The sequence below is a fragment of the Danio aesculapii genome, chromosome 22, assembly GCF_903798145.1.
Source record: "Danio aesculapii chromosome 22, fDanAes4.1, whole genome shotgun sequence".
Classification (NCBI taxonomy): Eukaryota; Metazoa; Chordata; class Actinopteri; order Cypriniformes; family Danionidae; genus Danio; species Danio aesculapii.
The window spans coordinates 27,132,479-27,242,294 of NC_079456.1; the positions used below are offsets into that span (position 1 = coordinate 27,132,479).

General features: G+C 36.6%; 6 protein-coding genes across 6 annotated transcripts in view; 4 read left to right on the forward strand and 2 right to left on the reverse strand.

Moving 5' to 3' along the window:
• rrbp1b (ribosome binding protein 1b) overlaps positions 1-20,000 on the reverse strand; it is a 25,435-nt gene extending 5,435 nt beyond the window's left edge. The window contains exons 1-22 of the mRNA XM_056448054.1: positions 19,935-20,000; positions 17,196-17,907; positions 16,951-17,099; positions 16,737-16,859; positions 16,480-16,632; positions 14,641-14,759; positions 13,527-13,680; positions 11,751-11,889; positions 11,517-11,629; positions 11,372-11,409; positions 11,170-11,277; positions 10,523-10,585; positions 10,383-10,443; positions 9,901-9,935; positions 9,674-9,761; positions 8,414-8,506; positions 5,062-5,154; positions 2,868-2,963; positions 2,693-2,782; positions 1,506-1,598; positions 1,331-1,402; positions 757-849 (exon numbers count right to left, since the gene is read on the reverse strand). Coding sequence (XP_056304029.1) covers positions 757-849; positions 1,331-1,402; positions 1,506-1,598; positions 2,693-2,782; positions 2,868-2,963; positions 5,062-5,154; positions 8,414-8,506; positions 9,674-9,761; positions 9,901-9,935; positions 10,383-10,443; positions 10,523-10,585; positions 11,170-11,277; positions 11,372-11,409; positions 11,517-11,629; positions 11,751-11,889; positions 13,527-13,680; positions 14,641-14,759; positions 16,480-16,632; positions 16,737-16,859; positions 16,951-17,099; positions 17,196-17,874 — 2,652 coding nt within the window. The 5' untranslated portion in view covers positions 17,875-17,907; positions 19,935-20,000. The remainder of the gene's footprint in view (positions 1-756; positions 850-1,330; positions 1,403-1,505; positions 1,599-2,692; positions 2,783-2,867; positions 2,964-5,061; positions 5,155-8,413; positions 8,507-9,673; positions 9,762-9,900; positions 9,936-10,382; positions 10,444-10,522; positions 10,586-11,169; positions 11,278-11,371; positions 11,410-11,516; positions 11,630-11,750; positions 11,890-13,526; positions 13,681-14,640; positions 14,760-16,479; positions 16,633-16,736; positions 16,860-16,950; positions 17,100-17,195; positions 17,908-19,934) is intronic.
• Positions 20,001-30,769: 10,769 nt separating this feature from the next.
• On the forward strand, positions 30,770-33,377 carry LOC130215909 (protein PET117 homolog, mitochondrial). Its single transcript, XM_056447769.1, has 2 exons — positions 30,770-30,973; positions 33,225-33,377. The coding sequence occupies exons 1-2, from the start codon at positions 30,878-30,880 to the stop codon at positions 33,375-33,377; spliced, it is 249 nt and encodes an 82-aa protein (XP_056303744.1). The 5' UTR covers positions 30,770-30,877.
• A 2,849-nt stretch (positions 33,378-36,226) lies between these two features.
• Positions 36,227-45,630, forward strand: kat14 (lysine acetyltransferase 14). The gene is made up of 10 exons (XM_056447768.1): positions 36,227-36,485; positions 36,632-36,753; positions 36,927-37,048; positions 38,860-39,041; positions 39,112-39,531; positions 41,101-41,669; positions 41,746-41,879; positions 44,104-44,279; positions 44,363-44,553; positions 44,630-45,630. Exons 1-10 carry the CDS (start codon positions 36,227-36,229, stop codon positions 44,801-44,803), a joined length of 2,349 nt encoding a protein of 782 aa, XP_056303743.1. The 3' UTR covers positions 44,804-45,630.
• A 570-nt stretch (positions 45,631-46,200) lies between these two features.
• On the reverse strand, positions 46,201-63,915 carry dzank1 (double zinc ribbon and ankyrin repeat domains 1). The gene is made up of 21 exons (XM_056447996.1): positions 63,835-63,915; positions 63,593-63,717; positions 63,062-63,212; positions 61,339-61,468; positions 60,621-60,663; positions 59,660-59,763; positions 59,449-59,537; positions 58,913-59,030; positions 58,715-58,828; positions 54,014-54,106; positions 53,795-53,917; positions 52,060-52,215; positions 51,387-51,609; positions 51,198-51,301; positions 49,688-49,771; positions 49,503-49,593; positions 49,100-49,185; positions 48,915-48,998; positions 46,786-46,913; positions 46,634-46,708; positions 46,201-46,521 (listed from the first exon to the last, which is right to left on the reverse strand). Exons 2-21 carry the CDS (start codon positions 63,699-63,701, stop codon positions 46,350-46,352), a joined length of 2,277 nt encoding a protein of 758 aa, XP_056303971.1. The 5' UTR covers positions 63,702-63,717; positions 63,835-63,915; the 3' UTR covers positions 46,201-46,349.
• A 2,483-nt stretch (positions 63,916-66,398) lies between these two features.
• On the forward strand, positions 66,399-77,150 carry polr3f (polymerase (RNA) III (DNA directed) polypeptide F). Its single transcript, XM_056447788.1, has 9 exons — positions 66,399-66,574; positions 67,127-67,244; positions 67,337-67,404; positions 68,431-68,498; positions 68,611-68,723; positions 68,806-68,949; positions 74,440-74,547; positions 74,627-74,818; positions 76,819-77,150. The coding sequence occupies exons 1-9, from the start codon at positions 66,519-66,521 to the stop codon at positions 76,894-76,896; spliced, it is 945 nt and encodes a 314-aa protein (XP_056303763.1). The 5' UTR covers positions 66,399-66,518; the 3' UTR covers positions 76,897-77,150.
• A 2,726-nt stretch (positions 77,151-79,876) lies between these two features.
• On the forward strand, positions 79,877-91,141 carry nptxrb (neuronal pentraxin receptor b). Its single transcript, XM_056448424.1, has 5 exons — positions 79,877-80,819; positions 85,183-85,417; positions 85,513-85,754; positions 85,834-86,013; positions 89,836-91,141. Exons 1-5 carry the CDS (start codon positions 80,127-80,129, stop codon positions 90,067-90,069), a joined length of 1,584 nt encoding a protein of 527 aa, XP_056304399.1. The 5' UTR covers positions 79,877-80,126; the 3' UTR covers positions 90,070-91,141.
• The last annotated feature ends 18,675 nt before the right edge of the window (positions 91,142-109,816 follow it).

Here is a 109,816-nt window from a genome sequence, read left to right on the forward strand (position 1 = left end):
TATACAACTAAACACATGTGGTCAGAACATAAACGAGTCGCAGGTAATGAAGTATTAAGCGTTTCCTCCAAAGAAAAGCCTGTCTAAGCAAAATGCTAGCTGGCGTTTGTAGCTCCACTGACTGCCTCTTTGTCCTTATTTGATCATCCCCCTGTGGATGCGATGACGTGCAAACAATATGTATCCTACAATCAGAATCCTATGGGTGACGTCACTGATACTACGTCCATATCTTTTAGTCTATGGGTGAAGCCAAAGATAAATTTCCACTTGTGGACAATGAAGTAAAAAAAATAAATAAATAAAACCCCCAAAATATTATGCCCAACTAAATTAAATTATTTAATTTAAATGTTGAAAAATAAATACCTAATTAAATTGTATTAAAAAATATATATCATCACAATTTTATATGATAATAATAATGATAATTATTATTAATAATAATAGATAATACTAATAAAATTAAGGGTATGAGTGGTGCAATTGATTAACAAGTATTTTTTTTTTTTAACGACAATATAAATTTAAAAAACATTTCAATTAACATTATCTATAATAAAATCCCAACTGGTAACCATGTTATAATATAATACAACAAATACATGCAATTCGAAAAAACGAAACAAAAAAAAAAAAACATAATTAACATCTCAAATAAAATATAATAAAAAAACTAAAAGTACACTTTTGCTTAAATGGAGAAGAAAGAAAGAAAGAAAGAAAGAAAGAAAGATCCACAGTGTGGTGTTTTACCTGAGCCATCTCCTCTGCATATGTCTGACTGATGGTTGCTGACTCCAGCTGTTTCTCCAGCTGTGCTTCTAACAACATCACCTGGCCCTTCAGCTGCAGGAAACAGAAGTTGACACAGAATGGCAAAAACATGAGATGCAGAATGTTAACATCACATAAAACAGCTGTCATGCCGACTTGCTATTGTAAACAGAAGCTCACCACTTAAGCTCTTCTGAAACTGACAAGAGTTGCGTGTAAAATGTCGAGTTGCTTGTTGGAGATTTGATAATAATAATAATAATAATAATGAACAATTTATCAAGAGCATGTTTCTATTCATGTTACTCTTCACGTACGAGTGGCGCAGATATTTGAATCTTTTCAGCTCGAGACTTCCAGTCTCATTCCATTTTACACCTTAAAAACCGCTTGTTATGGCAAACTTATATTGTTATACTTTTTCTGTATAGTCATGCAAACGCTTGTTTATAGAGCAAGTAGTTTGGCCGTTTTCTGCCATTTGTTTATCCTAGTCATTTCTACATAGTCAAACTACCTAGTCAAAAGTCCAAAGTCAAATTTAGGTACGAACCTGATTTGTGTCATGCATTTCAGCGTTTATCTTCTCTATCATCTTCTCCAGATTCTTGACCTGATCCAGGGCCTGTGTGAGAGATGTACAGCTTCAGGATAACCGTTTGATTAAGTAGACACAGACACACACACACACACACAAATCCAACAATCTTAGCGAAGGATGCTCTTACTGCCTGTTTTTGCTGTTCAGCTTCTGAAATCTTCGATGTCCACGAGAGCTCGCTGTCCTCCACACTCTTCTGAAGAGCCTTCAACATGCCCTCCTGTTAGAAAGATGGTTATATAAATGTATTTTATTATTTTAAATAAATACATAGAACAAATACACAAATTAATTAAAAGCAAAGTTCAGTCACAATTGTTTCCTTATTGTAAGGTTCAGTCTGCAGTTTTTTTTTAAACAAGAAAAAAAAAAAAAAAAAAAAAAACTTTATAATTCTATAGAATTGCAATTTTTTCTAAATTATCACTTCTTTCTGTAAAGTCCTTGAACAAAATGTATTGGTCAATCATAAGCACGTGACACAATTTTGCAATTCTGACTTAATGATAATAATAATAATAATATCTTACAAATTTTTATTTTATTAGTTACAATTTTGAACCAATTTCTTGCTAATTTCTTTCAGTTGCAAGTTTATAAGCCATCTTGCTATTTAGACTTAATTTTTTTCCAAGCAATTCTTTACTTTACCTGAAGACTTTTGTCAGAACTGTAGCTCTGACTTTGTTCATAGATCTCACAAAGTGAAGTTTCATAAACTGATTTCGAGAGGAGCATGTGATATGATTCAGCATGACTGGCTGCTCATCTGCAATCAGTAATCCAATCAGAGTGATCTAAGCCTACAATAAATTGATCGAAAAATCCCCCCCTCCTTTTCCTCCCTTTTCTAAGGGGAGCTCTCAAGACCTACCCGATCTCGGATCCCCTTATATGCTTACTGACCAGGCGGGAACTTTGGGCTTAAGTATCTCCGAGCTCAGGGTTCTCTCCCGGGACAGTATGCCAAACCTGCTATTAATGCTTAGCATATCTAAGTTGGAACTCTTGAATTGTCAGTTTATAGGCGATCTTAAAATTTTGAATTCTTATCTTGCAATTTTGTCCTTTTTTCTCTCAGAATGGAAACTTTATTTTCTAAGAACTGCATTGCTTCCACAATTTTCTCACATTTTATTCCTCAGAACTGTGAAAAACTCAAAATGGCAAGACATAAGCTTGTTGTTCTGAGGAAACGTTTGTCTTGAACTTTTCTGAATCTGTCAAAAGTGCTATTCATTTCACATCAAAACTGCTTTTAAAAACTAAAAAGCACAGCCTGTGTATGTCTCCATGATAAGTGTGTGACCGTACCGTCTCACTGAGTGTTGTCCTGTACTGTTCACATTCAGCCTGAAGCGTCCTCTGATTGTCCTCTGACAGGGTGAGTTTCTGCTGCAGATCCTGGCAGACATTCAGACGAGCAGGAGACATGAACAGAGAACAAACACTGCATTTCAGCTTTGCATTCATGCAGATGATCTCTCACCATCACATCTGAGTTCGCCGCCTTGTGCTCCTGCTCTGCTGGACAGTGTGTCAGGCTCTTCTGTGCTTCATTTGTGAATGCCTCCAGCCAGTTTGTCTACAATACATACAGTTAAAGTCTTAGTTATTAGGCCTCCTGCACAGCCCCCTGTATAATTTTCCCCCAATTTCTGTTCAACGGAAAGAAGATTTTTTCAACACATTTCTTAACAGGATTTAATAACTCATTTCTAATAACTGATTTGTTTCAGGACAAAGGGTCCTTGCTCTGTTAAAGGCGCAGTAGGCGAAACATTTTTTGTTGTGCTGGTTGAAAGTCTCTTCACATTCCATTAGTAAGGATTAAAGTAAATTATCTAAATGTATTTATATGTATTTTTATACTCTGGGTAAGACAAAAGACTAAAAAAAATGTTCATTCAATTAAAAGTTGTAGGGCGGATAATTCCCATAATTCAGATAAGTAGCCCAAACTGTCAACAAATGGAGATTTGTACATCTGCGCAGATCCGCCGTTTGCACGTGCACATGCGCCGTGTTCACATGGACACGAGTGACAGCGGTAAAAACAGATGCTGATTCAAAACTTTTTAAAATCCTGAATCAATATTGGAGTTATTTTTGCGCACTGGAGGAAGGACAACACCATGACTAAAGTATTTCTTTTAGACCGGTAATGTTATGTTTTAAACCTAATTTAGTCACGCAAAGCTGATGCAGATTCTGTTGTGCTATGAATGGGTTATGCACAGAAGTGTTGTTCAGCCACTGAAATCTTCCGCCGAAAGATTGATGTGACTATTTTCAACTTCAAAGGGACCTTTTACAGCAACAATAAATGTAGATTTTTTTTATTTAGTTTAAAAACAAAGCATAAGTAAACGGCGCTATTTCACCTAACCAGCTTTACAGAGGTGAAGTAGGTTTTATATTCACATTGGTTCATTTTTATACAATGACAACCTGTGACACGCTCCCTATATGGTTTACCATGCTACTCCGATAATACGCTCTGAAGAAGCATGCAATTATGGCTTAGTAATAAGTGTAATTCCTGCAGCCTGCCAGCCAAGCACTTAGCATACAGTAGTTGCTTTAGGACAAAGCACATGAGAGAGTGAGACCAGCGATCCTCGCATGCATGAAATATTGTACATTATGACAAATTTTGCTTGCTACTCAACTGAAAACGTGCTAGATATGTGTTCGGAATTGCAGTATTATAATGTACTATAGGCAGGGGAGGGAGATATTTTTCAAAGATATTATACTAACAGATAGCATGTAGGCAGATCACCTACTGCACCTTTAAACATCATTTGTGAAATGTTTATTAAAAAAAACAAAATTCACAGGAGGGCTAATAAGTTTAACTGTACAAACATTAATATAGTCAATAGAAACTGAATAATTACAATTTGCAAAATGTATTCAAAAGAGTCGTGAACTGAGAAATTTCCGTTGCGAATTGAGATTATAGCATGGTAAAACTCTGCGTCTGCTGAAGGTCAACGGCCATTTTTAGTTAGGCCCGCTCACCAATGTACACTATAACAGGTAAATAATGAGAGAGCCAAATGAAATTCTACATTGAAAACAAAAATAAATTCTGGATGAACTTTATTTTTTACTGAACTTCCAGACTGCGTCAGAAAGAATTTGCTCCTCTGTTCACCTTATTTTAGCGTAGAATTATTTTACAAACAAGCTTTCCATTCCCATTCAACACTGTATTTTCTAAAAGATTGAAACTAAAAGACAATGCTGTGCCTGACTATATTAGTCCCAACAGTAGCATCAAACCACACAAGAGTGAGCAGGGTCTTTTTATTTATGTTCACTACTGATTGGTCTGTTATTATTTGATTTATCATCATTTCATATGTACTCCTTATTTAAGCATTTCTAAGTTAAATCACAGATACATCATCTATGAAGGAAGAGGTTTACATCATTTGGGCATACAGCTGTTCTTTCCAAACATTGGGAATTATATTCTGAGCCAATGATTGAAATGAAGGGGGTCGCAGAACGACTGTTACAACCATGAAATATTTATCTTATTAAAATATCTTATTTTGATATTTTCAAGCAAATATTTTGATGTGAATTTAGGTGGATTATAGAGGACGGCACAAAATAAACACAAGAGCAAGATTGTTATCTATTTTTTTCTGAGATAAGAGCAATCCCACCTGATGCGTTTCTATGCTGATGTGAGGGAAGAGCGTCTGGAAGGCATTTCTGGCATTTGTCTGGAAAGAGCTCAGCTGCTGCTCAACTGCACTCTACAAACACACAAACCTTTGATCAGTCATTGAAAATAAACCAGATCACAGAAAATGCTCCAGTGTTTTAGCCTACTGCTGCGCTTTGATGATCTTGAGCACCTCATTCTTTAGGGTTAGTCTTTACACTACAGATTTACAATAGAGTGCTTCATACTTGTACAGTGCGTGTGTGTGTGTGTGTGTGTGTGTGTGTGTGTGTGTTATTTTTAATGAAACGGTCTTTGATATCTCTAAAAAAAATTATGTTTGTATTTGGCCATGTTCTTTAAATTATGCATTAAATAATAAATAAAATGAATATTCTGTATTTTTGACTTTCTCCGTCCCCTGAATCAAACATTCAGCTTCAACTATCTTGAAATAATTAAGTCTATTTTTTGTGTTTACACTAAGTGAAATAAACATTCATATGAAATATTATTCATATTTTCTTTATTATTTCTAATTTCAGTAATAATAATAACAATAATAATAATAATAATAAAACAATTGCGTCTGTCCGCACATTCTGGTGAACTCTGTTACATTCGTTATAGAAAGCGCTTAATCGTTAAAGCACTAATGGAAAAAGCATGTGACTTGTTCTAAGTCATGTCAGAAAACAAGGCATGCTCATAATGCACATCCTGGAATAACTTCTGTATTGATCCTGGAACATAATTTTTGTTTGAAAATGTAATTCATACCCATTTCCTACTCCTAAACTAAACCATAACTGAAAATTAATCCCAAAATCAAAGGAGAATAATAGTTGAATCACAATCATGGAGAAGTGTAAGCCTAAACTTAACATAAACAATAAACACATCCTTTAATTCTGATTGGAATGTTGTTCCAGGATTAACATAGATGTTAATCTAGAAACATGTCCTGCTTGGTGAAATCAGGTTAGCGACCCATAATTCCTCTCCCATTCATTTGTTAAAAAAAAATCTCTAGGATGCATTACATTGGGATGTAGATTAATGATCTCAACTACATTTTAGTGAATTCCTCATTCACTCTATAAAAACAATAATAGAATGAAAATACATAAATACATAAATGGGCCGGTATAAGATTCTGACGGTATGATAACCTTGGATAAAAATATCACGGTTTCACGGTATTGTGATTTTTGTTCTAAAACATTCTTTTTAAATGTCTAGGTAAAAAAATAAATAAATAAATAAAAAAATAAATAAATAAATAAATAAATAAAAAAATAAATAAATTTCCCTCTTTGAACAAGATATTTTATTTTGAGAAGCCTTAATAATATTTTGGAGCAGTAAACATGTCAGGCTAAATAATTCAAATTAAATCATTAACTTTTGCTGTCTTCATTAGTTTCCAAGGCATTAGTTTTCTTTACCATTTAAAACAGCATTTTTGGATCTCTTTTCTGCTTAAAATACTGTTGTAAGTAAATAAATTAAAATAAAAATTTTTTGGTGGTTTTTAAAACCTTGACTTTCAATTTTTTTTTTTTTTTTTTGGCACCAAGCATGGGACGATAATCATTTTCAAGGTATACGGTACCTTGAAAATGGTTATCGTCCCATGATTAGTGCCATGTGATATCTGGTTTGAGGTTAGCATCTTGAGCTGAAGCACAACACGGTGGAAAGCGTCAACTCTAGTAATAGTCAAATTTGTTATCGTCACTTTAGCCAACTCCGTAATAGAAAACTCTGTTATAGTCATGTCTTTTATTAGTGTAACGTGCAGACACTGATAACAGAGTTTAGGATCCACGCGCAGTTTATTAATAAGAGTAGTCAGTCAGGCAACAATAAAAACAGGTAGCAAACGGTAGCCCAGAAACAAAGTCAAAAACAGGTGAATGGTCGGTACAGGCAGCGAAAACAACAGAAACAAAACAAGGCAAAGAGTCAAAATACAGCTAAACAAGAAAAGACAATAGAGGTGTAACGGATCATGGTTGATCCGTGAACTATAATGTTCACAACACACAGTTTGCAATGCATGTGACCCGCAAATTAACAAGCTTAAAAATCTTATTTTTTTGAATTTGTAGGTTAATTTAACATTTATAACAATTGCAGAGAGATTGTCTCCCGCATCATTCAAATCACGTGTATGAAAGCATTTTGGCTTCCCTGTAAAACGTAATGATGACGGAATAAATGCTTTATTAGGTTTAAATTAAAGGTGTTTTCTGTCACAGCACGTTTAGCCTGCATTAATGCATTCAGTGTACAGCTGCACAATTAAATATTGAAAGATCGTGATCACAATTCAAATCCGTGCACCATGAATGATAAAGATTTACATATGTTCATTAATCCTAAACACTGCATTCAAATCTGCATCATTTAAACATTTTCAGTTAGTTAATAGCAATTAAATAACACAGATGTACTGGGAGAACAGTTTATAGCTCAGATATAAACACTATTGTTTATGGTAAATATTAAAACCGCCGTTTAATGGAACTTGACGCTGGTGTTATAGCAATTACATTGTGTAACCAATGGGTGGTGACAAACAACCAACAAAATTATGTCACTGAATAGGTTTTTAAAAATGATCCACCTATAATGAAACATGAAGTTCTATGTGTGAATTGTTGAATCATTAATTGAAAATAAATATGTTGTAAAAGACGTTATTTAGCATTATCAGCAACTGTAGCAAGGATCATTTTTCGTATTGAGTATTTTCCTTTTATTCAGCTGGTTCTTTCTTGATTTAGATTTTTATTACAGGTTCTAAGTTCTGTTTGTTAAAACCAAATGTTTTTGCAGTAATATTTTTGTTTAAATGAAAAGCAAATGACATTTGTCTCCCCCCGTTTTTCCAATCCGAAAAATGGTCCGATCCGTGACTCAAAAACCGTGAGATTTGTGATCCGTTACACCACTACAAGACAAGAAGCCGCTTTGTAGAGTCACGGGATAACAAGCAAAGTGTGTGTGCAAGAGTGGTGTATAAATATTCAGTGTAATGAGTCCTTTATCAGCTTCCAGCTGTGTGTGTAATGATCTGAGAACCGGAACAGATGTGTGTGTGAGTTACATGACAGGATTTGTAGTCCTTAAGGTGACAAAACTGTAGTCCGGGTAATAGTGCATGTTAACCAGCAATCTGTAAGCCTGAATTGCTGGTGATAGTGACAATTGGTTTAAAAAAAACTTAAAGTTAAACAATTATTCTGCATTATTTCACATAAATGATTGACTCAGTTTACTTTAAGTTATATATTTGTTTTAAATCATTCCCATTAAAGGAAAAGGAGCAGGAAATGCTTTACCTGTGCAATCTTGGCTTGGCTCAGTCTTTCTTCACTGAGCCTCTCAGCTGCTGCCAGAGCCTCCACCGCAGCGTAGTTCTTCTCCCGTAGTTCCTGTACACACACAAACCATATACCACAATTACTTATGCACATATGGATGACCAGGTAGTTAATAGATGCCTCCCAAATAGTACACTTACAGTATGCACTACGCTCTTTTGTAGTATAGTGCAAGTAGTATGTTCACATGGAAAAAAATCTAATAAGAAAAGCTGCACTCTAAAAACCTGGATAGGTGTACTTCTGTAACTGATAAAAACACTCAGCTTTGCTCACATTGCAGAAGGGAAAGAACTATCAGGTACCAAGATTGGATAACTTTGTTGGATAGTGCAAGCAAAATTCTGGTGAAGGCAGTGTACTCATGACAGGTACTATTTGGTATTTTGGTTATTTATTTTACTAGTTTGACTTTGTATGACAACATCATTTGCCATTTCTCCAACTGGAAAGTGCAATTTTCTGGTCGGTAAAGAAATAATATTAATAATAATAATAATAATAATTGGAACAACACTAACTTTATACACTACACACAGTTGTGCATAGCGTGGCATTTGGGATCTGACAATAGAAACGGATCGATTGAGGGACAGATAAATAAGATAAAATGAACAGTTCACCCAAAAATAAAAATTTGCACTATTTACTCTTTCTAAACCTTTCCTTCTTCTGCTGAACACAATAGAATATATTTTATTATAAAACTGTTAGAAACAGCTAATCATTGACTTAGTATTTGCTTTCCCTACTGTGGAAGTCAACTGATATCAGTTTCCGACATATTTTTTAAAACATCTATGTGTTCAACAGAAGAAACACAGGCAGAAAAGTTTGTGACAGGTGAAGGGTGGGTAGATGATCAATTTTAGGTGAACAATCCCTCTAAATGTGGACAGAGGACTGCAGATATGCAACAATAAATAGGAATCGATTGGGTTGATTTAAACAGACCTGGAAGAATGCATGTACATGCATAAACAGATCAACGAGTTGAGCATGAGTAAACATGAGTAAAGGTTGAACAGATAGGGTAGATATAGATGAGTTGGTATATTTATAGAAACCCATGAATGGACACGCTGGCATAGGTAGATGGATAAATAAGTAAACATCAACTGGTAGGGATGCTATATGGCTCAAAAAGGATGGGTAGATATGGACAAGCACACAGGAAGTCATGGAATTGTGGGTTGGGATATGCAAGGAAAGACTTACGTTGCTCTTGGCCTTCATTCGTTCCATCTCTTCTTTAATCTGCTGAAGTTCCTCCTCCAGCAAGATCATGCGAGCATCCTTCTCCAGACTGATAGACACACAAAAAGTCATTATTATATGCATCCAGGAAGAGAAAAAAAAAAATAATAATAATAAAAAAAAAAAAAAAAAATAAAATAAAAAAAGACAGCTATATTTAGGATATGAGCGATAAAGAAATATCTTACTTCTCAAATGGTGGCTCTGCTTCGACAGTATTAGTCTAGAAAAAAATGATAGATTAATTAAAACTATCCTGTGCACTATCGAGTTACTTTTAAAATGCTTCTCTTGGTTTTTAAATCTCTAAATGGCATGGCACCTTCTTATCTGTCAGAAATGTTAATTGAGCATCAGCCTGGTCGGTCTCATCGGTCATCTAACCAGAGACCGTTATGCATCCCTAAGTCGAGCCTGAAATGCAGAGGTGACCGTGCCTTCACAGTAGCTGGTCCTAGTTTGTGGAATGCTCTGCTCCTCTGTATCAGATCTGTTTCATCCCTGTCTGTTTTCAAATCTAGGTTGAAAACTTACCTCTTTGATTTGGCATTTTATCCGTGAAAATTGTATGTCAACCTCTGGTTGTGTTAAATAGTGCTATATAAATAAAATTGACATTGACATGTATGACACATGCCAATATCGTTCATTTACAATATGCTGCACTCACGCTTTCCATGTTCTCCAGCTGAGCTTGCAGGGACGCCACCAAATCTTCCTTTTCTTTCACACTGATGGAGAGACGAAATGTATTTAATCCAAATCGGCTACAAAATATACTTAAGGAAAAGAATCAGATGTACTGTATACCTAGTCTTAAGTTGTTGGATCTCTGTGGTGTACTCTCTGCATCGTGTGTCCGCCTCATTTACCCTAAAACAGGTCAATGTTTGGAACAGGCACAAGAGAGAACATAGATAACAGATTAAATCTAATATCTAATTATAAAGATAAATCTAATTGATTAAAAAATAAGAAGAAATATACAGTCCTGAAATTAATCATACCCCTAGCAAATTGAGCTTTTGTTCAAAAGTAAAAAAAAAAAGCAAAAAACTAAAAAAAACAAGCAAATCATTTTTCCATTATGATGTCTCTTGAACATCGTATTAACTTTTGAGAAAAGTCTACATCATTCCCAGTCAAAAACTTGCTTATGGTTGAATAAAAGTAACCAAGTTCGAATTTGCCTGCAATATATACAGAATTATAATATATACTGTAATACATGCTGAATATGATAATAAATACAGTCAAGCCCCCGGGGGTATTTTTTGGGCTTGACTGTATAAATAAACGTATATAAAAAGTTTTTTAAAAGTAAAAGTATATAAATAAACTATAAGATAAAATTATTGAAAATAATAAATTACGAATTATTAAATAAAATAAAAATAAACTTTTTTGTAATTTACTGATACACCCACACACATCATATAAATCTATATTGACGATACCTATTCTGAGTTTCCTCAGCCTGAGCTCTCTTTACACTCTCAAGCTCCTCCCTCAGCTGATTAAGCTCCGCCTCCAATGATGTCAGCTGCTCTTCCCTTTCTTTCAGACTGCGTAACATCAAATAACACTATTAAAATTTGAATACAAAACTGTAAATGTAGTGACTCAATCATATGAATCAAACCGTTCTCAAAACTGTACCTGCCCCTCAAATGTTCAACCTCCTCTGAGTTGACATTCTGTACACAATAATAATAAAAAAAATTTATTAAATCGTTTTGAGAACAGTTACATGCACTATAGTATCTGACATTAAATTAGCTTTTTTGGGGTCAAATATGTGTACCTGAACTGTTGCTTCAGTCTCCACAGCAGGTTTTTCCTTTGCTCTCAGTATCTCCAGCTCTTCACACCTGTTTTTCAGCTCTGTCTCTGTAACACGCATACGCTCCTGGAGATCTGTTTAACAAAAGTATCCATTTTAAAAGATACAAAAAGATGAAATGTTGCAAATAAATGAGATCTCAGAAAAGGCAATAGTCATATTTGTATCAAATGATGTATGCTTATGTGAACTGACCGGCGAGGGTCTTGGCTTGCTCTTTGGCTGCGTCTACTTGAGTTTGTAAGTTGGTGCTGCCCTGCTGTGCCTCACGGAGTTCCTCCTTGAGTTGATCCAATTTCTCCTGCAGAGCCTGCTCTGTCCCAACACGGGATGCCTAAACACAGGCAGAGGTTGTTACAGAAATGGATCTCCCCCGCCCCCCCCCAAAAAAGCACCCTAAAAGTAGTCAATACAATAGTTTGTGCAAGAGACCATCTACTTTCAAGTCATGTGGGTTTGGAATTTTCAACCCCATTTTTCTACTGTTGAACACAAAAGACACAATGGAGAATGTTGGAAGTCCTTGACTTCCATAGTATTTGCTTTCTAGTTACTATAATGAAATTAATTTATCCTCAGAAACTTGAGGACAACTTGAGGACGAGTACCTTTTCATTTTGGGTGAACTATAGCTGCGTCCTAAATAGCACACTAAACACTATGTACTTATGCACTTACACACTCAATAGGATAGTATATGCATGTTGTGTCCTCCCAAATAGAACACTAATGGGGTTTTTTACTAAGCGGAAATTCAAACCATTCTCCCAGATGACGTTTGACAGTCGCCATATTAGGGAAATAAAATGACCAAACAACAAAATAATACCTGCCATGAGTATAACCACATTCACCATGGGAAGGCGCTATAATCACTCTTGTTGGAGAATTTGATTTCTCATTCCAAAAGAAATCAAAATCATCCAACATCAGCAGCCAAAGGCTCCGCCCCTTCCGCTACACAAGCTAAGCAACGATCATTCAGTGCGTGAAGAGTCCATCATTCCACATTTCATTTTAGCTGTTGAATAAGTGCATTATCCAGGTATTTATCGCACTTATTATTTTAAGAGTTTTATACCATTTTATACTACAAAATGGCATATAATAGTTTCCAATTTGGGATACACCTTATGCCATTAAAGGTGCAGTATGTAAATTTGACACCCAGTGGTTGAACTAGGTATTGCACACCTAGTTCAAAACATACACAAACGCTGGTTGCAAGATTGATGACACCAACAGCAGTGTGCCTGACCATCAAGCCTAAAACCGCTGATTTAAATTTAAAATTCTGTCATGTTTCATCTGGTGCAAACAGCCAAATTGCTTATCACTTCAAATCTCATCATGGAGTGTGTTGTTAGGACACGGGGTTACAATGTAACCTGCTCACCTAATGTTTACATTCATAATATTTATATTATTTGCTAATTAATAACCTCATGTGGAACTCTGAATCTGTGTCTCATTTCTGGCACTGGGTGGGTTAAATGACCAAAACAAGGACAGATGTTCCGGTACATAATGCACATTTTCAAAGAATAACTGACTTTAGCATTGTTTTTCAGATAAACAATTATGTTCACTTAACATGTTTCTCAAGTATCTGCAAACATATTATGGTATTGTTATGCTTTTGAAGAGTCACAAACTTACATACAGCACCTTTAATATTGAAAAACTTATCGTTACTAAACAACCAAAGTGGAAGTTTTTAACCTCAAGGGTTTCCATTTCTTGGAGCTGAACTAGAAATAAAAAAAAAGCACAAATACCAACCAACAAAAAAAAACATGCACAAACAGACAGAAATGTGCTAAGAGTGAAATAAAAGCTATCTTAAAAGACAGATAAAGTCATTGATTTTAAAGACTGTATAATGGTGAAATTGGTATCTAGAACTGTCATGGTACAAAGACCACAACCACATCAGAAAGATGAGATAACAGTAAAGAGGTCGGGTTTTACCTGTGTTTGTGTTAACTGTTCTTCAGCAGCCGCCAACTTGGTTTCAAGACTCTTCCTTCGCTCTTCCTCAGCCTGATGAGTGGCTGTGTGCTCCTTTAGCTCTCGGTTGAGACGCACACAGTCCTGGCGCAACTTTGCCAACTCTGCATTTTGCCTGTGCACAGATTCAAATAAAATAAACAGATACGACGTTTCAATATTAGATTTGGTGTGTCACTTTTATTTAAGTACTTTTGCTACTTTCATTTACATGACGCAAAGAGGAAACGGAATTGCTAGAGAAGAAAGATGAGAATGGGATCAGTCAAATTTTAATTAGTGTCTCACATTGATTCAGTGTTAAATTGTTCCCTGATATCTACTTGGTAAGTTGAAAAAATATCTAAAAATGGTTTTATATGCTCATTAATAATCAGCGAAACTACCCCTAGAAATTAAAAGCTGTTTGACCATATTTGGAATGGTCATGAATATTCATGAGCTCTGTTCTGATGCTCCAGCAGCTAATGTCCATGATGTACTCTTAAATACACACAAAAAATAATCATACTCATGTCAAAATATATTTGAACACACTGAGTAGATTATAAATAAAGTATACTCAGCAGTTCACTTGCATTTTTTGGCTCATTATAAACATACTTGGCAAATTCTGACAAGCTGTATAAAGAGGAGACGCATTGCTGCCGGTTTCACATAAATAGACTCTTTACTCTTGCCTCTCCTGTTTTCAAATGAGTCCCACATACTGTACATAGTATGTTTAACACAAGCATACATGCAATTTTGTAATTTCACTTGGAAATGTTGGTGGCAATCAAACAAAGCTTAGACATGCACCAAAATAATCCAGTGTGCAATGTAACAGTTGGCATTTTGTTTGAATTGGTCAGTTTTCACTGGGATTTCACACTAACTGGATTTAAATGAGAACAAGAAAGTATTGGTGTTTGAGGCTCATGGTATTGCCATTTCCATGTACTGAACTCTTAATATTCAGTCTAATATCTATGCAAGAGTATATATGCCTTGGTATATCCCAATCTTCATTCTACAGCACTTTTAAAAAGTTATATTTCCTTAAAGAAGACAAGAAAACTTGGTGAGATGATACCTGCTTTCGGCCTGGCTAGTGGCTTGATTGAGGGCATCTCTGAGAATAGAGTTTTCCTGCTCTAGGCGGGCCAGTTGAGCAATCGGTCCATTCTCTAACTGCTCTTGAAGGCTTTGGATCTGTGGCCACACACACAAATGACACATTCAATACTGCACATATTTGAATCCTACATATGACACGTTCAATACTGCACATATTAGAAACCTGTAGGATGCACATATTTGGGTCAATGACGTGATGTTCATTTATTTGTCCATGTAGTTTAAATCAATTCCAGGAGGTTACAGTTTCAAAATAAGCAAATTATTTGCATACATTCTCTATTTTGAGGACCAAGTCAAATTGTTTTGGTTTTAATCCATTTTAAGATCATTTTTAGGGGATTATTGCAAGAATGTCAATGTGGTGTAACCAAAAAAAAAATGGTACCAAATAGTTTATCTTGTTTAAAAAAAAAATTAAAGGTCTCAATGAAACATTGAATCAGCTAGTTTGGCATAATTTTACATTAGACATATTTAATAGTAAATACAGGTATATTATAATTAATTTGGGGAATTATGTCCGTCACCTCAAATTCCTGAAATGTCAAGATGGTGTAACCATCATTTATTGAGCCATTTTGTTAATATTGTGCACAAGACATTGAGACAGGACATTGGATCACAGAGAAGAACTCTTGATAAGAATAACTGCTGCATGCAAAGGTTAGTAACTCTCTTTAAAATGGGAGATACTTTGACTTTTTAGGGTATAGTCAGCTATTCTTAGATATGCATGTCAAATGGTAAGACCCCAGGAATGCACAGATAATTGATCATTTTTATAAAAGTATTATCTTTAAAAATTGCATTTGAAATAATCTCACCAAGCCCATGAGCTTACATAGATCTGAATGATAATGCCTGTCAAAATTGAATTTAAGTTGAAATGTCAAGAGGTGTAAGTGGTTACACCATTTGACTTCTATTATCTACTTATTTTTATTTTACTTTAATCAACTGAAAAGAAACTGTGTGATGGGAAAGGTGTTAAATGCTTGACACGTTTCTTTAGTTTGTTATCATATTGATCAGTGCCACACATTTAATGTAAAGGATGTTATTACATTCTGTAGTAAAGTTCAGCAACTTGGATTCATAGTTCTGAACACATTTGTCAATGACAATCCTACCCCCCTCAGATGTTGTTCCTTAACTGTCATTATAATATGAGACATGAGTACACTGTTCATCACCACAATAATTTTTTGTTGCCAGACATTTTGGTCAGCATTTAAAAGAAATTAAACTCACTTCAGCTGAAATTGTTGACGATCATTCTTAATTATAATTGATTTTAATAGTCAATTTCTTCAACAAACAGTCATCTTTGGCTGTTGAAGCAACACTGTCAGGTGGTGTAACTGGTTTGTGTCAATTGGTGTAACTAGTATTTTTCATAAAAATATAACTATTTACATGGAAATAACGTGAAATAAAAAGACACCCAGTTTAGTGTAATAATATAGTTTAACAATTTTTATATAATTTGTCAAAGATTATTTAGAGTCATCTAGGAGTAGTAAATTCTTTAATATTTCACAATATTTGGCAGTTACACCATTTGACATTTTCAGGTACCTTCAGTCTTAACGTTTGTAAAATTGTGTCAATGTTATTTAATTACATAAAATCAACATGAATACCATCTGTACATTTTAAAATACATGATGGATGCTTTTAAATCAACTTTAAACCTTATTTGTCTTAAACCTTATTCCACACCTTATTTGTCACTGACCCATTTGCATCCCACACAGAATGGAAAAAAAATCAGAGGCTGGTGATTTCTGACCTTACTGTTGAACTGTTGTGTCTCGTTGACATGCTCCTGGTAGGAAGTCTGCATACGAGCCTGTAGAGCTGTAATCTCCTGACCACGGGCGCTCAGCTCAGAGCTCATACGAGCCTCTGTAGATGCCATCTTGTTCTTTGCAGTATTCAGCTCCTATTGGCCAAAGCAATGAGAGTGAGATAAAGGATGGCACCCTGGTCAAAGCACCCCATATGGCGCTCTGCTGGCATTGGTTCACTCATGTAGGCAGGTGTCACCTTGGTAAGTTCTCGAACACGGGTTTTAGCTGCAGCTACATTCCCCTGCTCAGCAGTTAACTGCTTCTCCTTCTCCTCCATTTGCTTCTTTAGAGTTGCCAATGGGTCACCCTTCTGAGATGCCTGCCAATGAAAGTAATAATAAAAAAGTGATGATGATGATGATGATAGAAAGAGACAAGAATCAGCGGTTGATTAGTTGTAGGCTTTGTACCAGTTGCCAGGAATCCTTTCCAGCTTTCTTGCTGATGATCTCAAAGAGTTTCTGAGTCTCGGACTCACTGAACGATGCACCATTTAGACTGGAGACCAGAGTCTTATATGGTGACGGCTGAGGGATATCAACCTCCTCCACAGAAACCGCTTCAAAGAATCCCACAGTTAGTAAGAGTGTATGTTTTAACAGCTACTATTACAACTGTCCTATATACTACATGCATTTGCCTAAGGATGACTCACCTGGCTCAGCCTTCTTTTTAGACTTTTTCTTGGTTGGAGCTTCAACTTTGGGTTCTTCAGGTTTAGGGGGAGCGGCAACCTCAGGGGCAACTACTGCTTTCACCACCGGCTCAGCAACCACTGGTTCCAGCTTAGCTACAACTATGGGGACCTCCACAGGCTTGACAGGGGCCGGTTCTACCTTGGCCACCTTCTTCTTTTTCTTCTCCTTTGGCGAAGGAGCTAGTGGGGCAACCACAGCACTGACAGTGAGAGGGGCAGCACACTCAACAATTTTAGGGACTGGTTCAGGTACAACTGGTTTGGGCTTAACTTCAGGTTCAGGCTCAAGAACAGGGACAGGTTGGGGTTCTGGTTTAGCTTGGGGTACTGCTTTGGGCTCACTGTTCTCAACCACAGGTTCAGGAATAGGTTCTGGTTCAGGCTCAGATTCTGGAAGGTTCCCATTCTGCTTCTCCTCCTTCTTCTTGCACTTGGTTTTCTTTTCAGATGCCTTTTTCTTCTTGTCAGAGCGTTGGGATTGGGACTTGCTCGAGTCTTGTCGCTGTTTGGCCAGGGCTTCCTCATAAGATGTCTCCTTCATGGAGAAAGTTGAGACAAGTGTAATGCCAATGGCGGAGAACACCATGAAGCCACCAAACACTACAATTCCCAGGGTTTGAGGGTCATACACATCCATCTTTGCTCAGTCCTGTCCCTCCTAATCCTGATCCTAAAAAAAAGAAAAAAAAAAAAAAAAAAAAAAAAAGAACAAAAATATAAAAAATTAAATTTTCTTTTGCCAATCTCCAACATGCAAAAGGGATTGTTCAATGCATGTGGCTTGATTTTCATCATTAATCATCAAGAGTAAGCACATTTAATTAACTAAAGCAACGATAGATGCATATGTAGACAAGAAACTGAGAACAGTTTAGACAGTACTCTCAGAAAACGAAGTAGAATTTGTCCTAAAAGACCCTACAAGACATGTAGCTCCCAGTGTCATTTTGCTAATGTCTAACACATCAGAGGGTATAGATGGTATGCAACCTATACACAAATGCAGCATCAAGAAAAGGAAGGAGAGAAAGAAAAAAAAAAAAAACTTTTGGCTACTAATAGAAATATCCAATTTACAAGCAAACTTCTCACCAGTAAGATTGATTCTGTCTGGTCTTGCATTCAGCTTTCGTGCATGGTCAAGGAAGATAAATACCCATTTTTTAAATAAGAAAAGCAATAATAATTTTTTTAGATTATTGAACAGTGCTGAGTCGATGTCAGGAAAAATTATGCCTCTTGGAATAGTTCAAAATATCTTTTCCTCTTGCAAAACAAAAAAAACAAAACAAAACAAAACAAAAAAGCTCTCAGTGAGAACAGCACCTCCACAACTTTTGCCCACTAGAGTCCATGTTATGCAACACCTCACCAAGACCATGCTCCTCAACATTCCCTCACACACAAACAGAGGCATACATTCAGTTTCCAGGGGACAGGTCTGTGTGCAGCCGACCACAATAACCTTCCCCCAACTTCGCGTCTGCACTCTGCACTAGTCAGTAGACTGGAATTTGGCAAGAGGGGGGGGGGTCTGCCTCAGGCACTCAGGTGGTGGGAGGGGGACGCTGATTGGGCTTAAATTAAATAGCATTAAACTATTACTAAACATTTGCATTATAATTATTTAAGAAATTTAGTTTTTATAGAACAGCGTAAAAGGAACCACAGTTGATATAAAATAATGATATCAGATGGTGATGCCACAGTATTATTGCAGTACTTCAAAGAAGACCAAAAACTTTACTTGTTTTTTAGAATACAACTTGCTTAATACAAAATAAATGCATTTAAACTGTGCTAGGTTGTAAAGCAATAGAGTTATCGCAATCATAATTTTTCCACATATATTTTTTTTATTATATATTTTTTGATAAAAAATGCTCATCATTTTGGATCCACAGAGTAAGCGGCTAAGCAGACACAGGAAATGCAGAGTTCCTATATGAAAGAGACACTGCAGATCTCATTGAAACGGGCTGCTTTCCTATGTGGGATGTTAACCCTTTCAGAAACACTGCTGACGTTACATAATAACTGCTGAAAAAATTCCAGCTTATGCGTTCAGACTTTAAAACTTTTTTGCCAAGGTGTTATTTGTCCCATTTTTTAATCGACTTAAATTGTATTCCTTTGGCTTGATACAGTTTTGTTTGTTAAAAAGTGTTTTCTACCTGAATGAAATGCCACTTAAGTAACAAAGATGATAAACAAGCTAAATATGAAAAAAAGGTAAACAAATGTATAGTTTGTAACAAGTAAATAAACATTTTGAACGATTATTAACGTGATTCATACATTTAATTGTTTAGGAAGATGCAATTTACAATCTTTAAAACCTAATGAACTTACTTTTGTAGATGATTAAACATCTCCAACCTTGAAAGGCAATTTAAATCAAATGCAAAACACAAAACAAACATGAAGCAAGCATTCACTTGCAATATCAGACTAAAAGTCATTGAAAGAATCAGTAAGGACACGTACTCCGAAGAAAAAATGCTTTGAATTAGATGACCACAATAACGTTACACAAGTTCAAACCATCTGAACACGCAAATTACGTCTAAATGCAATCTACAGAAGCAACGCTGCAGTAAAACAACCAGCCAAGCTGGCGAACTTTTGCCAAATACTATAACAAATGCATTGGTGCTGTAAAAAACACACACATGGGTGATAAAGAGTTTTGCTTACCTGCGGTCAAACTCACTGTGATAATGAATCGCCGCTGACTTTTGGAGTCGTGGCACTTCTTGCGATCTGGCGCAGCGCCCGCCTGCGGAGCTGATACGCGGCCTGAGGCTGACATGTGATTGGACGAACACCTGTCAATCGACGCCCTTTAAACCAACCACGTCACGCGTAGTATCGAAAAGCGTGCTATGCGAAGCGCTGAGGGCTTTGAGGGTTGAGTGGACCGTCGAATGATGAAAGTATCTGAAATACAAATGGAAATTGAAGATGTATTATTTTATCGTTTGAACACGAAGTCCTACTTTTTTGTAGCATTACTGTATATTAGTGATATCACAGAACAATTTAGGCAAACGATTTGGTATGTGAGGAAGAGCAAGCTTTTATATTGATTAAACAGGGAGTACAGAATTATACATAAAACAGTATACAAGGGAATTAACAACCAAAATTAAGCATGTACATGAAGTATTTTTTCAGCAGATGGGATGTCTTAATAGCTTTGGTATTACTGTAGAAGTTAGGGAATCATCAAAAAAATGTGTTACTTTCCAAATAAAATAAGAATTTTTTTTTTTTTTTTGTCCATTTCCAATAATCCATTAATAAAATTATTTATCAGTTATACTGATACATTTATAATACACTTCAAAAGTAATAAGGAAACTTGGGACCAAAACCGTTTTGTGTAACTGCAACTGAAAAATAAATGAAGAATTTTTCCGGCTCCATTTTACAAAACAACACAGGGGTGAAAAACTTTCCTTAAACGTACTCATAAAATTAATGCATGAATAATACCTATGTAATATTTTTAAAATGATGTTGTTGTTTTTTTACTTTATTAGGAATTACGTATTTTTAAATATCTGACCAGATTTTTGGGGAACAAAAGAATGAAGGGAATGCTTGTTTCCATTTAACCATTAAAGTACACTTTTATCTGCAGTTAGGATTTTCCTGATATAATTGCTATATATTTTTTATCCATGATATAAAGGCCCTTAATAGTAAGCTGTGGAAGAGAGCCAGATACATGGTTACATATTTTTGCGGTTTTAATAAGGTGAAGTAATTTTGGGGAGATACAATGAATATTTTTTTTGTATTCATTCAAAGTAAGTTTTAAACCAAAAGTGCTAATAAATTCACTGTCATGGCATAAATCCATTACATGATTTAATAAATCTGTAACAAAAATTAATCCTTCTTAACATAATCATGCCAAAATATGGACTTTTTTTTAATTAAAATATACTGATTGTTCCAAATAATACTTTAGTGGGGAAAAAATTGCTTATAAATCAGTTTCCATGTGTTCAAGCCTTGTGTATAAAATTGGACATCTAAATAGGAATTTTAAAACACTTAAGATCACAAGTTAGTAAAAAGTGGAGGCCTCCACATTTTTTAAAGATAAAATTAGGGATAAAGAACCATAAGGAGATCAATAAAGATATTGTTAATAATTTCAAAATCTAATACATTTAATCCTCCTTCAGGAAGACTGAGGTAGCTGTCACTTTTTGCATAATAAGTAAGTATTTTTTGTTAAATGAATGTTTCAAACTTAAAGAGTTAGTTAAAAAATCCCTCGTTGTTAGTCAACCTTCTCTTGTTTCAAACATGTTTTTTTGTTTGTTTGTTTGTTTGTTTGTTTTAGATATGTTGAAGGATGTTGGAGACCAGTTGCAGTCACCTACAGTATTTGTTTTTCCTACTATAAAAAGTATATGGCTAAAGATATTTTCTTAAAAAGATATTTTCTTAAGTGTTCAACAACAACAGAAATGAAACTCAGAAAGGCTTAGAATCACTTGAGGAAGAGTAAATAATGAGTAAATGTTTTTTTGGGTGAACAGTAAAATGTGTTTATCATTTTTTTCCCTACCATGATGAATGATAGGAAGAGTTCTCATGAGTGTTTACACTGTTCTTTTTTCTATCTATCTGAAACCCTTTAGTGAATATGCCCTTGAAATGTTTGACTAAAAGTCAGTCAAATATGGGACTAACCATGGTCAGTGTTTATCAGTGAGAGCAATATGCAGGGCTTTCAATGTTGAGATATTTCTCTGTGAGTAACAGGGCATAAGTAACAGGGCAATTAACATTATCATTCATGTATGATCATACTTTATGCATAACATTAAATAAAAATATACGTATAAAAAACATTATACTTTGCTATTTAAGCTCAAAGAACGCTTATACGGGTAAATGAAAGTGCATGAACTGTGCAAAGCCCTGAAGTATACTTAATGTTTTTACATCTCTGCAAAGTCTCTCCTGGCCATTGTAAAAATGTTATATTTTGTGATAGATTGCATGTTAAGTGAGAGCACTAACCTCACAGTCTCTCATCTATAGATATCTATCGTCACTGTAGCTTGTACATACTGTGGTCTGTTCTGTTTATACAGTTATTCTGTGATTACTTTGTCAATCAATGCCCTCAAGCTACCACAATGTGGATAAACGAATTACTGCAAAGAATACCCATGTGTGACTTGCATGTACTAAATATGCCATGGTTAATAAAATGCACCCAGCAGGCACAGGACATCAACATGACATCAGATTGACGTTGTACCCCAACATCGTGGGGCATTGCATTTTGTTTGGAAATGAAAATCAGGTTGACGTTAGGCCCCAACGTCAGGCCTCATTTTGGTTGCATTTTTGTTACTTTCTAATGCAACCTAAAAACAACCAAATATCAACGTCTAATGATGATACAGCTTGACGTTGTGTGGATGTTACCACTATGACGTCTATCAGACGTTGGATTTTGGTTGCCATACAGTACCTGACAAATAAATGTCAGTATTTGACATCAATATGACGTTGGTTTAAGATGCTAGCTCGATGTTGGATTTTGGTCACTTTCCAACACAACCTAAAGTCAACCTACAATCAACATCATTTCATGTTGTTATTGGACATCAAAATAACTTTGTCCTTAGGTGCTGGTGTCCTAAATTTAACATAATATTAACATCTTATGACATTGTGTGCCTGCTGGACAGAGTACAGTATGATTCTGATGACAAAATTCACGCTACATGCAACATAAAACAAAACTATGCACTTTATTTGATCTTTTGTCAACCTTCACTGCACAAAATAACTGAAAACTGAGAAAAGCACTATATAGCGGTTACAAAACCCATTATCTTTTGCCGATCAGCTTGAGTAAAGTTTAAATGGCAATATGTTCCTCTCAGATGTGTGTTGTGTGATGTAATTATTAGCTCTGAAAAGGCTTCCCGTAATCTGAGATAACCACAGTTTACACCGAGTGCAAAGCAATGTCACACAGTGGTTTGCAAAATCAATACACATACACAGAATCTGACTGTTGTTTGGTAGAGTGTAGTTTGTGCTGTATGTGTGTTGATGAAATTAGAAATAGTCGACTATAAGTCCTCACCAAAAAAAAAACGTGTACTTTAGTTTCACCTGTTATTCTTTTAGTAAACAGTAGGGTTATTCTCTGCTATTTGGTTTGCTTTGTTTCATGTGTTTTCAATGTTTGTATGTAAATAACATATACAGGGAAAAAGAAGTTGCTTGGGGACGAACGGTGCAATTATTTTTCAAAATACAAAATGGCTTGTTACAGTGCATGCGGAAATGATTTATAGTGCTTCACTTTTTCTAAATTATTTTATGTTACAGCCTTCTTCCAAAAATCATTTCCTCAAAATTCAACACACAATACCCCATAAGGACAATGTGAAAAAAGATTTTTTGAAATTGTTGCAAATTTATTAAAATAAACAACCTGAAAAATCACATGTACAACAGTATTCACAGCCTTTGCCGTGAAGCTCTAAATTGAATTCAAGTACATTCAGTTTCCACTGATCATTCTTGAAATGTTTCAGCAGCTTCATCGGAATTCACCTCTGGTAAATTCAGTTAATCGGACATGATTTGAAAAAGCATACACCTGTCTATATAAGGTCCCAGGGTTGACAGTACATGTCAAAGCACAAACCAAGCATGATGACAAAGGAATTGTCTGTAGACCTCCGAGACAGAATTGTCTCGAGGCACAAGGCTGGGTAAGGTTACAGAAAAATGTCTGCTGCTCATAAAGTTCCAATGAGCACAGTGGCCTCCATCATCTGTAAGTGGAAAATGTTTGGAACCACCAGGACTTTTCCTAAAGCTGGCCGGCCATCTAAGCTGAGTGATCGGGGCAGAAGGGCCTTAGACCGGGAAGTGATCAGTAACCCAATGGTCACTCTGTCTGAGCTCCACCATTCTTCTGTGGAGAGAGGAGAACCTTACATAAGGACAACCATCTGTGCAGCAATCCACCAATCAGGCCTGTATGGTAGAGTGGCCAGACGGTAGTCACTCCCCCTGGAATTTGGCAAAAGGCACCTAAAGGACTCTCAGACCATAAGAAACAAAATTATCTGGTCTGATGAGACTAAAATTAACTCTTTGGAGTGAATGCCAGGTGCTACGTTTGGAGAAAACCAGGCACCGCTCATCACCAGGCTAATACCAACCCTACAGTGAAGCATGGTGGTGGCAGCATCATGCTGTGGGGATGTTTTTCAGCAGCACGAACTGGAAGACTACTCAGGATAGAGGGAAAGAAGAATGCAGCAATGTACAGAGACATCCTGAATGAAAATCTACTGCAGAGTGCTCGACCTGAGACTGGGGCGATGGTTCATCTTCCTTCAGCACAATGACCCAAAGCACACTGCCAAAATATCAATAGCTGTGGCTTCAAAACAACTCTGTGAATGTTCTTGAGTGGCCCAGCCAGAGCCCAGACCTAAATCCTATTGAACATCTCTGGAGAGATCTGAAAATGGCTGTACACTGTCTCTTCCCATCCAACCTGATAGAGCTTGAGAGGTACTACAAAGAGGAATGGCCAAAAATTCCCAAAGACAGTTGTGCCAAGCTTGTGGCATCATATTCAAAAAGACTTGAGGCTGTAATTGCTGCCAAAGGTGCATCAACAAAGTATTGAGCAAAGGCTGTGAATACTTATGTGCATGTGATTTTTCAGGTTTTTAAATTTGCAACAATTTAAAAAAAATATTTTTTCACATTGTCATTATGGGGTATTGTGTGCAGAATTGTGAGGAAATAAATGAATTTAATCCATTTTGGAATAAGGCTGTAAGATAAAAATGTGGAAAAGGTGAAGCACTATGAATACTTTCCGGATGCACTGTACATGGGCATTAGGAATTCTGCATGCAAAAGTATATATTTTCAGTGGGCATGTTTTTGTGTGCAGAATCTAACCCCATATTTTTCAACACTGAAAAACAACGGTGTAGAAACCAACACATTTATTACAAAAAACTTCAACTGGTATATTTAACAAGAATTTTTGAAATTATAGTATTGTTTTGTAGAACACCTAAAAATAAAGAAAAACAGCAGAAATTTAATCTCAAGAAATGATCTGATAACAATATATTATTAGTTAAAGTTACAGATGTGAGATGTAAACCCAGCAGGCACAGTACATCAACATGATGTCAGATTTCCGTTGTAACCAAACGTCATGGGGACGTTGGATTTTGGGTGGAAAAGAATATCGAGTGGACATCAGAACACAATGTCAGACCAACGTCAGTGTCTAACATCGGACAGACCTTGGATTTTGGTTACTTTCCAATGCAACCTAGAACAACCAAATATCAATGTCTAATGATGATACAGCTTGACGTTAGTATGGACGTTACCACTATGACGTCTATCAGATGTTGGATTTTGGTTGCCATAACTGAGGAATAAATGTCAGTATTTGACATCATCAATATGACGTTGGTTTAAGATGTTGGCTCGATGTTGGATTTTGGTCACTTTCCAACACAACCTAAAATCAACCAAACATCAACATAATTTGACGTTGTTATTGGACATCAAACTAACATTGTCCTTAGATACTGGCTAGACATTGAATTTTGGTAACCTGACATTATGACCTAAATCTAACCTAATATTAACGTCCTACAAAGTTGTGTGCCTGCTGGGAAGTCACATTGTGAGAAATAATAGTAAAATGACGAGTTTACATGTTAAAAATTAGTAATATAAACATTGAGAGTTACATTGAGAGACTAAAAATACTATTACATTTAATCATGTTTTTATCAAATCAATGGTCACAATTGTGAGATATGAAGTCTTACTAAGTTAAAATAAATCACAACTGTGAGAAAAAAAAACATAAATCAAATATCATGATATCATCTCTTCTCACAAAAAAACTCTAGACATTTTACTCTGTGAATTCCATCTAAACCTTGGATAAGTTCATGTTGACCATGTTAACCTAAGAACGCTGGTCTGAAGGTCACTGACCGTTTGAAGATACATCTTATGCAGTTAACATTGAACACACATCCACCCACCGACACACTGTTTCAAGTGAGGCTGCAGGGAGACTTTTTGCACATCATTTCCAGACCTGACAAAGAAAAGGATTTACAACAGATCAACAAACAGCCAGGGAATCTGTTTACTTAGTAGGAACCGTCCATTCTTAAGCTGATTTCTTATAGGACACTGCTGAGTAGCACCCCGCTGATAAATGGACTTTACTTTGAAGGCACGTCAATGGGGTGGCACATCGAGACCTAATACACACCCACCAATGCACATAAAATACATTAAATTCATAGTTTTATATAAAAAAAAAAAAAAAAGATTATAGCTAAAACTCAAGATTTAGTCAACATTTTTGCTCAACACCACAGCCGGGTCACTGTATAACTTAAGCCTGGTGCACACGGTGCGATTTTGGTCATTATTTGGGTTGTCGCTAGATCAGATATGGTTGCAGCCGGTAGTTAATGAGAATCATTTATATTATTTATAAACTTTCCCATTTATTGTATTTTATTAGGCGACGCAGAGATGCAGAAGGTAGTGCTGTCGCCTCACAGCAAAAAGTTTGCTGGTTCGAGCCTCAGCTGGGTCAGTTTGCGTTTCTGTGTGAAGTTTGCATGTTCTCCCTGTGTTCGCGTAAGTTTCCTCCAGGCGCTCCGGTTTCCCCCACAGTCCGAAGGCATGCGGTACAGGTGAATTGGGTAGGCTAAATTGTCCGTAGTGTATGTGTGTGAATGAATGAGTGTGGATGTTTCCCGGAGATGTGTTGCGGCTGGAAGGGCATCCACTGTGTAAAAACGTGCTGGATAAGTTGGCGGTTCATTCCGCTGTGGCAACCCCAGAATAATAAAGGGACTAAGCCAAAAAGAAAATGAATGAATGAATGAATGAATGAATGTATTTTATTAACGCCTACCCCCACCCCAACCTTAAACCCAACCATCACAGTACTGTAAAAACATGAATTATTGCTATACAGTGTCATACAAAAAAGCTAATTGATGTACATATCGCACTTCCGGCCGGCTGCGTATCTGATTTAGACTTTACCCGTTATTTGGTTGTCTGAGGTAAATTTTGGAAATTGTAAAAGATTCCTATAATCCTAATCTGAAATCTGTTGTCTTTGAGCAATGGTTTGAAATGTTTACAGACAGCTCATCAATGGCTGTTGCAATCAAATTTTCCCCCAAATAAAATTCCATCAGTTTCAGATCTCAGACATTTTGACGGTGCGTTCCAAACGGAGTGAAAAAAACATGGCTTCCATATTGAACTGTCTTTCCAAACCAAAGTGTTCAAAACTGGCCACTTCGAAGGGCCCTTTGGAATGAAGGATTCTGAAAAGTACAACTGATGAACACATTGAGTCATGATCCTTTGAGAAATTGTTTGGTGTCACACTGCTCTTTATTCAGAAGGGCTCATCCCTATGCACTAATCCCTTCTGAGAAACCCTACGTTTGGAACCCAGTGTCAGTGTTAATTCTTTTATACTGTAACTAGCATGAAACCAAAAACCAATAGGAGTGCTGAACCTGTACATATTATTAATATCATTTTTTTTTCATTTCACCTAGTGGTGGTTCTAGTGTTTAAAATCCAACAGCACCATAGTAAGTTCAAGCAGTTTATGGCCTTTGGGAACATGCACATCTGCCAGAAGCGGTAAGCACAATTACAGACCTGTGGATGTGAGGGGTGGAGGACGCGGGGTGTTTGGGAAAGCTGGATGTTTGCTTTAGCCATCACTGACAAGAGCTCTTCCATCAAACAAACCATATAACGCTGAAGAGCTCTGAGCACCAGATGTGCATGTTCATCCTTCTGACCCGGTTTCTACCTGTATTAAAGGAACACTTGAAATTATAGGCTTATTTTAACCCCCTTAGGGTTAAACAGTTAAGTTTTACCAGTTTTTTAATTTATTTAGCCGATCTCAGGGTCTGGCGGAAGCACTTTTAGCCTAGCTTAGCATAAATCATTGAATTACACCAATAGCATCACGCTGAAAGTGTGTGTAGTGAATTGTAGTAAATTGTAGTGTGATGAACTGACAGAACTTTAATTTTTAGGTGAACTATCCCTTTAATACATCTGAAATTTTTAAAGTCTGTGTCCCGTTTATTCCCCTCAGATCAAACTCAGGAACTTATTTTGAATTCAGAAAGTATTATTACATCTGCCACATAACTTTTACTGTGTTTGAGCAGTGGGAAATCGGACTAAATCCCTCATTCATAACTTGATCCTTGTGTAAGTGACTCAGTGAGACGTGCACACACACACACACACACACACACACACACACGCACACACACACACACACACACACAATGCGCTCCAGACGCTGAAGTTTACAGAGGAGTCTAACGCTCTGCAGGATGGACAGGATATGAGGACAGAGACTGAGGACGGTGAGGATTGTGTCCAGAATACATTATTCCTCTTCAAATGTGGATTCAGACCTGGGGCAAGACTGAAAGAGAGGAAGTGAGAAATGAAGTGGACATCTGACTGAAGCAAAGATCTTATTAAATTAAAAACACTGTCAATGACAAGTGGAACCCACTGGCGTTTCACTGAAGTTGATGAGTTGATAAATCTTAGATGTGTTGGATACCTAAAAGGATAGTTCTAACCAAAAAATGTTTTACTTTTTACTTTACGTCAGGTGGTTAAAAACCTTTATAAGTAACTTCTGTTGTTGAACACAAAATAATATTTTCTGAAGAAAGCTGAAAAACCTAACCATTGACTTCCATAGTAGGAAAACAAATATGGAAGTCAACGGTTAAAAGTGTTCAACAGAAGAAAGAAACTCACAAAGGTTTGAAACAAATAAAGAGTGAGTAGGACCCTGTAAGGGTGCGCCCTGCCACCTTGCGAAGGAAACTCATTTCGGCCAATTGTATCCGAGATCTTTTCCTTTCGGCATGACCCAAAGCTCATGAACACAGGTGAGAGAGGACATTATTTATTACATCCGTCCCGAGGCTAGTCACAGGTTGTCACATGGAAATTGAAAAAGATGTCTGGGTCAAACTAGAGAATGCTTTTTAGGAAAGGTTAGGGAAATTGTTTTTTAATAAAGTTAATTACTTTTTAGCAATCAAACTATTAGTGGTTTGTAGACAAGTAATATTATTTATAGTAACAGTTAAAATCGGGAAGACCCATGTAGTAACACTCACATGGCATACGGCAGGGGAAGGAGCAACCCTCGATTATTCCTATCTCTAACTGTTCTGTTGTATTGTTTTTTCCCATCTTCTCCAGTATTCCTCTTTCTCTTTTTCACACATAGCACATACACACACGATTCTCCCTGACACACACAGACACATGCACGCACACATTCCTGTTACCCAAGGCTCTTTCCAGTTACTGATTTGGTTTTCTTGTGAACACAAAAGAATTTTTTTTATTATTTATTAATTTATTACAATGGGGTATATGCCGAGCTAGTGTTTTTCCCATACTGATAAACTTCCGGTGACCCGTTATTGTGATTTTTTCGCATTTTATATGGTTCCTTTTACAGCATCGATGTTGTAATGTAATTAAAATACATTCAGTTAAATAAACTTTGGCATTCATTTAGTTGTTCAAGCGTAAAATGAGACAAAAAGCTGTTTACTCGCACGCACCTATTAGAATCGGCAGGCTAGCGCAGAAGCTCAATTGAATATAATGGGGTAAGATAAATGCTCATATTATAAAGACATGGTGGGGGAAATGTAATCTAATGCAGTGCTTCTTGTACAATCTGAGACCCACTTTATATCGGATATAACTCAGCCAGTGGAGATCGCTGTTTTTTTAAGACAACTGACCTTAAATGCGCAGATTTTTGCATTGGCATACAGTTGACCAGAAGCGATTAACCCAGGTTACTGTCAAATTCAAAGTCCTATTAGCATGCTTGGGCATATACCCTATTTACATAATTATGTTCTGTCCATTATTTACATAAATGTTTATTAATTTACATTCTAAAAAATAATCAATTTCGGGCTATGGTTTTCTTTAAAAAGCAAAAATACCATTGCATTTTTAGAAAAATCCCCTTTGTGTGCATATATAGTGATTTTTAAGCACAAATATAAAATGGTTGAAAATATAACAAATCAATTTTTTTTTAATCGCTTTCTTAAGGGGAAAACAAAGTAATTACCTGATATACTTTTATCTATGCTTTTAAAAGACTCCAATATATTTTGAGTTACTGAGTGTTATTGAACTCTGTTTAAAAAAAGTTTAATTTTGAAGAGTTACAACAAGCAACAGGCACCCATTCGGGGGAATTGGCCAGTAAATGACTTTTAAAAGATTTTTCATATTTGGGTGAACTATACCTTTAACCCTTATTTTAGGAATAATACGCATGCGCATGAATAACGTTTATCGTTTAACTACACTTCCACTCCTGACAGCTAGGGGACAGCAATGCGCGTAACATCCTAGTGAAATCACCATAAAAGCAAATGCTCCATTCTGTTATCAAAGTGCCCTAGCAATGTTATATCCTCCTGTAGTATAATTCTTAGTAATGCTTCATAACTATGTCTACCGCCTCTAAGGTTGTCCTGGGATTATCGATAGTGCTCACTATCAGCACCGTTGCAGGCGTTCATATCAAGCAGAACTGGGACAGACAGGTAAAACACCCGTGTCCTTCTAGCCAAATGAACATGAGGCTACTGCTGTTGAAGGGTGCATTTCTGTTGTATTCAGTACGTGAACATGTAAAGATTCTCAGGATAATCGGTTTTATATAATATAATAAAAGCATACCAGAAATACTTTGGTGAAAGCTAATATATTATGGTATTTCAGCTTAAATGCTGTGTTCGTAGCGTTATGTATGTTGCTTTATTAGTAGCAGTTGCTTTCGTCATTGTGTATAAGTGTTTAAGATACTAGTTTGTAATGATCTCATCCTTGCTTTAAGCTAAAACTCTGAAGATTGAGGTAAAGTTGGTTTATATTTGCACATTCGTTCAGAGACAACTTGTGACGTGCTCCCTATAATGTGTACCATGGTACTAGGAATATTCAGTCTGAAATCACATGCAAGTGTGACTTCAAAACAACATTAGCACTATTTTAATGACTGTGAACAATGTTGTGTTTTGATAGTCATTGGCTGCGAATATGAATTCACTATTTATAACTTGCAAAGAATACTTTTCTAAAATAATATTATAAAGGAGAAAGTCTGAATGTGTGAATGTAAAACTGACTTTACCTCAATAGTTTAAAGGCATAGTTCACTCAAAAGTGTACATTTCCTCACCATTTACTGATACTCAAACTGTTGTAAAGTTTATAGAGTTAAAGGTGGTTTTATTCAGACTTTCCCCTTAATAATATAATTTCATAAAAGTAATATTTGCAAACTCTAAATAGCAAAATCATATTAGCAGCCAATGATTATCAAAAGTACAATATTGTTCACTTTCAAATAAACAGTGTTAATGTTGTTTTCAAGTCACACTTGCAGGTTATTTCAGACCATATTCAGTGTCATGGTAAACAATATAGGGAGTGTGTCACAAGTTGTCACTGAACGAATGTGTGAATATATAACCAACTTTATCTCTATGTAAAATTTTCTGAATTTCTTTCTTCAGATCTTTTGAACACAAAACAAGATATTCTGAATGTTGGAAACCAGCAACCCTTGATATTTATAGTAGGAATAAAACATAGCTACTTTGGAAGTCAGTGGCTGTTTTTTCCCTCTCAACATTCTTCAAATCATCTTAATTTTTGTGAATTGAGGTGAATGCATAGAAAACTGGAGAAAACCCAACTGCTCCTCCACGGCATTGGGATACAGGTGATACAAGGTTATCTAGCCTATATCAGAGAACTGCAAATAAGCAGTTATTATAACAGTTTATCAATAAACACACCTCATTCTCTCACTGTCCACAGCTGTGGTTTGCTGATCAAATGAAAAACAAATGAAGGGGAGGAGCCAAATTCTGCTGCCGTTTTCTTGTCAAATTTAAAGGGGACTGAGATGATAATTTAGTGTACAGTTATATGAGCTAATTGCAAGAGTTTTAGGGGGGCTGAGTAGGAATATAGGGGGGCTAGGCCTAGCAACGCCCAAATATGTACATTTCAAAACGAAAATAAGATTATTTCACTTACCCCACAGGCAGATAATTTAATTAAAACAGGGAACAAACTTTTTATTCTCACTTATTTCTTCTGACGGTAAAAAACTAAACAAAATTTTTACTTGGTCTAAGAATTTTTTTTAAATATTTGGACTAGAAACAAGACAAAACAAAGAAAGAAAAGCATTTTTTTTTTTGCATTATGATTATTCAATTTCTGCACCCAAATACTGTTAGGCTTCCCAGAAAACTGTCAAATAGTGCTACTCAAACCGTTTTCTGAAACTGTATTCATATTGCAATATTTATCACAGAAAAATAAAATATCACAATATCAAATTTTTCCAATATCCTGCGGCCCTAGTGAACTGTCCCGTTACCTCACAGTCACAGATTCTAATGGTTTCCACTACAAATACCACCAAAACAATTTTAACCATTAAAACCAGTACATAATGGTTTCTACTTGTCTGTTTTTGGACATATTCCATTAGGAATTATTGATTTTAACACCAATAGAAAGCAAAACAATACTAGTAGAGATAAGCGGGGCCAATCCAGTTTCCATTCAAACCAATTTAATTTTCTATAAAAAAACATTACAAAACCTCCAACCAAAGTCCTGTGAGGATTTTAATGACATAGAAACTTACTATTGTTACTTCTTAATGGTGACTCAAAACATTAGTTATATCTTGTTTATAAATTGTTTTCTTTCATATAATAAAATTTCTAAACAGTAAAAATGTGCAATAAACCTGTTAACTCGCATCCACAGAGGCTACGCGAGGGCGTTGTGCGCGATCTGGAGCGCGTGGAACGGAAGCGTGAGAACCTGCGTGCGCTCGAGGAGCAGATCCAGCTGACGAGAGAGCTCGTGACTGAGCGCAACCGACGACAGGCTGAAGCCACGGAAACACACGATTCATAAAGCGAAGAGTTGTACTGGTATAACAATTGATTATTATTTCTGAACTCATTTACATTTGTGCAGCTGTTACCAGGAGTTCTCTTACGACTATATATTTGCATTCACCATTTCTATAAAAGTGAGGTATGATAAAGTATATCAGGACTTAATGCTGCGGATTTTTACTTGCTAATCCAAACGTTTTACTAAATTAATAACTGCTATTGATTTAGTTGTTTTGACACAATCTTATATTATTATAAATAAATAAGAGACCTTTATTTTAGCTAACTGTGAATGTTCACAATTATCAATACCAGTTTGAGGTATTGCAGACAGGAATTTAAATAACGTTCTGTCAGTAATAATATAACAATTAACAAAATGATGCACAATAGAAGAAATTAATGAGAAGAAAACAAGTTTTTCGGCTAGGTCTAAAGGCTTGTTTACATCAATCACGAAAATTATTATGATAAATATATCTAATTCTAAGTGTAATTAATTCTAAATGTAAAAAACAGCTGTGACTATAATGGCACAGAAGAACAATATCAATGAAATCACTTTTTTAAGAACATTAAACTCTTGAATAACACTAATCCTGATGGCCGAAAAAGTTTAGGCTGTCAAAAAGTAAATGTTTACAATAAAAGGCAAGCTATTGTGCATTAATGTGGATTATAATATAGCTATTGTTGGAGTTAACTGGCATGAAATACTTGTGAACTTTAATAAAGTAGTTAAATGTAATAGCACCATTGGTGGAAAGAGTACTGAATAATCATACTCAAGTAAAAGTACCATTATTTGCCTAAAATGTAGTGAAAGTAGAGTAAAGCTATCTGTTGTATATATTATTCAAAGTATGAGTAAAAAGTAGACATTTCAAAAGTAATCAAGAGTAGTGAGTATTACACTGTAAAAAGATGATGCATTTACATCTAATTTGTGGATATGTGTGTAAACGTAACATTTTGTAGTGCATTTAGTTATGCCCAGCAGGCACACAGCGTCATAAGACGTTAATATTAGGTTAGATTTAGGTCATGTCACGTGACCAAAATCAATATCTAGCCAGATCAAAAAAGATCTTTATTTTGATGTCCAATAACGACCTCAATAGATGTTGACATTTGGTTGATTTTAGGTTGTGTTAGAAAGTGACCAAAATCCAACGCCGAGCCAACATCTTAAACCAATGTCATATTGACATCAACTACTGACATTTATTCATCAGTTATGGCAACCAAAATCCAATGTCTGATAGACATCATAGTGGTAACATCCATACAACATCAAGCTGTAACATCATTAGATGTTGATATTTGGTTGATTTTAGGTTGGACGTTAGGTTGGACATAGACGTTGGCCTGACGTTGAGTACTGACATTAACCTGATTTTCATATCCAAACAAACTGCAACGTCCCCATAATGTCAGTGTACAACATCAATCTGACGTCATGTTGATCATGTTGATGTCTTGTGCCTGCTGGGTGTTTAAGGCCATTTCGGTCATTATCCAGTAAACATCCGTCATCTTCTCATCAGTGACCTGCATCTAAACAGTCACTGGGTCAACGCGTATGATGATCTTGGACATCTTCTTGGAAACTTTTAATGCTTCCAAACAGTTTGCTGCAATTATAATGCGCACATGTCTTGAAGTAGATCGTTATGATGCGAATTACCTTCTGTGTGATTTGATTGGACAGGAATCACAGTAATTATTTTTCTAATCCCCATAAAGGAAAAAAAGGAAAGTAGTTGAGTAAAAGTACCGATACTGCACTAAAAATGTACTCAAGTGAGAGTAAAAGTACACATTTTTAAAACTACTTAGTAAATAACAATTCCTGAGAAAAAAAAAACTACTCAATTAAAGTAGTTTGAGTATTTGTAATTAGTTACTTTACACCACTGAATATCACCTGGTTTGGCGGGAGCACTTTTAGCCTATCATAATTCATTGAATTGGATTTGACCATTAGCATCTTTCTCAATGCTTGTCCCTTAATTATTATACCAGATTAGAGTGTGTAAATCCTAGCCATATCAGCCTAGGAAATGGCAACTTTTTCAAATTCCACTGGTCTTACTATAAAATGTAACTCCAGAGGTGTCAAGCTTTAAATATAAATTCAAGAGTTCACACTTGGATATTGCTTGACGCTATACACTGATTTGGCCTAGGGCTCCCGCCAGGTCAGTTAGCATGTAAGGGGTCCGAGATCAGGTAGGACTTGAGAGCTCCACCTGGTAAAGGAGAAAAAGGAGGAGATGGGGTGGAAGGGGGAATTCTTTCATAGCAAAGACAGTGCAGTAGGGTGAAATTTGTCTATTTATTGTAGGCTTGGATCGATCTGATTGGATTATTGCTAATTATGGATGAGAGACCAGCTGTGATCAATCATATCATGTTGTCTTCTTGAAATTAGTTTATACCACTTCATTAAAAATGTAGAAAAAATGTAGATATATTTGATTATTTTGAGCATGAGTTGCTGATGGTATAATGCGGATCAATGATTTATGCGAAGCTAGTGCTCTTGCCAGGCTGAATGGATTCAAAAGTTGTTACTTTTAAGATATAAACAATTAATTTGCAACAAATTTTCCATTCAAGTGTGATAAGATGCAAAAGAGGACTCAATTTAGTACTTGCGCAACCTTTTTTGTGAGTTAAAAGAAGTCCATCATTGTACAAGTACTAAACTGCACTCCAATGGTGTAAATAAACTTGAATTTTAAACTGGATATACATACAAAGTTGCAAAAATATTGTAATTTCATTATCAGTGTTTAGTTTCAATTTAACATTATGAAACCCTTGATTTAACTTCTTCCTCTCATCTACAAGATTTAAAAAATGGACAGTGGCGACCAGCGGGGTCTCACGGTGCAGGACGAGGAGACCATGTGCACGTCGGCCTCTGAGGGTCTGGAGGAGGGGGAAGTGGAGGGAGAGACTCTGCTCATTGTGGAATCAGAGGACCAGACCTCTGTGGATCTGTCCCATGACCAGAGCGGGGACTCTATGAACAGCGACATTGGGGAGGACGGAGAAGGAAGCTGGAACGAGGACATGTCCTTCTACTGCGACAAGTGCCACAAATGGATCCCGGCTGGTGAGAAGATTCGGGACAGGGGACGACATCTTTGATGCACCCTTGTGGGATCATATCATGTGCAATATGTGTTTGCTCATTCAATAAAGCCTGATCTGAAACCAGGTCTTAGCTGTTTTTCCTTTATTTCTTTTTGTATGGTTCAGCCCAGCTACGTGGAGAGCAACCCAGCTACCTGAAAGGAGACAACTTTTTTAAGTTCATCTGCTCCAACTGTGCGGAAGATGGGAAGGAGAGTTTTGAGAGGATGAGGTTGACCTGGCAGCAGGTACACATAAAAAGCCATATTATTTAACTACAAAAAAGTATCTGAAAGAACATCTGTTTTCAATGAAAATGTCTTTACGCGTACCTAAATTTAAAGTGATGTATATGAAATAGTCTATGATTAGGTTCTACATTCCAATAAAGTAAATGAAATGTTTGGTTTTCTGTTCTTAGGTGGTGATGTTAGCCATGTATAACTTGTCTTTAGAGGGAACTGGACGACAAGGATACTTCAGATGGAAAGAAGATATTTGTGCATTTATTAGTCGCCACTGGACCTTCCTACTTGGTTCCAGGTGAGAATTGGGAGTACCAAAACTGAAAAAACAAAACTGTAATACCAAACCCTCTTAATATATAAAGATGGTCAACTTGCATTACTACGAATAGGGAAAAGTGCAATGCTCAGTATAGCCGCCAAAGCAAAGGAAGTACTCCCATGTGGTCAAAATAGCCAATTGTCAACCTTTGTAACCACACATACAGATTTGCTTGTTCGTTACGTCAATACCTGTCATTTGTGAACAACTGTGTGCCTCTGTTGATTTTGAGAAGTCACATTGCATCAAAGTCATTTTCCAGGCTTTGCTCCAGTTTCACTCTCTGTTTTTCCAGTTTTTCTAAATGTGTCACCTGGTTACTATTGACACGGCCATAAATGAGATTGGTGTCATGTAGAGATGCACCAATACCATTTTTTTGGATCCGATTCAGATGCCAAATTTCTGAGTATCGACCGATACAGATCCGATCCTGATACTGTGCGGTTTTTCATTTTATTTTTTTAACATAATACAGTTTCTGTAGTTTTGGTGATAAACTCAATAATATATCTTCTTTAATAAAAATAACAGATCTATAGGCCTACTGTATATGACAGACGGCACAATCTAACTAAAAACATGATGCTTGCTGTAAACTAAGCTTGTTGTGATCCAGAATATGTTTCCTTTTTTAATATTAAGATTTTTCTTTGAAATCTGTAATAGGCTACCACTATTGACCCTAATCAAAACACTGGTCTGTTAAATAAGTTTTTAATATAAATAAAATTACAGTGAAATATTCAGTTTCAGAGTAGCCTTCAGAGTAGCCTATATTCGGCTAAATAATTTTCTGTTAATGACAATCCATATAGTGCCCGCCAGTTTCACTTTTATTAATTTAATCAACTAATCTGACCACAATGATCCAGGCTTTACAAACTATTCATTGCACTGATAGTATGGCTTCAGAACATTTGGTATATAGTAGGTCTACATGACAACTTTCTAGTGCCTTATAATAGGCTACCTTCATGCTTTTGTTGGCTTATAAATTACACAGAATATAGCGCACACGCAAGATCGGATTTGGATCGGTACCAGCTGGCCGATACCCCCGATCCAGCAAAAATATGCAGTATCGAACCGATATCCGATCCAAGTATCGGTATCGGTGCATCCCTAGTGTCATACCCATCTTTGCACACGTGCAGTAGGTGGAGCAAACTGCTTAAGCAACAACAATTATGAGATGGGTCACTTCGTATTTTGTTGCTGATTTAAAATATATTAAATTCAATTCATCTTTAATTCTATAGCGCTTTTACAATGTAGATTGTGTCAAAGCAGCTTAACATAGAAGTTAAAACATAGAAGTTGTAACATAGAATTAGAATGGTGTCAGTCCAGTTTTCAGAGTTTAGTTCAGTTCAGTGTGGTTTAAATTTCACTGCTGACAATCCAAACACTGAAGAGCAAATCCATCGATACGCAGCTCCACAAGTCCCAAACCAAGCAAGCCAGTGGTGACATTGGCAACGAACAAACTTCAACAATTGACAAAAGTGAAGAGAAAAAAACCTTGAGGAAACCAGGCTCAGTTGGGCATGACCAAATCTCTTCTGGTCAAACTTCTTGTGTAGAGCTGCAGTCTAGGCATCAGAAGCTGGAGAATATATAATATATAATCTATTTAAAAGTTCAGTTGAGACTTTAGGATTCACCCATTCATTTATGTAGTCCTTGGTCTTGGTTGAACCACCAGGAGGCATTGCAAATATGGTTGCAGAGTGAACAGACTAAAACCTGTATATATTTGCATTTTATGATTATACACACTTAAGGAAGAAGACGTCCACGTGGTGGAGCACTGTGGCAGGGTGTCTGTCTGTCGGCAGTCCAACGTTTTTCCGTTCAGGAGCGCAGGAGTTTGGTGAACCGGGTTGGTGGAAGCTGGTTCAGAACCGTCCACCTACTCTACGCCCTGAGGGTGACAAAAGCTCTGCAGCCTCGCTCAAGGCAAAAGGTAATAATGGTTTTTACATTTTAAAGATTATGCAGGATTATCATTCATTTTAAGTGTTATTTTTTTAAAGCTGTGTCAAAGCCATCTCTGGAGCCCATAATCACAGTGGAGGGTTTGAGGAAGCGGGGAAGTCGTAACCCAGTGGAAAATGCCATGCAGCTGAAAGAAAAGCGTTCTCGAACACAAGAGGCAAAAGAGATTAGGCGTGCACAGAAGGAGGCGGCTGGGTTTCTTGACCGCAGTGCCTCGTCTACACCTGTGAAACTGGGCAACCGTGCACGACGGCCTGAGCCTTATCTGGAGAAGGGTGAAGTCATTGACTTTTCCTCCCTCAGCTCATCAGACAGAACCCCCCTCACCTCTCCATCCCCATCCCCTTCTCCTGACTTCTCCGCCCCTGGAACCCCTGCCTCACACTCTGCTACGCCAAGCCTGCTGTCAGAGGCCGATCTGATCCCGGATGTCATGCCCCCTCAGGCTCTGTTCCACGGTGAGATGCTACACTTGCTAACCAGCAAATAACTTGTTTATAGTTAATTATCAGACTTGCATTTCTATCTGATTGCTGCCTGGCGTCATGAGGGCACCATCTGTTCTTTTTAGTGTCTATCAGATGGAAACCAAAATGGATGAATAGTCACACAATATAGCAGTTTTCTAAGAGCCAATTTATTTTTATTAACAAATAAATGTAAGCATTATTGTGAATAGCCTAGCAACAAAAACAACCATGCTGTTGATAACTAACCACAACACATAACAACAACATACCAACCACCCATTCATTCATTCATTCATTTTCTTTTCGGCTTAGTCCCTTTATTAATCTGGGGTTGCCACAGTGGAATGAACCGCCAACTTATCCAGCACATGTTTTACAAAGCTGATGCCCTTCAAGCTGCAACCCATCACTGGGAAACATCCATACATATTACAGTCAATTTAGCTTACCCAATTCACCTGTATAGCATGTCTTTGCATGAAATAAATACAGAAATGCCAACAAACCCAGCCGAGGTTCGAACCAGTGACTTTCTTGCAGTAAGGCAATCGTGCTACTCACTGCACCACCGTGCTGCCCACCAATCACCAAGAGCAATGCAATTCTTAAAAGGGTATTCAAATCGACCCTGCAAACACCTTATCAATCACATTCTATTGAACACTCTAAAAATCACCCAGTGCACCCTATGAGAAGCAACCTATAGTTCCTTAGCATCTTTCTAGAAACATCCCAACAACCCCACAAAACACTCTGGAACCCCCATTCCTTCTAGTCAGGACATCCTAACAACCACATTGAACTCTCTAAAAATGCCTTTGTGACCACCCATAGTTCCCCAACAACATCCTAGCAATCCTGCAAAACACCGTGCACTACATATAAACATAATCAAGACCACCTATAGTTCTATAGTAACTTTCCAGCAACACCTTAGCAACCACCCAGAGTACCCTAAAAGTAGCCATAGTTGCCCAGCAGCTGGCCAGCAACAATGCAGCAACCTTGCAACTAGAAAGCATCACAGAACATCCTACAAACACCAAGTCACCAAATGTCAAGTGCTGTTCAGGTCCTAAATAATTAGTTCAGGTGTGTTTGATCAGGGTTGGAGCTGAACTATGCAGGAAGGTAGATCTCCAGGAGCAGGGTTGAGCACCCCTGGCGTATCTGGTCCTGCAGAGTTCAGCTCCATGTCTAATCAAACGCACATGAAAACATATGTTTTCAGAATTGCTTGTAAATTACAAGCAGATGTTTAATTAAAGATGAACCTAAACGCTGAAAAAGTAGTGGCCTCCCAGGACTGCAGTTCCGTCCCTGGTCTAGAACATTAATGAATGCCCTAGAAACACCCTTGTCCCTATAGAAATGCCTTTACATCCATAGCAATGTCTTAATACCCAACCAAAACACCTGTCCAACCCCTATATACTGTTGATTATTTCTTCTTCACAGTGTGCAACCATCTTAATTCAAAAATAATCCGAATAAATCTTGTCAAGACCTTGTCACAGCTTTTTGTTTATTTAAATTTGTTGCATTACCTTTCATTAGATGATGAAGAATTGGATGCAGAGGGTGTTATTGACCCTGGGATGGAATATATTCCTCCTCCTAGCATGCCTTTGGCCACTGGTACCATCATGGTCAGAAAAAAGCTACGTCCGGCTGAGCTAATCAAACAAGAACTGGAGAGTGAAGATGAGGAGCGTGGCAGAGATGTTGAAGAAGATGATGGCCAGGACGATGGCAGAAGAGGACGAGTTTTAGAGCGAAGGAAGGTTCTCCAGGACAAGGGTGAAGGCTGTGTGTCTTTATCTGCCCCCCGCCACACATTCATCAGCCTTTATGAGGAGCGCATGCTGCTCCACAAGCTGGAAGCATGTCCGCAAGCTTTGGCCGTCACACCACAGGCCAAAAGGCTGCATCGTAAGTTACTTGTGCGGCAGGCTAAAAGAGAGCGGGGGCTTCCCTTGCTGGACGTGGATCAGGCTGTGAGTGCGACACTCAGCCTGGTGGGGGGCGTCTATGGGGCACAAGGGGGTTTAGCCAGGCACAGGACAAGTGGAGAGGATAAATACAGAACCACCAGCCAGGACCTTCGTATCCTTGACCGCTTTCAAGTAAGTCCTAAGAAATTTCATATGGTATGGGTTACACCTTTTACTGAAAAAAAAAGAAAAACGTTTTGTTTCTCAGTCAACAGTGTCCATAAGGAAAGGGTTTTATCAGCACACTGTGTCATTCTGGCACAGGCTGATGGGTTCTGATGCCTGCATGGATCAGACCATCAAGAGTCCCTACACATCCAGAGTACTCAAGCCATTCATCAGGTACACATGGACACATCTAAACCCTTATGCCTCATTTCCACTGAGCAGTACGGTTTAGTACAGTACAGTACAGTATGATTCTGTAAAGGTCATCCTGTGATCAGGCTTGTGTTTCTATTGCCAATAGTTCCCTTATTTGGTAGGCACAGTATACCATGGATACTTGTGATGGACATAATTTTCTCTCTCTCAAAAAAAATGGAATGTTTTAAAAATTTCAAATGTAGATGAGTGGCAAGCATGAACAAATAGAAAAAGCAGCATGTGAGTGGCCTTGTAAACAACGACACAGGACATACAGTAGATCCTGTTCTTGGCATGTGGTTGTTGTCATTTATTATAGTGTCATGTTTCGACTGTGTATTTAAAAATGCAGCTTCCTGTGTTGTCATTCTCCTGTCTTGTTGAATGCACTAGTTCTCTTTAAGCCAATCAACTTACGCAGTAAGTCTAGCTCCACCCTTTTGGTATCATTCTGTTGTAACAGACTTTACCTTTTGGAAAGTGCAAAAAAAAATGTTATAGTACAGTTTGCTTTTCTGGTACCTTTGAGAGTGGAAAGGGACATAATCGTGTACCGTACCTTACTGCTCAGTATATGTACTTTGTGATAAAGGGGTCCTAATATGTTTTTCATGTTAGATGCCATTTTGACATGAAAAAGTTCTGCAAAGTTGCAAAAACTCTGCTATGGTGTTTCATGTATGTTACGTCTGCATGTTTGAATCAAGCGGCAACCTCCCGCTCTCCCTCGGGAAGCCAATACGGAAGTAACTAAAACTGCAATTCATCAAAATTCCGCTAGTCCTGGCTCCATAATAGAGCAAGTTGCAATTTAGCCCACTGTTAGAATGGCCAACTTTACAGCAGAAAAAAAGGTGTTTACAGCCTGGTACAAAGAACGATTTTGGTTCATATAGCTATTATTACCCTCCATGACAACTGTGAGGGGGGTGAATTTTTTTATAACTCATCCATTTCCTTTATATTAGGTTATATTATGTTTGCATAATTAAGGGCGTGGCCACTTGAGTGACAGCTAGGTCTCGCTGGTCGCCGTCACTTCACCTCAGCTGAATCCGGCAGATTAGCCACTGATCTCGGCATATTCATCATATTTTTGTTCTGTTTTATGTGGCTTTACACAGTCAGCTGCCTTTTGGACTTATTTCTTACAATTATCAGATGATATGGGATGCTGTGTGCACTTAATTGTGCTCACAAACCATTCATGTGGTCTCCGTTTCCCATGTGAGTAAAGTTATATACTTGTATACCATCTCTATAAATGTATTTGTATTCCTCCTGTAGAAAACGTCATAAGAACAATGTTTAGTGGCTCAATGTATTACTACAGTGTTTTTGAAAGTCTAAACACTTTACTGATATAGTGTACAGCCAAGCACATGTGGTCAGAACACAAACGAGTCGCAGGTAATAAAGTATTAAGCGTTTCTCCCAAAGTAAAGTCTGTCTGCTGGGTCTAAGCAAAGTGCCAGCTGGTGTCTGGAGCTCCGCTCACTCTCCGCCTCTTTGCCCTTGTTTGGTATCCCGCCGTGGGTGCGATGACGCGCGGACAAAATGGCGACGGTTGGCCGCGCCTACTTGTAGCTTCTTTTGCGCTCTTCAGAAACCTATGGGTGACGTCACGGATGCTACGTCCATATATTTTACAGTCTATGGTTTGAATACATTGGCAGTAGAAGGTCTCCGTACTTGCTCTGTACCAATAATTGAAAGTATCATTTGATTTACAACATTGCAAACATATTAACCATCATACTCACCATAAGTAAGGAATGTGTATTTATATTACGCATTTATCGTGTATGGGCATACACCCAAAGCACTTCACAATCATGAGAGGGGGGTCTCCCCACTCCACCACCAGTGTGCAGCATCTACTTGGCCCCTTCACTAAATATTCTAAAACATTTTTTGGTATTTCAAGAGCATTTTGTCTGTTTTAGAATGTTCTGTGTGAACACAATACTTGAACAAGTCTAAAAAAACAAAATAGTGCATAAATACTTCACTTGGCATGCACTTGTGTCTATTTGAATGTCGACATGGGGAACTTTAATTCTCAATACACTTGCATCTTAAGGTCTCTCTGCCAAACAAGAGTTTAGACTGAAAAGACTATGACCACTGTAACACATGACTGCCTACATCAACAAAACCCTGTCTGATAGCTTTGTGCACGTTGTACATAATCTTGCAGGAGAGACTATGAGAGTCGACCGCTGAAGTTGCGTTTGCTCTCAGAGATTCGTGCGCATCACCACAAGAATGACCCGAATTGGGTAGCTGAACCTGACGCACCTATAGATTACTGCTACGTACGGCCAAATCACATCCCCTCTGTCAACTCCATGTGCCAAGACATCTTCTGGCCTGGTAATCGTCAATTCATCTAATCAAATCTATATCTCTATCAAACTACATCTTGAAGGAATAATATCGGGCTCTTCTCTCCATAGGCATCGATCTGTCGGAGTGCCTCCAGTACCCAGACTTCAGCGTGGTGGTGCTTTACAAGAAAGTCGTGATTGGTTTTGGCTTCATGGTGCCAGATGTGAAGTACAACGAGGCCTACATCTCTTTCCTGCTGGTGCATCCAGAATGGAGGCGAGCTGGTATCGCCACATTCATGATCTACCATCTCATTCAGGTGAGTTTAAGTAAGCAACTACACAGAGTTCACTTGATTCAGTGTAAAACAGGAATGACCTTTCTCTTCTCTATAGACCTGCATGGGAAAGGATGTGACACTACACGTATCAGCAAGCAACTCTGCCATGCTACTCTATCAGAAGTTTGGCTTCAAGACAGAGGAGTACATCCTAGACTTTTATGATAAATACTATCCAGTGGACAGCAAAGAGTGCAGACACGCATTCTTACTGCGTTTACGTCGCTGAGGAGTTTGTTTAATTTTCTATATCATTGTGCCACTTGTTATGTGGCTTGAATGTCACATGGCACAGACCAGAAGAGAGACAGTAAGTGTTTGCTAGTGTTTTCACAGATATACTTGTTGTTATGTCCTATTTGAGTGTCAGTATGTGACTTTTTTTTAAATATATTTGTTTCTATGTTATACCAAAGGAAATTTAGTTTCTTTGCATCAGAGTTACAGACGCCGAGAGAGGTCATGCGCTCAGCAAGTTAAGAAAACAAATGCAAATAGGAAAACACTAACAAATGGAGAAAACATCTTCATCAGTTTGACAACACACATGCACACAAATTCTTACAACACATGCAAATACAGAAACACACTGCAAATAGTCCAGACCACAACGGAAAAGTGACAAACCTGACAGCTTCCTGTTAAAGTCACCCGTTATTGTTGGTCAAGGAGTTCCAATCCCCCCTCAACAGTTTGTTCATCATTCAGCCAGGATCGTTGCTTTTCCACTGTGGTCTGTGTTATTTCTGTATTTGCATTCGCATATGCTGTCAAATAGATTATGTTTTCTCTAATTGTTAGCCATTTTTCTCAACTTGCAGCAAATTTTGAGCTCTCTCGGTCAACAAACCAGCATAGTAATTCTCCTCCTCCTTTGCATCATGAACATTTCAGTTTGTTTTTGTAGGTTAAGTGCTGTTTATTTTCACCACTCATGTTTGCACCCACAGTTGTGTAGATATAGATGTTACCATCTGTTAGTTAAGCATCATAATGTCTAATATGGTGTTGGTTGATCCATCATGGAATAAAAATAGTAATTGCGAATTCTCAAAATTCTGACCCTATTACTGTTTTACACAAAATGTGGTTACGAGTTTTGTTTTCTCAGAATTTATTTATTTATTAATTTTTTTTTTTCAATGGTCAGTTTATAGGTAACTTACTTAAAAATAGTAGTTAATAATTACATTTTTAAAATTGTATTTAAAAAGCTTTTTTAAATACTATGTCTGAAAAAGTAACTAATTTACTCGGTGCTCTTTTGAAAAGAGCAAAATCTTAACCGAATTTAACACATCAGTAGGCCCACACGAAATCTGTGCGCACAGAAATCTGCAGATTTTTAGCCCATCATTGAGTCTATTTATTTACTTGTGTACATTTATATTTATTCCATTTTTAAATTAATTTCATTAATATTATTGACTAATATGAAAGTGTTCATTTGATTTATTTACAATACAGTTTCTGTCTTTTAGTTGATATAATGTATGAGAGACTTGCTTTGTTTACCAAAGTTATAAAAAACTATATACTAAGTACCGCTAAATGCAAATCACAGAATCGGGAATCACACTCGTAATTTATTAAAATATTATAATTACACATTTGATAAATGACAGTTTTAATCAGCAATTATTTCCCTTGAATATGTCGAGTTTGCTGGTAAGATCTATATCCTGACTTATTTCCGTTAGGTGAAAATTTTGAAAGATAAAGAAATCTGCAAGTATTAAACACAGTCATACTGATAAGATGAAATGTGGATTGCCTCATGAGAATGTGTCCAGTCCAGACGGGCTCCTGGCTTTGGTGTGGCGCAGTAACAGACTCTGTCCAAGGTGAGCTGCCATCAGAGAGAGCACAGAGCTGCTGCCCGTGGACACGGCAATATCATACGGCGTCTGGCCTCGATCATTCTGCTTTCTGATACTTGCGTTACACCTGTACGAGAGGGTTTTAAAAACAAAGCTTTTGGGCCCCAATATTCTATTATTAAAATTACTTGAGTATCCCTAAGTGAAGAATGAATACAGACTTTGTTTGTTAAACTCACCCTAAGAGTATCTCAACACTCTTCAGGCCCTCATCTCCCAGAGCTGCGGCTTCATGCAGAGCTGTATTTTTCAACCTGCAACCACCACAGATGATGAAATAAATATATATAGCAGATTAAAACTAAAAGTATCAAACTTGTTTTGAACTCACGGCCCAGACGCCTGGTTGACATCTGCTTCTCTCTGCACCAGCACTGGAATAACATCATGATGCCCGTTTAGCACTGCAGCAACCAGAGCGGGACGTCCATCGCTTCCCAAACATGCTGGATCAGCACCCTGCGGGAGACATTATAACAGCCTTGTTTTTTGTTTTACAAAACCAAAGAGATCAGGGTTTTTTTCTAAGTGAAAATCAAACAATACTTTCATAGAGTAACATTGACTCAAGTTTGCTTAAAACGCTGGGTTTATTTTGAAATGCAGCAAGTGACTTTTGATATAGTCTCTTATTGTATTTTGTTTGTACAGTTTTTAAAATTTTTTTATTCAAATTTATTACTTTTACTGAACATATCAGATACCGAATTGTGCCCAAAAATTGTGCTTTCTATAGTGCATTTGTCACATTTGTTTCCATGCATCACATGAAATAGTCATGTATAATTTAAAGGCTACGTGTTTGGTTGTACACATACAATGCATCCGGAAAGTATTCATAGTGCTTCTCCTTTTCCACATTTTTATGTTACAGCCTTATTCCAAAATGGATTAAATTCATTTATTTCCTCAAAATTCTACACACAGTACCCCATAATGACAATGTGAAAAAAATATTTTTTGAAATTGTTGCAAATTTATTAAAAATAAAAAAGCCTGAAAAATCACATGTACATCAGTATTCACAGTCTTTGTTCAATACTTTATTGATGCACCTTTTGCTGCAATTACAGCCTCAAGTCTTTTTGAATATGATGCCACAAGCTTGGCACAACTGTCTTTGGGAATTTTTGCCTATTCCTCTTGGCAGTACCTTTCAAGCTCTATCAGGTTGGATGGGAAGTGACAGTGTACAGCCATTTTCAGATCTCTCCAGAGATGTTCAATAGGATTTAGATCTGGGCTCTGGCTGGGCCACTCAATGACATTCACAGAGTTGTTGTTAAGCCACTCTGTTGATATTTTGGAGGTGTGCTTTGGGTCATTGCCCTGCTGGAAGATGAACCGTCGCCCCAGTCAGGTTAAGAGCACTCTGAAGTCTCTGTACATTGCTGCATTCATCTTTCCCTCTATCCTGACTAGTCTTCCAGTTCCTGCTGCTGAAAAACACCCCCACAGCATGATGCTGCCACCACCATGCTTCACTGTAAGGATGGTATTAGCCTGGTGATGAGTGGTGCCTGGTTTTCTCCAAACGTAACTCCTGGCATTCACTCCAAAGAGTTCAATTTTAGTCTCATCAGACCAGAGATTTTAGTTTCTTATGATCTGAGAGTCCTTCAGATGCCTTAAGGCAAATTCCAGGTCGGCTGGTGGCTTCCGTCTGGCCACTCTACCATACAGGCCTGATTGGTGGATCACTGCACAGAGGGTTGTCCTTCTGTAAGGTTTTCCTCTCTCCACAAAAGAACGCTGGAGCTCAAACAGAGTGACCATGAGGTTATTGATCACCTCCCTGACTAAGGGCCTTCTTCCCTGATCACTCAGCTTAGATGGCCAGCCAGCTTTAGGAAGAGTCCTGGCGGTTCCAAACATCTTCCTCTTACTGATGATGGAGGCCACTGTGTTCTCTGGAACTTTCAGAGCAGCAGAAATTTTTCTGTAACCTTCCCCAGCCTTGTGCCTCGAGACAGTCCTGTCTCAGAGGTCTACAGACAATTCCTTGTCATCATGCTTGTTTTGTGCTTTGACATGCACTATCAACCCTGGGACCTTACATAGACAGGTGTATGCCTTTTCAAATCATGTCCAATCAACTGAATTTACCAGTGATGAACTGCAAATTAAGCTGCTGAAACATCTCAATAATGATCAGTGGAAACAGAATGTACCTGAGCTCAATTTAGAGCTTAACGGCAAAGGCTGTGAATACTTATGTACATATGATTTTTCAGCTTTTTTATTTTTAGTAAATTTGCAACAATTAAAATTATTATTTTTTTTCATATTGTCATTATGTGGTAATGTGTGTAGAATTTTGAAGAAATAAATGAATTGAATCCATTTTGGAATAGGGCTGTAACATAAAAATGTGGAAAAAGTAAAGCGCTATGAATACCTTCTAGATGCACTGTACAGTATGCTAATACTTAAGTGTCATGTTTAGGACTTTAGCCTCACTTCATCCAAAAGCTGTTGCACTGTTGGGATTTGGCCCCGTCCTTCAGGCCCGACCTCTTTCAGCAGAAGACTGCTTTTAGACTCCTAGAAATAAAAACTCTCAATTAAATGTGTTTTCTCTAAATATTACAATTATTTGTTATTATGATATTATGTCAGTGTACGTGTGTGTGTGGAATACTGACTGGCTGATTTTCTGTCATGTCTGATGATGTCCCAATCTTTGTCTTCTTTCTTTTCACTTGAGATTCTGTTGTGTTATTGTTATTCTCTGTGCATTCAACAAATGACGCAGGAAAACAGCTATTAAAATCACTTACTATTTATTAAATCAATAATTAATAAACATAATACATAATATATAGCTACTTACTATTGTAAATTATATCATTAAATGTGCATAATACTATAACAATTACTATTATTTTGAATTATTTTAATAATTTAAAATGTTAATAAAAAATATATGTCTGACCAGGAAATCTGTTTGTCATACCATTTGTTAGGGTTAGATAACAGAAAATGTCCTTAGCCATTAGAAAAAGAGCACTATACTTTAGCAAGAGGAAACTAAACATGCGTTAATACCTGGACTGGCTGAGTTTCTGCCTTCAGTCACAGCACTGAGATTCTGACTCTCTGAAGCCACAGCTCTGCTCTGCTGTCCTGCGGAAGATGACTGAAAAAAACAACAACAACGTGTTTATGAACATGCACACAGTGCTTAACTACTCTAGAGAGTCAATATAAAGGCTCTTGGGAGTGTTTCTGACCCTCGATTCCTCTGGCGGAGCTGAGATGAAGTTGATTCGCAGACTGACCTCATAACTGTCCTCCTGAATAACTGCAGAGATCATCTACAGAGCAGATGGCAACACAGAGGTTCAGTATAATATTAATATTTAAAAAAAAAAAAAAACATATATATATATATACAACAGTTCTGTCAGGTTCTACAATCTGATTGACTGATAGCCGTGTGGTATTCTGCAATATCAGAACTCATACAGCCCCTTTACTCTTGTGTATTACTCCGCTCACATGAGTGACAAGCAGAGGACTACAGTTTGACAAATGTTGCAGCCGTTGGATAACAATGTACTTTTTAGGCTTTTTTGGGCAAGAATGTAGTTGTTTTGTAGCAGTGCAAAGATGGTTGACGTTGTCCATCCACGAGATAGCAACAGAGACCGCATAATAAGCTTTAAGAGGAGAATAATTCAGCGTACAAACTATAGCTGATCAAATCATTATAAATCTGGTAAGTGACATTCTAAGTAGATCTCTCTCTTTTTGTATGTTGTAGTGCTGTATTTATACCATATACTTGCAGTGTATTGAGTGTGAGATGGGACTCATATCAAGAATGTATGTATTTTGTGTTGGCCACTCTTTATAATCCTGAGTTGCTTTTTTGGTTGGCCATCTTTGTTTCTCATGCTTCTACAGTTTTCCTTACTGCAGACAAGTTCAGTAAAAATTAAGAAAGAAGAAATGCCCGCACGTGTTTCGCATTTTTCCTTATCACAAACACAAGTTATCTGGTAGTTTTTGCGCTGCTTTGACTTTTCAGGGATAATTATTGTGATCTCTCGATTGCAACAGTAAAATACTAAGAAATCTCTGTAGACTGATGGCATTTCATGCCGTTCAGCCTTATAATCTTAAAATGTCAGCAAAATATTGTGTGTTGTGTCATCACTTCAGACACTACACTACTGAATCATACAAATACTAGCTCTAAAATGTCATTTGTGAAGTAGCAACAGTTTCTGCTATTCGGCTGCAGATGTGAAAGTAGTTCCTCATTCAAAAGGATTTTTAAACTGTCCGTGTTTGATCTTTTTTATACACACGATTATGTCTTCAAACTTTTGTGTAAACACAATATCACACGAGTAGCAGTGCGATGTAGCTGTATATCGGCACTGGTGCAACCATTAATAATAGCAATAATATTAATAAACAAAATAGTCAATAACAATAATAGCAAACAACATTATATTAATAATACAGGAAAAAAAATACGTATACAAAGGAAATCCTACTGATAATAAAATAAAAAGTATATTTATACTACTAATAGATAATATTCTATAATAATAACAATTAGTACAAGTAAAAATTAATGAACTATTTTTATTTATATTTATTTATTTATATATATTTATGCTGTAATTAATTTATTTAAAATTTAATTTGTGCTATTATTATTATTATTATTATAGAATTTTATTTATTAGTAGTATTAATAAACATTTGTGTGGACTGGAAAGTTCTTACTCTGCCCAGCCGAGGTTCTCCAATCAGAGCTCTGAACTCAGTATTATTCTGAGTGTAACTGCGCAGATGTGCGCAAATGTGGTCCAACTGTTTCCTCCAGAACCCTGAATAAACACAAACAGCATATACACAACTGATGTTGTGTCACTGATTTAGTGAAAAAAGTGCAGCGATTGTCCAGTAATCTACCTCTGCCAGGACTAATGGCGGTGAGGAGAGGCTTCCTGTCACTCATTTTCTCCTGTCTGCTAAGCTCCACCTCCCTCTGCTGGCTGCGCTTTTTTATTTCAGTGCTGGATGGGAAAAACAGACCCACCGTCTGCGTCTGTGCATCTGCGCACATGCGCAAACCCACAGCTGGAGGAGCAGTTCCTGATTCAGTTGCAGAAGCCGTCTGCCAGCTGGCGGAGGACTGTATGAGAGATGGAGAGAGAGGGAGTGATATAACACTTTGATTGTATCCTAAATTAAACTCTATATACTTTTCATTTATACACTCAACTGTGTAGCATAGAGTTTAGTGTCATCCCAAATAAACAAAATCCCACAATCCCACTAAACAAAAATGAAAAAACTAAAATTCAAAGCGTTTTCCAGGCGATGGCAAATTAGGGAAATAAAAAACCAAACTACTAAATAGTACCTATCATGAGTTTAACGCAGTCACCATTTGAAGGCAACGTAATTACTTACATAGGAGAATTTTACTAACACAACCCCAAATAAATAAAATAATCCAACCTCGATACACGATAGCTCTTCCCCCTTCACTATTAACTCCCCCTCTTCAGCCACGTGTGCAAAGCCTTGTTTATTTATACTATACTGATTTGGGATGACTCAAACTGGCTTTGTGCTGTACCTGTTGCACTTCCTCTGCATCCTGTCCCTGGTTTACTTGTGAGGGCGTCCTAGGTGGCCCGTCCAGATAGACGCCGCAGCCCCCACAGTGATTAGCATATGGGTGACTGCTGGCTCCACACTGAGAACAAGTAACACTGCTGGCTTTGTGGCCGGGCTGCATGTACAACACAAAACCACACAGCATTTACTTTGCATAACACAAACTCTGTCATATATGAGGATTTATATTTGTTTATAGTTCGCTGAAAATCTGACTGGACATTTGTGTTGATATCAGTTAGGCTTTAATCATGAAAAAACTATTTTTGTAATGTGTATACTCAGTGAACATTTGTATAATAAGTGAACCGTTGTTTTGAATCAGGTCTCCATGATAAACTGTAATGAAACCAGTATCTTGATTTAGAAAAATCTGCTGTCATGCACATCTTGTCAGGAAAGCACAATTGTGTTATTAGCACTCTCCTCCGAAGGCTAGAGGGCGCTCTCGTTTAAGAAACTCCAAATATGCCATGAAGAAGAAACCCAGAAAATCAGTGTTGCCAGATTGGGCGGTTTTGAATTTGATTGTGCAGGTTTACATTTTATATGCAACTAATTTAACAAAACATAACTGTGTACTCCTACTCCATTCAGTTAGTAGTGACCAGTGAATAGCGTAAACCGCGTGGGCCCACCCGCAAGAGGAGGTGAAGGAAAACTGTATTAAAATCCCTGGACAAATCTGACTTCCTTTGCATGTACGCACATCATGCAGCGACTGCATTTAAACTCACAGTGGTTTATCATAACACTTATAGAAATTAAGTTTTTCCCACAACTGACAGCAAGAACAAACATAGAAGCACTGTCTGATTGACAAGCGGCTCCTATGTTCAAAAAAAAATTTAACACCAAATGGGACGAGTTTATACCCCATTTCGAAAGTAAAACATACGCGAATAGGTAGTGTAATCTACACAACATTAAGTGCAGTGTGTGAGTGAGACGGGGCAGTTTTTCGATGTGATACAGTTATGTTGTGGTTCTGTGACTGCTGGTGTTGGTTGCTGTATGGTTAAAATTATAACAGCTAAAATAACTTGGTAAATTAATTAAATTTAAATAAATAAAAAACTTTGTGTGCGTTTGGGTGGGTTTTGGACAGCTTTTGGGCTGGAAAAGTCAGCTATATCTGGCAACACTACAGGAAATCCCCACAGCATTGAATTCTAAACACCAGATTGGACTGCTTTCATTGATTTAAAGTGACTAATGATCAATCGACCAAAGAATAAGATCACAGAAGCATTTATTTTAAACACTGAACTGAAGTTTTGAAGTAAAAACACGTTATTAAATGTAGTATTTTCAAATACTTTTAGATATAGCAGCAATAAAGAACCGTAGTTCACTAAGAAGCTACGCGAACATCTGTCATTATAAAGAATGATCATCATTTGATTTCGATATCATGTAATTAAATTATCTGTGTTAATGTATGCGATATTGTGTACCTTGTCAGTGAACTACGATTCTGTGAAATTCTGCTCCATCTGAAAGCACATGCTAGTGATTTATTATTAATTACAGTACCGCCTTTTAAAAACAAATTTAAGCATAGCATACCAGTGTCAAGTGTATTAAGAATTTGTTTAGTTTTAGCTGAACAAACTAGGATATCCACCTACATAGATACTGTAGATTACCACAAACATGCAAAAATACAACACAAGATGTACACAAGATGTCACCTTCGCTCCACACCAATCACAGAATCGGGCATCTGAGTGGTTGACTCTATTGCACTTTGAGCAGGAGACCATTTTTCTTTGTGAACTGGGTACAGGTGCAGCTCTCTGTCCACTCAAAACAGGCTGTGTGGAATGATAAAACATCATTATTGACCAATCACAATTCTATGAACTCGGCAGGCTTCTGATTGGCTAATTTCTGGTAGGCGGGGCTCTTACTCTGGCTTGTTGTAGCAGCTGGGATTCACAAGTGACACAGTGTGTGATGTGAGCAGGGTTCCCTGTCCCGCACGAGTGACAGATTAACTTATCCTAGAATAACAGGGATATAGTTAATGGAATTGTGCCCCGTTGTGCTGTTTCAGATATTAATTTTCATGTGTAATATAGCAGTTTTGTGAAAGTAAAAGGCCTGCAAAGTTTTCTGGATTAAAAAATACTGCCTGAAATAGAACCATTAGCAATTCCAGTCTTATTATCTGCACATAGATTTGTAATGAAATGTGCCTATTGCCAGCCTTTGGTTTTCAATAATATCCCTAAAAATATGTCTACTCTGACTTTCAAACACTGTGATTGTACCTGAGGCCTGTACAAGTTTAGTTTGTGGTGTTTATGTGTTGAGAAGATGCTATTTTATGCACTGCTAAATCAAATTTACTTTGCAATCACTCCCAAAGAATGAGGAGTCAGGGCTGCTGAAAGCTCTGGAGCTAAAATTACATGCTGTAAGTCATCGACCAATCACAATAGACCAAACGTGATCTGGCCAACAATAGCTGAGTAGAGTTTACAGTATAGAATTCAGATCTGTTAAAAACACCAAAAAAACGAATGCTGCATTGTGTATTATAAGAAACACATTTTCCATGGATGGAGGTAAACATTTAGCAAGAGGACTCAAATCTTAAAGTGTTAGTTCACCCAAAAATTCAAATGATGTTATTAATTCATTAATCTTCGGTAAACAAATTAAGATATCATATGTGAAATCCAAGAGCTCAGTCATCCTTCATAAACAGCAAGTTTTCAGACTCATTCAAAGTCCAGAAAAATACCAAAATACATCCTCAAAAAACACTATATGCTTTCAGTGCGCCAATCGGAATATTATCAAGCTACAAGAATACTTTTGTGTGCACTTAAAACCAAAGGTTTTGAGCACACAAACAGTTTCTTGTCCTCGGTGTCAGTATAGGGGGCACATTCATGTGTTACGCTTGGCCATACCTCTGCTTTCTGTCAATTTGTATTCTAAGCAAAGGTCTCAGGAGTTTGGAAAGACATGAGGCTGAGTAATTAATAACATACTTAAAATTTTTGGGTGAACTAACCCTTTTCCGATAGGCGGACTGAAGGCATAGGGTGTGTTTTGAGGATGTTTTTTGGTATTTTTCTGAACTTTGAAGGAGTCGAGAAGCTTGCTGTCTATGGAGGATAAGGGAGCTCTTGGATTCACCTATAATATCTGAATTTGTGCTCAGAAGATGAATGAATTAATTAATAAAATCATTTGAATTTAGGGTGAACTAACACTAAGTTTTGGAGGCATCTCCAAAACAATCTGAATTTGAATTGTGTTCATTTGAATTATTGACAATTGTAATTGAATAAATCTGAATTTTTATATGCCTTTAAAAATGGTTTTGAATTAGAATTTCTTATTTTGAATTTGAATTTCTTAATTTGAATTTCATAACTTGAATGAAACATCTGAAATTTTAGACAACTGAATTTTTCAAGGCTGAATTTTTTTATAGACGCATTTTCAATTTTTTTCATGTTTTCAAGATAAAGAAATTCAGAACAACAAATTCAATATCCTAAAATTCAAAACCAGAAATTCAGATTGTGAAATTCAGATTCAGCAGAAAGTAGGTTAGGAGTGATCAACAGGGAAGAGTAGACAACCACCGAAAAGTCCAACTAAGCATTTTGGCCAATCACAGAGCTGCATGAGTTTACTGGTGTATGTGAAGCTCAGAAGGACACAATTCTTCTGCAAACTATCGAGGGTCAGCTATTTTCCGTAGTTTGTGTAATAAATATATATATGCTTCAGTGAACCAAATTCATATATGTAATTCAATTAACCTCATTGGTTAATCAATTTTTATGTTTTAAGGGATAAAGAGCTGATTCTGACCTATACTGTAACCTCTGATGGGTTATTTCAGCAAACGCAGGGCTCTTACACCTTTACCAAAGTTACATTTAAGGACTTTTCAAGCTCTTTCCAGCATTTTAAAACTGTGGTAAATGATATATTTGCATGGGCACACTTCTTTATTAAATTATACAAGATGCTACTTGTTACAATATTCTATAGTACAGCATAGCATGTAGTATAGTATTTTAAGAAAAATGTTAATATGTTTGCCCAAAGCCCATTATCAACATTGAAATGCCTATTTTAAATATTATCTATTCACATCTAAGATGTCATATTTGACCTTACATTTATATTTATTTTAAGAGCCCATATTATGGGTTTTTGAAAATGCCCTTCCATGTAGTGTGTAACACAGCTCTAAGTGAAGTGAAATATCCAGCTAAGGCATAAATCTGTAAGTGCACAGTGTTTAAAACTATTGATTCATCTATAAAAGAGTCAACTCATAGTGCTTCAAACGAATCGTATTGATAACGAGTCATTAGGTGTTTCGTGATGACGCGACTACGAAACACAAGTAGTTGCGCGCGCAAACCCGGGACATTTGAAACCTGTGGCCCCGCCCACTAACACAGAAAAAAAAAAGCCACACACACACACACATACACATACACACACACACAGACACACACACACAGACACACACCGGTTGAATGAAGTCACGCTGTGCAGATGGATAATATTGACAGTCTACCCAAAGATGAAAGCTTAGCATTATAGCCCAGCCTTGAGCAGTTCGAGTGCTTCTGGAAACTACATGCTTACAAAGAAGACTTCATCGGCCGTTTGTTAAAGGAAGGATCAGTAAAGACTGTAAGAACATGGATCAGTGCATCATGGATCAGTTTCTTCCCCCATTTCACAAGTGTAAGTACGTGCGATTAAAACTGTTGCCTCGTTTACTCTAGCTTGCAAATTATGTATTAAGTTGTGTTTTGTTACTTGTAACCGCGTGTACTGTATCAGGTTAACTTTTTATATTCTCATATCGCGTGTAAAGCCACGTTGAAAATGCGTCGCGTGCCGCTTTGTTTACGGATCGTCAGCTGTTATTATATGCATGCAACAGTCAAGTTTCAAAATATTTCAGCTCAGGTTCGAGGTGAGGTGTCTAAATTGCACCCAGCAAGCTGAACTGGCGTTTAGGGGAACGGTGAAAGTGTGTGCAGGGCCGGCGCGTCCATAGAGGCGACCTAGGCGGCTGGCTAGAGCAGCAGAATAGAGAGGGTGGCGTCCGCGACACCTCCCTCACCACCCGCGTATGGGTCACTTTCGTTTTCACTTTTGGGTTGAGGGCTGCGTGATCGTCCTTTGCCTAGAGCGGCAGTTCAGCTTGCTCCGGCCTTGTGTGTGTGTGTTGTGTCTTCTGAGGAGGAGGAGGAGGGTAATGTATGTGTGTGTTGTGGCCTCTGAGGAGGAGGGTAATGTGTGTGTGTGTGTGTGTGTGTGTGTGTGTGTGTGTGTGTGTGTGTGTGTGTGCGTGTGCGTGTGCGTGTGCGTGTGCGTGTGTGTGTGTGTCTGTGTGAAAAGACCAGGTAGACTGTGACAGGCTAGGAGATCTCCTCGCCAGTTCTTGGGGTTTTTGCTCAATAAAATAGTTAGTTGTTGGTATTTTCAAGTCCATCGTCTGTATTTACATTCAACCACTGGTAGCCAAAATCTACGCCTTACACTATGAAGCGTGTGTGCACTGTGATGACTTTTATATTGTTGATTAGCTGCTGGGCATTTCACTCTGTCTCGTGCTGAAGGCTGTCAGTTTTGACCAATCGCAACAGGCTGTCATCGGCCAATCAGCGCAGATTAGCTTCGCGCTGAGGAGGGGTTTGGGAACAATGAATCGCTGAACGATTCATATGGGAGTCGCTGGGATAATTAGGTAAAATAAATGCAGATTATAAGTTTTATAAGGTTTTATATTATAAGGTTTTTTTGACCTTGCATGCATATTAGACTGTTGTTGGAGACCCTTACAACCGAAATATGACCCTATTTCATATATAATAGGGGCTCTTTAAATGATCAGATTTTTCCATATATTTAAAAATATTTCATTATTTTTGGCTAAAATACTTTGAAACCAAAATGTCCAATGGGTGGCGCCAAATCTTTGTCACGGAATTGTTCATTCAGATTCGTTCAAATCTGCTCATTCATAAATGAATTTGAAATTAATGACTCGCTATGAATAATTCGCTTAGAGATTTTTGTTAACTTAACTTGTTAAGTGCTTAGAACTTTGTTTTAAATGAACATAAGAGGTGTTAAAAAGTCTATAGTGTTGTGAATAGTGTACAGTAAAAACTAATAGTTGGACTTTTCGGTGGTCGTCTACTCTTCCTTGTTGATGACCCCTGACCTACTTTCTGCTGAATCTGAATTTCTTGTTTTGAATTTTAGGATATTGAATTTGATGTTCTGAATTTCTTCATCTTAAAAACTTGAAACTGTATTTTTACAAACTGGACATCTGCAGTCTGAATTTAGAACACAAAAAATCTGAAGTTTGAAAATGCGTCTATAAAAAAAATCTGCCTTGAAAAATTCAGTTGTCTAAAATTTCAGGTGTTCAATACTCAAGTTATTAAATTCAAATTCAAATTAAGAAATTCTGATTCAAAATAAGAAATTCAAAACAATTTTTAAAGGCATATAAAAATTCTGATTTATTCAATTAGAATTGTCAATAATTCCAATTAACAGAATTCAAATGTGGCATATTATTAGCTCTATAGTAAACACTTTACCTGTAGCCTCAGACTAGCCTGCGGCTGCAGTTGTTGAACTAATGGAGACTCACACACCACACAAATGGCTGTATTGAGTGGTACCATAGTTTTACAATGCATGCATAGACCCATCTGTAAAAAAAGAGCACAGCACATTCAATTATTTTGGGTGTAAATTATTATTTGTCATCTGAATGTAATCGAATTAACATGTACCTGTCCTCCTTCAGTAGGGGGCAGTCTTTGACCAGGTATTGGAGGGACTGGCGCTCCACAATGCAGACAGAATCGGGCAAAAGGGTCTGAAGGACGATGGCTAAGGCACTTAGGACATCTTCAGAATGAAAGATTCCTCAAATTATTATTATTATTATTGGAATATTATTATTGCAAAATCATACAACTTGTAAATTAGAGAGTGATGACAAACAACTACTATGAGAAGAACATCATGTTTCATCAACTCAAACATGGAAAGAACACCCCATGTTAAAAAAAATAATACTATAGTCATTTATTGTAAAAACTACAGTGTTTTTGAACCATATACAGTAAAATGTATTATACTGTGTTATAGTATTTACAACTCTTCTTTGTTAATGAATGCTACAACACACTGTAGGATTAACTACAGTGAACCTGACCCATTTCGTCACCCATCTTAGTATTTATTTTTTCAACTACAGAATGTGACAAATGAGTAAACGATGCTTTCTAACATTACATCACCATTTCTCTCATCTCTCACTCACCTCAGAAAATCGGTCTCTCTTTGGATGCGTGATATCTGAGTGTTGGTCAGGTTTTTTAAGGGGCTTTCTACAACATCAGCACTCTGGTTCTGATGAGTTTGAGAAAGATCAGAGCAGAAGTTAAATTAGAGGTGCTCTGATATTGGTTTGTGATGATAACCTTGTAGTAAAAGTTGTTTAAAAGTGTTTTGTAGATGTTGTAAACCTTTACTTGTGAGTTTTGAGCTGTCAGACGAGCAGCTGATCCAGAACCGAGGCGCTGCGAGAGGAATCGAGGGCCTTTCAGAGCTCTGTGATCTTCATTACTGGGAATATCTGATGTGAAAGAACACAAAAAAAGAGTCAAAGAACATGAAACTGAGAAGTAACTCTAAAATAAAAGAAGTTTATTTAAAGATAATGGATTATAAATGACTTTTAAAACTTTAAGCAAATGTCTTAACGTCTTAAATCACATTTCCACCAAAACTCTGCATAAAGAATTTGCATAAAGAAAATAAAGCTTATTTTTGTAATCAAATATCCATGTCAAATCATGATGTTGCGTTAAAATTTATTACTTTAAAATATTTTGTTTATGCAAATTTTTATATATACAGTTAAAGTCTGAATTATTAGCCCCCCTGTTTATTTTTTTACTCAATTTCTGTTTAACGGAGAGAAGATTTTTTAACACATTTCTAAACCTAACAGTTTTAACTACTCCTTTCTAATAACTGGTGTATTTTATCTTTGCCATGATGACAGTAAATAATATTTTACTAGATATTGTCCAAGACACTTCTTTACAGTTTAAAGTGACATTTAAAGGCTTAACTAGGTTAATAAGGTTAATAGGCAGGATAGGGTAATTAGGCAGGTTATTGTAAAACGATGGTTTGTTCTGTAGACTATCGGAAAAAAATATAGCTTAAAAGGGCAAATAATATTGACCTTATAATGGTTTTAAAAAAATTAAAAACTGCTTTTATTCTAGCCGAAATAAAACAAATAGGAATTTCTCCAAAAGAAAAAATATTATCAGACATACTGTGAAAATTTCATTGCTCTGTTAAACATTATTTGGAAAATATTTAAAAAGAAAAAAAATTCAAAGGGGGGCTAATAATTCTGACTTCAACTGTATATATTTGTTTGCATGGGTTTTATTTAACAGGAACTAAATGATTTACCTAAATATTTAACAGAGGAGACACCAGTCCCATTTTCAACCACCTGTTCAACATAAAGTAATATTTAATACACATAATATTTAATACAGGCAATATTATTAAAGGATTAGTTCACCCAAAAATGATAATTATTTTATTAGTTTATCTTCAAAACACAAATGAAGATATTTTAGATGAAATCCAGGAGCTCTCTCACCCTTCATATACAGTCCAGTCCTGTGGTTCCAAAAAATAAACCAAAAAGATCGTCAAAAGATTCCATGTGATTTCAATGGTTCAACTGTAATCATATGACGCTCCAAGAATCCTTATGTGCACCAAAAAAAATGTAAAAAGCACTTTGTTCAACAATCTCTTTAGCATCAGATTGGGGTGCGTTTACTACAGACAATATGACACTTGAGTGTTGCGCTGATGACCCTAAACATGATACTTCATACTTCCCTTAGTAAAAGCACACCCTGATCTGACACTAGATAGAAGTAGGTGAACAAAATCATATTTAGTTTTACAAAAGTGTTCTTGGATCCTAAAGTTGATGGCACAAAAATGCTTTGACATTTAATGAACTCTGACGCTCAGGATTATTGCTGTAAATGAAGGATGAGAGAGTTCAATGAGATGAACCCAGCGTTTCATCTAAAATATGCTTCAAAGGCGTATGAAGCTCTCAGGGAACTAATCCTTGAAATAAGAAAAGAATAGATTTAAAACTGACATCCTTGCTATTGATCGCTGTGTCGTTCTTCAAAGAGTCATCCTCATCATGTGCATTCAGCTCTCGTTCATCTGAAGCAGACAGCTCCACTACGAAAACCTTGGTGACCACAGCACTCTGGCGGCCATCGCTGCATCACATTACAAACAAGTCTTTATTTGCTCAATGTGTGGTGCAACTTATTTCAGGGTGTCTCTTAAACTGGGCAATTTTGACTTTTAAAAATGAAAAATGAAAAAAAAAATAAAACTCTTTTCACACTCACACTAGTATATTTTATCCCCTAACTATGGATATATAATATAGACACATCAGTGAGAATTCTATTTCTTACAAAGAACACAATACTTTTGTGAAAGAACCCATTTTTTTGCAAAACAACACAACATTTTTGGCGGTTATTTAATAGTTTTGTGATGCAATATGATGGCTTTGTAAAAGAAAGCAATTTTACATTTAAAAGATGTCTAATAGACTTCCAAACATAGACGTCTTGGCTAAGTTAAATTTGGGCTGTCAGTGAATATATAATAGACATCTAACAATAGTAAAAAAATAGACTAGTCACACACTATAAAAACAGAATCTATTTGTGTTAGGACAACATGAAGGAATTAAATTAACATATTATTATTTCAATCATTATCCTTTGGCTTAGTCCCTTATTCATCAGGGGTTGTGACATTGTAGTAAACCGCAAACTATTCCTGCATATGTTTTACACAGGTAAACCCCCATACACACTCACATTTACACACACACACACACTTATACACTTTGGCCAATTTAGTTTATCCAATTCATCTATACTGCATCTCTTTGGAATGTGTTGGAAACCAGAGCACCCAGAGGAAACCCACGCGAACACTGGGAGAACATGCAAACTCCACACAGAAATGACAGTTGGCGCAGCTGGGACTCGAACCAGCGACCTTCTTGCTGTGAGGTGACAGTGCTAACCATTGAGCCCCCATGCCACCATTTAACGTATTAGTTTTTACAAATTTAAGTGGATTGAACATAAAACATTTTTCCTGGGGAAAATCCATGGTTTTACAACCAAAAGTTATTTTTTGTTTGGGAAAGCATTAGTTTCACCACAAAACCCAACAGTTTTGTGACAGAATGCTAATATTTCACAACAAAATAAACTTTTTTGAGAGAATGCAAGTTCTTGGTGGAAAACATTTGGTTTTCAACATTCGTTGCGAGAATATAATTATTTTGCAAGAGAACACAAATGTTACATTTCAGAAGATAATGTGATAGTTTTACAATGCACAAGTTTTGCAAGAGAAAGCTAAATATCTCAATGGAATACAATACTTCTAAGAAATAAATACTAGAGAAAACCTTTTCTCCCTTTGCCTTTTGTCATTATCACTGTAGTTTAAGAAACAGCACTAAATTTCAACACAAAAAAAGGCCTTGAAAAATTTTAAACAAGTAAATATTAAAGGAGCAACACAGTGGTGCAGTGGGTAGTGATGTCACCTAACAGCAAGAAGGTCGCTAATTCGTGCCCCAGCTGGGTCAGCTGGCATTTCTGTGTGGATTTTGCATGTTCTCCTCGTGTTTGCGTGGGTTTTCATAATTTATTTCACAATGTGGGAAAGCACAAAACTAAATCTCACAATTTTAATAAAAATCAACACTTGTAGCAGTGCCTGTAGTTGATAAAACACACACATTATTATAAAAAAACACCATAAAATGTACCTACATAGAGACAGCCATGGCTTTCACATACACTTTCCCCACAGGTAATCGAACAGGTTCAGTGTACTTCAGAGTGCTGTCAGCAAAACCTGCCCTCTTCATCAGCTCTGGCTTACTGCCGTCCAGTGTGTACAGGACACTCACATCAGGGGATTCTGGGAAATACACATAATAAAACGCATGAAAATCAACACGCAAGACACGGGCTTGTGTTAAAGGGTTAGGTCAACCAAACATTAAATCTCCACTCCATTTCCTCACACTTAAACAGTTCTAAAATGTTATGAATTTCTTTCTTCTGTTAAACACGAAACAAAACATTCTGAAGAATTCTGTAAACCAGCAGCCATTCATTCCCATAGGAACATATTTTAGTTGTCTATTGCTGTTGCTTTCCAACATTTTTTGAAATATATTGTTTTGTGTTCAACAGAAGATAGTAACTCATAAAACTTAGAATAAGTGGAGGATAAGGAAATGTTGAGAGATGTTTCATTTTGGGGTGAACTGTATCTTTAGAGCCAAACTGACTCACCTGACTTGATCTCAACAGGTGTGCTGGAGTCTATCTCATGCTTGGCTTTACCTGGAGGAGGAATGCGGATGGGGATTATTTGAGGTGCTGCCACTGAACCTGCTGTCATGTTTGTGCTCTTCAACCTGCAATATAGGAAAGAAAATACATTTGTGGATACATCATCAGAATGACATAAAATGCTTAACGTTATACTATTAATTAGTACATTAGGCTACTAGATATATTGAGCTTACACATACAATTTTTTGTAGATTGAAGTATCAATAATCACTTTACAATTGAATTGTAAATATTTCGTATATTCATATTAAATGAATGTTTTTCGACGATACTCGATGCACACGGTGTGTAAGAGACGCTGTAATGTTAGACTGAACACACAGCTGCCTGCGCTATTGGTGGGTCACGTTTCCCATGGCAACTGACTAGTGCGCATGCGCGGATTTCCCCCGTCAAATTTAAAGGGGCAACTCTTAAAAGTAATTCTGAAACCATTACTTTATGTCTCCCTCTCTCTTTCGTATGTGGAAAACACAATAAGATAATAACAAGTATTATATGAAACATAATAATATTTTGATGTTTTTTGTTGACTGTAATTGTTTATTTTTGTGAAACGGTCTAAAATGTTTTTTTTTTAGTGAGCCAGCGTTTCTCTCTACAGACCAGGTAACTGAATCTGATTTTTATATCAATTTTAGTTCAATGTAATTATCTATTTGCCACTTTTACCTGAAAAAATGCTCTGAAATCATTTAAGTTTGCACTTGTATTCTCATTAAATTCAATTGACACACGTGGTTTTATGAGTATATTACTCAATGTTTCAAACAACTTTTTTTAATCATATATCTATATATTTGTAAAAGAACATCCAAATCGTCATTCATCATAATATATTTATGTAAAAAAACAAAAACAAAAAAACATTGTGATCTAAAATATAAAAAAGAAGTGATCATCATTTGTGATCATCATCAACACATTTATAAACATAATAGTTCTAATAACTGATTTATTTTATCTTTGCCATGATGACAGTAAAAATATTTGACAAGATATTGTCCAAGACACTTCTATACAGTTTAAAGTGACATTTAAATGCTTAACTAGTTTAATTAGGTTAACTCAAGTTATTGTGTAACGATGGTTTGTTCTGTCGACTATCGAAAAAAGAATTGCTTAAAGGGGCTAATAATTTAGACCTTAAAATGTTTTTTAATAAATTAAAAACTTCTTTTTTTCTAGCCAAAATTAAGCAAATAATACTTTCTCCAGTAGAAAAAAAATATTATCAGACATACTGTGAAAATGTCCTTGCTTTGTTAAACATCATTTTGGGAAATATAAAAATAAAAATTTTAAAAATCATTTCCCAGAGATGGGTTGCGGCTGGAAGGGCATCCGCTGTGTAAAACATGTGCTGGATAAGTTGGCGGTTCATTATGCTGTGGCGACCCCAGATTAATAAAGGGACTAAGCCGAAAAGAAAATGAATGAATGAATGATAAAAAAATCTAAGGAGGGGGGCTAATCATTCTGACTTCAACTGTATATCCTTTTCATAAAGATTAAAATAATAATTAAAAGTACAATTAATTAGTGTGTAGCTGCTGCAAAATCTCGTGCCATCAAATTAATCTTGAATGATTTTTATTAATTTATTTTTGGATTTTTTATAAAGAATTAGGTTATACTATAACACTGAATGATATTTTAGCGGGTGTCCTCTACAGTGATGGGGGTAATGCATTACAAGAAGAGTTAGGTGATGATATTACTTTTCTAAGTAATGAGTAAAGTAACACATTACTTTTAAAAATTAAGTAATAATATCTGAGTTACTTTTTTAAAAATGTAATGTGAGCTATTTTTTAGTTTAGTTAATTTGCTTTTAAAAATAAACTGCTGAATTAATATGAATCCCACACTCGATGAGAGAATGCAGGAACAGTCAGACATGAAGATGGCACAGCCTTACATTTCTGCGATGGAAATATTCTCATTATTTTGAACACATGGAAGAAATGGAAAAGAGGATTATCTGAATAGACAGTCATTTTACTCCACTAATAAGACAAAAAGTACAAAAGTATTAAAAGCATTGCTTTAAACATTCATTATACACCATGTATAGCTCTGGGGTCAGGAAGTTGTCAGAAGATAACTTTATCCTACATAATTTCTAAATGTGTTTTTTAAAGGTAAATGAAGGTTATACACTGTGTTGTTAATTGCAGAGCTATTCTTTTTTTTAAAAAAGAAGGACTAAAAAACCCTGCAAGTTCTGAAAGAGATGAGCCAGCCTCTGTCAGGTCAGAAAAAGTAAGGCAAAAGTAACACAATGCATTACTTACCATAAAAAGTAACTAAGTAACGTAACTAGCAACTTTTTTAGGGAGTAACTCAATATTGTGATGCATTACTTTCTAAAGTAACTTTCTCCAACACGCATCCTTTGTAAATCATGAGTAGAAAAACATGAAGCAGAATATTTATATTTTAGTCACAGATGAACTCCAGTACAGTGGGTGGCGATGTGAAACCTTTGTCTAGATTTCAAGCTTTCATTTTCTGTTGCCATATCCGTGTTTTATCAACGAATTCAGAATAGTTCATATTATCCATGCTAAAAGTCTCGTTTTAACTCCTAAATATAATTGAGTTTTACAAAACAAAATGCTTAATTCTCCATTAAAAAGAGACAAGCCACCGATTTTGTGATCCTATTTGAACGCTGTCTGCTGGGTTATTTCTCGCGGTCTGGCAACCCAGCCGCCTGTAACTCTCCCCGCCTCTCGCAAGAGCGTGAGTGCATACTGCAATTCCATACAGCATTCCATTTTAGCTTCAAATGGGTCTATGAATGTATTATTTTGTTGACACTAGGCCAAATACTCGAGTAACTCCAGTCTGATGCACAATGACAGAAGTTAAAGTCAAAAAAGAGTCAACGGACCCTGTAGATATCGAGAATAGGTGAGTTGAGCGCAGTTTCACCATTCTTGCGCACGTGGCCTGTTAACGTTAACAAAACACTGTAGGACAACGAGTGCATGGATTTAAGAAGCCATTAAAGTTTCCATCAAATCTATTGTGTCTTTTTTGTCACGTGTACACATTTAGAAACCGTCAAAATGAACCAAAATCTCTTCCTCATTCACTTAGAGTTTCGTTGTAAGTCACATGTACGTTTTTAATGGCGAATCCATGTTTTTTAGTAGCGTATGAGTTTGTAAACAACTTCTTTATTAGTATTTTAAGGAAGGATGAGGAACATTGCATAATATTTCTCTATGTGTGTTTGATGCGTTTTGATTGGCTTGAAGAAAGTACGAGTTCAGAATTACGTCAGCAAAATGCATTAAAGTGTTTTTGTTGATAAAATAAATGTGTATTTTGGATATTTTAGTCCTTTCACAAAGACAGTACGTTTTTTTGTTTGTTAGACAGTGTCCTCCTGCAGCACAGAGGATGCTGGGAAATGTAGTTGTTTGCTGACGTATGCTGCTTTTTCCTCTTCTGTCACAGGATAAAAGAGTTATGTCAGCAGTTTCCACATGGGATCACAGACCATGTCATCCAGAATGACATGCCTCATGTTGAGGCACAACAGCGAGCCACGGCCATCAATAGACTGCTGTCTGTGGTGAGATGTTCAGCTCTATCTGACTATAAGGGGATGAAATTTGTGTTAATGCACTTTATATTCATGTCTGATTGTTCTTTTTTTGTCCTCAGGGTCAATTAGACTTGCTCAGAAACAGCAGTGGGCTTTTATACAGGCTTAAAGATACCCAGTCTACAAGGTTTGTGTGTCAAAATTCACACACAAGCACTCAGATTACTTCAATTCATAGTAATTAATGTAAAAATTAATATGAAGTTTACACACACAAAACATATATCCATGTGCAAGTTTAGTAAGCAAATACACACACACACACACACATATATATATATATATATATATATATATATATATATATATATATATATATATATATATATATATATATATATATATATTTACTGAAATTTATGTTCATATAAATTGATTACAATAAAGGCGATGCATGTTATATTTGCTTACAAATTTAGGACAGTTATGTTAGTAAGCAATTCCATGCAAATATCAACCTTGCCATGAAAAAAAAATTAAGTTTTCACCAAAATAGAGAAACTGTTCCTACAATTTTTGTTTAAGCAAGTATTTAACAGTACTTTAAAAATACTCAACAATGTATCTATCAGTTATTTTAAGTATTATATTTGATTTGCCAAAGTCACACAAGTGGAAATTTCACATCTGTCACATCCATAACAACGCTTTTCCTTCACAAATGCAAAAATGTCAAATAAAATAAAATCAATCATGTGTGTTCTATAGAGAGCCGACTCTTATCCTTTTGAATAGCATTATTTCTTTTGGGTTGTGCAGTTTAATTCACAGAATTTCTACACAGTATGAAGTATACTGTAAACTCGCAGACTTTTTTCGTCACATCCATAACGCATGTTTGTTTTCCTCATTTAAAATATAAGATATTTTTCTGCTCCCATAACTCTGTGTTTAGTTGTTTTGTAAAATGTAAACAGATGTTTCAATATAATGTTAACATACACTTTTTCTGTGAATTTATGTTTTGAGTTTTTACTGCAAATGTCACATCCATAACGCTGGAATTGCTCTAGTTTAAATTTATTAAAATGAACTTCCTGAAGTGCATGCAAATTTGCACCCAAACAAAATGATTTAGTATTAGTAAATATAAAAGAAATAAATGTATAATTAATTGCATTTCTTTGTTTAATTTCTATATTTATTTTGACAGTAAGGTAAAAGGCTCTGATAACCAAGAGAAACTAGTTTACCAGATCATTGAAGATGCTGGAAATAAAGGTAAAATGCTTTATATTATTCGTATTCAGTAAATTATATAACTACTGTTTTATATTGATTTAAAAAAAAAGAAAAGCTTAGTTTAATTATTGTTCCTGTTTGTTTTGTAAAGGAATTTGGAGCAGAGACATCAGATATAAGAGTAACCTTCCACTCACTGAAATCAATAAAATCCTCAAGAATCTTGAGAGTAAGAAACTCATCAAAGCTGTGAAGTCTGTTGCAGTGAGTTGATCTCCAAACTTTATATAAAACTTTAAAATGTTTAAATTAGAACTACTGAATTGTCCTGCTTGTTTCCATCCAGGCATCCAAGAAAAAGGTGTACATGCTGTATAACCTGCAGCCGGACCGATCTGTGACAGGAGGAGCCTGGTACAGCGATCAGGATTTCGAATCAGAATTTGTTGAAGTTCTCAACCAACAGTGTTTCAAGTTTCTGCAAAGTAAGGTGAGACTGTAGTATTACTCTTAAAATCTGCACAAAATCAAAATGTACAATGTTAAGGTTGTTAGCGCACATCAAGGTTACTATAGTTAACGAAAATGAATGAAAAAACAAAAACTAGATATGAACAAAACATTATCGTTAGCTGAAATAAAAATAAAAACGAGAGTTTTTAAAAAAAAACTAGAACTAACTGAAACTGCATTGTGTTCAAACTAACTGAAACAAACTAAAATTATAGCAAAAATATCCTTTGCTTGAGTCTTTGTAAATGTATTTAATACATAAACCTTAAAAAAATCAGTTTACTACGCGACGCCAGTTTTACGCCGGGTGTTCGAGCCGTACGGCACCTAGGAATCCTGCTGCCATCGGCCAGATCAAGCCGGTCCTCCTCCAGTCAGTTCTCGCTGTTGCTCCTGTGACAAAAACAACTACTGGACATGACAACAGCATGGTGACACATTAAATACGACCCAAGCAGACACTTAAAAGTATTAATTTAACATTTATTGTGTCCAATAATGGGTTTTATTTCCGTATTAGTGATCCTGATCAGGAACGAATCATTCTTTTAACCGGATCTTCTAAGTGAACCATTAAACTAGTTCACCAAATCGAAATGAATTATTTGAAACGGTCTGCGTTTCCAGTAAGCACTTATCCACAAAAACGTACTTTTTAACATGCTTAAAACCCCCCTCTGACTCTAAATAAAAATTTCCCTACTTATTCAGTTATTAGAACTGTAGTGTTACACAGAGATCGGAATTGAGAACGGGTGAACTCATAATAATGCGCATGTGTGATTCAGTGAACCAAACACAAACAGTATATGACAGCCTGCTATGACTGAACTAAACTTGAACAGATCACCATTTCAGATCATGGTGATAATTTAAATTATTGAAATTATGAATGCTGACTACATATTTTTGATATGTTGAACCCAAACATGGGAGAATTGTCACGAAAGATCCAGTTCACAGAAAAGATCTGAACTTTCCATCACTAAAAACTAATATTGAAACTAATAAAAACTAAACTAAAACTAAGCAATTTCAAAATATATAAACTAATAAAAACTAGTAAATCTGCCTCTAAAAACTAATTAAAACTAACTGAATTTGAAAACAAAAGGTCAAAACGAAATAAAAACTCATGAAAACTATCAACCTTGGCCCACATTGTTAGTCTTAAGGTGAACATCCATGCAAGCCAGTCTACTGGAAAAAAACTTTTTGTTTTGGTAATCATTAATCAAAATCTAATGGATACAACTGTATAAATGATGCTAATAATTAATATAGTTAAATTATTATCTCTTTATTTTATCATAATGTATTAAAGAAATACATTTATTTGCATAAATGTAAAATAACTTCTCTGGATTATTTTAAGGTGAATCCTTTTTATCGGGTTAACAAACCCACATTATTAAATAGCAAAGCCAAATATCAGTTAATCTTAATTTAAGCAGAACTATGAAAAATGTTTTTTGGAGCTAGACGTTTGTTTCAGAACGGTGCATCTTTCTTGACTAACCGCATCTGTTTAATGTTTATCTTTTTTTTTTTTTTTTTTTCTTCTTCATATTTATTTTGTGTTGTCACTTGTCACTTTATGTACACTGGAAGCTTCTGTAGCCAAAACAAATTCCTTGTGTGTGTGAAGCACACTTGGCAATAAAACTGATTCTGATTCTGACGTTTGTCACCTTAGATCGGTTCGTTTGGGCATATGTGAAAATCCACGATCGTGCTCTTATGAATGCCAAAACAAACGGTCTGAGATCAAATGAATGAGGTGGTCTCAGCTCAAAATCTAGAGCGCTTCAGTGTTCGGTTGCTTGTTTTAACTATTTTGGTCTGTTTATAATCTTTGCCACGTGAAAGCAAACGCACCAACAGGGCTCGACAGTGCGACCATTTCGCTCACATTTGCAACTAAAAATAGATGTGTGCGAACTGGAAAATGTATTTAGTTGCACATGTGCGTTTTTTTTTTTTTTTTTAATTCATTTATTTTATTTTATTTATTTATTTATTTATTTATTTTTATTTATTTATTTTTTAATCTATTTATTTATTTAAAATTTTTTTTAATAACAAGCTTGATTGACTTAATTTACTTGGCCAGGTTAAACAACATGCTCTTCACAATCATTTATGGTATATTACTTTGGAAATCTATTGTGACTGTAGCACATGCTAATGTTATCAACAACGGCACACCTCTACTGGTTTATTTACTTTACGTCGAGCGGTCTTCACATTGTTTTGAATACATTGCTAAGTACATCGTGCAAGCCTCATAGAAAACGTCTACAATTCATAGATGGCATATCGTGGCACATCTAGTGTAAGACCCAATTCAACACCAGCGCTTCCCACACATACTTTACCTGGCGGCTCGGTTCTGTGTTCGTGAGAAACTAAGAACACTCCGCCACAGACCCACAGAGACGCACTGGATACAGAACTGCTGTTCTGACTTTGGTAGTAGCTTTGATAAGAGCGCGAGGACATGTGGAAAAGAAAAGCTTTTTTCACTAAATAGACTGACCTAGCTCATTATTTTGGGGGGCCAATACATCATCTTTTTCCTGAACACGTCCGAGATTCTGCTTTTGATATTAATTGTATATGTTTTTGCATTGCTTTATATGCAAACTGTGCATCTCAATCTCTTAGCAGCCCCAACACTACAGCAGAGAAAGAGCAGCTTTGACCTGTCAGTGGTGCACATGGATAGTATTTTTTTTTACTTAAACACACTGAAAAGAACCACAGTGTCATGTAAAAAGTGTTAAATGCTAAACTTTTTTTTAAAAATTGTCTGTTAAATTATAATAAGAAGTCAATAAGAAATTATTTAGTTGCTGAGGGCCATTAAAGTTTAATAGAAAGGATGGAATAACTTTGGGGCAGAAGAAAACTTTAATTCATAGAGGCATTCCCATATTCAGCTCTTCTTTTAGAGTACCCGCGGGGTCTTAAAAGCATTGAAAAAGTCTTAAATTTGATAATCTCAAATTAGGGCCTTAATAGCCTTAAATTGTTATACAAAGTCTTGGATTTTGGTGCAAAGGTCTTATTTTATTCATTTATTTTACCTTTCTTAGGATTAAGTTTATGTTTACTATGCTTACTAGAGGTGAGGTACAGAACAAGATAGTCGCTAGCCTAGTTTGTAGGCTAAAATGGAAAAGTGTCACTGTGGATAAGGAATCCGAATTACGTTTGGGGCAAGCTGGTGCCAGGAAATGACCGCGACGCCTACTGCTGTTGATACCGGAAATCTTTTATGCTTGCGAAGATGGGTGTTACGGCCCTGGACTCCCATATGAGGGGTGCCAAACAGACCGTGTGTAGTACCACATATTATTAGGAAAAAACTGAACTGAACTATTAAGCCTCATATGTTTCATTGACAGTTTTGATTATCACTAAGATATGATTGACTTGGATTTAATTTGCTTCGATTTAAAAATGAAAATTGCAAAAAATATCTTGTAGATGTAGCTACGCTACTTTTGCCAAGTAGCTTTTAGCTCAGCTTGCTACATTTCCAAGAAGGTAGCTTTTAGTGTAGTAAAGCTACATTTTAAGTAGAGTATATAATAGCTTAGCTCACTATATTTAGCTTGCCCAATACTGCCACCACAACCAAGGAACATCCTATCTCACTGTTGCTCAACACCAACTCTGCAGGCAGATGGGATGTGGGTTCTTAAAACAATCTCTGAGCACTACTCTTACACATTTAATGAGAACATTACAGAGGTTTTCAAAACCTTGTTTCCTGACTCTGAGGTTGCAGTTACATTCTTGTGCGGAAGCAACAAAACTGCATATATTACTTAATTCGGATTGACCCCTTTTATAACTAAAGAACTGTCTGACCAGGTCAATAAGGCCAACAGGTTTGTGGTCATGTTTGACCTTCAGTTGGACCTTCATATTTGCTACTGGGTGGACGACCACACTCTTGCGTATGTATTAAATATATCAGAAAATTGAAATAAAATGTTTAATTTAATTCAAGTAGCCCACTTGTACATAATTATTTTCTAGGGTTCGAACTTAATACAGATTTGACATTTTTCCCCTCATACTTCTGTTGGATTAGGTACGAAGTTGGCATTGAATATCATTTGAAATAGTATTGAAAAGGTCTTAAAAAGCCTTAAATTTCGTTTGGAGGATCCTGGGGTTACCCTGTCTTTAAAAAGCCCAGAAAGATAAAGTGCTGTGATAAACAGTGTCAGTTTTGCACAGGAGTTTGTAGCTGTGTCTTTCTTTACATTGCCATACATTTCCCATGTGGGATGTAGGGTGGAATGTATTATGCAAATAAAATTAATTTTGATAAATAAAATTATTCTTAAAATCATATTATTTTATGTGCTGTGGAGAAAAGGTGCGTTTCAATCTAGCTACTGCAAGTATCTTTCATATTATATTAGAGATAAGATGTACAATTTATATAACATTATTAAATTAATAATGTTTTGTTTTGGACCGTTGATACAGCCATAATCTTTCTATGATACAAGATTAAACTGCCCTGGTCATGTAAATGTTTGCATTACCCATGTGATACTGCACATTTTTATTAGCTTAACAATAACTTCATGATAACTCCCTGTTTTTGCTGCCCAGTGTGAAAGATATTTGCAGCTCGAAACTGGATCAAAAATTGAACAAGAAGCTGCCTAGGCATGTCCACAGCTGAAGACTTGATTCAGATCACTTTAGAGAGGCCTTTATTAGAGCAATTTGATCCCAGTACTGCTGTGCACTGCTAACTTAACTTCATACAGCTTACATTATAAATAATTATCAAACACTATTTAGCCTGTTGTTACAGTAAAATAAAACCTATTGTACTTACTGTATTTAAAAAACTGAAACTGCTTTGCTTTTAAAGATCTCCCCGTGTACATTTAGTAGGCAATAACAATATTTATTTTATATATATTCACCGCTCTTTTAAAATTCTTTAATGTGCTCTTAAATTTTTCAACTTAAGAGTGCATGTGCTCCTTCTGAAAAAGTAAGCGTCAAGCCCTGACCAAGAACAAAAAGCAACATTGTAACAATTTTCATCCCCGTTTCAGAACAAAACAATTGATCTATAGGTGTGAAAGCACCCTTAAACTGTGTTTACTTAAAAGTGTGCCACTGAATTAATCAGAAATATGTAGAAGTTTAGTCGGAATTTGATTGAAGTGGAGTCTAAATTTTTCAAATTTAATAGTTCTGAATTCTGAATTTGATGATTTTTGAATATCAGTGTGAATTGTTGATTCTGAATTCTTAATTTGGTTATTTCTAAATTTGAAATGTCAGAATTCTGAACACTCCAACTTTGTGAATGATGACTGGATGATGGAATTTAGTTTTGTCCATGGTTTAACATAAAAAAAACCCCTGAGTTTACTTAAAAGTGTGACGCTTTGAATTAATCAGAAATATGCTTGTTTTTTAGGCCGAATCAGCAAGAGATAGTAAGCAGAGCCCTATGGTGCAGAGAAACAGCTCATTTGCCACCTCTCATGAAGTGTGGAAATACATCTGTGAGCTCGGCATCAGCAAAGTGAGTGTCAAAAATATCCTAGCGCATTCTGAAAACATGAACGGAATAATTCAGTATATTATGGTGTTCCTGTGTGCAGGTGGATCTGTCCATGGAGGACATCGAGACCATCTTGAACACACTGATCTTTGATGGAAAAGTGGAAATGACGATAATCGCTGCTAAAGAGGGAACAGTAGGGAGTGTAGATGGACAGATGAAGCTCTACAGGGGAGTCAATCCCATAATTCAACCCACTGGCTTGGTTAAAACTCCTTGTGGATTGTGCCCGGTAAACCCTTCCTGTTTTTTGAAAGAACTTTTTAAATGAGATAAGTCTGAATGGAGTAATTCTGAATGTTCTAAAATGTTTCCAATATGAATTATTGTGCCTGAGTCTGTATTGGTTAAATGAATTTCCATCTTGATTTTGATAAGTCTGATTTAAAATTAATAATACTGAAACCTGAATTCTTATTGGGCTAAGTTTGAATTTTGGATGTGGTAAGTGGGAATTCTGAAGAGTCTGTTTGAGCACTGCACAATATATTGTTTCAGCGTCGATATCACAATATGCGCATTCGCAATAGTCCCATTGCAGGATCTGCAATGTTGAACATGTATTATTTTTGACCTGGAGCCACATTTGAAAAAAGTTATTACACTGTTTAACCATAAACTTACCAAGACATCTATTACTTGTGTATGTTTTTATCATTTAAGTCAGTTTAAAATGTTCAGGCATAGAAATTACATTTCTAACTTTAAGAGCGATTAATTGTATTTATTTATATTATTTATGACCAAGACTATACAGTGTTATTTTACATTTGTGTATCTAAAAATTGTTAGACTTCCAGCAAATCAAAAAGCACTGTATATTTAATTTGTATAGTATCGTTGCACTACTTAATTTCTCAATGTTTGTGATTTGGTTTATTATATTTTATGTAGATTTAGTCTCTTACACTACATCCCAATGTGTTGAAAATATGAAATCTTTCCAAATAGACCTATTCATTTCATCTGGTGAAATTATAGATTCAATATCACAATATATATCATATAAAAAAAAAATATTGTGAATTTGTGTGGCTCTAGTCTGTATCTTCACAATTCTGTATTGTATGAAGCAGTATTTTGGATTTAAAAATATTGGTTTCTATGTTTTTTGAATTGGTGATTCTGTATTCTGAATGATGATTCTGAATTCTTAATTTGAATAGATTTGACAATTTAACGAGTCTGAATTTTCCAAATTTACAGGTTCTGAATTCTGATTGTTATGATGTCGAATATCAGTGTGAATTATTGATCTTATATCAAATTTGAACGGTCTGAATCTGAGTTTAACTCTTATGCTGTGATCAGTCCTTCTGCCGACACCAGACAACAGTTGATCAAGCCAGGGTCGGCTCAGTCAGAAGCACTGCTAAAAGCTTCCGTCATCCAGGTTAAATTTCTTGAGGAGTTTATGAACTCACAGACCTGGGTGCACCTCTGAAAGGATCGAGTGGAGTCAGACACAGCTCCAAACGAATCGACGTTTTTCAGCCTTCATAAAGCACATAAACACAGCTATTCTCTCAATAAAATCCATGTTAGCCATTTAGCAACGAAGCTACAATCCCCAGGCAGGCAGAAGCCCTGCCTATGACGCGATCCCACATCTATTGTGAAGCGGATTTGACACATGAATGAATTAAGCGGATTTGATGCGCAAATGAAGCGAGCAAACTCAAAATGTTCACGCGACTATTTATGAGCGAATATCGTGATTTACCACATCTGGTGTGAACACAGCATTACAGGAACATGCTCTTTTCACTAGTCAGTTGACTTGAACCATTTTTTAATCCATTCAGCCGATTTCTTGTTCTGGCAGCATCTCTTTTAGCCTAGCTTAGCTTAGCATAACGCATTGAGTAGGATTAGACCATTAGCATTTCATTAAAAAATATACAAACATTTTATAATTTTTCTATTTAAAGCTCAAGTCTTCTGACGGAAAATAAAAAAGACTATTCTTGGCCAATATTGCTAGGAATTATACTCCCATTGTGGTCAAGAAACTGTAGTGTCTACATAATAAATAAACAGTACACACGCATTATGTTTACAGTGCAACATGATTGTGGTGCATTTATAGTAAACATGGTTTTCCTTATTGATTCCTTGTAAGATGGAGTTTAAATAAAGTGTCAAGTGCAAAAAAAGAGAAGATTATTTCTACATGTGGTAAATCACTGCATTTGAATCTAACTTTTTCCTAATTCATTTTTTGCCTTTTAGGTATTTGATGACTGTCATGAAGGAGGCGAGATCTCTCCATCCAACTGTGTTTATATGGCAGAGTGGCTGGATTTTTGATTCACAGACCACATGTCTCTGTTTTTCTCTGTGGAGAAAGTATTTTTCATGCAGCGATTTGATGCAACTGAAGATATATTTTATTTATTTTGAACAATGATAACACATGCAGAATTACAGTAGGTGAGTAAGCAGCAGCTTCCATCTGGTCTTCAGTCAATTTTGAGTCATAAAAAGGCAGTTTTTTTGTAATTATTTCTTCTGTTCATTCACAGATATGTCTTTATCAATAAATAAACGTTTTCATATTTGTTGATGGCTCTTCTGTATATCAGGCTGTGTTTGTGGCACTGCTTCCATATGTGATCAGTTTAATGAAATGTGTTTTGATAGAAATATTTGACATTTTGACAGAATAATATAGGTAAAAATCCTATATCTAGAAAAATAAATCTGTTAATATACAAATAATTTACAAAAAGAAGGCAATTTTCAAGTCTTTTCACTGTAAATTGTGTGTAAATATATAATATATAGTTGTTTTGTTTTCAAGACAAAAACTATGAAAGTTAATTACAGCTTAAACCTTGAAAAAGTGTCTGTTTTATTTAATTACTGGCAAGATTATATGAAAAATTATATTTTGCAGAAAACACTAAGTATTTTAGAACGAAAATCTGATTTTTTTTTCTCACAATATTCTCACCATTTTTAATAATTTTAAAACTTTGATCACTTATTCATAGATTTTAATAAGTACAGGTAAGAATTTTTTTGTTACTTAAATATATATTACACTGAACGATGATGGAATTTTGTTTTGTCCATATTTTAACAAAACAAATTGAACTGTTATTATTTATTAACATGGAAATAAAAATCACCCCATGCAGTCAAATTAAAACAGGACTTATTGATTATCATATCAAGTCAGTGTTTAATCACAAATCTAAAATAGCTGTCATGTATTTGTAAACCCAGATTGCATCTGCAGCTGGGGGGTGTGGGGATTCGCATGGAGTCAATCTAGGGCCATATATACTTGCAAAATAAAATAAAGTTTTGCAAACAAAAAATAATATGAATAATATATATTTGAAAATAAAATATTTGAAAATTATTTTTAGAGAAATAAAAGTGAACTTTGCAAACAAAATAAGAACTGCAAATAAAAAATTAAGCAGTGCAAAAAAAAAATATATATATATTTGCAGTAAAAAAAAAAATATATATAATATTAATATATAAAATATCTATATATTTGCAAAACATTTTTTATAGCATTGCCTTTTCAAAACCCATCCGGTCAAATTTAGTGCTCATTTTGATTTGCTGTTTAGTCAACTGTGAGTTTGCCATGCTGTTTTCACTTTGCACTGCCTGTTTCACTTTGTGGCCCTGATTTGACAAGGGGGCGGAGTCAAAGGAACTTGGGTGTTTAGGCAGGCCCAGACCTGCCTCCATTTAAACGAGGTCATCACGTGGAGACAAATTATTTGTTTTAAATTGCAAATATTTTATTTTTATTTTTTGCACTGCTTGATTTTTATTTGCAGTTCTTTTTTGTTTTCAAATTTCATTTTTATTTCTCAAAACTAAATTTTCCCTTTGCAGTTCTTTATTTTTGTTAGCAAAATAAATGTTTATTTCTCAAAAAATAATTTTCGAATTGCGATTTTTGGAAATTTGCATTTATTCATATTATTTTTTTGCTCAGTACTTTATTTTGTGTTAGCAAAACTTTTTTTATTTTGCAAGTATATATGGCCTTAGATTGACTTCATAGGTTCGGGTGGTTCGAAAGACCCGTACATGAGCTCATTGGTCTTATTTTGACTGCTAGAGAAAGCTTCCAATAAATGCAAACAATTATAGTCCAATGTCGTGCAAAAAAAAAAACAGAATCGGATGCGAGTGAAGTCATCTTACTAGTAACCTTTATTTTGAATCTTGTACCTTATTCTTGAAAGAAAACAAAATGACTATAAAAAGTTTTAAAGCACCAAAAGCAGCTCATATTAAAGTTATTTTTTATACTAATTAGGCTATTTTTGTTATCCATCAACTTTCAAAATGTCCTTTTTTTACGAAAATGAGAAAAATCAAGAAGCTCCACATTAATATTAATGTTTCATTTTGTATTATTCAGATGGCCAAATTCTGACTGAGGAAAGTTGATAGTGCTGGCCAGTTTTTTATTTGCCCAATAAATGACAAAAAAGCTTCTGTTTTTAATTTAAAACTTTAACAGACTCCTTATTTTCACATTTTTTAAATAAAGCTAATCCAGCTGAAATAGATGTTAACATGTAAAATGCAGTATTTAAATCTCATAGTTAAATAGAAAATGAGCTGTATAACTGCAAAAATGTCCACTTTGAGAGTAAAGAATCCCCCCTTTCACCAGGCCACCTACAGTTCTGAACTGGGATTACAAAAAAATTGTTTAAGTGAAGTTAAGTGTTTTGCCCTTGTTTAAGTGAAGTTCAGTTTATTCAAGGATGATAATGTTGGTCAAGCTTAAAGGTCAAAACTGGCATTTCCATTTCTGTTAATCCTGCTCTGATGGTGCTATGAAGTGTGTGGATGCAGGAATAGTTCATGCAAAACTGAAAACTGACTCCCCCTCAAGAGTTTATAAAGGAAGTTGCTTTGAAGAAAGCTGAAAACCTGTAACTATTGACTTCCATAGAAGGAAAAACAATACGGGAGTCAGTTACAGCTTTCTTCAAAATATCTTACTTTGTATTAAACAGCAGAAAGAAGCTCAAAAAAGGTTTGAGAAAAGTGAAGCTCGAGTAAATGATGAAAGAATTTTCGTTTTTTGGGTGAACTGTCCCTTTAATTCATAAAGTATAAATCATTTAAACATAATGAAATGCACAATTGCTAAAGGTTCATGTAACAATTGTTCTAATATCTATTGTTCTGTTCATTACCGCAGTCTGTTTGCAGGTACAGAGCATTCGTAGATAATGAACAGACCAAAAGGTGTTTACATCAGTGTGACACATCACGCATTTTTATCACAGTCTCTCACCGCCTTCTTTCGCGCGCAGTAGTCATAGTAACCTGCCGGATGGGGCGCTTAGCAACACGAGAGGAGGAGGACCAGCATCATCTGCTTCGAGCGGAGGAAAAACAGCCGATGCATCGACCTTCACTTCATCCAGACCTGCTCCTGTTGCCGAACTGCGGGATTTCTCTTTAATTTCTAATTTATAAAACGTCACACATCTGTGAAACTCAATTTAGCGGTTAGCTATATTACACATATCCCAATCGCCGTGATGAAGTTCGTCGTGGTTTTAGTTTCCGCTGGCCTTTTGGCTTTTCTCGGCGCGGTCATCTGCATCATCGCCAGTGTGTACCGGCGCTCATCAGCCGCCGCACCCCAAGGGCTCTCCGACAACCGCTCGCTGTCGATCCTGGAGCCGCTGCCGGGATCGGTAGCGCACGCCGGGCCGCTCGGCGCTCTCCATGGTGCTGATTCTTACGAAGGAGGAGGTTTGGACATCGGCCTCGAGATGCCGTCGATCAATGAGCTGAGCACCGGGGACGTGACCAGGCCGAGTCCGAAACAGTTCACCCTCAATCGACTCATCTGCACCCCCGTCCCACTGAGCGATTGCAAATCAAGGGCGTTGAGGGAACAAGCCGACGATCCGTTTGCCGAGGAGGAGGACTGGAGCCTCCGCACCACCGCCGAGGAGCTTCGGCAGATCGTCATGCAACAAAACGACCAGATCCTAATGGACCAGAGGACCATCACCGAGCTCACCGGCAAGCTGTCGGAGTGTGAGAACGGGCTGGAGGAGCGGAGCCTGAACGAGCGCAGTATGGGAGTGTGGGCGGGCGGCCGTCGCCACATGGCAGGGGATGATGTGAGTGGCTCGGTGGCAGTGCAGCTGCAGACCGCGCGGGCTGTGGAGGAGCTGGAGAGGGCGATACTTCAGCTCAAAGACCGCATAGAGAAGTTGGAGGTGAGTATGAAAAACTGCAACACTTTATACTACGATCTACAGGTTTAAATGCCTTTGGAATTTGGTGCGCCGAGGGGTTTTGTTTTCGTTCTTGAATTTGGATTCTTTATAGGGCAGTTTTTGCAAATTTGATTTTAGTGACACATTAAAACACCACATTAGACTTTTCTGAAATCCCTAATATATTTTCTAACTGAGAAAAAGTAGATATCCACAGGAGCCATGACAAAAATATAAATTTTTTTATGCAAAAATATTTTTTAAAAATCTACAATCTTGGTAATCTACAGGTCATTTCATAATCTGGTATGTATCAGGCTTAAAGCCTATATTTGCCAGTATACATGCCAAACAACATCACCAATTAAAAAAAGCATTATGAAAAAAAATTGGGTAGGCACCATCAACATGGAAGTTTGGGTTGATCTCACTTGTTCCTGTTCACCATTCCTCTTGCTACACTGTTTTTCTGTCTGTGTCTTTCTCTCCTTTGCCCTCCATCTTGTTCATCTACGGTGTAGAAAGGCACATGCATAAATCATGAGGGAAGACAGAATAGTTCAGGTTTGCAGCCATCAACATCCTCAGTCACCTGAACTGCAGATTTTGTTTATTACACACTTAGGATTCAGAGTTCTTATTATTATCTGAAACAATTTATTTGAAAGAATTGGTCATCTTGAATGAAATGTAGACATTTTAAAAATGTAAAGTTGACAAACGAGAACAATTTTGAAATGTTGCCTTTTCAACTAATAAAGTAAGCATTAAAGGGATAGTTCACCCAAAAAAAAAATGGAAAAAAGGTCAATATTTACTCTTCCTTCATTTGTTTCAACCTTGTTTGCGTTTCTTTCTTGTTGAACACAAAAGAGGACATTTTTGAGAAAGCTGGATACCTGTAACCATTAACGTCCATAGTAGGAAAAACAAATACTATGGAAGTCAATGGTTACAGTTCTTTAACATGTTATTTTGTGTTACACAAAGAAAGTGTGTAAATATTGTGAACATTTAATTTTTTTGGGGGTAACTATTGCTTTAAATTACTGAAAGTGAAATTAAAACTAAACATTAATATATGTTAAAAAGCAAAAACTTACACAAAAGCTAAAAAAAAAGTCTAAATAAATGTTAAAAAATAAAAACAATGCTTATTTACTATATTAGTGAACTCCAATACTTAAATAAATGAAACAGGCTATTATCATTAAAGGAGATTATCTTTCCTTTTCATTTAGAAAATTTTAATATCATTGAAGCATGCATTATATCTAAAGCCATATTAAAATGATCTGTATTATAAATCTGTATTGTTATAGGAGGCATTTTAGACAATGTATGCTAGTTGTTCCTATAAAATTAAATGGGGAGTTCTACAAAATATTGTAAAACCAATAAAAAATAAATTTATCAAGATATTTTTTAGGTAAATGCTGGCAAATGTGCATAATAACCAGATGGAGTTTCTCATACATCCCACGACTCAACATGAGCAGACTTAGGACATTTAGTCAGCATAAACAAGCTCTGACCAATAGACACCAACAAAAATAACACACTGATCCAGCAAAACACAACCAAAGTGTCTCTTGATGTCTGTCAGTACAGTGTGAATTATCCTTAACAATTTCTAACAACAAACTATTCATTATTTACTGAAAATACTCATATCCACTCTAGGATTTCTTACTTTCTAGTCTTTAAATGAGAATTAATGGCAAGTTATGTACACAGGCTCATTAGAAATACATACTTCAGCTTACAATTTTTTTGTTGAAACCGCAAAACATACTTTAACAAACATTTGACGACAGTTTCTAGGTCAAATTAATGCTATGGGGTAATATTACACCTACACCACTTGTTCCTTTTCACAATATGATTTTATCCCAATATGCATATATTACCCCTATATACAAATCTGGAGACCGCAAAATACGTTCCAGGAGCTACGGGGTTTTTTTGTTGCGGTTTTTGTTTTCGCAAATCCACCAAAAACTGCTGTGGATGCTTTTTCAGATCTCAAATTTCCCTCGCAAGTGCCATTCACACCTGCTGTTCTCATGTAATTCCACCAGAGGCTGCTGTCGACTGACTGATTTACTGACAGACCAACTGACTCATCAACCGACTGACCCCCCCTTCCCGTAACCCAACCAATAGTGTTTTAAATAGCACCAATTGACCTGCCCACCCCCTTACCAAAACACAACCGCAGTGTTTTAAAAAGCAATCCAGAAAAAGAAAAGCCCTCACTGCAGCCTGATTTTTACCACGTTTTCAGATTTTACCACATTTTCACCCTGTAATTTACTTGTTTATATTATTTTTTAGCTTTTGTTTTTGTCTTACCTGCTTTCTGGTACCGTTCTTCACTGGACTCATACCCTGTTGTTGCGGTCAACTCCACCCTGCGTCTCAAGTCCGGCAATGTACATGTCGAGCTAGCGGACAAACTGGTAACAGCTGAAAAGCCATCCATACAGAGAAAAAGGAATGGCATCATACCGCCCTGTAGCATTTATTTTAAAGATAAAATGTAGCCATACAGTGCACCTTTTCCACATTTTTATGTTACAGCTTTTTCCAAAATGGATTAAATTCATTTATTTCTTCAAAATTCTACACACAGTACCCCATAATGACAATTACAAAAAAGATATTTTTGAAATTGTTGCAAATTTATAAAAAAAAACCCTCACATGTACATAAAAAAAAAATCACATGTACATAAGTATTTACAGTCAATACTTTGTTGATGCACCTTTTGCTGCAATTACAGCCTCAAGTCTTTTTGAATATGATGCCACAAGCTTGGCACAACTGTCTTTGGGAATTTTTGCCCATTCCTCTTTGCAGTACCTCTCAAGCTCTATCAGGTTGGATGGGAAGTTACGGTGTACAGCCATTTTCAAATCTCTCCAGAGATGTTTAATAGGATTTAGTTCTGGGCTCTGGCTGGGCCACTCAAGGACATTCACCGAGTTGTTGTAAAGCCATTCCATTGATATTTTGGTGGTGTGCTTTGGGTCATTGTGCTGCTAGAAGATGAACCATCACCCCAGTCTGAGGTCAAGAGCACTCTGAAGCAGGTTTTCATTCAGGATGTCTCTGTACATTGCTGTATTCATCTTTCCCTCTATCCTGACTAATCTTCCAGTTCCTGCTGATGAAAAACATCCCCACAGCATGATGCTGCCACCACCATGCTTCACTGAAGGGGATTATCCTGGTGATGAGTGGTGCCTGGTTTTCTCCAAATGTAATGCCTGGCATTCACTCCAAATAGTTCAATTTTAGTCTCATCAGACCAGAGAATTGTGTTTCTTATGGTCTGAGAGTCCTTCAGATGCCTTTTGGCAAATTCCAGGGCGGAGTGACTTCCGTCTGGCCATTCTGTCATACAGGCCTGATTAGTGGATTGCTGCACAGATGGTTGTCCTTCTGTAAGGTTCTCCTCTCTCCACAGAAGAACGCTGGAGCTCAAACAAAGTGACCATTGGGTTATTGATCACCTCCCTGATTAAGGCCCTTCTCCCCTGATCACTCAGCTTAGATGGCCGGCCAGCTCTAGGAAGAGTCCTGGTGGTTCCAAATATTTTCCACGTACGGATGATGGAGGCCACTGTACTCATCGGTACTTTCTGAGCAGCAGAAATTTTTCTGTAACCTTGTTTTTAGAATGTTGAGGAAATAAATGAATTTAATCCATTTTGGAATAAGGCTGTAACATAAAAAAATGTGGAAAAAGTGAAGCACTATGAATACATTCCGGATGCACTGTATGTAGCTCAGGCTACATAATTTGCAATCTCCAAAAATGTATATAGGGCTACGTTTTCAGAATGAGCCTATGTTGCACTTTGTATAGCATTGTACTTGTGATGTAGAGTGCTCAAGTTCGAGTCCAGTTCTACAAAAAGATGTAAGAGCAATGTAAAACCACATGGTTACAGTGCACTTTTTCCCTACATTTGCTTTTAAAAACACTATTGTTGGGTTTTGAGAAGGGTTCGCTGGTCTAGGTGATCTGTATGAAATGTCTTGTCCTATCATGGATCTGTAAAAGACACATATCTGAAATGTACATCCAAAAATACCCCAAGTAATGTTTCATTTAGTAAAAATGTAAACAGTGGTCTCTAGTGGATTTGTCTTTTATAATGTGCCACAAAACGTACCTGGAGCAACATATTTTAAGTTTCACAAAAATGTAAGGCATGTATTTACAATTAGCCTTGGCTGATTATATTTGATTCAAGAACAAATCACTCTTTCGAGGTCCTAAAATGCTAATTAATATAGTCAACAGGATGTATTAGGTTTTGTTGTAATGACTTATTGCATAATTCTCTCTCAGATGGAAATAGGCCCTGCAGCGATAAACCACACCGAACATACTGTGAGCACACTGGGGAGCATAGTGGTGGGCGAGCCAGGCAGGCCTGTGGAGGATCTGGAGGGGGAGCTGGAAAAGAAGATTCGGCTGCTGGAGAAGGAGAGAAAGAACCTCCGCAAAGAGACCCAGAGCCACCACCAGCATATTGACCAGGGAATCAACACCCTGCAGGAGCGTATTGCAGAGCTAGAACAAAGTAAAGAGAAAGGCTGTGTCAAACTCAAGGAAATTACAAGGGTATGAAAAATAAGTCTCTTAATTTTCAACTCTCTCTTGCTGTTTGCTCTTCAGGTCTTACAGATTACAGTTATCCACAAGGGTATAAACTTTCCTTCCCCGTGAGGACTAACTACATGTATGGGCTTGTCAGGCGGAATATTCCAGAGATGTATGCCTTCACAGCGTGTCTGTGGCTTAAGCCTGCCGAGAGTGGAATTGGTACACCATTCTCTTATGCTGTACCAGAACAACCCAATCAACTCGTGCTGCTGCAGGGCATTCATAATCCTGCAGAACTACTCATCAATGATAAGGTAAGACCCACTACACCTTCATTCTCCCGCTACCTTGCAGAAAACAGTTGATGGATTTAACAATATCCTCCCTTTCCAGGTGGCACAGTTGCCTCTATCTTTGCCAAAAGGCATCTGGCAGCACATATGTGTGAGCTGGACTCTACGGGATGGAGTTTGGAAAGCATATCAAGGTGGAAAGATGAGAGGACGGGGTGACGGTTTGTCTGCATGGCACCCAATAAAATCTGGGGGAGTCTTGGTGCTGGGACAGGAACAGGTGTGTAAACCGCAGAAACCTAAAAATTTGAATACACTGTACATGTACCAGGGGTATCATTTCCTTCAACTCGCATGCCTTGAAGCTTTTGGTGAGTCCGAGGATCTTCGTTAGCAGGTTTAGGTGTGTTTAATATAGGATCAATAGAGGTGCCAAAAGTGCAGATCTATCAGCAGGTCGTCATATACAGATCCCCTGATAGATTCTGCTTTCATACTCTCCAGCATCCCTGTCTCTGTTCAAGCTCTTTGAAGTGACAATCATTGGAGCCAATCACAGTCTAATAAGCACATGGACATAAACATGTGTTAAAGAACCTAAACAAAAGTGCTCAAAGTGCAGTTTATTTATAAACTAATTTCGAGAGGATCACGTGTTTATGATCAACACGGCTGGTATCACATTTGCTCTGTAATCTGCCCTATTAGATTATTACGGACACATTATAAAAAAAACAGAGCTTTTCACTCCAGTTATCATCATCTTAAAGTTCCCCCCCTTCCACCCTTACTTCCCACCCTTTTTTCTGATAGGGCGACACGGCGGCCCAGTGGCTAGTACTATTGCCTTACAGCAAGAACGCTGCTGGTCCAACCTCCTATCAGGCCAGTTGGCAGAGTTTGCATGTTCTCCCCTTGTTCGCGTGGGTTTCCACCGGGTTCTCCGGTTTCCTCCCACCATCCAAAAACATACACCATAGCCAATCGACTAATCCAAATTATCACCTTAAGCCTAGTTCACACTACAGGATTTTAAACATCGACAGATCGCTGTGCTGTTCACACTACATGACTTGACTTTGTGTCTTTTAATCTCTGTGGTGTTCACACTACGCGACACTACGTAAATGATCCACAAGAGGGGGGTTACACACTACAAGATCTGACAACAACTCAGCGCAGTCAAGCTACTAAACTACAGCCAATGAAATGTTGAGGGAGGAGTCGTCAGAAAAAGCTGAACACTGCTTGTGTGCTGATGATATCACTGACAGCGTTTCAAGCTTTCAAGGAAGTATTTAAAAACATCGTCAGTCAGCTGATGCTTCAGCGAATCAATCGCTCATCTGCAAGGTTTGAGTGGATTGGTACACAGAGAGTTTTTAATTTTTGTAATTTAATAACCCTTTGAAATAAAACTAACATATTTATAACACCCTGACGTTTCCTAAATATCTGTGTATTTCTTTCTAATATTGTTATTTTCTAAATTACAAAACAGTAAAGAACTAAGCATTTCTACCTTTAATATATATATATATATATATATATATATATATATATATATATATATATATATATATATATATATATATATATATATATATATATATATATATATATATATATATATATATATTTATTGGTCAACATGACTGCATGCATGTCTGCCACTTTTCACTGTGACTTTAAATGTACACACATTTTTTTTCCTAGCAACTTCCTGCTAACATAAACATAACTCTCTGATAGCAAAAACATAAATTTACTTCAGATATATCTTTCAAAGCAGCATAGTGCCGGGAAATAGCTCCTGTTTGAAAGTGAATATGAAAGCGAGGCCCAGGCCTTTGCGTCTTCTAGTATCTTAACTACATATTTATAGGTTGTATTACCTAAAAAGATAATATTTTCAGGGTAATGGTGTCATCAAATATTATGACAGACATTTAGAGCTTAATTTTCTCAGTAGAAGTTTTGAATGTAAATATGATGTGACAATATGATGTTTAATATGAGAATGGTCAGAATGACCAGTATGGGAATTCTAATAGTTACAGAATCTCCACTGTTAATATATCCTACTCGTGTCCATTTTAAGGCAGAATTAAGTGAGTGCATTTATGCCCATTCTGGCCAATAACAGATGTTTCTGTTGGGCTCCTGAGCACACAGGCATTCAGCTCATGCTGATATGTTCTCTCATTGGCTGCAGCTCGTCACTACATCTGACCGCACGTGGGGTCAAGTCGGCCGACTGCTCTGGAATATTCAGCATGCTAGATATTGGATTTCCGTCTGCGAGGTGTCGGCGATGCTTCAAAGAGCCTCTTTGACACGTTGTTCAGTAGTTCACACATAAAGACTGGCGAGCGCAGAGCACCCGCAGATTTCTGCCGGTGAGCTTGCTAGCTTCCAAATCAGGCTCAAATCAGGCTTAAATTCCAGTAGTGTGCACTAGGCTTAAGACAACCTTAGTTTACACTTCTCACATGACAACAAGTAGGGGAGTTCTTGAGACCTACCTGAGCTTGAACTCCCCTCTCGCACTTCTAACAGGAGGGAGCCCTGGGCTCGAGGATATTATGAGCTCAGGACTCTCTCCCAGACAACATGCCAATTAAGCTTTATTGATCATCAGCTAAGTGTGAACTCTTGAATGTTAGCAGGAAAGAGGTATACAGATTGGTGCTCAAATCAGTACTTTTGGCAACACTAAGATGAAGCTAAACTCTACAAAACAGTTGTTTGCCATCAATGGTACACCTTCACTCTCAGAATGTGTTGCTTTAGAGATAAAACAGCTTGTCATTATAACAATCCCCTTAAAGGGACATCTTTGCACTTTATTTACCCTAAAAACGTTTTTAGTTGTATCTTACCGATACAAATGTTAAGAGCAAGACACTGAATCCTAAACATTACCAGGTATGAACAATTTGGTTCCTGGAAGGCCACTGTCTTGCAGAGTTTGCTCCAACACACTTTCCTGAGAGTTTCTTGTCAGTCTACAGACCTTAAATAGTTGATTCAGATGTTTAATTAAGGTTAAAAATAAACTCTGCAGGACATTTGCCCTCTTACCAGCGGAATAAACTATCAAAGGGACATCTTCACTCTTACACTGGTACACAGCTTTTCACTGGAGCATTTCCCTTAAAAGCATGTCTATTAGTTCATTAAGATTAACAATAAGTTTACCCCTAATAAGTTCAATGTAGTACGTTCAGTAAGCACAAGCTAAGAGCAAGAAAATGAATCCTGAATCAGTTTGAATTCACCAGGCATGCACAGTCTGGCTCCTGGAGGGTCACTGTCCAATAGAGATTTGGTCCACCACACTTTCCTTTGTCTAGTGAGTCTGAAGACCTTGATTAGCTGGGTTAGTGGCCCTCCAGGAGCAGGTTCGGACACATCTGGAATACACTCTCAAGCTACACATTTATGCACAGAGCCAAACATTTAATTTTATAACTTTAGGAGTACAACAGCTTGCCATTGGAGTAGTACACTTAAAGGGACATCATATATCCAAAACAGTCCACATTTCAACTGAATAATATGGTATGGTTTGATACAGAAACAAGAACAGGATCACTTAATGTTCTCCATTGTTGTTAAGGAGTTGTTTCCAAGTGCAAGGCATGCCACTTTTGAGGGTGCAAAACATATGATATGTGAACAATATATGTTTATTGAAACCTTCTGGCATACATCTCACTTACCAAGCAAGGGTGTTGGCAGCAGAAACGTAAACCTGATTGGGGTGACCCTCACGTATCATACTGTATTGTACCGTACTATACTGTACTGCTGATTGGAAACAGGGGTTTAGGGATCCATACAATACTCCAAGGCACTAATATGTGTTTTTAGGTTGTCCTTTTTAGAATTTCACCAGTTTACACCTTAAGTTACATTTTTTTCCTGTTAAGGTTTATGTATACTTTAGGGGTTGATACATTCCAAAGTTTACTTTCAAGGGTACTACGCTACTGACAAAGTATTACACTTTTAGTGCTACCATTTTTGCATATTATAACAAACTGAACATTGTGCTTATCCGTGTATGATCATTTGACTTTTCTTGGTTCTACTTCAGGATACCCTTGGTGGGCGGTTTGACGCATCCCAGGCTCTTGTTGGGGAACTTTCGTTGTTTAACCTGTGGGACCGAGTGTTGTCACCAACTGAGGTGGCCGCTCTGGCATCTTGCGCAGAATCACCAAGCCTGGGTAATGTGGTGCCCTGGACTGACAGAGATGTGGACGTGTTTGGCGGGGCCGTGAAGGATCCTGTGGACCCCTGCATTAAGAGCTCCCATCCCCGGCAGTGAACGGGGCCAAAAATGGATACCTTTCTTTTTAAGGAGCTAGTAAAAGAGGCCAAAACAGCTTGAAAGATGTGACAACTGTGGCGTGGTCCATGTCTATGTATAGAATGTATTTACCATAGAGCTACACTCTCACAGAGTGTTCACTTCTGCAGGGAAGGGATTTGTCTGTGCGCGTGATTGTGTTAGTTCAGATAAAGCTGCAGCCGAAGGCTTTTAAAGGCCTGTTTGCGTCTCGTGTTCCTTGTGTTGTTTCATACCCTATTTCCCACAGCATTACCGCACAGTGGTCCCTTCAGATTTAGAGAATGTTTTTTTAATAAGATGGATGTGGCTCATTCTCACAGTAACTGTCTTGGTCTTGTTTCATTATTTGTGTAAAGTAGAGCTTTCACTTCTGTCCCCAAGCCTTTTCCTTTCTTGTTTTATTACTGGTCCCTTAGGGTTGCTTCCTTTGTAGTACATTGTTATTTCAGGCTGGCAGCACTTAAAGGTGTACAACATCTTATCTTTATCGTAAAACGTCTTAAAGGTTTGTCTTTTGGCATCTGGTCAAACCGACTTTGCACTGTATTTCTTTTCCTCACAGATTCAGAAATCCAAAAATGTGTCATTTGAAGCTTAGTATATTAAACACCACACAAAGTTTTGAAGATCTGACGTGCAGCTCACACACTATGAACATATGAATGTAAAACTGTGTTTAGCATCTTGTCGTGTTACCATTGCACTGCACCTAGTCCGACCCTTTCACAGTGAAAAGCTTAAAGGGAAGTGCCTGTGTTTATTTGACTTTCGCTATTGATTGACGATCAGCTGTGATGTCAGTGTAGTGCTTCTTTATATTTGCACCACCAAGGATCTGCAATGATATTGTGACAAATGTGGATGAAAATATTAAAAAATGAAGAGTGCGTTGTCTTGTTTAGTTTTTAAATGTCATGAAAACCCCAAATTTGAACCACAAAACATCCTAATTGCCTGAAAATCCGGCAATATGCACAATAAGACAGAAAGAGCTCAAAGACCAGAATGCAAATCCTGGTTATTCTCATCATCATGTTCACTCTCTTCATTCTGCTGCTGTTGAATTATAGATGTGTGTTGATCATTCCATCCATTGCAATGACCCCTGCTGCTTCTCTCCCACAAGCAACCTCTTTTTCTCTTCAATTACTGTTCATCACATAATAACAACAGCATCACATTGTGTCCAATTGCTTCCCTTTGACAAACATTTTTAAGCAATAAACTGGCTTACATTGTTTCTGAAATTTAGAGGTTAGATTATCCCCTCCCCCTGCTTTTATTTGTAAAGCTATCTAGGAAAAAAAAGAAAGAAAATCCCCTATAATCCACAACTCAAAGCATGGTCTGTCGGGGAAACTCACGGAAAGCTTTTTACATGATCAAGGGGTGTGCCTCAAAATCCAGTGAGTTTCCATACTGTACAAGAGGAGAGCTTAATGCTGCAGCTCAATATTAAATTGAGTCACACATCACACAGTTTAGCTTTATTTCAGTGTTGTAAAGCTATAGTTTACAGCATAGCTCTTCTATAATTCATTCATTTCATTTGAATAAAATGCGAAACTCACAAATTTGAAGTGTGTTCTGAAAAATGTTAGCACTGCAGTAGTGTAAATAATTTCAGTTATTAAAATTTATTGTTAATTATACTATTGTGAAGTTCCACATGCAGTGTTTTATTACATAGAGAATGGTCAGGCAGGCAATGGTCTCAATCGGGAGCAAACGGTAACATACAGGGAAATATAGAAGCGTTGTCAGATAGCAGGCAGGATAGACAAGAAAACAAGGCAAGGTCAAAACATGGAGAGACAAAACAAGAAAAATGTGCTGTGTGTGATATCAATGGAGAACCAGGGCACATGTGTGTGTGTGGTGCCTGATGGGAGTTGTAGCTCATATGGTGGCAGAATTGTAGTTCGAGTGAAAGTGAATGTTCTCCAGAGATCCATGAGGGTTAGATTGCTGGTGATCATGACCAGTAGTGGAAAGAGTACTGAATAATTATACTCAAGTAAAAGTACCATTACTTGCCTAAAAATGTAGTGCAAGTAGAGTAAAAGTATCTGTTGTATATATTACTCAAAGTATGAGTAAAAAGTAGACATTTCAAAAGTACTCAAGAGTAGTGAGTATTACACTGTAGAAAGCTGATGCATTTACATCTAATTTGTGGATATCTGTGTAAACGTAATATTCTGTAGTGCATTTAGTTATGCCCAGCAGGCACACAACGTCATAAGACGTTAATATTAGGTTAGATTTAGGTTGTAATGTCAGGTGACCAAAATTGAAGGTCTACCCAATGTCTAAGGACAATGTTTTTTTGTCCAATAACGACCTCAATAGATGTTGACATTTGGTTGATTTTAGGTTGTTAGAAAGTGACCGAAATCCAACTGATACTGACCGAGCCAACATCTTTAACTAATGTCATATTGACATCAAATACTGACATTTATTCATCAGTTATGGCAGCCAAAATCCAACGTCTGATAGACGTCATAGAAGTAACATCCACACGACATTAAGCTGTAACATCATTAGATGTTGATATTTGGTTGGTTTTAGGTTGGACGTTGAACATACACGTTGGCCTGATGTTGAGTTCTGACATCATCCTGAATTTCATATCCAAACAAAATGCAACGTCCCCATGATGTCAGGGTACAAAATCAATCTGACGTCATGTTGATGTCTTGTGCCTGCTGGGTGTTTAAGGCCATTTCGGTCATCATCCAGTAAACATCCGTCATCTTCTCATCAGTGACCTGCATCTAAACAGTCTCTGGGTCAACGCGTATGATGATATTGGACATCTTCTTGGACACTTTTAATGCATCCAAACAGTTTGCTGCAATTATAAAGCGCACATGTCTTGAGGTAGATCATTATGATGCGAATTACCTTCTGTGTGATTTGATTGGACAGGAATCACAGGACTGATTTTTCTAATCCCCATAGACAAGAAAAAATAAAGTAGTGACTGCAGGTAGAAGGAAAGTGGTGGAGTAAAAGTACCAATACAGTACAAAAAAATGTACTCAAGTGAGAATAAAAGTACACATTTTTATAACTACTTAGTAAATAACAATTCCTGAGAAAAAAACTACTCAATTACAGTAATTTGAGTATTTGTAATTTGTTACTTTACACCACTGATCAGAATGCAATTATTTCTTGCTTTTTTATACTGGTTTAGCATTAAATGAACATGACTGTTTCAATAAGTCTTTCCACCACAGAAAAACATCAGTTAAACTGCTGGTAAACAATATCATGTAGAATTTACCAGTCATTCAGTGTCTGAAATGACAAGAATAAACGGCTCATTTTTTTAACATGTATTCATAAGATAAACATTAATTTGAATAAATTCTAAATTATTCAAGATTTCATTTATAAATCTTTTTTTTTATTTTATTACAGTACCAGTGTGGCTGCATTCTACTAGGTCTTAGATCAGTGTGACTGATATCTGGGGCAAATTCACCAGCTGTGCACAGATGTATCTGGAGCTTAATACAGGTCAGTGACAAGTGGGAGAGAAAACAAGGCAGATGAATGCTTAGTTTGTTTTGGTTTGATCCTGCTCAGACTGCAGTGGGGTTACTCATGGACATGACCAAGCTGGGGTCTAATTTATAGTGAATATTCACCTGTATAAATTGTAATTTCTCTATTAACGATTATGCTCGTATGATGATTTAAAGTGGTTCAATTAACAATAGAAACAAACAAGTAAATAACAGGGTGAGAATGTGGTAAAATCTGAAAACGTGGTAGAAACCAAACGAGGGCTTTTCTTTTTTCTGGATTGCATTTGAAAACACTGTCGGTTGGGTTTAGGGACGTGGGTTTTCGGGTCAATCCATGCTTTTGAAAACATTATTGGTTAGGTTTAGGAAAGGAGGAGGGTGGGTCAGTCAGTCAGCCAGTCGACAGCGGCCTCTGGTGGATTTAAGCCAGAACAACAGGTGTTGTTCACTTGCGAGGGAAATTTAAAATCTCAAAAAGCATACACAGCGACCTCTGGTGGTTTTGTGAAAACAAAAACTGCAAAAAAAAAAAAAAAAAAAAAAAAAGCTCCTGCTCGTACCTGCTAGACTGCTAGATAATGAAATGTGACTTTACTTGGACACACTCAAATATCTGTGGAGAAAAACAAATAGTTGCAAATATTAGAGAAGCATTATAATAGTATAATAGTTTACTTTATACCTGATTTTAATGTGACAAATCAAAATAGAGTAACTAATATTAGCAAAAAAAAACTAATCAAAATTTTCCTTGAAATAATGTTTATTTATAAAATCTAAACCCAAAATCTCATCAAATGATGCTTGTAAAAAAACAAATTAAAAACATAATTAAATTAGTGTTTGTATTTTAGAATGTGTCTCTTTTGTTATGAAATCACAAGTAAACAATTATTTTAAAAGCTAGAATCATCCTAAATTTTCATCATATACAAAAAATGGAGTAATTCATGATGACGCCATTTTTCACTGACTGGCATTTTGATAAAGATGACTTGCAATGTACAAAATAAATGCAATTAATAACCATCGCATGTTTCATTTTGCGATGTCGATGTTTAACAACACACCCTCACACTGTTTTTCTAAGATTTACGGAATGCATGTAGCCTGTGCATTGATATAAGCGTAACACTATATTAAAACATGCACATATTATTAAACGCATTGCCAAACAAGATGATATTAATGCAGATTAAATTGACCTTGCACTCGCTACAAATTTCAAATGGCAACGTTCCTCTTAATTTGCTGGTCGATTTCAGCCTACTCGATAACCCTAATGTGCTGTCTATAGGGGACTACGGAGCTGCATCAATTTAACTCTCGAATGTTTAAACCATAGAATTAGAACTAAATGAATTTTGTTCTATAGCAAGATATACCACATTCATATTTTTAACTGATTCAAATATAATCAGTGTTGGGGAAAGTAGTGCGTTATGTACTTTTGAGATCCTTTTGAGATGCTTTTTCTTACCTGGCTGGCTGAGTTTTAATCTCTTTCAGAACTTGCAGGTGTTTAACCTTTTTAATATATATATATATATATATATATATATATATATATATATATATATATATATATATATATATATATATATATATATATATATATATATGCATGTAATGTGTTTGCTACTTTTGAATGTTTTGTGTTATTAGTTAAGTGAATTCACTGTCTATTGACATAAAGACCATTTAAAAACTATTTGAGGGAAAATCCTTTAAATATAAACAGTAAGACAATAAATAACAATCCCAAATCAAAATAAATCTTTGAGCCTTATACATTGAATACATTTCTTCACATGGCCTTAACAAATGTGTAAATAGTTGCCCAAAACATCTTACTATATTACAAAATGTAGTCGCTTCCACAGTAACATTAGACAGTGGCTGCATTTCCTCAACAATAAAAGCAATCACCGTTTTTTCAGTTTAGTCGAATAATTGTTTTACTTGGAGAACGTGAACTAATGTCAATCATTTATTGTTTAGCTGGAGGTGGGGTGTGGGTATAGTGCTTCCCATCCAGTTTTTTTTTCTGGTGTGTTTTTTACAGTTGTCAAGAGTTTGTAAAGAGTTTTACTTACACTTAACAACAATCTGCTTCTTTTCTTCGATGAGTTCTAAATAACAAGAATCCATTGCAAAAATGCAAGTCTCCGGCCTGCCATTTTGACTGTAGTGATGACGGGCGATTCGCAAATGAATTCAGTCTTTAGTACTAACATACTTTTAGTATGTTAGTACTTTGCGTCTTCAGTATTAACATACTGGATACTCTCTCTGACTCGAAACAAACTCATATCCTTAGATATTCAGTTACTAGAACAGTACACATATGCTGTGAAAAAGAAGACCTGATGATGAGTGCGAGTCGTCTGTCTGTTCCCTTACAACACGCTCTCTCATTGAGTGTGTAATTCAACCAGACTATGGTCATTTTTATTCCACTATGTTTTTTAAAGCCAATTGAGCTAGGTAAAAAGTAACTTGCAATACTTTTTTAAAAGAAGCTAAAATAATATTACTTATTTTAAAAAGTAATGCGTTACATAAAGCCCTGCTCATACTGTGAGATTTCAGCCACAATTATGTAATCTGAGACAAATTTGGGAAATACTAAAAGATTCCTGAAATCCTAGGCTAAAATCTGTGATCTTTGGTCGTTGGTTTGACATGTTCACTCACAGCCGCTTAGTGCTCGTTGTGATCAGATTTTTCCTCCGATGAAGTTCTGGCAGCTGCGATGAGCGTCGATCCAAGATCCAATAGGAGCTCCGAATTTGATGACACGATTCATGCGACCATTCAAATGACCGCAGGGAAATATCAAAATAGTTGTTTCTAGCTGGTTTTATTATTGAGACACGCAGTGTGCAAATTCTCCACTACAGATTGTTTACGTTTGCTGTGAGGAATCATTTCAGAACGCGGGATAGTGAAAGTGTCACGGGTGGCTGACATCAAACTCCGGGGGTGTTTTCCTACATGTCTGGCGTGTATTCATTGTCGTTCAGTCTGACTTTATGACTGCTGAGATCTTAAAGTGTGACATGAGAGCCATGTTCGTGCAGTCTGACATGCAACAATCGTTCACGAAAATATAAAAAAATTAATTAATAAAAAAAAAAATAATCGCAGTGTGAGCCGGCATTTACTTGTTGCTTTGGAAAAAAGTATTATTATTTCGCAATACACGTTGCTTATAATGCATTACCCCAACACTGAATATAATACTATATATTTTTAAACAGATTTATAATGATTCTAAGGAACCAAACAATGGAAGTATTTAGAAGTAGGATTTGCAATTGCATTTTTTATATGTGGACACATATACGCGCAGTGACTGTCACATTTCAAATTAAAAAGCAAAGTACATTTGCAAATGCATTTCCCATGTGCTTCAAGCTATGACCTGACATATCTGCATGTATCTGCATGTATTGTGCATGTATCTGGCCAAAACTCGAATGGAATCACAAATCCTTTTGCATTTGAATTTCCGATGTCTACACTGAAACCTGCCAATGAAATGACAGGGGAGGGGCTAATTTATTAGCTGTGTTTGGATTGGGGAGTGACGTCTTTCATTTAAAAAAAGTCTTTTTTCTTCACCAAGAGAAGAATTCCAGAAGAAAAGAAGTTACAGATGTATGGAAAAGACGATTGGAAGTTTTAAATTCCTAGAAATTAAATTGGACTCACGTTTAACATTTGTGGACCACATCGGAAAAAAGGAGAAAAAGTGTAAAAAGGTGATTAATATAAAGAGATGTTTGAGGGGAAGGGAGTGGGGTGTGAGCTCACTATCACTAAATAGAATATATGTAGGTAATCGGTGAAATTGTGGAGCGAATTTGCGCCAGCTGATGATTTGATGACAGCTCATGCGATACAGATTTCCTTTTATTTAAAAATGATCCAGTCTTACGTGACGTGAGGTTACTCGTTTATTTCTTACCTGTGAGTTTATGTTGATGAACTTGTGCAGTGAAAATTATGTTTAGCTTTATTGTTGTCTTGTGAAAAGCTTTCATTTGGATTAAGTTTTGTGCTGCTACTAATGTGAATGTGACTAGCAGTGCACAGGTGTCTTAAGCAGTTTTTCTTTTTCAGTGATGCTTCTGAGCTCCAGCTTGCTGAGATCAGCAATCGGTGGTCAGGATGTTCACGGTCAAGAAGGTCCAGATATTTATGGTCCGGATGTTCAGGGTCCAAACGTTCACGGTCCGGATGTTCACAGTTCAGACATTCACGGTCCGGATGTTCATGGTCCAGACATTCACGGTCCGGATGTTCACAGTCCTGACGGTCATGGTCGTGGTCATGATGGTCATGGTCAAAGTCTTGATGGTCATGGTCACCAACATGGTCACGATCATCATGATGATGATGGCTGTAGGAGGTCTACTGTTAAGTTTGTCATGGTGTCCCAGAATATTATTATTATTATTATTTAAATCCTAAGAAACCTTGGTCTGAGTGACACTTGACACATTTTATTGGTTATTTTAAGTGCTTAGTGAGTGAAATCTACCATTTTTAAGTGACTTAAGTGTGGCTCTTTCCTTTTGTAGACACTAAAACGGCATGTGAAAACTCCATCCTGCGTCTGTCCTGTCCTGGTTGGTGTTGAAGTGTCACAATATTAAAGCTGTGTTGGTTAAATAATATTGATTTAATATTTCATGCTATATTATATACTATATTATAGAACTATATATATATATATATATATATATATATATATATATATATATATATATATATATATATATATAATGTTTTTATTTTTTTCCCCTCTGTAAGACCTGCATTGCACATCGTCCTCGAAGTCAAATCCGAAACACCAACTGCAATTTCCGCAACTCGCTGTTCATTGTGTCAGGAAGGTATAGATTAAAACTTTATTTTATATATTTGTTTGTTTTTTTGAAATTATATGTCTATTTTGTAAATGTTTTAGTTTGACATTTATGTACTACTAGAATGAACAATCAAGTCTAGGTTTTAAACAAATGGTTTCATGAATTGTCATTTGTGTAGTTGTGATGGACTCGAGAGCTGCTCCGTACAATCCACCAACGATGAGTTCTCTGATTCGTGTTCCGGCACATACAAGTACCTTAGGGTCACGTTCTGCTGCAAGTGTAAGATAGTACAAGGCGCAAGTTGTGTAAGGTGTTTCTATTCTAAAAACTCTTCAATTAAGCATTGGTTTAATTTCAGGTCGTAGGAGCTGATCTTGCTGCTGTAGACTAATTTCTCTGGCAGCACCAGAAACTTTGAAAGCTTCCCTCGCAAAGATCAACCATTATTTTATTGCTAATTCAATTGCAGTAAAGCCGTGATGGCCATAAGTCCGCTATGGATTTGCTACAGTAGTTAAGCAGTTCTGAATTTAGCCTTTGAGTGCGAGGTTATCCTTTTTTTATCTGTTGCACTGTTGGGAGTTTACTTTCAATAAATGCTTTTTAAAATGCAGTATAAATTCGTATAAAATTCTATGTGTATGTTGAACCCAATTACTGAAAGAATTGCTACCTGTTATAGGAGAACCTCTTCTTACGTTATCAACTCTTCTTTATCTTTAAGCCATGTTCCAAATCCTTTCAAGTTAGCTGTTATTAAGCCTATTATTAAGAAACCACAACTGGACCCCAACAACCTAGCTTATTATAGGCCTATTTCAAATCTTCCATTTATGTCTATGCAGGTGAACAATGTTTTTAAAGTGTTTCAGTCAGGTTTAAGGTCTCATCAGAATACAGAAACTGCATTAGTGAAAATAACCAACGATTTACTCTTATCTGCTAACCAAGGGTGCATCTCGCTATTAGTATTAATCTTTGTGCCGCATTTGACACCATTGACCACAATATCTTCATAAATCGCATAAATTCATAACTCTACAGGTGTCCAGGGACAGGCTCTACAATAGTTTAAGTCATACTTAGCCAACCGTTACCAGTTTGTGAATATTAATGGACAGCCTTCACAAGTCAGGCCAGTAAAGTACGGGGTGCCTCAATGATCAGTTTTAGGCCCTTTGCTGTTTACAATATACATGCTACCCCTGGGAGACATTATTAGAAGACATGGGATCAGTTTTCACTGCTTTGCAGATGATACTCAATTATATATTTCAACTAAACCTGATGAGATATCTAAACTGTCTAAGCTAACTGAGTGTATTAAAGATGTTAAAGACTGGATGACCAACAATTTTCTTTTCTTAAACTCAGAAAAAACAGAGAATTATTACTTATTGGGCCTGTACACAGCAGATCTCACAACTCGACCTACAATTAGAGGGATACAAAGTTAGCGTTAGCTCTACTATAAAAGATCTGGGTGTCATATTAGACAGCAATTTAACTTTTAAAAATCAAATATCTAATGTCACAAAAACTGCTTTCTTTCATCTGAAAAAATATTGCTAAGTTACGAAGTATGCTATCCATCCATGCTTTTATGACTTCAAGGCTGGATTACTGTAATGCAGCTGCCAGAGTTCTTACCAGGTCTAGAAAATATGACCATATCACCCCAATTTTATCCTTCTTACACTGCCTGCCTAATAAGTTTCGTATTGATTTTAAAATATTGTTTCTTACCTATAAAGCTTTAAATAATTGAGTCAACCATCTGTCTCGTGACAATCTAACTCGCTCTTTAAGATCTCAAAACTCAGGGCTTCTGCAGTACTTAGAATAGCAAAGTCAAGTAAAGGAGGTCGAGCCTTCTCATTTATTGCTCCCAAACTCTGGATTAGCATTCCTGATAACGTTTGAGGCTCAGACACAATCTCTCAATTCAAAACTAGATAAAAATCTATCTTTTTAGTAAAGCATACCCTCATTGCATCACTTAGCGGTATGATACATGAATGTGCTCCACGCAGGTTTCTGCATCTCATTTATATACACTATGAACAGCAGCTACGCTAATTATTCTCTTTATTTTCTATTTCCACTTGGGGATACTCATCCTGAGGCCCTCAGACTATGCAGCGCTACTGATTCGATCCAGAATCAAAATCAGAAAGAGCTTTATTGCCAGGTATGTTCACACATACGAGGAATTTGTTTTCGTGACAGAGCTTCTACAGTGCAACAGGATTACAGAGACAGGACAAAAAACAGATAATAAATATATATTTTTTAAAAATAGAAGTAAGCAAATATACAGATTGACCAGCGACGAGATGATCCAAAGGTTTCCATATCCTGGACCAGGCCATATCCTGAGCAGCTTCTGTGGTGGTCATGGAGGAGTGGAGAGCATGAGACTGTTCGCGATTACTGTGACGCTCCAGGGACAGACGAGTCTTCACTGAGGTCCAGTTTCCAGCCTCTGGCCTCAGGTCTGCACAAGACGATTGGCCAGAGGAGAAATGGTCATGCTCAACTGAGCCTGGTTTCTCTCAAGTTTTTTTAATTCTTCACTTTCGCCAATTGGTGAAGTTTTTTCCTTGCCGCTGTCGCCACTGGCTTGCATGATTCGGGATCTGTAGAGCTGCGCATCGATGGATTTGCTCTTCGGTGTTTGGTTTCTCTTTTTTCAAAGAGAAAATTTATTGATTTAAACTTTTTAGATACAAACGCGTACATGCACAATATTCAACTTAAAAAAATAAAATAAAGGATAATAATTTATGCTTTCATGTACGTGCTTTGATGCTTCAAAAAAGTTGCAGACACCTTTAGCGATATCAAAATACTTTTTTGATGCAAAATTAATTTATGCAGTTATTCCTTATATTGATAAAAAAAAACTTGACCTAGACCTAGGCTACTATAATAAAGAAAATCTTCTCTAAATGTAGAACTAAGTACATTGATATGTATTAAAATACATAATCAATACTCTTGCCACATGAAAGTGTAAAGCCTGCAGCTCACAACAAATGTGGAAAGTTATTGCGTGTCATATTTAACAAACTGTTTACTGGTAATTTTATGTAATTTTGCTCACATGGATAAATGAATATTAATCAGATGATGTCATTACACTACTGTGCCATCAACCAATCGTTGCAATGTTGATCATGATTTCGAGGATCGATAGATCTGTCCTTCACAACACACGCAGCGATCTCAGATCAGTTTATCCAGAAATTTTTATCTGATTCGCTAACTTGTTTGAAGAACCAAATTAGCGAGAGATCAGTTATCAAGATTAAAAGATCCAGGATCTGCCAAATTATCTTAGATCATTTAAGCGACGTACAAAGAACGGACCTCTGGGGTCCGTTCTTCATTCGTGGATTACTCAATTAGATGGATTGGGATATTGATGATTTGACACGATCCAGGATCGTTTAGTTCTTCAAAACTCATCTGAGACTTGTTGTCATAGCAACAGTTCTGCTAGCTCAAACGTGCTGGGGAGCAGGTTTATTTCATATAAACAGGATTAGATCGGGTCAGTTCAAGCAAAGATAGCACTGAAAGTATGTACCAAATGCTGATAATTTCTTACCGTAGTTATATCGATTGAGAAATTAGTAAATATATTTTTTCAACTATATATATATATATAAAGTTAAAAAACATATTTTAATAAAACTTATGCAATCTGCACTCTGAAGTAAAAGTACAAAGACTGCCACCTACTGGTTCAAAGAGAACATTTATTGATATGAACTTTTTAGATACAAACCTGTACATGCACAATATTCTACTTTATTTATTTTTTTAAAAAGATGATCATTTATGCAGTCATGCATGTGTTTTGACTGCTAATATGCCGGTGATTGACACCTTTACCGATATCAAAATGCTTTTTTGATGCAAAATTAATTTATACAGTTATTCCTTACGCCAATTGAAAAAACTTGAGTAGGCCCAGGCTACTATAATAAAGAAAATCTTCTCTAAATGTAGAACTACATTGATATGCATTGAAATACATGATGAATACTCTTGCCACATGAAAGTGTAAAGCCTGCAGCTCACAACAAATGTTGAAAGTTATTGCATATCAAATTTAACAAACCGTTTACTGGCAATTTTATGTAATTTTGTTCATATGGATAATTGAATATTAATCAGATAATGTCATTACGCTGATGTGCCATCAGCCAATCGTTGCATTACTGATTATGATTTCGAGGATCGATAGATCCGTCCTTCACAACACACGCAGCGATCTCAGATTAGTTCATCCAGACATTTTAATTTGATTCGCGAACTTGTTTGAAGAACCAAATAAACCAGAGACCAGTTATCAAGATTAAAAGATCCAGGATCTGCCAAATCATCTTAGATCATTTAAGCGAGGTACGAAGAACAGTTCCCAGTACTTCACAACACATGTAGCAATTTCAGATCAGTTCATCCAAACTTCATCAAACTTGAATAACATCTTCAGTACAATTAAAGTCAAAGTCAAAAGACCAAGACTAAAACTAAATTAAACTTTGCTGTCAAATTATAACACTGATTAAAACGCAATCAAATTACTGTAGACCTACACTGAGAAAAAGATTCATTGGATATACTCAATTTTTTTAAGGTAAGTGGCTGTAAACAATTTAGGTGGGCTGAATTTAAACAAACAAATAAAATTTAGTAATGTTAAACTTTGTTTGTTGAAATTCAGTTTATAGAAATTGTTTGCAACAATTAGCAGTAAACCATTTCTTCAGTGTATAGTAAACATCTAAGTTTAATGAACAAAGTGAAGTAGGTGGAATCTAGCCCATACTGCATTATAATGAAACAAATAAGGTCTTGAATGCAGTGGTTCCTTGTTCTTTACGGAAAATGGCAATTAAAGACAAACCCTTATACAGGTGTGGAGCACAGGTGTCGCTCATTATCACATACACCAGCAGCCTATAAAGATGAATCAGTTACTGCATGCAGTGTTGAGGACAACAGCAGAATCATGTTCTCTCTCAGTTTATTTCTTGTCTGTGAGTTTCTTCTTGTTGATGAACTTGTGCAGTGAGACTTATAATTCGCTTTATTATTGTCTTGAGAAGTTTTCATTTGGTTTAAATTCTGTTAATAATGTAATTAGCAGTGTACAGGTGTCTTAATCAGCTCTTCTGTTTTTTTTTTTCTCTTCAGTGATTCTTCTGAGCTCCAGCTTGCTGATATCAGCAAGTGGTGGTCATGAGGACCACGATTGTGGTGGTCATGGTGGCCATGATTCTGATGGTCACGGACATGGTAGTCATGATTCTCATGGACATGGTGGTCACGGACATGGTGGTCATGAATCTCATGGACATGATTCTCACGGACATGGTGGTCACTATTCTCATGGACATGATTCTCATGGACATGGTGGTCACGATTCTCATGGACATGGTGGTCACGATTCTCATGGACATGGTGGTCACGATTCTCATGGACATGGTGGTCACGATTCTCACGGACATGGTGGTCACGATTCTGATGGTCATGGACATGGTGGTCACGGACATGGTCATGATTCTGGTCACGGACATGGTGGTCATGATGGACATGGTGGTCACGGACATGGTGGTCATGATGGACATGGCGGTCACGGACATGGTCATGATTCTGGTCACGGACATGGTGGTCATGATGGACATGGCGGTCACGGACATGGTCATGGTTCTGGTCACGGACATGGTGGTCATGATGGACATGGCGGTCACGGTCATGGTTCTGGTCACGGACATGGTGGTCATGATGGACATGGCGGTCACGGTCATGGTTCTGGTCACGGACATGGTGGTCATGATGGACATGGCGGTCACGGTCATGGTTCTGGTCACGGACATGGTGGTCATGATGGACATGGCGGTCATGGTTCTGGTCACGGACATGGTGGTCATGATGGACATGGCGGTCACGGTCATGGTTCTGGTCACGGACATGGTGGTCATGATGGACATGGCGGTCACGGTCATGGTTCTGGTCACGGACATGGTGGTCATGATGGACATGGCGGTCACGGACATGGTCATGATTCTGGTCACGGACATGGTGGACATGATGGACATGGTCATGATTCTGGTCACGGACATGGTGGTCACGATTCTGATGGACATGGTGGTCATGATGGACATGGTGGTCACGATTCTGATGGACATGTTGGTCACGATTCTGATGGACATGGTGGTCATGATGGACATGGTGGTCACGGACGTGGTAGTCTCGGTAAGTTATACTTCGTAAACAAGTGGCATAACTGGTGTGTGACTTAACTAAAGCTTTGGTTTTACTTCTCTTGCAGGCCGTAGGGACTGATCTTACGGATTCAGACTCCTTTGCCAGCTTCTCCATATTGGTGTTTACTTTCAATAAATGCTTTAATTCTTTTATTTTCACAAGTGTTAATATTTATACATTTTTTTTTTTTCTCACTCTTCAATGCAAGTAGGACAGCAATATTTGTAACGTGTTTTGCAGAATTTAAATTAAATATGCAAGACCGTAAATTAAAAAAATAAATAACATTTAAACCTCTTTTAATAAAATTCAACTCATTTGAGCTGTCTTTTTGCCTAGAGCAAGTCTATTACTGAATATTTCCACTAGTAGAAAAGATAAGAACTGTTATGCATTTGTTCTAGTGTATTTTCACCAAAAAAGCCAATGCACGTTCCAAAGCAGAAGTGCTGATAAATCTCAGGGCCTAGCTGAGATGTGTGTGTAGTTTGGGGGATTATGGTGTGGTTTCACATTAATAAAGCTCTTAATTGGTCAGTTTGATTGTCTGTGTTTGACCTTAGGTCACATGATCAAGGAAAAGACAAAACAAGCTTAAACTTTTGCTCTGTCTTTTTACTCTGTGACTCTTTTCGAACTCTTGCTTGAGTCTCTCTTTCAGGTAACTTTTTACATTTTAAGCGGAGTACAATTCCTGTTTTAATCACTTCATGTTTAATTTTATACAATTATTTTGTAACCAATACAGTTGCAATCATAGCTAAATATTATTCTATTGAAATTTCAAGTATTTTGTGAATTACTTTTTTTACTTTATTACTTTTAATTACTTTAATTAGATTTAACTTTAACACTTAATTGCTCCACATAGCAATACAAAAATGGATTACAGTAATATCCTAAATAGTTATCAAAATGTATTGTACTCAAATGTAGTTCATATGGTTATTTGTAGTGATATTAGTGATCATAAAAGAAGCGCTGTGTGTGATTCAGTCACAAATTCAACATTTGTTTTCTCCCAAGGCTTATTAAATGTCCAAAAATATCAATGTGTGGGAGAATAAAAGCTAAGAACCGGTATAAATAAGTAAATCTGAAGCTTACTTCTGAAAGCACATGTAATGAATTTGCTAATTTCTTTACCGATAAAATCTATTGACCTTATTCTTGGCTTCTGCATGGAGGGCACCATAGCAACCAGTGTCTACAGGTAGACTGTTTAGAACTTCCGTTTACAGCATTTACAACAGGTAATTTGTGATCCGAAAATGGGTTTCAATAGCGTTTTCAGTGGATTGCGGAGTGTTTTTGTGACGCACAACTTTGAAAGGTGTGTGTTAAATCCGTTATAATCTGTCAGATGTGGTTCAAGCGCGAGAGAAAAACGTTCTCCTAGTTCACGTGTCTGCCGTCAGAAATACAGTGTGTGTTCCCGACCTGTCAGCTGTTAGCCCAGCGGCTCTTCAATGCGCGCACACACACGCGCAACAATTCACTGCATTATAGAGCAAACCAGATTACTGGCTTGAAACTTAACAGGTATGTAAGTCATGCAATTTATGACCAATAAAAGTCCGTTACTGATACTCTACTGGCTGATGTGCATGTTGATTCTAATCGGGAGACGTTTATGTTTCATTTAGTTAGTTTGTGTTGTGTAGTATTTCCCAGGGTTTGTGTTGTTCTGTCATTTCAAAAGGCCACTTAATTTTCACTTTGTGACACTTATTCAATCGATGTGTTAGTGGGACAGTACAGGCTACATGTGTCAAACATTATAGTAAATTACATTTGTTTGGGTTGGTTATATATTTGAAAGAAAGAGAAAATGTTGACTTTAGCGAGGATGATGCCATCTGACAACGAGGGGAAAAAGCCTCACAGCAGTGTTTTCCATCCTATAGACGAATTACCATGTTTGTAAACATTTAGGATGCACGCGCAGGGAGGTGGTAGAAAAAACAGGGAGCGCTAGTATTTACAGTGAGGGAATGACATCCGATGCGGTATCCGAGTTTGTTGTTGTCTTAGAAATAAGATATATTGATTATATATTATATATATTATTTACATAATGCTTTCAGCGTATTATAACAGCTTGTCACCCAGTGATAAGCACAGTGATTCGGCAAAATTAACGTTAAAGTGAGCGGCGTTCATCTGACAAGTCCATTTGCGATAGCACTCTCCCAATGAATGTTGGATAAGACGAAATGGCCAAGCATTCAGCCCCAAATATACAATCTCATTGAAGCGCCTAGTGTTTTAACAAGATGTGTGGTCATGTGCAAGAAATAATGTTGCATGATTACCAGATTCAAAACTATGTAGTGCTAAAAACCGATGTTCTGCCTAGCCAAAGACAAGGAAAAAGAATTTGGCATCCTACTGCACAACACGAGATGTTTACTATTGCCACCGGTCTCTTTTTGCAACCGGGAACCCATCTGACGTCATGTGTGACGTAGGTTGGTAATTTGTCTATTAGACTGCATTTTTAAAATGTTCAGTCCATGAGGAGGCTCTGATCAACAGCAGTGTTAATTCAAAGACGTTAAAAGCAAATGAAATAGATTAGAACTATACGCATCAGCTCCTGCCCGGAAGTTCTTAGCATTCTCCTTGCGCATACACGCAAAGCATAATGGGTAATTTTGCGTTCTAAGAAAAAGGTCTATATTATCATAAAGGCAATCAGCTCATCCAATTAGCTAAGTTGTGTTGATGTCAGACAAGCTCAACCACAACTCAAAAAATCAGACATTATGTCTGATTTCATGGCAATTAATGGTAAAATCTTAAAAATCATGCAAATTATGAGAACATCAACCTGCAGTCTTGACAGCCTTACCACATCATTCTTCAAAACAGTGTTTAACCGTCTACAACTGGATCTTCTAAAAGTAGTAAATGCTTCACTGCTCTCAGGGATTCTTTCAAACTCACTTAAAACTGCAGTTGTTAAACCTCTCTTGAAGAAGAGCAACCTGGATAATTCACTATTGAGCAATTACAGGCCCATCTCAAATCTCCCTTTCATTGACAAAAGCATTGAAAAAGTTGTTTTTAACCAGGTTTACAAGTTCTTAAACTTCAAGGAGTGTTTAGACAATTTTCAATCTGGTTTTAGAGCACATAATAGTGCAGATAGCGCTGTTATAAAGATAATCAATGATATCCGTCTAAATACAGATTCGGCAAACTAACAGTGGTGGTACTGCTGGATCTGACACTGTCGACTGCATTTGACACTTTTGATCACAGCATACTTCTGGATAGGCTGGAAAACTGGGTTGGACTGTCTGGGACGGTCCTCAAATGGTACAGATCTTACTTTGAAGGGAGAGGTTACTTTGTCAGTGTAGGTGATCATAGGTCAAGGTGGACAACCATGACATGTGGAGTCTCTAATAAGAAAGAACAAAATCTCCTACCACAGCTATGCTGATGACACTCAATAACTTCAGCTACATTGACACCCTCTCCCAATGCATTGATGAAATTAACAGTTGGATGTGCCAAAACTTTCCTCAGTTCAACAAAAAGAAAACTGAAATCATTACATTTGGGAACAGAGATGAGGTCCTCAAGGTGGATGTGTACCTTGGCTCTAAAGGTCAAACAACAAAAAATAAAGTCAAGATTTTTGGTGTGACTCTGGAGTCAGATATTGGTTTCAGTAGTCATGTCAAAGCAGTAACTAAATCAGCATACTACCATCTATTATTTCTTTCCTCTTAATAATGTTATAAAAAGTATTTTCATGTGATAACAGGATTTTGTTAATAAATATTTTCCTCATTAAAGCCGGTTATATGGAACACCATAATTAACGATATATGCATTATTTACAATGCTGAGCAGTTTTCTGAAAATAAAGTTTATTGTTAAAATCACTTCCACTTCAGGAGTGACAGTAACATTGGGCATACGTTTGGAGTCATTGCTCAGCTCTCCGTGTTAAAGTTTTAATGCCTCCCTCACTTGAAATGATTCATGGTAAAACTTCGGGAAGTGGAAGTAATATGGTTTTAACAATATTAAAACTTTATTTTCAGAAAAGTGTTCAGTAAAGCAACCTAATGCTTGAATACAATGTCAAAATAAAGTTTGTTTCTTTTAATGCTGACAAAAAAATAAATATATAGCCTATAACCGGCCCTTAAATGAGAAATATGTTGTCTTAATGAGGAAAATATGTCTTAACAAAATCTGGATGTAATCTATAACTTAATTGCTGGCCAAATCATCCCTCTGCAATATTATATATATTATATATATATTATAATATACATATGTGCATATATTATAATATACATATACACACACACACACACACACATATATATATATATAGATTTAGCCAGAAATTGTTCAGTTATTCATCATCATTTTTACATTGTAAAATACAACATTGTCTCAACATATAATGACAGACGAGCTTCCAAAAATAGTTATTGTTTTCAAATACAATAGTTAAAGCATCTAATTTGAGAACCTTTAAAACACTATTCAAACGGTGTACGTTATACTTTTTTGGCAGGTCAACAAAATACATAAATCCAAAACAGCCATAAAAGTATGAGTAAACCTCAAAACATTCTCAGGTCAAACAATGTAGAAACCATTTTGTATTTTGATAGATCAAAACTGAATAATAATGCACATTAGACCTCGAAGCTTAGTATAGTTCAGCATGCTTAACATTTAACCATACACTGCACAGAAACATTAAATTAAAAACATTAAATTGTTACTAAATTAACAAGAAATCAAATAGAGTTAGTTTGTACATTTAACACAGTACTCACGTCCGCAAAAAAAATCTAGTAAATCTGTCACTCTTGTTTTTGACTGTTTAGCGCCATTTTGTGACTGAACAATAGGCTGATTTAAGTAAGTCAAGTTTATTTATTTTTTATTTATAAAAAAATGAAGTTATAGATTACATCCAGCTGTTTTACTGCTCTTCGTGTTGTGTTGTTGATAAACCTATTATACTTTATTCTGTGA

What these genes read in the sequence shown, in the direction of transcription:
- kat14 (XM_056447768.1), top strand. Translation starts at nt 36,227, where the DNA reads ATGGACAGTGGCGACCAGCGGGGTCTCACGGTGCAGGACGAGGAGACC. An exon ending in TGAGGTTGACCTGGCAGCAG is followed by an intron (nt 36,754 to 36,926) that starts GTACACATAAAA and finishes TTCTGTTCTTAG; the next exon opens with GTGGTGATGTTAGCCATGTA. An exon ending in CCAAGACATCTTCTGGCCTG is followed by an intron (nt 44,280 to 44,362) that starts GTAATCGTCAAT and finishes TTCTCTCCATAG; the next exon opens with GCATCGATCTGTCGGAGTGC.
- LOC130215909 (XM_056447769.1), top strand. Translation starts at nt 30,878, where the DNA reads ATGTCTACCGCCTCTAAGGTTGTCCTGGGATTATCGATAGTGCTCACT. An exon ending in AGCAGAACTGGGACAGACAG is followed by an intron (nt 30,974 to 33,224) that starts GTAAAACACCCG and finishes TCGCATCCACAG; the next exon opens with AGGCTACGCGAGGGCGTTGT.
- polr3f (XM_056447788.1), top strand. Translation starts at nt 66,519, where the DNA reads ATGACAGAAGTTAAAGTCAAAAAAGAGTCAACGGACCCTGTAGATATC. An exon ending in AAAGATACCCAGTCTACAAG is followed by an intron (nt 67,405 to 68,430) that starts GTTTGTGTGTCA and finishes TTATTTTGACAG; the next exon opens with TAAGGTAAAAGGCTCTGATA. An exon ending in GTGAGCTCGGCATCAGCAAA is followed by an intron (nt 74,548 to 74,626) that starts GTGAGTGTCAAA and finishes TCCTGTGTGCAG; the next exon opens with GTGGATCTGTCCATGGAGGA.
- nptxrb (XM_056448424.1), top strand. Translation starts at nt 80,127, where the DNA reads ATGAAGTTCGTCGTGGTTTTAGTTTCCGCTGGCCTTTTGGCTTTTCTC. An exon ending in TATTGCAGAGCTAGAACAAA is followed by an intron (nt 85,418 to 85,512) that starts GTAAAGAGAAAG and finishes TTTGCTCTTCAG; the next exon opens with GTCTTACAGATTACAGTTAT. An exon ending in TGGTGCTGGGACAGGAACAG is followed by an intron (nt 86,014 to 89,835) that starts GTGTGTAAACCG and finishes GTTCTACTTCAG; the next exon opens with GATACCCTTGGTGGGCGGTT.
- dzank1 (XM_056447996.1), bottom strand. Translation starts at nt 63,701, where the DNA reads ATGACAGCAGGTTCAGTGGCAGCACCTCAAATAATCCCCATCCGCATT. An exon ending in CCCCTACTGAAGGAGGACAG is followed by an intron (nt 58,829 to 58,912) that starts GTACATGTTAAT and finishes CTTTTTTTACAG; the next exon opens with ATGGGTCTATGCATGCATTG. An exon ending in AGGCTAGTCTGAGGCTACAG is followed by an intron (nt 54,107 to 58,714) that starts GTAAAGTGTTTA and finishes CTGTTATTCTAG; the next exon opens with GATAAGTTAATCTGTCACTC.